The 110,042-nt window shown below is 47.4% G+C and overlaps 2 protein-coding genes across 2 annotated transcripts; one reads left to right on the top strand and one right to left on the bottom strand.

Moving 5' to 3' along the window:
- Nucleotides 1-43,855: 43,855 nt before the first annotated feature.
- Nucleotides 43,856-57,426, top strand: Pdia6 (protein disulfide isomerase family A member 6). The gene is made up of 12 exons (XM_032907506.1): nucleotides 43,856-44,145; nucleotides 47,183-47,240; nucleotides 47,650-47,776; nucleotides 50,653-50,759; nucleotides 51,997-52,124; nucleotides 52,384-52,498; nucleotides 53,180-53,320; nucleotides 53,967-54,051; nucleotides 54,155-54,227; nucleotides 54,510-54,668; nucleotides 56,214-56,310; nucleotides 56,992-57,426. The coding sequence occupies exons 1-12, from the start codon at nucleotides 43,862-43,864 to the stop codon at nucleotides 57,058-57,060; spliced, it is 1,443 nt and encodes a 480-aa protein (XP_032763397.1). The 5' UTR covers nucleotides 43,856-43,861; the 3' UTR covers nucleotides 57,061-57,426.
- A 317-nt stretch (nucleotides 57,427-57,743) lies between these two features.
- Nucleotides 57,744-97,581, bottom strand: Atp6v1c2 (ATPase H+ transporting V1 subunit C2). The gene is made up of 14 exons (XM_032907507.1): nucleotides 96,735-97,581; nucleotides 95,462-95,634; nucleotides 93,705-93,772; nucleotides 80,918-81,003; nucleotides 73,738-73,832; nucleotides 70,964-71,055; nucleotides 68,283-68,381; nucleotides 67,572-67,640; nucleotides 64,135-64,227; nucleotides 63,962-64,055; nucleotides 61,497-61,628; nucleotides 60,619-60,716; nucleotides 58,159-58,291; nucleotides 57,744-57,990 (listed from the first exon to the last, which is right to left on the bottom strand). Exons 2-14 carry the CDS (start codon nucleotides 95,588-95,590, stop codon nucleotides 57,901-57,903), a joined length of 1,278 nt encoding a protein of 425 aa, XP_032763398.1. The 5' UTR covers nucleotides 95,591-95,634; nucleotides 96,735-97,581; the 3' UTR covers nucleotides 57,744-57,900.
- Between the last annotated feature and the right edge of the window lie 12,461 nt (nucleotides 97,582-110,042).

The following is a 110,042-nucleotide window of genomic DNA, read 5'->3' on the forward strand; positions in this document are numbered from 1 at the left end:
CAAGGACTTAGGCAAGAATTCCTGCACACCCAAGTTGGGGCACCCCTCCCAGAGGGATGGACTGGCAGGCGCCAGCAGGGCCCAGTGATGTATACTGCTGTGCAACAGCAAATCTGCAGAGGCCCTACACAGATATGAGCCCAGCATCCCTTAGAAAGCCCCCATCCTCATTCTCACAGGTCTGGAGGTGAGGGTCTCTGGGAGCCAAGCAAGGCCCTGGAGCCCCAGTCTGTGTGGCTGAGCATTTTCCTTTTTATAGATGGTGATCAAGGTTCCTGCCCAGGTTTTTGGAGATGAACAAAATAAAATCACGCATAAAAGTCCCAATAGGTTGCTGGGCACAGCTGACTGCTTCAGGGACCTCAAACACACAGCAGCTCCAAAACCCAACGACAGGCACTTGACTAAGTCCATCCAAGACCACAGCTTCCAAGGCTGGCTTAGGGGGAGCCAAAGACAGAACTCCCACAACTGTTGGCTTTTCTTAGATCAAGAGCAAGATGGAGAGCCCGAGAAATAACCTGTCCCGGATCTGTGAGTCTGAGAAACACTCCTCTTCTCTGATGAACACAGCATGACTTGGGCTCCACCACATGTAACGATTTCTGAGTCCTCATGCAGCTTTTGTCTTATTTTAAAATCCCCTTTTTTCTTCTTCTTCTTCCTAATTATTCAAAATTATTCAGTTTTGCATTCAAAATTATCCTTCATAATTATCCACTAATGTGCCCTTTCTTCCCTAATTCAAAGTCCCTTTAAAAAAAAAATGGGACCATGGACCAGAGAGATATACTTAGGATTGAGAACATGTATTGTTCTTGCAGAGGACCTGGGTTCAATTCCCAGCACCCACATGCCTGCCCAAAACCATCTATAATTCCAGTCCCAGGTAATCTAATGCCCAATTCTGGCCTCCACAGCCACTATGCATGCATGTGGTACACATTCATATCTGCATGCAAACATTCCCACACATGAAAAAAAATCTTTTGACTAGAGTATGCACTATGCCTGTCTAGTCCTCTGCTGTATCCCCCATGCCTGGCACACAGCAGGGTTCGCTGAGCCTTTGGTGGCCCACATCTTCCCAAGCCTGCTTCCTCCTCTGTAGCTGCAGACATAGTACAAGAACCAGGGCTGAGCACCATGTCCCAGAAAGACCAGGATTTCTGCATAGTGTATCCTTGTCGGTTTACTGAGCTTTAGAGATAGGGACACTTAACCTTACCAGAGACAGAAACCACTATGCTGTGACCTTACAAACACTGAGTCCCAACATGGAGGAGCAAATGTGGGACCTGAGACCGGCACTTTCAGCCCATCCAGGACAAGCACAAACAGAAAGCTGTTCAGCTGCAGAGGGGAATAGTGCTGCCCCCTGTAGGTCAATAGCTACAATTTCTGGTACCTCATCGGTTGGTGTTAACCCTAATACACTAAGATGGTGAGCCTTCTCCTCTTAGGATATGAAAAATGAACACGTCGTTCCAAGCATCCCCTCAACTATAGGCAGCAGGGAAGGTTCTGAACGTGGAGTACTTGAATCCTAGACTCCAGATCCATTCACCTTTGCAGTCCTGACACCGCACCTCTTCTGGGAGGGACAGTGTCCCAAATCCTTATTATGAAGCTGGGGCATCTTCTACCTTCAGACTGTAGTGGAGACAGAGCCTCTGAGGAGGAGATTAGTGTGGGAAAGGTCGTGGGGTGCAGCCCCCACCTAGCAGAATTGGTGCCCTTTTAAAAGGTGGTGCTGAGGGCTGGGGTAGTGGTTCAATAGGTAAAGCGCAGACCCTGCATGCACAAAGAGCTGAAATGAAGTCCTGGCCACCCATATGAAAAGTCAGGTGTGGTGGCATGGACTTGCAATCCCAGCACTGAAGTAGCAGAGACACTAGGTAGGAAATTCACATGAGTGGTTCTCAATGCTGTAACACTTGAATACATTTTCTCATGTTGCTGTGACCCCCAAACCTCAAATTACTTTTGTTGCTACTTTATAACTATAATTTTGCTACTTTTATGAGTTGTTATATAAATATCTTTTCAGATGTTTTTAGATGGTCTTCAGTGACCCCTGTAACCTCGCCCCTCCTCCCTCAACGGGTTAAGACCCACAGGTTGAGAACCTCTGATCTAGACAATCGGTGAACTACAGAGTCAGGAAAGAGACCCTGACTCAAAAAATAAGAGACTTAATAGAGAAAGGCACCCAGTGTTGACCTCTGGCTTCCAAACAAACGTACATGTACATGCATGTGAACTCACATGTGTGTGCGCGTGCACACACACACACGCACACACACACACACACACACACACACACACACACACACATACAGTCATTCTCTCTGTCCACAGAGTGAACACACATTAGGTGGCATCTGGAATCCAGATGGAGTCTTCATTGGAATTCAGACATGTTAGTACCCTGGTCTCAAACTTCCAACCTCCAAAACTGTAAGAACATGAGTATCTAGTATTCAAACCTCTCACATTATTATGACAGCCCAGGATAACTAGCACAAAAAAAAAAATTCAAAACCCAAATAGTTCTGTGTTGCATGAACGAGCTCTCTACTCAGGAGACCCCCCCCCTTTCCCTATTGCTCAGTCTTTTAGAGAGAAAGAAAAAGGAAAGCTTAATATCTCCCAAGGACATCATAGAGTTTACAAAGGAACTGGGAACTGGGGGCCATTGGTTTAAGTGCCTCGTAAAGAATTAATGAGGCATTAGTGCTCCCAGGAGCTGTAAGAAACCCTTAAAGCCATTCTTCCCAGTCTCATGGCTCTGCCTCACCAATGTCTAGGCCCTCTTCGGCCCTGTCCCTGAAGGCTGGTTTCTATACCATTACACTGAGTCTTGGGGTGGGGGTGGGGAGTTCATCTTCCCCTTTCTCACAGTCAGGAAGCTGGGGCAGAGGGTCAGCTGACTTGCTGTTCAACATCTGTCTTTGACCTCCATCCATCCCTTCCTCCAGTTCCCATATCAGCCCAATAGTGGGCAATACAGAGGCACAGTGTAAACATGTACATTTGAATAAATTTTGTTAAACAAACGAATCCATTTATGGGCAAACAATTAGCTGAAAAATGACAACTAAATAATTAGAGCTATTTGAACAACAGCCAGAAACAGAAATAACCCAAAAATAAGGAGGAAAGTGGGGGAGAAGCAAGAGGAAGAAACTAAAGGGGGAGAAAGAGAGGGTTTTGCTCTCTCCTATTGATCAGTGGCTCCTGGTTTTTTGGCCATTGATCAATTCTATTCTACTTGCAATCATTGGCAGAAGACTGATGGACACTCACTGGGCTACTGCTAGGCCTCAAAGATGAGTTGGCCAAAGTCTCCTGAAGACTCACTACGCTTTATGGCAATTCCACTAAACGGTGCTAACTATCTAGGCAGAACCTGTGAGTGGGAAGGCACAGCTGCCAGGGAGGCAGAGGTGCAGGGAACCCCTCTATCACCACGAGGCTGTGGCCTGAATACAGAGCTCCCCAACATTCCCATCCTAACAACCTCAGAGCCTATGTGCAGCATGCCTCATCGTGTACAAAGGGCCTCTACGATCCTTGTCATATGGTTGCCTCAACACACACTTGGGAAGTGGTGCAGTGTGGCAGTCGGTGTCCGCTGTCAGCCTCACAGAACCTAGAATCACTTGGGAGACCGGGTCACAGGCAGGCCTGGGAGGGTTGCCTTGATCACCTTGATTAACGTGGGAACATGCTCATCTTAATCATGGGTAGGACGTGGGCTACGGAAGAACAGAAAAGCACTAGCTGCACTCACTTTTGTGCCCTGTTTCTGATGATGGATTTGGTGTGGCCTCCTTGGTACAGTGGATTATCACCAGGAACTGTGAGCTGACAGAAACCTTTTCTCCCTTGATGCTTTTGTCAGCATCCTATCACAGCACAGGAAGAAAAAAAAAAAAAAGCTAGTACATATGGTACCCGGGTCTGCTTGCAGAGGTGGGCCATGATAGTTAACCCTCACTGTCTACTTGACTGGATTTAGAGTCACCTAGGAGATTGGTGAGGCACACTTCTGGGTTTAGAATCACCTAGGAGATTAGGGAGATGCATTTCTGGGTGTTTCTGTTTCTAGACAGTAGTAGCTGAGTGAGAGACACTTAAGCTGAGAATATGATACACCACCCCATGGGCTGCTTGTCCATACTCTGCATCCTTACCACCATGATGTGAACTGCCCTGCTCTACCATGCTATCCCTGCTGTGATAGCCTGAACTCTCTGAGCAAAATAAGCAAAGTAATACTTCTCTTAGCTGTTTGTCAGGTACCTTGGTGGCAGTAAGTAAAAGCTGGCTAACGGGGACAGTGTGTCTCCCAGATATCAAGGAACTTGCCCAAGGTCACATAGCTAGTAAGCTACGAGGTCTGAATCCTCATCTTCCTGATTCCAAACCCATGCTCTTGCCAAGGGGCTCCTGAGTTTCCTGGCAGAAACTCCATCTATCCCTGGACACATATGTCCAGCCTGGCACATCATCTGGGCAAATTTGGATCTAGACTCCTCTTACATTCACCCTGGAACTGTGAGCAATTCGTGTCCTTTGAAGGAAACTATTTGCACCTGTCACTGCTGGCCATCTGAAACTGGCAAATGCCGGAGATGAGTCCTGCAATCTGCTGAACCACGCAAACATGGGCCACTGCCAAGGGCGAGATCACCCTGTGCCTGCTGACCAGCAGGAAATCTGTACACGGAGTCATGGAGCACGGCCTACAGGGATCTCTCCAGATGCTACCCAGTGAGCCTCCGTCCCGTCCCTGCTGTGGCTTCACTGCAGCCAAAGCCTCTGCTTCTGTCTCAGCATAGGTATAACTTACTCGATGCTTCTCAGCAGAGAACAGAGCGGACCCCAGCCCCTTGTCAGGGGTCAGTCCCTCAGGAGCATCATACACTTCTCCAAATTGAAAGCTGCTTTTAACCTTCTACATAAACATGAACACAGCCATAGAGCTGCAGATCTGCCTTCCAGAATGTTTCTGAAGGCAGTCTGATGGAAACACAAACACTCTTGCTGCTCCCTAAAACGCACAGACAGCCTCTTCATGAGATCTGAGGCGTCTCGGGTTCAGGGGAGCATGGCGCGATTTACATGGGACCCGCTTACAAATGTTTCTTCCCCAATATCTAATTACCCCATTCAAACCCCAGTACATTGTCTTCTAAATTTCTAAGTGGTTTAATAATAGAATTGCTTCATTAACTCTGATGTGTGCTTGGGAATCAGGCAAAGAAATTTAAAAACAGCTAGAAAAACAAGCAACTGCAGACACGTGCATCTGTGAGCTTCAAACATTTATGGACTTGGCAGCGGGGACTGTTCTAAGAATGAGCTGGGGCTTTGACAGAGTGGTCACACAGGATGCTCCCAACCTCTCTGCACCCCCTAAACCAGGTCTTGCTTCCTCACAGAAATGAGTTACGGGGCAGGGTAGGGTGCAGGTGGGCACATATGGTAAGGAAGAGGCTAAGCATCCCTCAGAGCCACGTAGGGAGCAGGAAGAAAGAGGAGTTATGAAAAAAAGCCTTATTTCTAGCCCCTGGTTGGTCTTCCAGTGGATGTTGGCGATCTTATTTTGATGCCTACTCTCTGGGTTGGGTTGGGTTTTGTTTGGTTTGGAGACAAGTTTCCCATAGTCTAGGCTGGTCTCAAACTTGCTATGTAACCAATGCTGCCCCTGAACTCCTGATCCTCCTGCCTCTACTTCCTAAGTACTGGGATTACAGGGATGCACCACCACCAGCACAGCGCAGGTCCTGCAAACTCCCTTGAACCACTTACTTCCTCAGAGCTCTCGACATCCCCCCAATTCCTCCTGAACTCAACATCTTTCCCATCACTCCAGGTCAAACAGGAGCCCGACTCCTCCCCTAATGGCCTGGTACTTAGGGTCCAGACTCACTCCTACAGGTCTCACCCAGATGCCTCTGGTACCACTTGGCAATGCTTCTACCCAGCTACCTCCTGCCTCTTCCAGTCTCAGAACATCCATCAGCAGTTGCTCCTGATCACTGGCCATTCCTTCCCCCTACAGCACAGTTTCAGATCCCCCTAATGTGCGTTTTGTCACCGAGGGTCTCTCTGTACCACACTGTTGAGCTCAGGGTACAGAGAGTTAGCAGCCACATCACAGCTACTTCCCGGGATTTCGGTTCCAAAGCTTACTTAACACCATTGTGGATGTCTGTGGGACAGAAGCAAGACTCCACATCCTTCCACACCTTTGCTGGAATTATTTCCACACTGCAAAGGGGTTTCGTGTGTAGAACTCCACAAGCCCAGCCTTGAAGACTTCAAGGGATACGAGGGACGCTGTCATACTTCTGCAAAGCAGGACACTGGGAACTTCCCAACAAACTTCACGGGGTTCCTCGCGATGGGGTCTGGAAGCCTCCCACCAGAGACTGCTAAGTGTTTGGAGAACCAGCCCAACTCTCAGTGACCTTTCTATGCCTCCAGTTATGTAAAGACTAGACTAGGGGAAGCATGTGAGGAACAGACGGCCAGAGCCGAGAGGCTCGTGGCCCAATTCGAAGTGAAGGCCACAGTTGAATAGAACTCTGGTGGCCTGCAGGAAGCCACTGGTGCAGCATCAGAGACCCAGTGAGACACTGTTAGAGGAAGGGATCCTGACTTCAAAGCCATCTCCACCTCCACTTAGCATAACCAGCAGTGCTCCTCCTCGTGACCACCAAATAGGTGACATCGCTCACACAAAGAATCCTTGCCGGGGAAGGAAGTTGTTCCTGGTGATGCCTTTTACAGAGAAATGCCAGTTCCCCCTGAAGATCAGCTCCCACCTCCTTTGGCCAGGGCCCGTCACCTGTGTACTAGGCAGAGGAGAAGATTTATCATTATAGTTAGTCCATCTTCACCCCTGGGCTAGGAAGGGTCCTAAAAACATGCACCCCTCTGCATCTGTAAGAACCTCAGCTTTTGAGTCTAGAAGATGAAGATGGCACCCACTGGCAAGAGGAGTCTGGAGGGTGGGATGGCACCCACGGACAAGCAAAACCGCAATACAGCCCACCCTAGCCACAGGGCCAACCAGATTCAGCACTTCCTCCTATGACAAGAAAGGCAGGCAGCGTTGGGAGAAGGCAGGATTCTGGCCAATGATCTCAGGGTCTGGTGGGGTTTTTGTTGTTGTTGCTATTGTTGTTGTTGTTGCTGCTGTTGTTGTTATGGTTGTTGTTGTTGTTGTTGTTGTTGTGCTGGTGGTGGCTATGGTTGCTGCTTCTCTTTCACTTCTGGGACCTTCCAATCACCTGAGCAGGCCCTTTCTCTCTCCCTGAACCTATGTTGTTCTCACCTGTGAGGCAGAGACTAATCCTTCACCTGATGCTTCTCAAACTCAGGTGAGGAAGGGTACTGTCCACACTGTGTAACCTTCAGTGATGTAAAGGGGCCCCTTCCCTTCTCCTCAAAACATGTAAAAAACGATTGTGCCGTGGATGCAGATCCCCGGCTGGCACCAATGGAAGCTATTTTGGGAGGCGTGGTTACTAAGAAACAGTAGGCTCTGGTTGCCTTGGCAACCATGGGTAAGATGGAAGCATGGTACACCAGCCTTCTGTATTCTATCCTTGTCTCCTCACAAAGTGGGATGTCTGGTGATTCATTTATGAGCAAAGGTGTCTCCCAGCAGGGCATTAGCCTGGCTAACCTGCTCCTGGCCAAAGGATCCAGATGGGCTCTAGAAGAACGTAGTTCCTGAGTCCTATGGTCACTGCGAGAAAGCCAGAGACAGCCTCTCGGGGAGCCTGCTTTCTGCTTCCCTCCTTGGAATGGCCCTGTTATAGTGATACAAATACCATATGTAGAAATAAAGGCTGGAGGATAGAGCAGTCGTTCTCAACTTCCTGATGCTATGGCCTTTCAATGCAGTTCGTGTAGTGGGAACCCCAAGCATAATTCATCGTTACTTCATAAGTGTAATTTTGCTACCATTACGGATTGTAATATAAATATCTGATATGCAGGCTATCTGACATGCAATCCCAGAAATGTCGAAACCCCCAGGTTGAGAACCACTGCAATAGATCAAGTGGGAGAGCAGTTACAAGAGGTGGGCAGGTCTGCCCAAGGACCCCCCAATGGCAACGCACCCTTCCAGATGCAAGTGCTCGAACTACCATTTGTATTGAGTAGATAGAAATGATATTACTAGGTGTACAAAGCAGGGTATATATGGCTATACACCTGGCAATGTCTGTCTGTCGCAGGGGTCTGTTGTAAAGGCAAGTGAGAGATTACAGTCTATTACCACAAAACAGGAAGACATAGATCACTTCAAAAGGAGTGATAATTCAACTAAGATTTCTCCTCCTCTCCTTTTACAAATACACACACACACACACACACACACACACACACACACACATTGAGACTGAGACAAAGTGTGCGAGTTTCAGCCTGGCTTGGGGAGGACCCCCCATCCCACAGAAGAGTGGGGTGTGGTGAACAACAGACTCGGCACAAACGGCAGTTCTAACATTTGTCTCCAGTGAGTCTTCTCGCACATGCCCACTCAGGAGGCGGCATCCTGATATTACACTGAAAGCCCCTTTCGTCCTGCAAGGAGCACTCTCCATGCAGGATTATGAGTGAGCCCAAAGCCTAGGGTGGAGAAGGGGTAGCTCTGGGGACCCGTTATCCAGCCCAACTCTACATTCTGCTAGGAAACGCCTGAGTACTATGGCTCAGTCAAGGCCTCTTGGACATGGAGTTCTCAGCTTCTCTGCCCGCTTACTTTTAACTAAGCCACACAAACATTTTCCCTGTAAAGACTTGGTCACAGGCAAGCAGGTCTTTCCTGCTGAGTGGGCCCCACATTCTCATTTAGGAACAGTTGCAGAAGCTGAGTTTCCGTAGTCCTATCTCCTTTGCCGTAATCCCTATATTAGAAATATCCCTGCTTCTGTTTTGAAAGATTATTCTGTATTATGGGATCAGCTAGGTAAGAAAGGACATCAAGTCCTTTCCGATGGTGTTAAACTTAACACACCCACTCTGCTGATCTTGATTGATCCACTTCGATCAAGGAGACAATAGTAATACACCTCATTTTGATAATCTTGCTACAAAACAGATCCTAGCACTTGAGGGGCTAAGACAGGAAGATGCCACAAGTTGGAGGACAGCCTGGGCTAGCTACAGAATGAACACCAGGCCATCTTAGGCTATAAAGTGAAGATCTCATCTTAAACAAAAGGTGGGTCTAAAAATAGGCCTTGTTGGTGAAGAACATTTACTGCTCTTCCAGGGGAGCAGTTTGATTCCCAGAACAACATATATCAGACTTTCATGGACACACACACACACACACAGCATATATAAATACACATATACACATAAATAAAAATAAATATTTAAAAGGAAGTTATTTCAGAAGGAAGAGGGAGGTAAGAAAGGAACCAAGGGAGAGGTGAAAGGAAGGAGAGAGGGAGAAATGAAAGGAAAAGGGAAGAGAAGAGAGGAAAGGAGGGAGGAAGTGGAGGAAGTAGAAAGGGAGGTAGAAAGGGGGGAGGGGGAAAAATTATAGATATGGACCAGAGTCCGTAGGGCCCCCACTGAGATGTTAAGTTTCTTGTGTACCAGGAAAAAAATCTCTGGTCTAGGGACACATGGATATTGATGGAAATTAAAAGTTAATTAAGAAAGAGAAATACTGCACACACATTTGTACGAAATGTATGTAGACATGAATGTATGCCCATAAAAGTCACACACGCACATGCACACACGCACGAACACACAATAATTTTTTAAGAGAGAAAGAGAAAAACACTCCTGACAGTGGAAGTGGGCCAGAGGGCTGGGAAAGGTCTGAGGCTCACAGACCTGGGCTATGGGTCTCTGTCCTTTCTGACATTTCCAATGTGGCCAGTCTTTGGAGATGGACCTTTGTCCTTCATGCGCTGTTTGGTTACGTGGAGCCCATGGTCAGAAGGGCTCCCAGCTGTCCTCTGACACTAGGGGCTTTCCTAGGTATTACTTGTGATGCCTCTCTCCTACATCAAAGAAAAGGAGTGGGGAGAGGAAGGGAAGGTGGAGGAGGGAGAGGAGAGGAAGGCCTAGTCAGACCTGTACTGGAGGAAGGTAGGCACCAGAAAGTTGCAAGCCTTGGTTGGCAAGGCCTGTGGAAATGGGCATGGCCGGGACATGAACCAAGCTCTTTAGCCCCAAATCCTCACTGCCCTCCTCCCCTGCTGGCTCTACCCCAGGGTCAGGGCAGCAGCAGTGACTCAGACTCTAGCAGGAGGGATATTGCGGGTGCTATCATAGCCCGTAATTACAATACGGAACGGCTATGACTTCAATACCATATTTAATTTTTTTTGCAAATACTTGGCTTTTTCATTGCATCTGAATAAAAATGCCCATTACCCTAACCAGATACCTAGAATTAGAAAATAAGACATTTTTTTAAAGACTTGAAACATCTACCGGTGTATAATTACTCACTGCCTACAGACTATACTTTTAAAAATAGTCGCGAGGAGCATGAATAATTGAGCTGGCACAACTGCTCCTACATTAGAGCAGCATTGTGTCTCATCCCGCAGTTAACAAATTCCCTTCATGATTGAAGCCAGAGTGCCCATCGGGAGTAGCTGGATCCTGGGGTCAGTCACAGGAGAAGGTAACTAGAAGCAGGGTTTTGATTAAATAAAACGCAGGGACTGGCAGCATGAAAACACTGTCGTGGACATCCACAAGGTAGAGTGTGAGTGAGGGGAAGCACACTGAGGGGTGCAGGCAGTCACCCCCTTGAGGCAACCTGAGAAATTTCAAAGAAAGAGAAACCCTAGGACAAGAACAAATGGCAAACGTGAAGCAGGCTGCCTCAGGCAGCATCTGAAGCCAGGCCTCGAGCAGCTAAAATCACAAAGCTGGCACATTCCCACAGCCGAGACCTTTACTCCAACACCGGACAGGGCCCCAGACACAAGGTGTGACCAGAACGAGATGGGACTAGGAATGTGGCTCAGTTCAAGCACTGCTACACATGTCTAGGGCTTAAGTTTGGTCTGGGGGCACACACTGTAATCAGGTCCTGGGGAGGCAAAGGCAGGTAGATCTCTGGGGTTTGCTTGCCAAACTGCCCAACTTAACTGCTGAGCCCCAGGCCAGTAGGAGACCCACCCTGAGGACCTCTGACACACACACAGGTACACATATACCTACACATGTATATACACAAACATGTACACTTGTACACACACACATATACACATACATACACACCACAAACATATACACACACCACACACATACACACACACCACACACATACACACACACCACAAACACACCACATACACATACACACCACATATATACACACTATACACACACACCACACACACACACACACACACATACATACACACATACACACACACCACACTCACATACACACACACATATACACACACCACACATACACACACCACACACATATACATACCATGCACACATACACACAGACCACACTTAGACTACACACACATACACACATACATACATACCACACACACCACACACCACACATATACACACACATACACACACCACACCACACACACACACACACACACACACACACACACACACACACACACACGAAAGTCAAAACTGATTTAAGTTGGGTCTTTCACATATGGAAAACCCCATAGGCATTAACTAGCAGCCACAACAGCCACAGCTGATAGAAACATCAAAGTAAGGTTGAACTCAAATACAACCCACTGATATTTTCCATTGAGCAGTCCACCAACTGTTCTTCCTGAAAATCTTGGGAGAACCATCAGAGCTGTGCTGGGGAGTCTGGAAAATAAAACTATTAAATGACCGGAGAGTAACACCAAGGTGCTTACTGTGAAAGCTGACGGCGGTTCCAGCTCCGATGTTGGATGATGGCCCAGGACGCTGCAGCCTAAGGAATAAACAGTGAGAAACATCGAAGAGAGGGCAGAGGAGTGTCTGTTCTCTCTCTCTCTCTCTCTCTCTCTCTCTCTCTCTCTCTCTCTCTCTCTCTCTCTCTCTCACACACACACACACACACACACACACACACACATTTCCTTTTATTTTATGTGTGTGGATGTTTGCCTGCATGTGCATGTAGTGGCCACAGAGGCCAGAAGAGGGCACTAGACCGTAGTTAAAGACATTTGGTAGCCAGTGTTTGGCTGGGAATCAGACCCAGAACCTCTAGAGGAGCACGGAGTGCTTTTAATCACCAGCCACCTCTCCAGCCCAGGAGAGCGGGGTGGGGGTGGGGTCTCTTAATTCAGATCTGTTCCTTGCTACTATGAGCCTTTGTTCGGTCACTCCCTGCCTTTCCTGAGAGGCTACTGCATCTAGACTCTGAAAGGATAACAAATAAAAGCAGGGGCTTTTCTGGGATCTGACAAAAACAGGTGATGACAGAGACCCCACACCCACCCACACGCACCCCAAGGTGCAGCTACACAGCTGAATCATCTGAAGGGATGGCTGTCCCAAGTTTTCTCTTCTCTGATGGGTCAGAGGTACAGCATTTACCAGAGCAGGGGTCACGCAGGAAGATGACACACAGGAGAGGCTCCCAAGCCCAGTCTCCCCCCCCTGGGTGCTCTCTCTCTCTCTATAGCACTCTCTGACCAGCAAACGTTCCACCCTGGACTCTGCCTACCAATCTGAGCTGCCTGTACACGGAATAACGGACTCCTTACAGACTCCTGAGCTCACAGGTTAAAGCAACCAGAGTTCCAAAGAGGATAGCACGGAAACCAAGAGAGTCTGTGGGCGTTGCTCACTGGTGATGCAGATGTATTGGAAGGCGACATGTTTGATGGAGCGGAATACCAAATGTAGCCAAGAAGATGAAGCCAGGTGTGGGGCCATCCACTTGTAAGCCCAGCCTTTTAGTCTAATGCAGGGGATAGTGACTAGAAACCCAATCCGGGGTTACAGTATGAGGCTCTACCTCAAAACTGCAAACAGATTAATCAGTGCCAAACGGTCAGCCTGAAAACACATCCAAACAACATTGTAGAGGCCAAACAGGTTATAGTTAGGAATATGTCTGTATACACATATATGTGCATGCGAAATCAACAAGAAAAGAGACCATGGATTTGACAGAGAGCAGCAAAAGTTAATACGGAAGCATTTGGAGGAAGGAAAGGAGAGAAATGTTGTAATCATATTAATAATATAATTGCGATTGTAATTATTAAACATTGAATAATTAATTGCTAATTCTAATCATAGACTCAACATAAAGATAAAATAACAGCAATAATGATAATTCATAAAAATCAAGGAAGAATTAATAAGAATCATTTGTAAGAGTATGAAATTCTTTATTATTATTTGTGTGTGTGTGTGTGAGAGAGAGAGAGAGAGAGAAAGAGAGAGAGAGAGAGAGAGAGATATGCATTTCCGAGTGTGCAGAGAGCTCGCAGGGAAAGCGCTTGCTATGCAAGCCTGATCATCAGAATTCAATTCCCAGAACTCACTTAAAGGTGGAAGGAGAGGAGCAGCTCCATAAAGCTGTCCTCTGACCCCCAACACACAGGCCCGCACTCCCACGCCATACAGACACGGCAATAATTAAAATATGTGTTTAAAATGAACAAAACACATTTCTAATTTAATTAAGCAAATGAAGGGCTAAGGACTTGAACCGACGTTCACCAAAGCAGGTGTACAACTATGGCCAATGAGCGCAGGGAAAGATGCTCAACGTCAGTTGTCACTAGGGAAAAGCAAATCAAAGCCCTGAAGAGAGGGCTGGAGAGACGGCTCAGCAGTTAAGAGCACTGGCTGCTCTTACAGGGGACCTGGGTTTGGTGACCCAGAGCAGCCTCTAACTCTAGTCCCAAAGAATCCGATGCCCTCTTCTGGCCTTCAGAAGCACTAGGCACACCCCGGTATGTATACATGATGCAGATCTACACACATACAGATTTAAGGAAAAAAACTGATGTCACTACATGCCCAGTCAGTTGGTGGTTACTCTTAAAAATTCAAAGAGCAAGTGTGAATGAGGATGTGGAGAAGTTAGAAACCTTTGTCCTTTGCTGGTAGGAGCTATCACAATACAACTACTATGGAAAACAACCCTTCAAACCCTGAAGAAAGTTTAACATAAAATTACCACCTTTAATCCCAGCACTCCAGAGGCAGAGGCAGGTGCATCGCTTAAGTTCGAGGCCAGCCTGGTCTACAGATCAAGTTCCAGAACAGCCAGAGCAGCACAGAGAAACCCTGTCTTGAAAAACAAAGTGGAAAAATTTAAAATGAAAGATTATCCCGTGATCCAGCAATCCCATGTGTAAGCGGGCAACTAAAAGAAACAGACGCCATCCCATTCCTCTCCTCACCTCCTCTCCTACACAGTTCCCTCTCTCCATCCACCTCCAATGATGATTTAGTTTCCCCTTTTAAGTGAGACCCAAACATCTTCCCTTGGGACCTCCTTATTAGCCAGTCTCTATAGTCTGTGGATTTCGGCATGGTTGTCCTCCACTGTATAGGGGGAGAGGCTGGGCTTAACACTGCATGCATGTGCATACTGCGTGTGTGTGTGTGTGTGTGTGTGTGTGTGTGTGTGTGTGTGTGTCCTGGAGATTTTGTTCCTGCTAGGATTCGAAGTGATTCAAGAGATGAGATTAAAGACATCACTTATCTCTGAGCCTTCTGCCAAAGTGCAGACACAAAGGGAAGGCAGAGATGGGCAGCTTCCTCCTGCTTTAGTTACCTCATGGATCTGAGTTAGAGGTCACGGCTTCTTGCAAAAGCAGCTTTTAAGAGCATGTCTAAACTATAGTGAGTGTCTAAATGGAATGCAATGGTTGCACACCTAGCTGGTGTCTAGAGAATCGGAGGACTGGCTGTTGCTGCTGCTGCTGCTGTTGTTGTTGTTGTTGTTGTTGTTGTTGTTGAAGACAGCCCCTCCAACCCCAGTTGATATCAGAAGCATTTTGTGTAAAGAGAGACCCCAGTGTGAGGTTGACTAGGTTTCAGAGTTTTACCCACCACATTGTGTTTCTTTATTCGTCTGCTGGTGGACCCAGGTTATTTCTACATTCGGTTGCTGTGAATAATGGTGACGTGAGCATAGACGTACGAATAGCTGTTTAATTCCTGGCATCTGTTTCCTTCCTTTTTTTTTTTTTTAAATTCACTTTACTTCATGATCACTGTCCTCATTTTTCCCACACTTACAAGTTACTTCCCCCATTGCCCTCTCCCCTTCACCTCGGAGAAGGGGGCTCCCCTTGGGTACCACCCTACCCTGAGACATCTAGTCCCAGCAAGACTAAGAACATCCTCTCCCACTGAGGCCCAACCAGGCAGGCCAAGTAAGGGAAAGGATCCAATGGCAGGGAACAGAGACGGAGACAACCCCTGCTTTACTTGTTAGGTAACCCACTTGAAGGCCAAGCTGCACATCTGCTACAGATGTGTAGGTAGGGGTCTAGGTTCAGCTCCTGTCTGCACTCTGGTTAGCATCCCAGGTTCTGTGAGCCCCCACGGTCCCAGGTTAGTTGCCTCCGTGGGTCTTTTTGTGGTATCCCTGGTCCCTCTGACACTTCTATCCCCCACTCTTCCACAAGATTCCCCGGACTGCGCCTGGTGTTTGCCTGAGTGTCTCTATCTGCGTCCATCTGTTGCCTTCCTCTGCTGCCTCTCGGGAGACAGTTATACTAGGCTCTTGTCTGTAAGCCTAGCAGGGCATCATTAATAGTGTCAGGGGTTGGCTCTCTCCCATGGGATGGGTCTCAAGTAGGGGCAGGTATTGGTTGGCTGTTCCCCCAGTCTCTGCTCTGTCTTTATCCCTGCACATCTTCTAGGTAAGACAAATTTTGGGTTGAAGGTTTGGTGGATTGATTGACGTCCCCCTCTCTATTCTGGAAGTCCTGCCTGGCTATAGGAGGTGGCCACTTCAGTCTCTATATCCCCCTCTGGTAGGAATCTCAGCAAGGGTCATCCCCATAGACTCCCTGTATCCTCTCCCATCCCAGGCCTTCAGCTAGTCCCCAGAGATGCTCCTCCCCTCACTGATTTCCATTCTCACTCCCAGCCCTCTCCTGCTCACCCCCTCTCCACACCTGATCAGAATACATTGGTACAGGAGACAACTTCCTGAATAGAACACCAATGAGTTAGGCTCGAAGATCAACAATGGGACCTCACAAAACTGAAAATCTTGTGTAAGGCAAAGGACGCCATCAATAGGACAAAACAGCAGTCTGCAGATTGGGGAAGGACCTTCACTAACCATTACATCCCTTTAAACCCAGCACTCACGGATGGAAATACCACGCAGAGCATGACTACACATTTGGTAAGTTCTAACCCTGCCTTCATGAGAATCCAGGACAGCCCTAAGGTCTTAGCCACTTCTATATGAGGGCTGTGGGGAACCAGGGCAGACAGACCTTATTCAAGATCACACAGGCTGGCCAAGACCTGAGCCCAAGGTCCTCTCTGGATACTTTCTCACCTAGCAATGCCACCAGGCAGCATGCCCCCCCTCCCCCAACAACAGAACTTCTGCCCCCACAGAGCCCTGTGATCCACTTCTAATGAAGTTCACAAAAAAACTTCCTGCAGGGAAATTCTAACCCAGTGATTAGCAGCCCTGATTGGCGTTAATTGCCTGTTAGTTTCCATGGTTATGTCTAACTTTGTTCCCTCTTGGGGCCCAAACAGGAACAAACCCCAACTATTCCCCCACTGGTTCAGTGGGAGGAAAACAGCCCAGCAGACACGAGCTGAGCTGTTTGTAGAACTGGTCTGGTATCTACATTTCCGAGAAGGCTCTCACTCAGAAATAGATACCAAAATGCCTAAGGAACACTTTCCTAGTATCCTGAGCCACAAGCCACTTGTGTGTAGGGCTAGCAACGGGCCAGCTTGCTTTCTGCTAATGTTTCCCATAGAGACCGATGTACTGTCTTGTATTGAACATTACGTCTCAAATATCTCAAATTAAACTGGTTTTGTTTCTGTTCAAAACAGGTTAGCTGGACCTGGTGGTGCGTGCCTGCAATCCCAGCTACTTAGGAGGCTGAAGCAGGAGAACAGAGAGTTCCAGGTCAGCTTGGGCTACCTAGTTTCAGGCTAGCCTATGCTACACAGTGGGACTCTGTCTCAAACAAAATAAAACACCTGACCATCACTTCACTGCAGCTTTCTCATCTGAGGTTTCCCTGAAATCTCGGTCATCTAGACCACGAAGCACAGTCCCGAGTCAAAAACCTCAGAGTCTTCCCCAAGTCTGCCATGAAGTCGCCTTCAAATACAGATCTTCACTGTTCGTTTAAACTCAAAGCCCTGAGTTCATGCTTGAGGCCAGTGTATCTTCTTGGAGCCAAATCAGCAAGTCTCTTGGTATTTCAGCTTATATAGAGAGAAAGGTAGGCTACGCTGAGAGTCAGTATTAACTGGTGCGTGCGTGTGTGTGTGTGCGTGCGTGCGTGCGTGCGTGTTTGCACATGTGTGCTGCTCACACATGCATGCATCAGTGATTATTGTCCCAGAACGGAAGAGTCAAACTTGCTCACTTTAGCATGCGCTCATTTGCATACGTGACCACTCCTCCTCCAAAGGCGTCATGCAAGTGCCTTTGGCTAATCACACGGAGTGGCCTCAGTCTCTTGGCCAACAGCTCCTGTAAATGCACCATCAAGAGCTGGAGACTCTTCAGGCACAATGGATAACCTTTTTGGGTCAGTGCCGTTGCCTCCCGGTATGGACTCTCAGAGTTAGAGGTGCCAGCCGTTGTACGCACCTGGGACACACGCATCCCTGGCTGGTGAAGTCTCTGGATCCAGTTCCGCCTCTCCTACCTGGACTATCTTCCTGCGCTCACTCCCCCCCCCCCCGCTCTCCTGCTACCCCATCTGAAACTGGGGCTGTCTTCCTTCCCTACACACCATTTGAGTGCCCGCCTCCCAGAGAATTTTTGCTTTTTGACAGCAGACCTCAGTGGTCCCTTATGCCCAGGAAACCTGAAACATGGTTCCATTTTCTTTCAGAACAACTGCAGTTCAGTTTCCTATTTCATGAGACAGAATATTCAAATCCTTTCCTTCCTGGGGCAGCAAAGTTTCACATTAAAATAGACCGAACATTTCTGTCTTGCTATCACTTTTTTGAGTGCCTACTGTGTGTATGCTAGTTGTAGGCACTCAGCCCAGCCCTCTCCCCTCTCCCTCCCCTCTCTCTCTCTCTCTCTCTCTCACACACTCTCTCACACACACACACACACACACACACACACACACACACACCACACACACACACACACCACACACACCACACACACACACACACACACACACACACACACACACACCACACACACACACACACACACACACACATCCAGCCCACACACTCCTAGATAGTGCCCTGTGCTAATCCAGCCCTCACTCCCCTGATAGTGCCCTAGGGGTTCCAGGGTTCAAGTTTGTTGTCAGTGTAGCAACTGGAATGCCTGCCCAGACAAGCAGAGAGATGCAGACATGTTCATGAGCCTAAGACTGTCGTGAGGGTATCATACCTTGTGACTAGGTAGAAATTGTACCAGAAAAAGGTGGATGTTCTACAAAGAAATCAGAAGGGGAGAAGAAACCAGGATATCCTGAGACAGCTGGAACTTGGCAACCACTTTAGGTGGGACCAAGGGCCTGGCTATGAAGACACAGATGGAGAAATAGCCTGAAGACACCCTGACACTCAGGGGTCACCTAGCACTGTCTAGAGCAGTTCTCAACCTTCCTAATGCTGTGACCCTTTAATACAGTTCCTCATGTTGTGGTGACCCACAGCTATAAAATTATTTTGTTGCTACTTCATGACTATAATTTGCTAAGTATGAATTGCAATATAAACATCTTATATATTACCCCAAGGGAGTCGAGAACTACAGTTTGACAACAGCTGGTCTGGAGGCCTTGAGTTACAGCCATAGCTCCTTGGACATGGGCCAAAGGGGCCTCAGCTTTCCCATGGAGCTGAACAGAGCTCAGGCACTGGTGTGCTGGGGACTCTGTGATGCCCAAGAGACCAGGCAATGAGGTGTGTGGAAAAGGCTTGGAAACAGAACAGCACGAGAGAAAGAGGTGAAATTAGAGTCCTCTGGGGTTTATTGAACATCAGAAAATGACCTTGAGTTAAATCTACCACAGGTGGGGAGGACTCCAAAGGGGGAGAGAGGTGCACATTGTCAACGTTCTCCAGAGACCAGACACCCCTCTGGGATGCAGGGGAACAGTGGGTGATACCGTGTAAAAGGTTCAGATGTGTAGACATTCAGCTAGGCTCATTTCGTTTTACCCTGTCTACCCGGCCTGACTTTGATAACAGCAAAGCCCTTAAAATCTATTACCGCTATGTGTGCCTGCCACCGGCTACCTGGAAATGTAAGAGGAGAGCAGGTCATGGGTAATTTCACTTAATCTCCTGAGTAAGAGAGGGCCAGATGACTTACACCGGCATTCTAGAACACCGTGTTCCTGTATAATTTGATGCTGCATCTAGAACGTTTACCCTGTTGTGAGCACACTGCTGCTAGGAGACAGCCAATGAGCAAACACCCTGACTTTCTATTATTGTCATCGCAGCATAGACCATCTGAGTCTCAGTGGCTATAAAGCCACCAGCGTTATACCAGCGTGATACCTGCGTTATACCAGCGGCCCCGAGGTGCCAACTAATGGTTACTTGTTAGTCCAACTAGAACATTCTTAGCCTACACTGACCACAACATCTCCCTCCCAGGTCTTCCTTCACCCATTTCTGCCTTCTGAGGTCCACCTCTCAGCCTGTTTCCCAAATTCAGGGCTGAACCCAACATCCACCACCAACAAAGCTGGGATGGGGTAGGGTAAAGCAGGCTTCAGCATCAGTAAAATGAAGCCTCAATCCAGGTCTATTTAAGGCCTCAGACTAAGTATTCGAATTCAGACCTCGTGTTCAGGTGCTGCTCCACCCTGCCCCACACCCCAAAGCTCCTGGTATGTCCCGGCCCAGCCTTAACCCTGCCCCCTTCCTAAGTTCCCCCACAGATCTCAAGGCTGCACCCTCCACACCCACCCACAGGGCTTTACTAGCTTCTGTCTGCAGCCCTCAGCCGTTCCACAGTGCCACTCCTGACTTTTGGATCCCTCCATCTGGTTCACCTCCTGGGTACCATCCTTGTCACCCCAACAACCCTACCTACCTCCTACTCTGCTCTCCCAAGCACACCTCACAACTGACGTATCAGCAGTCTGCTCGAGTTCCCATAACTGCCCAGTCAAACATGGTGGCTGTCTTAGGGTGTTATTGCTGTGAACAGACACCATGACCCATGCAAGTTCTATAAAGGACAACATTTAATTGGGGCTGGCTTACAGGTTCAGAGGTTCAGTCCAGTATCATCAAGGTGGGAGCATGGCAGCATCCAGGCAGGCATGGTGCAGGAGGAGCTGAGCTCTACATCTTCACCCAAAGGAAGTCAGGAATAGACTGAGCATCCTCAGGCAGCTAGGAGGAGGGTCTCCAAGCCACCCCCACAGTGACACACTTCCTCCAACAAGGCCACTCCCTGGGCCAAGCATATGCAAACCATCACAGTGGCACATGCATCTGGAGTGGGAGGTCGGAGGATCTGTAGTTCAACCATCCTCAGCTGCATAGCAAGGTTGAGGCCCTTCCACTCAGCAAAGCCATTTCAGGAGGTCCATTCTACCGACACATTTCCATGCACATAGGTATCTATTGTGCCATTGTTGCCATGGTGGTATTTTTTTTTTTTTTCTTTTTTTTTTTTGAGCTGGGGACCAACAGGGCCTTGCCCTTCCCCAGGTAAGCGCTCTACCACTGAGCTAAATCCCCGCCCCGCCATGGTGAGAGATTAAAACCACCTCAATGTCTACAGGTAGGGAAGGTGGTTCAATATGTTGGATCCATGGAGCACGTTATGAACAATAAAAAGATTGAGGCTGCTCTAGGGCTCACGAGTATAGAAGGCCTATGGGGACCACAAATAAAAAGCAAGGCACAGAGAAGGGGAGAGATACAAAATTAGAAATCAGATACAGGTGAGCTCTTGTGTTCTGACTGGCCCGGGATTTAAACTTGTGATAATGGTTGCTTCTAAGAAGCGGACCTGGGCTTCCTCCATCAGGAAAAAGGGGAACTGGCTAGCCTATGTGTGCTTTTCTACCAGCTCAGTTCTCCATGTGGAGCACAAATTATCTTTCTATACAAAGATGCATTTGAAAAGCTTGTCTTAGTTAGGGTTTCTCTTGCTGTGATAAAATACCATGACCAAAAAAACAAGTTGAGGAGAAAGGGTTTATTTGGCTTATGCTTCCGTAACATAGTCCCAACACTGAAGAAAGTTGGAACAGGAACTCAAACAGGGCTGGAACCTGGAGGCAGGAGCTGATGTAAAGGCATGGAGGGTGCTGCTTGCTGGCTTGCTCAGCCTGCTTTCTTACGGAACCCAGGGCCACCAGCTCAGGGATGGCACCACTCACAGTGTGCTGGGCCCCATCCATCAATCACTATTTGAGAAAATGCCCTACAGGGTAACCTGCAGCCCAATCTCATGGAGGGATTTTCTGAATTGAGGTCCCCTCCTCTCAGATGGCTTTATGTTGTGTCAAGTTAAAATGAAATTATCCAGCACAATTGATCCCTTGTCAACACGAACACAAACGCATCACTGTTAAGCCACAACCTTTCCTTTCTCATTCATCCCCCAAGATCTCACACTAAGACTTTAAAAATCCCAGTCTTCGCAAATTCAAACACTTTTTAAAAGTTCAGTCTCTTTACAATAGACCGTCTCTTTTAAAAATCCAAAGTCTATTAAAATTCAAAGTCTCTCCACTATGGGCTCCTCTAAGACCGAAACAATGAGATATTTTCTTAGTTCGAGAGGGGAAGAACCAGGACACGGTCACAATCAAAGCAAAGTAAATCCAAACTCCAACAGTGTAAATAACTCAAGACCCAATGTCTGGGATTAACTCACCGTCCCCTGGGCTCCTCTGAGGGGCTTGGGTCACTTGGCCAGCTCTGCCCTCTGCAGCACACACAGGTTGTCTCCTAGGATCTGGCTGACTCCACTCCATAGCTGCTGCCGTTCTTGGTGCTCACCCCATGGTACTGGCATCTCCAAAATGCCGGGGTTTTCTGCTGCAACTGGGCTTCACCAATAGGCTCTCTTCATGGTGCCAAGCCTCAGCTTCTCTGTAGGATCCCTTCAATCCTGGGCCTTCAACTGCCACTGAGGCTGCACTTTCACAAAATGGCCTCTCCTAGCCTCTCAGTGCCAAGCCTCAGCTGCTCTTCATGCCTTCAAAACCAGTACCACTGGGTGTCTCTTTTGCTACCGAGAAGCTGCCAGCCCAAGATACAACCTTGGCTACCTCCAGAACACAGCTTCTGTGAGCTGACTCTAAGGATCGCTTCCCAGGAGATTTTACCTCATCACCACTGGTCTCTTCTCAATCAACTTCATCAGCTCCAGCTGACAGGCATCAAGTGCCCTAGCAAAGCAAAGGTTTCTCTTGAGTGGCTAATCGCAGCTGATTCTTCAGCCCCAGCTAGCCAGAAACACGGGGTCTTAATTCACAATAACAAATGGACCCATAGAGTTTTAAAACTCCCCTCTGAAACATCACAAGCCAGGCCTCCAGCCACACACACACACACACACGCACACGCACACGCACACGCACACGCACACAAAAGAGAGAGAATAAACAAATGTAAAAACAATGTGCATTCCATTGTCTTGTTGCTATAAGCAGCAACCTTAGAGAGTAAATCCCCTCAGGACACCCCCCTGCTTTACCTCCCCAGGGACTCTATATAAGGATGTCTCAGGGGGGCCACAGTTTATATAGCTTGCCAGAGCAATTAATACCTGTTAATTATTTTTTTAGCACCTTCTTATTTTCAAAAGCATCCTGGTGATGACAATAAATTAAATTTCTACTCTCTAGTGTCCCTCCAGATAAAATCCACCCACCTTACCAAGGACATGCCCCGCTCACTCTCAGAATCGCCCTATCCCAGCCCTGGCCAGCTCCAACAGCCCCAGGCACACTAACCTAGGGCTTGCCTGCATACAGTCTATTTCTGACCCTTCAGCCTTTGCTTACTCCGCACCTTCCTCTTGGAATGCCTGGCATACCTGCCCAGTCCCAGCTCAGGAAACACCCTGCCACATGCCCTTCAGAACATTGACATTACCTTGACACCTCTACCTGCCCTGCTCAGAAGCCCCCCCACACCGCCGCAGTCCTAACAGCCAGCACACCTCTTATAGAGGTGTCACACACCCATTCCCTCCCCTCCTGTTCAAGTCACAATGGCGTCTTGCTTGAAATGGAAGGAAAGAGTGCACTGAATTGGGCTAGCCTGGAGGTCATGGCCCTTGGCTTTAGACCCTGCATCTGCCACTTACTCACCATGCAAACTCAAGCCAGTTCCTTAAACTCCCTGAAGCACCCTTTCTGCTGGTCTTAGTTGTTTCCCTATTGCCATGATAAAACACCCTGGGGGAAGCGACTTAAGGAAGAAAGTTTCGTCTTGGCTCATAGTTTGAGGGTGCACAGTCCATCACAGCAGGAATTCTCCGCACAGGAGCGAGAGGCAGCTGGTCACGTGACATCCACAGCTAGGGAACAGAGAGGGATGAACACCGGGGTTCTGCTCGCTTTCTCTCATTCAGCCTAGGACCTCAGACCATGAGACGATATCGGCTACTTTTAGGATGGGTTGTCCCACCGTGATCAACCTAATGAAGAAACTCCCTCCCAGGCACACCCAGAAACCCCGTCCTACTTCTCTCTAGGTCCTGTCAGGTTGACAATCAATACAGAACGTCATACTGCAACTCTGTCATTTTATATTACTAATGTTATAGTTGTTTTGGTCTAAGAATGTACGCGCACACGGGAGGGGTTGGTTTGTTTTGCTCAGTGGTAACAAACATGACTTAACCAGGATTCTGACTGTTTCCCCTCTCAGGTACTCCCATCCTGACACGGTCACTGCACATCCACAACTCACCCTTCATCCGACATGGGTGTGGTTTCTTCTCTCCCTGACTTTTGCACTGTCTGCTTCTCTTCTCTTCTTTCTCACTGCGTTATCTCAAATGCTTTGGGGTGAGGCAGACCGACATAAGCAAGCAAACACTACCAAATACCAGGTGAGATCTCCGAGATAGTGGCGCAGAGGAAGAGGTGATGAGCTGAGCAGACATCAGAGGTGACCCCTGGAACCTTTTCTCTTGTAGTTTGTATGTGCGTGCACATGTGCGTGCGTGTGTGTGTGTGTGTGTGTGTGTGTGTGTGCGCGCGCGCTGTCTCAGTCCCTCACACCCCATGGATGAGTACATACAGCTATGCCTGACTGCTTGGGGATTACTCAACTTCCTCAGCTTCTTCATGTTGAAACACGGATGCTAGCCATGCCAGCACCATGGAGCTGTTATGATTAAAGAGTCCACGAAGCCCAGCCCCTAGCAGGTGCAATGCATATCAGCAAACATAGTGATGACTGGGGAGATGGAACAATTCTTAAAGGTCTCCTGGATGAGACTGGCTCCACTGACCTCAGGGGCCAGGCAGCAGTAGGAATGTCCCCCAAAGGGTACAGCTGCAACCTTGTCTTCTGAAGCAGTCGCATCTCACACAGGCTCCCTCCACAGAGGGCTGGATCTCTCCAGAAGGATCAACTCTCCTCCTTCCCAGAGGATGGGATATCTGACCCAAGACTCTCAGCCAGACCCTTCTGTACTTAGGACCAGTCCATCCCTGAACCTTTTGGGTCTTATTCTAGCTGCTGACCGGAAGCCAAATGGATTGTGTCCTTCAGGACGGGATACCGGGGATGCCTCCAACTACCTTCTGAGGAGACACGCTTCCATTATTAAGAGGCGAACACCCTTGTTGGTAATCATGAGAAGTGAATCGGACCCACATAGAGGTGAGCTGTGGCTCCCATTCCTGTGTTCCTGACCCTGATCCTGAGCTCTCAGAACTTGTGGCAGGCTCTGCTCTAGCACTGTGCCGTGCGGTGTGCCGTGGGGTGACAGGTGTCAGAGATCCTCTAACCTCCTCAGCTATTGAATCCCCTGAGCCTAAGGGTGAGAGGCCAGTGTCCCCACTGGCTAGGCCCCACATGGGCAGCAGAGAGGGGCCATGCCACAAAAAGGGGCAAAGTGAAGGCCACAGGAAGTTCTCAAGATAGAGTACCAGGCCTGGTGGCCCTCCATGACAGTGACATCAGGGTGCAGCAGAAAGGACAGAATTTCCAAGAGCAGAGAGCAGTACCTTGGGAACGGCATGACTTCGAGCACACCATTCAAAGCCTATGTGCCTCTCTTCACTCACCCGTACAGCGTGAATAATAGTGATCCTATGGGGGGAAAGACAGACCAGAGCAGGAGGCATATAGTGGGGCTAAATACTACGTAGTTCATCGTACCATATTAAGTGTGCACAGCCATGAGAATGGCACAGCTTTTGCCCTCTCATATGTGCTCCTCACCTCTCTTGTCACCTCTGCCAGTTGTCACTTTATTAACCCTTCAAATGCACCCTTTCTTCACCTGCTGTAGGATGCTGGAGTTGGGCCCCTTGAACCTTCCCCTTTGCCTGCCGGTGCAACGCTAGGTTTTGTCAGTAGAGGGCGGTGAAGAGACACCACCCGGTCTTGGAGAAGGGATGAGCTGCTCTCCCTGGTGCCTGGTAGGAAAAGCCACAATTTCTCCCCAGCACAGGGGCTAGCTGGATGATGCTGGAGCACTAGCAAATCTGGCAAGTCACTCCATCCTCATGGTAACCCTTCAGATGGGGACTGCTACCATCTCCATAGGACAGACCACAGGGTGTGTAGGCTACAAAAGCTGCCGGGGGCTTCCTGATCTTGAGTAAAAGAATTCAGGGCAACCTGGTCTTGATTGCAGGCTCTACAGTTCGCCTGACCTACAGAAAGCCCCCATGGGCTTTCTGGAAGTCCTATTACCTGAGGGAACTCACCATCCAAGTTGGACCGACTGCTTTCCATGCAGCCTGGGAGGCTAGCTGAGGTGGACCCCTGTGGTTCAACAGAATAGACACAAACACATTAGAATTGGCAATGTTCCTTGCTGTCCTCCCACAGGGCGAGTTCACACTATAATCAAACAGTGTAAATTTAATTCCCTTATCTCTTCTAGAGTCTGCTGTGCAGGTTATGTTTAAAGCATGGCAGGAAGAAATCCATCTCCTGTGTGTTTTTTTAAAAAGACAGCCTTAGGCCAAGGGAATGTTGTCCATCATCCAGTGAGCCTATATTTTCAGACACCCTGGGTCCTGGGTCCATGACCAGCATCTGGGAACTGAGGAAGACTTCACTTCTCAGAGCCCGTCTGAAGGATTGAGAGACAAGGCCATAGGGTCAATGTCTACCAGTGGTCCGTTACAGATTATTGTGTGTGGAGTGGGGCAGGGGGATCCAGAAGGCTCCAGAATGTTCCCTGCCAATTACGAGTATTTTTCTCTCTGAAGCACAGGGCTGAGGGCAGCGTCCCTGGCCCACATAGAGCACTGGCTTTTGATCTAGCGTGAGATACTTTTACATTTTAAATCACAGATCACAAGTGGAGCCCCAAAAGCACCCGGAGGAACTAGCAGCCTTGCTTTGAAAGCCGGCCGCCCGAGGCTGCCAAACATAGACAATTCAGTGGGGACTTTTCTCCCAGATCTGTACTGTGCTCGCTGTGTAAGCTGCTGGGATTTTGGGACAGTGGGTAGAAAATTCCTAAGCTGCTGGAATTTTGGGACAGTGGGTAGAAAATTCCTAATGCCCAGTTTAATCCGCCTTCAGAAGTGTGCGGAGGTTGGAAAGGGGGAGGAGTTTATTTTGGGATAGAGTTTCCCTGCGGCAGCATCAAAGGGTCATGAAATAGACGCTCTCATGAAGACTTGAGAGAGCAGGTGTTGGGATTGGGGATTTAGCTCAGCGGTAGAGCGCTTGCCTAGTGAGCGCAAGGCCCTGGGTTCGGTCCCCAGCTCCGGAAAAAAAAAAAAAAAAGAAAAAGAAAAAGAGAGAGCAGGTGTTTCTACAAGTAGAGAGACCCAGGTGTGACAAACCAGGTCCTGACAGCCTGAGTTTCACTTTTAGACGCCTGGTGGTTCGAGCCTCAGGGATATCACTTCACCGGTCTAACCTTGATTCCCACGTCTTTTCTGTCATGGAATACATTGTCTCAGGCACTCCACCTAGGGACACGCGTGAGTGTTCCGCTTACTCTTCCTGAGCTCTGACCATCCATTCATGTGAGAAGGGTGTGTCTACACTCATGGGTGCAGGTACACCAGCATTCTTGGAATTTCTAAGAGACCGAAACATAGCCTAGATGGTGGTGACCTTGTCCTCTCTTCCTGACGGAATTAGAAGGACTTGCCCTCTGGGGTTCCTGCAATGACCAACTAGAAGTCCCAGTGTGAAGTGGGAGTGGAAGTGATCGCGAATGTTCGCGCGCACGTGCACGTGTATACACACACACACACACACACACACACACACACACACCAGCTAAAAACCAGCCTGGTCTCATTCCAAGGGGAGGTAACTGCAGAGGGAGAGGATGTGGGAGGAGAAAGTTGCTTCTGAGTCCAGGTTGATGTCTGTCCCTCTGTGAAGCTGGCCTATCAGAAGCTGAGTGGGTAGGGCAATAGCCTCAGCTGTCCTAAATATATAGCCAGGGTCTGCGTCTGACCTTGCCCCAAGAGGGTGAAGGGGATGTCTAGGGGTGCTATACCCCAGGAGAATGAGGACTCCTGGCTTCTTTCCATACCCTCAAACCACCCATGCCCTCACTCTCTTGCTGTATTCTCTCCCCTCACCCACTCTCCACAATCTTACATGAAAAGTTACCCAGAGAGCTGGTGTTCTGGGAACACCCCTCCCCCAGGATTCTGACTCCCATGTCTCTGGGTTTCTGTAACTAGAGGGGGTCAGATCAACCCTAGATTAGAGTCTACCTTACATTTCCTGGGTCCCCAAGATGGCCCTGGACATCCCAGTTTCTCCTCACAGCTCCTTGCTCTATTCTTGACCTTTCCAGCCACCCTTTCCTCCTGACAGGATGCCTCATCTCCCCTGGACCCAGCTTCCAGATCCTACGACACTGAGGAAGATGCTGACAATAGAATTCAGCCAAGCCAGGACGCTGAAGTTGAGACCACACTGTGTTGCATAGATTGTTTGAAATCTCTACCACAGCATCTATTCTATGACGTAAATATTTTATTAAAGCCTGGCACGCAAAGAAAAATGTGCACCAGTCATGGGCAGACAGTCCAGTTTCCACAAGCAGATCGGGCTGAGTAACAGAGCAAGCGGAAGCGCCTCCTGGTGGTCTGTCCCCGTCATTACTTCCTCCAGGGTATCTGCTTCAACTTCTCAGTTCGTCTCTGCTGGCTGTTTTGAGCACACGATTTGATAATGTTTCGCTGTCTGACTATCTGCTAACTTGCTAGTTATTCTTTTACCCTGGGCTTGCTACATACTTAGTAAGTTCACTCATTCAAAACCGGAAGTGTGACGATTGAAGATCATTCTCGGGATTGAACAGAACACCCCCACATCCAAGTCTCCCGAAGAAGGTGCCTGCGTGGGAAGGAAGCCTTCTCTGAAAGAAAAGAGGCTGTGTAGGGAAGGTCAAAGATGTTCCGTTATTAAAAGCTCTGAGTGGCTCCACAGCCGGAGGAGACAAGTTTTCCTTCTGCTCCTGCACAGTTAGCCAGTCAAGGGGACACAGGGTAGCAGCCTCCTTCTAGCCTATTTGGTACAGGTGTGCGCATGTGGCCAGGTTTGTAGGTAGACCCTCTCAGTGGCTGCAGCACGAGTGGCGTGAGCCTCGTAAGAGCAGAAAGGCCAGCAGTTTCTCCCTAAGAGACACCCAAGCTAATTTCTCCCCCTTAGTGAACCAAAACGACTCTTAACAAAACCATTGTCCTTCCACAGGCTGGATGTGGGGTTCGAGATTTTAGGAAAAGCTCCTGAAATCAACCTAGGAAAAATCATTTGGAGAGGCCGATGAGATGGTTCAATCAGGGCAGTGCTTGCTCTACAAGCATGAGGCCCTGAGTTACGTCCCCAGAACCCACACCAAAATGCTAGTGTTTGTGTTGCATGCTTTGAAGCCCAACTCTGGGGAGACCAGAAGAGATGGCTCACAAGGGCTGGCTTGCCTGCCAGTCTTTGATGAACTGGTGAGCTCCAGGCCAACAAGAGATAGTGTTTCTGAGGACACTAGAGGTTATTCTCTGGACTCTGAATCCACACACACGAATACACATGTGCCTGAATTTAGAAGAAGGATGTGGGGCCGTGAGGTAGCTCAGGAGGTAAAGGTGCTGCAAAGACCTGAGTTCAATCCCCAAGACCCAAAAGGAAGGAGAGAATCAACTCCCCAAAGTTCAAAAGTTGTGCTTCAACTCCATGCACATTCTCTGGCCCATGTGTACCCACACACACATACACGCAAACAAACCGGCAAGAAAGCAAGCAAGCAAGCAAACAAGTAGAATTATGTTTTAAATGAAAGAAAAGGAAAAATCAACTGCTCTTCCTAATGATGTTCCCAGGACTCTGCAAAAGGCAAGGCGTGAAACTTTCCTGCATAGGGTACTTGGCGCCACCTAGTGGTCTTTATGATTATACCACCAGTGCGATACCTCCCCCAGCCGGTTCCTTTCCCTCCTCCTTTGAGAAGGGAGAACCCCCCCTCTAGGTATCACCTCCCTACCCACACCCTTCCATTCCCCCAGAACCCCCCAGCCCTGGCTCATCAGGTCGCTGCAGGACTAGGTAAATACTCTCCCACTGAGGTCAGAAAAGGTAGTCCATTTAGGGAAACGGGCTCCGCAGGCAGGCAAGCAACGGATTCAGGGAGAAGCCCCGCTCCTGTTGTTGAGGACCAAGCTGCTTGTGTGCTACATATGTGCAGGAGGCCTAGGTCCAGCCCGTGCTCGCTCTTTGGTTCAGAAGGAGGGACGCTTTCTAAAAGAGGTGACAGGTTAACATCTGGGCTTACAGTTAAAAGATTAATGAGAGTCAGCCGAGGGCAAGGAGGGGCCCGGCAGCTATATTGGAACAGACAGAGAAAGAGGGCTTCCTTTCAAGACTTCAGAAGGACCCTTGGCTGAGGTTGGCAGCTTTCCCTCAATGAAGCAACCAAGCCACAGAAAATGGTATGTGCCCTTCCAGATGGCCTGAGGCCCATTTAGCCAGACTTCTCAGTTTCAAAAGACTCCATGGTTCATCTGTTCCAAGTGAGAGCGTGGAAACACAAGGACAAACTGGCAGAGTGGAAAGAGGCCAGTTGACTGTGCTCCTATGGATTGGTGTCCCCGGCAGGTCACCTGGTTTGCTTTCTGCAACTGTCTTTTTTTTTTTTTTTTTTTTTTTTTGGACTGACACTCAGATAAAAACCCATCCCTTTCATTTAAAGAACCGATTCTGCTCAAAATAAACACAGAATCTATCATGGGACTGGGTATAGCTCAGCTCTTGCCATGGGTTTAATCCCCAGAGCACAAAATAAAGCAGTCATAACCTTTACCATACTTTGACATACTTTTAGTGATTAGAATGTTAAAAAAAATAGAACAAGGGTAGGGCAAGGTCTCCCTCAATCTCCAGAAAGTCCTGGGGAAGTTACAAGGGAAAGAATCAGAAATGGAGGAGGGAGCCTTTGAAGTGTCAAGGCCAGAAATGTCAAAAGATTTATGAGGTTTGTGGTGATTTGGCTTTTGTTGTTGTTATTGTTTAGAAGTTCTTTCTAATTACATGTGTGTATATTTGTATTGTTTATGTGTATGAATGTGAATATGTATACATGTATGTATATGTGTGTGTGTTTTTGTGTGCATATGTATGTGTCTGTGTGTTTTGTGTGTATATGTATGTATATGCACGTAGGGATGTGTGTCTGTGTTGTGTGTGTTTTGTGTGTTTGTGTTTGTGTGTATGTATGTGCATGTATGTGTGTATGTGTGTGAGAAAGAGAGAGAGAGAGAGAGAGAGAGAGAGAGAGAGAGAGAGAGAGAGAGCGCATGCCTGTGGAGGACTAAAATAACTTTCAGGAGTTCTCTCCTTCCTTTCTGAAAGCCCCAGTTGAATAGCCTTTCAGAAAATGCTTTTGCTCTTTGAGAAGTCCTATTGGTCCCTGTTTTTGTCATTTTTGTCTTTTTTGAGACAAGGTCTACCTATGTAGTTCTGGCTGGCCAGGTACTGAATATATAGACCAGTATGCCTGGCTCAGTTTCTGTTTTCTGTTTTGTTTGTTTTGACAGGATCACAGAGAGCCAGGCTAGCCTCCAGCTTACTAGGTAGCCAAGAATGACCTTGGAGTCCTGATCCTCCTGCCTCCACCTCCTGAGTGCTAGGATACAGGCATGTGTCACCCTGCCTGGTTTGTGTGATGCTGGCGGTCCAACCCAGGCCTTCCTGCATGCTAGGCAAGTACTCTGACAACTGAAGCAGAATTTGTCCGCATAGGAAGGAGAAAGATCTGCTAATGTTTCAGCTCTGTGAACAGGAAAGAAAATGATGTGTAATGCACTGTATCTCTGACACGAGTTAGATCCTGATACATCAGGATCTTTTGTTTGCAAAGCTCAAAGTCAACATCCTGGTTGTTGTGGCTTTTGGCAAAGATCCAGGCCATGGCAGGGAAAACAGGTGTGTGTATGTGAGCTCAGAGGACTGGGGTTCTGGCTGCTTGGCCAAGGGGCACAGTTAGACATCATAGAAGAACCACTGTCTTTGGTGCCCTCCAAAAGAGGATGTGTTGATTATTTTACTTGGTGCTGTGACAAAAGCAACTGGACAAAGGAGGGTTTATTTTGGCTTACAGTTTGAGGGCACCGTCCATGGCAGGAAAGGCATAACGGCATGACAGCAGGCGTGTGCAGCAGCTGGCTGAACCGAGTCGAAGTCAGGAGTAGAGAGAGTCAATGCAGGTGCTCAGCTTGATTTCTGGACTTCATCCTAACCCCAGGGGATGGTGCTGCCCCCATCAAGAGTGGATCTCCCCCCTCTTGTAACCCAATCTAGAAACTCCTTCACAGACGTGTGTCCATGGTGATTCTAGATCCTGTGGACTAACAATATTAACCAGTACACACACACACACACCACACACCACACACCACACACACACACACAAAACACACACACACACACACACACACACACACACACACACACACACACCACACACACCCCACACACACACACACACACACACACACACACACACACACACACCCCACACACACACACACACACACACACACACACACCACACACACACACACACACACACACACACCACACACACACACACACACACACACACACACACACACACACACCACACACACACACACACACACACACACACACACACCACACACACACACACACACACCACACACACACACACACACACACACACACACACACACACACACATACAGGCACAGTTTTTAAAGAAAAATAACACACAAATACAAACTAAAAACAAAACAAGTCAAACCTGATGGCTTATACTTGTAATCTCAGCACTAGAGAGCATGAGGCAGGGGAATCACCAATTTAGTTTGAGGAGAGTCTAGGCTTCTTAGCCAGACCCTACCTCAAAATAATGAAAGGAAGAAAGAAAAGGAGGGAGGGAAGGAAGGTGGGGAGAGGGAAGGCTGGAGGGACCCAGTACAAATATTCCATTGTAAACAAAGTCTTTATTTAAAAGCAGATTTTTTTTCCCATTAAAAAAGGCCAAGAGGCTGGGGAAATGACTTACTAGGTAAGAGCATTTTGCTGCAAAAGCATGAGATCCCGAGGTCTGATCGTCAGTGCTCTCGTGAAAAGTTGAGCAGAGCTGCGTGCACTTGTAATCCCAGCAATGGAGAAGAGAAGTGGCCAGAGACAAGAGGACCACTGGTCCTCTCTGGACAGCCAGCATAGCTGGAAAACCTGTGTGCTCTAAGGTTAGTGGGAGATTCTTTCTCAAGGAAACAATATGGAGGGCAATGGAGGAAGACACTTGACAGCCTGTTTCCTGTGGGTATTAGTACATAGGAACACATGCACACACACTCTGTGCTGGTTTGGATAGGTTTGACTCCCTATAGATTCATGTGTTTGAGTGCTTGGCCATAGGGAGTGACACTATTAGGAGGCGTGACCTTATTGGAGGAGGCGTGGCCTTGTTGGAGGAAGTGTGTCACTCTGGGGGCGGGCTTTGAGGTCTCCCATGCTCAGTCTGCCCAGTGCAGAAGAAAGTGTCCTTGCTGTCTGAGGATCAAGATGTAAAACTCTCAGCTCCTCCAGTACTATATCTGCCTGCACACTGCCATGCTTCCCACCGTGATGATAGTGGACTAAACCTCTGAAACTATAAGCCAGACCCGATTAAATGTTGTCGTTTATAAGAGTTGCCTTGGTCATGGTGTCTGTTCACAGCAGTAAAACCCTAACTAAGACACACCCATACAACTTTAAAACACGGAGTATTACTTTTCCTTTTATCCTTTTGGACCAAACTCTGCTATTATTCCAGAGAGCACTGCAATGAGATTTGGTCCATGAACCGTTTCAAGCTTGTTAACAGCCTCACAGATAGGATATAATTATTACGATATTTACTTGGCAGCTATGGAAACTGAGGCCTAGAAAGTCTGGAGTCCATGGGGACACTGCTGATGAAGAACAGAGTCAGCACTGGAAGCAGGTAGTCTAACAGCAGGACCTAGCTGAGCTCTTTTTCTGTCAGGTCCCTGAATGAGTTCACTCATCCCCCCAGAGAAGAAGGTCGCTTTGCCTGTCTCTTGCCTCCATAGAAGGCACTGTGCTCCATCAACCTCAGAGTCCACATGCCGGTATGAGCAAGAGGATCAAGGCCAAGGAGCCCTGTGAATTCTGTAGGGCCAGAATGAATGGTGGACCTGGATACAGGAAGGGAGTAGAGTCTTGAGGTGGTGGCCTCACGTCACCCCCCTTCAAGGGCTTTCCATGGTGTGAGACCTTATTGGTGTCCTATTCATTGTTCTTTGCTGTGAAGAGACACCATGACCACATTGACTCTTATAAAAGACAACATTTAACTGGGGCTGGCCTACACACACAGAGGTTTAGTCCATTATCATCATGGCAGGAAGCAGGGTAACACACAGGCAAACATGGTGCTGAAGAAGTAGCTGAGAGTTCTACATCCCTGATCTACAGGCAGCAGGAAGAGGGAATGGCACTGGGTTTAGCTTGGGCTTTTGAAACATCCAAGTGCACTCCCAGTGACGTGCTTCCACCAATAAGGCCACACATCCTAATCCCTTCAAATAATGCCACTCCCTGGTGACCAGGTCTTCAGATATGTGAGCCTATAGGAGCCATTCTTATTCAAACCACCACACTTGGTCAGCAAATTCAGCAACTCAAAGGTCTGCACTCTATGTGTCTCTGTTGATGGGCACTTGGGTGGCTTCCCTAACCCATCAGCAGGCTGGCAGAGCAGTGGCAAAAGGCCCAGACACACAATCTTCCTGCCCATCCACAGGCCATTAGCAAAGAGATGCATCATGCGTGACAGACTGTTTGCCTTCCAGCTTAAGAGACCCAGCTCTGGCAATACCTTCCAAACACACACAGTGTAGGAAAACGTATACAAATCCTTAGCCTGGGGCCATTGATAAATGATTGTCTTTATCAGGGTTTCCATTGCTGTGAAGACACCATGACCAAAGCAACTCTTCTTATAAAGGACATTTAATTGGGGTTGCCTTGCTGGTTCAGAGGTTCAGCTCATTATTATCAAGGTAGGAGCATGGCAGGAAGATGTGGGGCTGGAGGACCCAAAAATTCTGCATCTTGAGCCAAAGGCAGATAGGAGAAGATTGTCTCCCATGTGGCTAGGAGGAGAGTCTCAAAGCCTACCTATACAGCAACACACTTCCTCCAACAAAGCCACACCTCCATATAGAGCCACTCCCTGGACCAAGCATATTCAAACCACCACAGTGACTACCACAGCAAAGGGTTACATTAAATTATGACAGAAGTGGCTGAATCATAGAAGGAGACACATTGGCTGTTCTGCAACAGGTATGGGTCTAGATGCTATTGGAAACATGAAAGAAATCAAAAGTTTCTACTAATACTTGGCTATAATCTAGAATGATCAGGTTCTTTTTAAACAAAGCCTTTGCATCTGAAAGTTGAAATATAAAAGAGACTTTGACTACAAGTATAAAAGAAACCCCTTACCCATGAATTACTTATCTCCCTCTGTGATTAGGAAAACTATCAAACTGACACATCCTAAAATCCCCTGAGAAGAGAATTTCAGTGAGGTATTGTCTGTATCAAGGTAGTCTGAGGGCATGTTTGGGGAATTATCTTGATTGTATTCTTTAAGGTAGGAAAACATGCCCACTTTGGGTGGCACCATTCCCTAAACAGGAAATCCTGAACTGTATATAAGTAGAAAAAGTAAGTTGAATGCAGGCATGAATGTATTTACTCTCTGTCATTATTGAACAATACAGAAAGTATCACATGAAGAAAGAGTGAACTTATTACAGAAATCTTTAACAGAGTTTACAAGGGACTAAGTCTTTGATTCCAACTGACCCAAACAATAAACAGTACTATAAAGATCATTATTTATCAACCAATATCTATAAATGAATATTCACAATAGAAAAATGGCTTTCAAATGTTTCATGCTATTTATGCAGTTCTGGAGACCAAACCCAGGACCTCCTAGCAAGTGAGGAAAGCACTCCATCATCTGAGCTATTTGTCTTATTTGTAAAGTCCATGAAGCCAAACACATGGTGCAGAGCACAGTTGAGGTGCACAGCAGGCATTCAGGAAATCTGTGCTGAGTGAAAGAATCAATTCTAGTGGGAAGGAATGACCACATCTCTTTTATACTTAGGAAAAAGAGAATGGGGTGGGGCTGGGGCTGGGGCTGGGGATGCATCTGGTATCCCAGAGCCTGGAAGCTCAGATGCAACAGTAGTCAAGATGGGCTGGGGTTTGCTACAGTAAGCACAGAGCCAAACTTTGGTGGCTTATTTCTCTGAAAGGCGTTTCTCTCCCATTTAGTGTGTCTCTCGTAGCCCAGCTTCCACTCAGCTCCATAGGGCATCATGGGGCCTGGGGATGGAGTAGTCCCTATGAGAGAACTGCTGATCTCATGGAAGCGAGGAAAGACACCCACAGCCCAGTCCCACACTGGTTCTCGATCTGCTTAGAGGCCACACTTGACTTCTACTCACAATGATGTAATTAAGCAGGATACAAATTATACGTTGCCAGCAGCAGTATCAAGTGTAGCCACTCCTATGAAAAACATTGTAACAATGTCTCTAACATAAATCACAGAAATACCACAGGAATGGGCAATTGCATTCCTAGTTATATTCTCTAAGAACTGAAGATACTTGACCATTAATGACCACAGGAATCTTAACACTGAAAGAGGAAAAGGCCCCAAATGTCTATCAACAGAGGAATGGGTAAAGAGAACATGGTGCATCTCTGCAACAGAAAACTATCCAGTCTTAGAAAGAAATTAAATTCTAACACATGCTACAACATGGAGAGACTTTGAAAACATGCACGGCAGCATACATATGCCATTTGGATATAAAAATTAGGACAGAATCTAAAAGGACAGAATTGATCCAGCCTGTATGAAGCATTTAGATTGGGCAAATTTTTTTAAAATGAAAAGTATGATGACCAGGACTGAGGGGGAAATATGAAGTTCCTGTAGTCAGAATTTTGTTTGCAACAATGAAAACTCTGGATGTAGATACTGGTGGTGGCTGCATAGCATTGTGGGTGGAGGCTGGGGGTGTGGCTCCAAGGCAGAGAGCTTGCTAGCATGTGTGAGGCCTTGGGTCTGATCCTGGGCACTGTGAAAAAAAAAAAATCCAAAGCAGCAAATTGTATGTACATTTTACCACAGTGAGGAAGCAAACAAAAAAGAGATTAATTCTGGGTTCCATGGTACCAAGGTCTTCACTGAGTCGGAACCCAAGAAGCACAGCAATATAATGTGCCTTTGTCTCCATGTCCTCTGTGTAGGCTGTGTGCTCCCTGGCAGCAGCTGTGCCTCCAAAAGGACCTAGCACAGTAAGGCTGTGTCTCAGGTTTTTGTTTGCTTGCTGGGGGTTTGTTTGTTTGTTTTCCTGTTGTGATAAAAACTGACCACAAGCAACTTGTAAGGAGAAGGTGAATTTGGGTTACGGTTACAGTCCATCCTCAAGAGGCACAAAGGCAGGAAGCCAAGGGCAGGAACTGAAGCAGAGAGCACAAAGGAACTCTGCCTCCTGGCTTGCTTCCTAGCTCAGGTTCAGTTATCTTTCTTCTACAATCTGGGACCACCCGCCCAGGGAAGGCTGGGCCCTCCTCCATGGATTAGCAATTAAAAAGGAAAAAAGAAATGCCTTTGCAGACATACGCACTGGCCATACTGATAAAGGGTTCCCTCTTCCCAGGTATCTAGCTGGGGTTGGGATGACAAAAACTAGCCAGCATAGACCGTTAATACATGCTTTGCTTCCGATGAAAGGGAATGGACCGTACTTATCCTGGTACACATTTGCAAGCCAGTCTCTGTGTACAGCGTGCTTCATGGGAAGGCCCACATTCGTCTTGCTCCGGGACAGATTGGATGGGGACCTCCTGAGTCATGAAATGCACCAAAAGTATTTCGACTAACTGGACTGTTTCAGAGTAGGACTACGGTGTTCACACCGCAGGCCTGAAGAGGTAGAGTCAGCTAGTAACTTCAGAATGCGTGCTCCTTTTTGATGTGCTGCGGAAGCTTGGTGGTCCATGTGAGGAGGGGGAGGAGGGAGGAGGGGAGGAGGAGGAGGAGGGGGGAAGGAGGGAGGAGGAGGAGGGGAGGAGGAGGAGGAGGAGGGGAGGAGGGGAGGAGGAGGAGGAGGAGGGGGAGGAGGAGGAGGGGGGGGAGAGGTGGAGAAGGAGGAGAGGGAGGAGGAGGAGGGGGAGGAAGAGGAGGAGGAGGAGGAGGAGGAGGGGGAGGAGGAGGAGGAAGGGGAGGAGTCTGGGTTAAGGAAGAAGAAATGAGGGGACTCCCTGCAGGTGATCAGAATTAAATTCCTACAGCTGGATGAAAACGAGATTTCCCTTACGCCTCAAGGGGAAGGATCGCACCGGAATTCTGCTCTCCACAGCTGCATATTTCAGGGGGAAACAGAAGGCTGAGGCCGGCCTCAGGAAAACAAATAGCATTTCACCTCAGGGCCCTCCAGGAGAACACACTGGCCCAACTATGTCTCTCCACAGACCTCATGCCTCTGCTCTGACCCCACACAGAACTCTGTGGTCACTGGTGGGTGTTCTCCAAGCACCCTCCCACAAAGGTGGAGCTAACCAAGGTTCCAGAGGGACTTCCTGTCCCCAAATAAGCATTGTGCCTGCTGTGGATGGAAAAGCTTGCCTATGGCTTAAAAGAGTCAGCCTCATGGTTCTGGTGCTCCTCGGAGCTTCCTTTGCCTGCCAGTTTCTCCAAAGGCACTTCTAGGGCTACATCTTCCAATTGGGTACCACTTCTTCTGGAACCCTTTGCCCACCAGAGTTCTGGCCAGGGTCAGCATTGTTTTGGTCATTCAGCATTACAAAGAAGCTGAATAAACTACCAGAACAACAAAGAGTATTGGGGCTGGAGAGATGGCTCAGTGGTTAAGAGCATTGACTGCTCTTCCAGAGGTCCTGAGTTCAGTTCCCAGCAACCATCTGTAATGGGGGTCTGATGCCCTCTTCTGGTGTGTCTGAGAACAGCTACACCGTACTCATATATAAAATAAATAGATAAATTAAAAAAAAAAAAACACAAAAAATGAAGAGTGTTCACAGCCACTCCAAACATCTGGGGGGAAGGGGGTAGTGTCAGAGGGAAAGATAGTGGCTTTACTATTATTAATATCATTATCATCATTATTAAAATTTTTGTTAGCATTTTAAAAATGTAAACAGGACCTCATGTAGGCCAGGCTGGCTACAAATTCATGACATAGCCAAAGCTAACCTTGAATTCTTGATTCTCTTGCTTCCTTTTCTTTAGCGCTGGAACTACAGGTGGGTCACTGTCTTAGTTAAGGTTACTATCATTGTGATGAAACACGATGACCAAAGCAACTTGGGGAGGAAAGGGTTTATTTGGTTTATGCCCCCAAGTTTATTCTTCAAGAAAGTCAGGGCAGGAAGGCAAACAGGGCAGGAGCCTGGAAGCAGGAACTGATGCAGAGGCCATGGAGGGGTGCTGCTTACTGACTTGTTCCTCATGGCTTGCTCAGCCTGCTTCCTTTTTTTTTTTTTTTTTTTTTTCTTTTTTTTTTTCCGAGCTGGGGACCGAACCCAGGGCCTTGTGCTTTCTAGGCAAGCGCTCTACCACTGAGCTAAATCCCCAATCCCTCAGCCTGCTTTCTTATAGAACCCAGGACCACCAGGCAGGGATGATACCACCCACAATGGACTGAGCCCTCCCCTATCAATCACTAATTGAGAAAATGCTGTACTGTTGGATCATGTAGAAGCACTTCTTCTTCCTCAACTGAGGTTCCCTCTAGCTTGAGCCAAGTTGCTGGAAAACTAGCCAGCATAGTCACCATACTGTGTTCCTGTGGTGCCAGGGATCCAACCCAGGGCTTTATGCATGTTAGTCAAGCACTCACACCAACAGAGAGACATGCCCTGCCATTATTTTTCGATTGCTTCTTACTCTATTAGTTTTAAACGCCTTTGTAAATATTGCAAAGCAATACATTTTAGAACTCATCCCCAGAGCCAAGAAGGATGTTAATCCTGAAGTTTAAACTCTGAGGGTCTAGGGGTCACATGAGTGACCAAGGCTTTGCAGTAAATTTAACAAAATAAAGAAGTTTGTTATGATGCTATGTATAGAATAAGTTTGGCAAATGATTTTCACTGAATATTGAGTCCACGTATGAAAGAATAAATACACTGAAGACCTGGTATTCTCCTGACATAGAGAGACAGGTTCAAGGTGTAAGGGCTGGAAAAGGGAATGAGGGTCTGGAAGAAGTGAAGACCCCTTAGCCCTGAGTTTTTTCAGCTAACCCAGAAAAAAATTAGGGGAACAAGGGGTACCCCACAGGGACAAGGTCGGAGGTCCTCTGACCCCGCCCCTTCATTCCCTGCCCATCCTAGCCTTGCCCCGCCCCGCCCCGCTCCACAGCTCACCCCCTCCCCCACAGAAAAAAAAAACAAACCGGTAACCTCTACCCGGCCACTTTCAATTGGCCGTGCACATGAGCGAAATCCACAGAGACCAATGAACGGCGGCCACGGCGTGGCGAGCCCTTCCGGCCCGCCTCCGCGCGCCGGCGCACCGCCCGCTAGAAGCAGAGGGCGGGACGTGGGCGCGGCAGAGCCGAGGCGGCGGCGGCGCGGGCAGAATGCGGGTGATCGGCATGGCTCGCCTAGTGCTCGGTAAGTGCGGGCCTGCAGTAAGAAGCTGGGCGGAGGTGGCCTGAGGGGCCAGGGCCGCGAAGCAGGCTCCAGTGGAGGAGCGGGATGCCGGACCAGCTTAGGGACTTGGCGGCGAGCTAGGTGGAAGAGGCCAGGTCGGGCCCTCTAGAGGAGGCCCCGGGGAGTCGGAGACTTGCAGCCTCTGCTCCCCTCGAGTGCGCTCCGCCACCGTTCCAGCTCAGCCTTCACTTTTAGGCGAATAGCAAAGGCCGGTCCTGAAGGTGTCTTAGAAGTGGGCAGTGCCCTCTGAGGGAGGCCTCACATCTCCTGAGCACTTCAGATGCTATTGAACGTCCACTTAGTTGTCCAGAATGTTTAGCGATTCGGTGGGCGAATTTGAGGATCCCTTTATTTCCCGGCTTGCCTCACAAGTGGGCCTATAGTTTCTGACATTAGTTAACTCAGCCGATCCTGGCTAAAAAGTAGGAGAGGGAGGTGGTCCCTTCACTCCTTCTCCCTCCGTTTACTAGTTGAGACCCGCAGCTTATTTTCTCACCTCTCTGCCAGTTTTTTTTTTTTTCAACCGTGTTCACCCCGTGACCTGTAGTACATATTTAAAGAGAGTAAGCAAGAAAAATACTACTTTCTAGGTTACTGTAGAGAGCAGATGAGAGGGAAAGGTTTAATCTTTAGTTTTCAAATGAGTGGCTATGAAAGAGTGATTCTATCAATTAACTCATTATTTTAATAAGGTAGGCAGCTTTTTTTTTGGCCACCCTGCTGCGGGCGGGTGCCAGGCAGAAATGTTACTGGTGTGAATTTATAACACCCTTAACTGCTACAGAGATTGAATGGGAAGCCACAGATGGCAAAACCATCTGCACGCATAGATTGTGGACCCTGGGAGTTCTTTTTTTTCCCCAGTAGTGCTCATTATCACTGTGTAGAGTGGCCATGTGAATTTTAGAAGCAGGATTTGATGGGTCAGCATTGACCTATTCAGCCATAATAAATCACTCACCCCCTGGAGATGGGGGTAGGATTGTTCCTTGGGGAGCAAGTGCAAAGAGCAGTGTGTTTGAGTCTTCCTAACCCTGTTAGGTCATCTTAGAGCCATCGCTTGGTAGACTGAGGCAGACTGGGTGGTTCTGCTTCTCTTGGCCATTAGCGCAGCGGGGAGCATGCATGGTCTCTGCTGGCATTCACAGGGATGGAGGGAGGCTCCATGCCTCAGGAAGGCCTCTCTCTTCCCTGGACAATTGTTTTCCTAGATATTGTGGTAAGTGTAGACATCCTACACTTTTTCTAGTTCTCTCAAGAGCTTCCCTTAACAGATGGCTACCCAATAAAAACACTCTGTCAAAGGTCTAAGATGTAAACACCTTAAAAGTTAGGATGGCCATCAGTCAGGTAGGTTGCACAAGGTTACATGGGAGGTGCTAGTCCATAATGACTTTACTTACAAAGTCTTCATAACTTTTTACCACCTTTGAATCTTCATAAGACTCAAGTGTATTGAGCAAGTATGAATTCGTAACAGTTTCATAAACCAGAGGAACCTACTGGGTGTAGTAGCACATGTCTTTAATCCCAGCACTCCAGAGACAATCTCTGTTATTCCTTTTACTGAGCATCACCACCCAATAGAAATACAAGGCAAACTCTGTAATATTCTAAGTTTTGTAGGAGCCACAAATAAAAAGGTAAAGCAGAACAGATAACAGTGCTTTGAATTAAGCTTACATAGTAACTGCATTTATGATGGCAACTCCATTGGATTATATCCCCCTAATGATGAGCTAGCTGTCCCTCTTTGTGGCTTTGACACGGTGGTGCGAGTCTCCATGCTTCTCAGCACACATCCTTTCTTTAAGCCACACTCGTGTACTTAATCATCATGATTTCAGGGCATAATTGGTATGAAAATATTAATAAAATTGTTTTTGTTTTTCTTCAAGTCTTTGGAACCAATATGTGTCCTTACCATTGGAGAAGCTCTCGGTTTGGGGTGGCCACATGTGGCCAGTGGCTCTCATGAGGGAGAGTAGTTTGAGGGGACAGCCCCACTGGCTGAGCCAGCATCTAAACATACTCATCCTGTCCCACCTAGTGAAGTAGATGGAAGCCTTGCCGAGCGCCTGACTCGGAGCTGTCTGCTCAGACCCTCCGTGTCCTCAGCCTCTCCCACTGTGCATACATATCCACACATGTATCCACACAACCACTCGCATCTCTAGGAGATGCTCCCTCCCCCCACACGGCTCATGCTCTTCCCAGTCTTCATAATGAAACTCATTTAAGCAGTTGTCTGTTCTCTAGACTTATTCCCTCCACTTCTCCAATCCTCTGCCCTCGGCTCCTGGCTATTTTCACTATCACATTAGCCCCGGTGCTCACAGACAACGTTGCCATTAAATGCCATGGCAGCTTCAGCCTTCCCTGCTCTGCCTTCTGGGTGTAAGCTAGGTGTTCAATTCAAATGCAGCATACTTCTTAGACATTTGTAGTAGCATATGCTCACTGTACAGAATGGTAGATTTCCTTGTGACATTTTCATACATGTACATGATGTACTTTGACTATATTTACTACACACAACTTGTTTCCCATTGTCTATCTGGTCCCATTCCCCTTTCTCAGTAGTTCCCTTCTGTTATGTCTTTGTATTTGTATGTAATGTGGGTGGGCGTATATGGCACATTCTCTGAGTGCAGAGCTGTATACACCCATGCCTGAACCTGCAGAGACCAAAGGGGCATGCTGAGTGTCTTCCTCTATCTACCTTATTCCCTCGAGAGAGGGTCTGTAACTGAACTAAAAGCTCACCTTTCAACTCTGCTGGTTGGCCAGCAGCCGTTCATGATCCTCCCACCTCTGCCTCTCTCCTCCTCCACAGTGGTGTTACAGACATACAAGCCATGCTCAGCTCTACGTGGACACTAAGGATACATGGATGCTAATGCTTGCCTAGCAAGTGCTCTTACTCACTGAGCCATCAACCCGGCTTTCACATCTTTAAAACAAGGGGGGGGGGTTTCCATCAGATACAGTGTTCTTGACTAATGTATCTGTTTATTCATGCCAAGACATACTGAATCAACATCTTGGAAACAAGTTAGAGAGCTGCTCTGCCACTTGATGTATTTGCATTGAGTATACATAGGCATTTTCTTCTTGTGTTTGCTTATTTAAAAACAGGATGATGCCTAGATTCTAGCTAGCTGCGAAGAACCAAGTGATTTCACTTGGAACAGAAGCAGCAGCTGCGGTGGTCCTGAGCTCCATGCCCATCATGCTCAGCACTGCAGTGGGAAGAACAGAAGAGCAGGAGGCAGGGCTGGCCATCCTTCAGTGCGGGCTTTGGTTGGGGAGATCCCTGTGCTGTGGACTGTGCCATCACTGCTGCCTTTCTGTCATTTGTCCAGGTCTGGTGAGCTGTACCTTCTTTCTAGCGGTCAGCGCTCTCTATTCCTCCAGTGATGATGTCATCGAGTTAACGCCATCAAATTTCAACAGAGAAGTTATTCAGAGTGATGGTCTGTGGCTTGTAGAATTTTATGCACCATGGTACGTATTATAAAATAGTTACGCTTTTTAAAGACTTATTTTGTTTTGAGACAGGATCACTAACTGTAGCTGACCTGGAACTCACTCTGTAGACCAGGCTGGCCTTGAACTTGCTGAGATCTACCTGTTTCTGCCTCCAGAGTGCTGGGAAGGGGTCTGAGTGGGTAAGGTGCTGCCGTGCTTGGTGGCCTGAATTTACTCCTTGGGACCCACTTGGTGGAAGGAGACCTGGGGCTTTCTACATACACAGTCTGTAAACACACAATGTTTCCATGCATAGTGAACTGTTGCATTATTTACTAGTGAAAGCACTTGATGAAATGATGAGTGGAAACTATGAAATGCTCAGGGTTGTAGTTGTAAAGGAACAGACTGTAAGACCCCTGAGAGAAGTTAGTCTGTAAACTGCATGCCTCTGAAAATGAGGTAACACGGGGCTTGGATTCCCAAAAGTGAACAGCATCTTGTAAGCTTTGGAAAGGGATGTTCTTAGTTACTTTTTTATTGCTGTGGTAAAACACCATGACCAACCAGCTTTTAAAATAAGGAATTTGTGTAGACTTATAGCTCCAGAGGGTTAGAGGCAGCACAGAAAAGGCATGGTACTAGAGCAACAGAGAGCCAACTAGAAATGGTCTAAACTTTCAAAGCCTGCCCCAGTGATACACTTCCTCAAGGCTGCACCTCCTAAGCCTGTCCAAACAGCGTCACCTACTGTGAATGGAGTATTTTAGTGCCAGAAACTAGGGGAGGAGTATCTCATTAGAACCACCACAGCATATGACATGGATTTTGTTTAATTTCAAGGCAGGTTCTTACCAGGTTGCCTAGGCTGGCCTTGAACTCACTTCCAAATCTCGGGGAACCCTTGAACTTGTTCCTTTCCCTCAACCTCCCAAATTGCTGGCATCACAGACCTGTGTTACATGACCTGGGCTCACATGAAAATCTTACCAGCGAATTGTGAAGTCCTGAGTGGGTGTATTTTGGGATGTGCCTGTTGAAGGTTCTGTGGTGGTTTCTAAAATAGCTCTAGAAACTTAGCAGTGCCTCCCAGCAGATTATTTAAGGGCCAGCGTAGAAAGTGGAGGTGTGGTGTCAGACATTCATGCCAACATATTGCGAATTTGGCTCTTTTTTTAATGCTTTGACTATCTTATAAAGGTACTTAGGCTTTTAAATCCAGTTGTTGGTTTCCGTGGTAGCCATCTACATTAGTACAGGCAGATAACTACTTGTATAGGCTGTTGATAGTTGGCTCTATGAGATGTTTTTCACATTCAGCTTCTTACCCCTCATGTTGTGGGTAGTTGATTTGTTTTTGAGAGCTGCAGTGCAGTTTTCCTGGGAAACTTTACCTGATGGTGTGATTTTGAAGTCAGGTTCTGGGTGTGGTGGGTAATGATTATGCTGGCAGTTTATGCATAGTATTCTAAGTAAGAAATGTCTAGTTAGAACAGTCACTTCAGCCTTTTTATGTTTGCATTCTTAACATCATAGTGCTTCTTTCACAGAGTAAAGGCTTTAGACATTGAGCAGAGCATTAGAGTCAGGCACTGTTAGTTCTAGCTCTCTGGAAGCTGAGGTGGGAGCACTGTAAGTAGTTCCAGGGCTACACAGCAAAGCCTTTTCTTAAAAAAGAATTTAAAAAACAAAGCAAAACACTTGGGAGGTTTAGGCAAGGGAATCAAAAGTTCAGCATCAACCTCGGAACTATATGAGACTCGAAAAAGAATGAAAGAATGGAGAGACAGCATACATGATAGAGTGCATATTGATCTCCTGTCCAGAATGCCTGGGGCCAAAGGTGTTGGGAGTTTCTCAAATTTTGAAATATTTAGACAGATTTTACCACTGAACAACTGTAATCTAAAATTGAAAGCCCAGAGTGCTCAGAAGGTTTCCTTTTTGGTGGTTTTGCTTGATTTCACTCTTTGCAGTGCTAGGAAGAGAACCAAGGCCTTGCTCACACTAGGCCCTGAGCTACATCAGAAATTACAATTTCAGCATGATGGACACTTCACTTGCACTTCTCTTCTAGAGTAACAGATGCCATCAGTAAGTCTAACACGATGTAGTTCTAAAGTTGTCTGTATGATAATATTAGAATGTCTGCAGCAATTGTGATCGTTTATGATAAGAATAGCTGTGGTTTTTATTCATGGCAGCCATTAAGTAGTAATTTCATCAACTGTGGGATGTTTACATTTATACTAGAAAGAACTCCTACGTTTCTATTACAACTTAGCAAAAACAGATTCCTTTTTATGTAATCTTGGCTAAGTAAGCCTTATGGAAATTTGACTTCTGGATTGCAAGTGTCTCACCCAAACAACAAAGCATAAGTAAGCATGTCGAAGCACCAGTTCATCTCACCCAAACAACAAAGCATAAGTAAGCATGTCGAAGCACCAGTTCAGGGGATTGCCCCAAAGTGATCTTACATAGGTCCAGTGATGTCCTTTTCGAAAGTGAAGGTGGAAGAGACTAGTAAAACCTTTTTAGAATATGCACCGTATTGCCTATAGATAAACGATACTGTCTGCATACAGTGGGCATTATACAGCAGTGAGAATGAACAGCACAGTTGCCCATGGCGTCATTGAATAATAGAAGTGAGTTTCTGTCTGTCATATAGTATGCTTTGCCTTGAAGAGGTCCTCCTGCCTCTGCCACTTCAATGCCAGCATGACTGGTGTGCCGCCCTGCCTGATGCCTGGCTTACAGTGAGTTCTGTTTGGTAGTTGTTCACAGTCAGTGCCTACAAAACAAAGGCTTTTCCTCTGTGTTCTAATAGGCCTGTCCCAGGTAGTGGACAAGAGATGGAGTCTGTTTAATGATTATGGCTTACTAGAGCTTTTATTAGGTTGATGAAAAGCCAGTGTCCTATGTCCAGTCATTGGGTACCTTGTACTTGTCTTCCTTGCAGGCTTCCAGCCCAGGGCATCCTCTTGGGAAGACCCTGGCAGCTGTTTTAAGAGCTAAAGGCCAAAACAAAGGGTTTAACTGTCATCGTGTTTGTGTTTTATCTCTAAAGGTGTGGTCATTGCCAAAGGTTAACACCAGAATGGAAGAAAGCAGCAAGTGCACTGAAAGTGAGTCTCTGAGAGGGTCTCTCTCACCTGTGTGTGTTTAAATTTGGAGGTGCTTTAGTTTACCTTGGGGAGGTAATTTGCATAATCAAAATCCTGCATGCTGGTGGTGTTGCCAGATACTATGCTGGGGAAGGGTGTGGGGCAGATGCTACTGCTCCAGTTGTCTGGTTTTCTCCTCTCTGTATCCAGACTAAATTATGTAATTATCTTAGCCATGCAGGTTCTGAAGGCTTTGTGCCCTGTCCTCCACAGTTTCTCTCCTGACTAGACTTGCCCTTCTCTCCTAGTTGTCAAGGGCAAAGTCTGCAGGGGTCCTTACAACTGTACTCAGCCCTTCTTTACCTGTATACTTGAATCTGATGAGGTTGTAGTAACAGGAAAAGGAGGTGACCTTTCTGTATTATTTCAGGATGTTGTTAAAGTTGGTGCAGTCAATGCAGATAAACATCAGTCCCTGGGAGGTCAGTATGGTGTCCAGGGATTTCCTACCATCAAGATATTTGGAGCTAACAAAAACAAACCAGAAGATTACCAGGGTAAGGATTCTTCCCACTCCATTCCCCTGTAGGCATTACCTTCTGAAACAGTTAGCCAGGCTCCTGCAGTATCTTAACATTGATTCTGTAATTGCATAGAACTTAGTGCCTCCTCCATGTTTTGAGCATTAGCTTGTAGGTAAGGTGTGTGTGCTTGACTTATTTAGGGTAGTGGAGACCCACACCTTTTTACCTCCCTGCCTTTTTCATTACAGCTGTTTAATATTTGATGAAGAACCGTTTTCCTCCCTTTACTGTAAGGCCAGGGTCTGGCAAAACATGCATGGTTTGTCCCATAATCTGTATGCCTTATGTGCATGTGCAGTTGACTATGAAACTATTATTAGTGTCAAAAAATATTGGCAATAGGTACTCAATTCTCCCTGTTCTAGAGATGCAAATTTATGAATGTCTGTTAGGAGTCACAGAGGCAACCAAGGAGAGTGCTGGCCCTGAACTCTGGGGAATAAATGTTTTAGTCACACTGCTTTTCCTAAAGCATCTCGGGACTGTGGTGGCTGAGTGGTAAGCTGTGCTCAGACATGCAAGGTCCTCCATTTGTCATTAGGTACATCCACACAGTGTCTAATCAGAATTGTTGGATTGGAGCAAATTGTGGTCCTAATGAAAGTATTGCATAATCTTTATGGCAGATTTGGGTGCTTGTGGGCTGAGTAAGAGAATCACAGTTAAACACAGGCTGGGGAAGGCTGAAGGTTATGAAATCTGAAGTGAACTCAAGGCAGCAGACTGCCATGACTGCCCTACCTCTCCGTGCTTAGGCCTCTGGTCCACACAGCACTTACTGCCCTGCCTTGCTTCTTTTTCTGTAAACAGAGTGGTAAAGCCTGCTCCAGGCTACCAGAAGTATAATTAAAATAGTACATGTAGGGCTGGAGAGATTGCTCAGTGGTTAAGAGCACTGATTGCTCTTCCAGAGTTCCTGAATCCCAGAAACCACATGGTGGCTCACAACCATCTGTTATGGGATCTGATGCCCTCTTCTGGTGTGTCTGAAGACAGTGACAGTGTACTCACATACATAAGATAAATAAATTAAAAAAATAGTACCTGCCAAGGATGGAAGACTCATACCTAGGAACAGGTACCAGTCTGCTTGGTAAATCTCCATACTTGGGAGGTCAGCATCCTTGGAGATAAAGCTTTGGGTGCATCATTTCTTCTAGATGCCCAAACTGCAAAGAGCGTGAAATAATGAAATGTTGTTTTCCAGAGTAAACATCCTGTCTTTTTTTTTCCTTTGGGGTGATAATTGGTTATAGTTTTGCCGTTTGACAAAAATAGAATGCTTAGAGCATTCTTCTGCTGCCATATTTACTTGTAAATGAGGTTGTTTTGTTGCTTGTATTCATTGGTGGCGTTTATGGACTTCAGTGCTCACATGAAGGTCATAGGACCAGTTTCAAGAGTTCTCACCTATCATGCAGGTCTCAGAAATTAAATTCAGCTTGTCAGACTTGGTACCAAGCACCTTTACCTGCTGAGCCATCTCACCTGCCCTTGATAAGGTGTTTGGGACCTGGCTGTACCTGTAGCTTTGTGGATTTGCAAGGTTGCTTTTGCGCAGAACAGCAGGGCTGAGTGGCAGCAGGAGGTAGTGTGTCCTCAAAGCTGGAGAGTACTTGCATGCATGTGGCCCGTTACAGGAAAATCAGGTCTATACTGGTGCACAGTGGGAAACCCTCTTTCCCTAGATGAGCTCTGCTTCGGTATATTCTGTACAAAAGGTGGGACAAGGACTGGCTGGGACATAGAGCTGTGCAGTCAGAGTGCAAGACTGCTCTCATACTGGCCCTTCAGTTAGCTGAGCACTTCCTGTGAGTGCTTCCTCTGTACACTTGGTCTAAGACTCCTAGTAGATGCCTGACCAAAGAAAGTCTGTGTAGACTTTTCCTATCCATAAATTAGGCAGTAGGAGATTAACAGCAATAACAGTAAAATAGAGCAATAAAAGTCAGTGACTGGTCTCACTTGAAAGATAGACAAACCATATTCTTGGACTGTGGTTAAGTAAACCATAGAAGATGGGAACTGTGGATCTAGGTGGCTCCTGCAGTGTTTTCCTTCTAATGTGATGTTGGAAAATCCATTAGACCTGGGCCTTTGAAGATGGCTTCAAGGCATGCATTGTCCTTGCCCCTCTGGGCCAGTTAGCAGCCCTGGGGTCTTACGTCTGTAGTTTTGGGTAGACTTCCATACTTACTGCATTCTTGTATGGTTGAGGTTTGGTTTAGTTTGGTTTGGTTTCTTTTTTTTTTTTTTTTTTGTTTTTTTGGGTTTTGTTTTGGTTTTTTGTTTGTTGTTGTTTTTGAGTTAGGGTTCCATGTAGCCCTAGCTACTTACTGAGTTTTAATGAGGTTGTCACTTAGGATTGAGTTGCTCTTAACAGCCAGCTAAACTGGAAGCAAAAAAGAAGAGAGGCCTTGAAAGTTTTCTCATGACTTGGCTTCAGAGATGTCTCCTGTTCTACTCTTCCTACACATTTCTGTCTACTCTTCATGTCTTAGAAAAAGGGTTGTTGCCTTTCCCCCCATGTATTTGGGAATTTTTCCCCCCATTTTTCTGTCTAGAATTTCAGCTTCTCTTCTGTGTCTGTGCTGTCTGTACAGTAAACATGACATTTTCTTATTAGAAGATGTTGTTTTCCAGACAGAGAACAGAAAGGTCTCGTTCACGTCAGTAACAGTAAACTAAAGAAAGAGCATGCTGCAGTGAGTGTGTGCGACACCTAATTGCCACCAGTTGCCTCTGACAGATGTATAGTTCCGAGTCTTCACAGGCCTCGGAGGGGCGCTCGTGCAGAAGCCAGCCTGAGGTGGCCTGCCTTCACCTCCCCGTCTTTTGCTGTCCCACAGGTGGCAGAACTGGAGAAGCCATTGTAGATGCCGCCCTCAGTGCCTTGCACCAGCTTGTGAAGGATCGCCTTGGTGGGCGAAGTGGCGGGTACAGTTCTGGAAAGCAGGTAAGGCTGTATAATACCAATTTCAATGTGCCTTGCTTTCTGCTTGGATGTGTGTGTATTCCTTATACAAGGTGTCGTGTAACCTAGGCTAGCCTTGGATGACCTGAAACTCCTAATTCTACTTTTACCTCCCACGTTCTAGAATTGCAGGAGTGAACAGTTCCTGTCCAGTTCCCCCTGATATTATAAATTGGTAAACTTTCTATTAAAATATTATTAAGAGTGGTTCACCAGATCTCAGAGAAAAAAAAATCAGCCACCCAGCCTGTTCATTGCCGTCCTTACAGTCACAGGGCAATCCCTAGTCAGCCCCAGAACATCTTGCCACAGTCTGATAATGAGGTTCCCAAGCAGGTGTCTGGGCCCTGGGCTGGATTGGAGAGTTGGAACTACAGAGAGTGAAGGTGCTCCAGGCCAACAGTAGCAGGCTCTGAAATCTCATGACCTTCACAGTCCCAAGAGGAGAGTCACGACTCACTTTCCAGATTGCCTCTGCAGGAGCTCTGGCCTGTCTCTGTAGCAGGGAGTCTGAAACACGTGGGGCATTCTGTAGGATAAAGAGAAAGAGACTCTCCTGTTCTAGGGGTTGCTGTTTTCATGCTTTTGTATAAAGCGTGAAGCTTGACTGTGATGCTGATGCATCCTTAGAAGTGCAGTGTTGAAGTTCTTTATAAAATGGCTCTCCACTCCCTCAAGAGGCCAGAAAAACTAGCTTGGGACAGTCTCAGCACCATCCAGTGGTGACCCTGTTGTCTTGCCCCTGCCAAGGCAGTTAGCCAGGTGACAGACACAGCACAGCAGAGCGGACGGTCCTGTAGGTTCAGCTGGAGAAGACTGAGGTCTGAGGGTGTAGGTTCGTGGCAGAGCTTTTGCCTGTCATGTGCACAGCCTGGGGAGGAGGAGAAACACGAGGTGAAGCTATCTCCAGTGACCTGGCCTTGAGACTCGAACACGAGAAAAACAGTTGTGTTCACACATAATGCTCTGTCGGTGTCTGCATTCATCCCTGCTGTGGGATACTTGAGCTTCCAGAAAATAGCAGGTGCAGATCATAGGTTGTATAAATGTAGCGGGAATTGTTTAAGACTGTTATCGAGCCTCCGGTGCAATCATATTGAACAACGATTTCCGTTTGTTTTCTGGTGAACAAATCAAAAACGTGCTTACCTTGTGGAATGACTGTTTTGTCTGTACTTGTAGTAGGAGAGGTGTTCATGTTTGTCATGTTGTGTGACAGGGCAGAAGTGATAGTTCAAGTAAGGACGTGGTCGAGCTGACAGATGACACCTTTGATAAGAATGTCCTTGACAGTGAAGACGTTTGGATGGTTGAGTTTTATGCTCCATGGTGTGGACACTGCAAAAAGTAAGTGCCTTCTACAGAGTAGTATGGTCAGTCACGGCCCTGCCCACGGTGTGGCTGTGGAGCTCTCCAGTAAGAGCTGCACTGTTCCAGATACGGCCAGGAGACTGGCTCGTGTCCAGACTTGGTATGGAGAGCATACTTGGGATAGCATCATCCCTTTGGTGAAGCTACCATGATGTGTTTGATTTGTGACATAAAACATGGATTAGGCTGTGTAGCTCAGGATAAGGACCTTGCTATGAGTTCACTGTCTCTACAGCTTGGAGCCAGAATGGGCTGCTGCAGCCACAGAGGTAAAGGAGCAAACGAAGGGAAAGGTGAAATTGGCAGCCGTAGATGCCACCATGAATCAGGTTCTGGCCAGCCGGTATGGGGTGAGTGTGTCTACAGCTCATTTACTTTGAGAAATACTCAAGATTTTCAACAGCTACTTGGCTCCTAGCCTCTCTTCAGATTAGGCAGGGAGATGTTCAACTGTTTTGTGAGGAAGTTGTGTCCCTCCCTGTCAAGTCGAGAACCCAGAACTTGTGAGTTCATTCGCCAGCACTCACTTGGCATTTGACGCCCTAGATTTGACAGATTCACTCACAAGGCTCTGAAAAGTTGGTCCTCTTGCTCTGGAGTACACACACTGTATTATTAAACACGCAGAGCCTGAACAGGGTTCGCCTGAATACCACAGTTAGTGAACCTCTGACTGCTTCCAGCTGCGATCCCCTCTCCCCCCATTTTTAGTGATGTAAGGCATGTCTGACATATAGTGGGCAAAGTGATCTACCGCAGAGCTATGGTCCCTATTCCCACATACTTGTTTTTGAGGGAGGGTTTCATTGAGTTGCCCAGAGTGGCCTCCAACATGTGGCCCTTGCTTTAGCTTCCCAATTAGCTGGAATTACAGATGTCATGTTGCTTGGCTGGAGCATACTTTTGTAATAGTGAAATATCTATGAAGTGGTTTTAGAAAGCATAAAGATTGTGGGGTTTGGGTTGTTTTTTTTTTTTTTTTTTTTTTTTTAAGTTTTCTTTTAAATACTCTAATTGTTGAACTTTGATAGATTAAAGGATTCCCTACAATCAAGATATTTCAGAAAGGCGAGTCTCCTGTGGACTATGATGGTGGACGGACGAGATCTGACATAGTGTCGAGGGCCCTGGATTTGTTCTCTGATAATGCGCCACCTCCAGAGCTGCTCGAGGTAGAGCATTTCCTTCCCCCGAGCAGTGAGGACGCTTTGGTCAGCTGACTGCAGCCACTGCAGCACTGAACCCCTTGCTCAAAGGAACTCTTCACTTTTTAGACAGTTTGACTGTGTAGCCAAGGCTAGCCTTGAATCAGGAAGCAATCTTCCTGCTTCTGTCCCACAAGGCCTAAGATTATCAGCATGTACCCCCAGTAATTGACTCCTTTCCTCCTTTTTTAATTGACTCCTTTTCATAACTTTCTGGCATTAAAATACTTAGACTGTGAGCTAAAGCTCACTGAAGCTACTTAAAAGTAAGTGTGGATTCAGTCATACTTGAGCTGTTGGAGCACGTGGCATGGCCGCAGCTCTGCCCTGGTGTATGCAGACGTTTTCAGTTCTTACAGCAGCACCAAAGGGGGAAAGACTTTTGGAGAAGCAGACAGCCAAGAGCCTCATACTGTGTAAATAGCCATGCACAGATGTGTGGGCCGTGTGTTCAGCCGTGGCAAGCCAGGCTGCTGGGGCAGGGCACTGTAATTAGACTGCTAGGTGGCATAGGAATGGAGTGGCACTGTGTTGTAGCCGGTTCTAGATGGCGTGCCTGTACTAGGAGGCATCATGTGGAAGGAGTCTGAGAGTTGTGTTGTCTTCTGTGCAGATAATCAACGAAGACATAGCCAAGAAGACATGCGAGGAGCACCAGCTCTGTGTGGTGGCCGTGCTGCCTCACATCCTGGACACCGGTGAGCACAGGCTTTTTCTCATTGCTGTCACTGCCGGCTGCTTAAAGCTCTTCCTAAGTGAACTCATGTTGTTTCACCTTCAAAATATTTTATTGTAACCCAGGAGCTACAGGTAGAAACTCTTACTTGGAAGTTCTTCTGAAATTGGCTGACAAGTACAAGAAGAAAATGTGGGGGTGAGTTCTGAAGCCCAGCTCACCCCTGAGAATGGGGCAGGCCTCGTGGCTGCTGTGAGTGCTGCTGTAGCTTGTGCCCGTGTTTATCTGCTCGTTGCTCACCAGTCCTGAGCCTCGGGTGTGCACAGTAACTAAGTTCAGGTGACACGGGAAGGAAAATGCAAGTGGACACTCTCGTGGGATCCGAGCATTCCCCATGCAACACTCCTTTCTAAAGGTTAAGATGTAATTTTAGTCTAGTACAAAAAGCATCCTTACCCTAAAGCCAGTCTGCTTTCCCAGGTGGCTGTGGACGGAAGCTGGAGCCCAGTATGAGCTGGAGAACGCACTAGGGATCGGAGGGTTTGGGTACCCTGCCATGGCAGCCATCAATGCCCGCAAGATGAAGTTTGCTCTTCTCAAAGGCTCTTTCAGTGAACAAGGCATCAATGAGTTTCTCAGGTAATTTTTTTCAGTTGTTTATTGTTTTATCTGTTGGGCTTTGTTGGTTTTCATTGTTATGTGTAAGCCAGGGAGGACGTTTATAAAATTGAGCTTTTAAATCTTCCCTGTGGCAGTTGTTCATGTGCATGGTGAGGCTGTTTGTCCTATTGCACATTATCCCGGCCTCACTGGAACTCTCACAAAGCCTTAGACATGCTCAGGGCAGCCATGTCTCGCCCATTCCCACCCTCACCATGTACTTGGTATTTGTATGTGATCCTCCTGCTGTAGGGTAACACAATGGATTCTTTAATTCAAAGCCAGTTTGCAGAGCTAGCTCTCCAGTCTGCCCTCTTCACCTCTTCCTCAGACTCACCCCATCAGTTCTTGGGCAAATACAAGGCACAGCATTGCCCTAAGAGATTGGGTTTCCCTGTCCCTGCTTTCTTCCTTGTTCATTTCTCGACCGCCATGGGGAAGATGCCTGGCATAGAGGATACTTGAGAGCTCTGAACTTCTGTCTGACAGAGAAGGTTAGGGCTGCCTCTGTGCATAAACACACTGTCCCATGGTGTGCCAGACCAGGGGCCACACTGAGGTCTTTTTAAGACCCCACACCGTGATTATCAACACTGAGGGATGTTGCATTAAGAACTTTCCTATAAGCCCTCTAACATCAGTAAAACATGAAATGAGAGTGTATACTTTCCTCAAACATGGTAATAAATGAACCCAAGTTAATGTTTTAAGGTTTCGATTGCTTGTCTGTTTTTGTGTGGTCTTTGTTTTGTTTTGTTAGCTGTCTTCAGACACACCAGAAGAGGGCATCAGATCTCATTACAGATGGTTGTGAGCCACCATGTGGTTGCTGGGAATTGATCCTCTGGAAGAGCAGTCAATGCTCTTAACCACTGAGCCATCTCTCCAGCTCCTAGTTTTGCTTTTTGTTGGTGGTGGTGGTGGTGGAGTTTCTGCAAACAGAATAATCTCACTTGAATTTTTTGTCCTTGGCAGTTGATGCCACCTCAATTCTTGGCTTCCTTTCTTGCTGTCACCTTGTACTTTTGTGGGTTAGACAGACTGTGTATTCTGATAGTATTTTTGGTTTTCTAGTAGCCAGATTATAAGTTTTTTATGGATAGACTTTTGGGTCTCACTGCTAAGCTGCTTTGTGCACCAACATTCTCCTAGCACCAGGCTAGGTTGGTTAAAACCATTCACCTCACTGGAGATGTGCTCTTCCAGCACTTGGGCTGACAGACAAGGGTCATGGGCAGCCTTTCCAAGGATGAGCTTGGATAACATGTTCTCTTATGATGCACTTTCACAGTGCAGGGGTTTGGGTCTAACTTAGCAGTAGTGCTTTCTTTATCAGTGAGAGGCCTGAGACGTCTCTCCTGACTGATGTTACCAGTGGTTGAAAAGGCTCTTCAGGAGGTATACTACAGCAAGGGGCAGTGCCTCCATGTCTCCATTCCTCTGTTCTTTAAAGATGCATTTCCTTTTGACAGCTTGCTCATTCATTGTTTATATCTAAATGCGTGTTTGGTATTTCTTCCCAAGGGAACTGTCTTTCGGGCGTGGCTCCACAGCACCCGTAGGGAGTGGTTCCTTCCCTACCATCACTCCCAGGGAGCCCTGGGATGGCAAGGATGGCGAGGTGAGTGGCTTCGAGGGGCTTTCTCCCCAGTTTGTGCATCTCTGGCAACCAAGTCCCCATCAGACCGAGGGCTGGGCTCCTGTCCTGCCTAGGGCATTGTCAGCATGCGTCTTACCTTTCCTTTAGAGAAAGAGTGTTCTACTAAGACCACAATTTACAACTGGAGAGGGGGCCTAGCACTTAAGAACCCTGGATACTGTTTCAATAGGACCAGGGTTCAAGTCCCAGCACCTACGTAATGGCTTACAATGCTGTGTGACTTCAGACCTGGCAGGGACCCCGTGTGCTCTTCCAGCCTTCTCGGGTATCGAATGCACATAGCCCACACACATACATGCAGGCGAGACACATACATTTTTAAGAAATCACAATTTAAAGGTCAAGTGAGCTTGGCTCTATGTCTATAATTGCACATATGCCACTTGAAAGGCTGAGGCAGGAGGATTGCCATGACTTTGAGACCAGACTAGACTGAGCTAAAGAATGAAGCCCTGTTTTAAACAGAAAGCCTAGCTAGGTGAGGTACAGTCAGCTGTGGGAGTCCGGTGGTTGGATCTCTAGATTTCCATGGGGTTAGAGTTTGGTGCAAGAGCCAGGCTGGAGTGTGGAACCCCTCTGGAATTTGCTTTTCTATTGAAACCTTTAGTCGTCTGAGGCTTTAACAGTCGATCTGTGTTCTAGCTTCCTGTGGAGGATGACATTGACCTCAGTGATGTGGAGCTCGATGACCTAGAGAAGGACGAGTTGTGAGGGCCACAGCCCGGCCTTCAAATGTCTTTCCTTGGGAATGAGCAGTTTTCCAGCAGGGAAGTTCTTCCGGTCAGCTGTCTGCGCTGGCCTTTCTGAGCAGTACTCGCCGGCCGCTGGAAACTGCCAACAGTGAACCTCAGCGTCTCAAGAAAACACTGAAGAATTCTATGAATTGTAGCAGTGAATTGGATTGTATTCTCTGGCATATTTTGAAGAAAACTGGGCTATTGAAACATTTTTCCCTCCTGACTGCTGCTTGAATGTTCTTGGAGGCTGTTTCTTATATATAGGGTTTTTAAAATGTGATTCCTTTGTTTGAATATTAATGGCTTTTTCCATTAAAGAATAAAATGATATTTTGGACAATGCTGATAAATGTATGAAATTAGTAGCACATCATAAAACCAGAGTCTGAGGTTTAGGCTGAAGACTACTAGCCCTGTGACCTGACGGCTTACATCCCCACCTCCCTGTAGAAATGGCTGTAAGTGGAAACCCAGACCTTTTGGCAAGGATGTGGTTCTGTGTAGGAAACTTAGTACCAAGTGAGAACAGCATTTTATGCCCCAGAGTCTGTCTTCAGTGTCACTGGTGACTGTTAGGCTCAGGTTTTCAGTGTGTTCTCATTTCCCACTAAAAACCCTAGTGGGTTGCCAAGTTATAAAGCACTTGAAAGTTTGGAGTTAACATTAGAACACAAGACTCAGGACTGAGTACTTTATTGTATCTTAAAAAAATAAATACACTCTAACTAATATCTGCGAGTATCTTCTGAGTCAGAATCCGGCAGGACTCAGTTGTCTGACAAGGTCTGAGGCTTGAGTGAAGCAGGCCGGCCAGCTAGTCAAGAAGGCTGAGGTCGATGTGGAAGTACACGTAGGGGAAATAGTCCTGGTTGCTGAGCTGCAGGCCAGGGATCTCCACGGATGCCTGCAGAGCAGCAGCGAAGATGGTTCTTGTTTTTAAGGGAACTCTTTTGGGTTCTGGGCATACAATCTGTCCTGTGCAGTTGCCCTGCCACCACACACATCCCCACGCTTAAAACTGACACCATGCAACCCTGTGGTGGTGGTGCATCTTCGTCCCCATGATACCTACATCCAGTATGCTTGCTGCAGCAACTTCATCCAGGTGCCGGAAGACTGAATTGAGCACCTCTCTCAGGCGTTTGGTGGCAGACTTTTTATGGGGCTGCAGGAGCACAGCCTGGAAGTTCACTGGAAGTCCATACCTGCTCAGACAAGACAGGCCGGTTGGGTGCTTAGAGTAAATACCAGCCAAGAGGGCCTGGCCAAAGTCGAGGAGCAACTCAAGTGACATTGGATGGAGAGATGGCTCAGTGATTGAGTGCTTGTTCTACAGGGCTCCAACTCGGTTCCCAGGACCCATGTCAAGTGACTCAACAGCCTGTAACTCCAGCTCCAGGGAATCCTACAGCCTCTGACCTCTGAGCACCTGTGTATGTGTCACAACACATTCACGCACACGTTCATAAAAATAAACCCTAAAAAATTAATGAATGGCCTATAACCACAACTTAGAAAAGCAAAACTACATATCTATCTATCTATCTATCTATCTCAGGGCCAGGTAACGAAAGGCTAGAAATGATAGTAACTGTATCAGGGTCTCTGAATTGTACAAACCATTTCTGAAGGTCACAGCTATGACAAGAACCAAGAGCTCATGGCCCCAGCCACCTGTACCTGAGTTGCAGTGGGTCTGAACTTTACAAGTCTCCATTATTTGTTATTTCCCACTAAAGGAGAACAGCAAAAGTCCTGTTAAGGTATATTCCTCTTGCTCAGTTCTTGGGTGCATAGCAAAGAGCTTAAATCTGACGAATCATGTTCTCAAGATTCACTGCTGGGGTGTCCACTATTCCAGAATAGCATTCAAGTGCATCAGCAATCCAAGGTTCGACTTGCATGCCTGGCCAGTGTGGCTGTGCTAGGCTATGCCTCAGATGAGTGTCCTTGGTGCCTGCTCTTACCTCGCACAGAATCTCCTAACCAGAGTGTGCTGTAGAAATGAGTTGGGCAAATCTGTGGATAGCATCAGCATGTCCATGGATTCCTCCCTGGTTCTTAAACATTCCCAGTCTTCGTTGTGGGCAAAATATTCCTGGGATATGACGGATGCTGCTCTTCCCACTATGTCTGCAGGGGCCACTGGTGCTTCTGCTTTGGTTGGCCAGAGAGGCCCCCTTGTACTGACTGCCCTTCCTCAAGGCAGCCAGCTGATCATAACAAATCCCAGGTGCGCTGACAGCCCAGTTGATTGTTTACAGACAAGTGATTGCTCTTCCAGCCCAGGTTGACCAGAAACATTAAGTGATCTTCTTGCCTTGGCTGATTACAAGCATGAGTACAACATTTGGCTTCAGGGCCATCTCATCCTCCTAAGTCCTTACAGCTCTCTTGGCTTTTCTGTCAGTGACATCCAACCTGCCAACCCTCCTGTAACAGCTCTGATGAACATCATCCCACCAGGACATGATTTTAGCCGGGCTGACCAGTTCTCCCATTGCCTGTCCTCAAGGCCAAAATACTCCCTTAGACTTCTCAATAGAGAAGCTGTCTCTAGTGAGGTCAGCACTAGATGGTGTCTTGCTGCTTCCGGGTGCAGGCTCCCCAATACCCTAATACCGCTCCATCCCACTATGATTTAACACAAATCTGCACACCCAATGTCCTGTGTCATTCATTCTTCAACCATTGCCCTCCTCGAAAAGCACTTGCTGTTTGATCCCCTTTCCATGAAGACACTGAGAATGATACATGTCTAAACACTAAATACTTGAACTGGGGGAACCAGAACCACAAAAACCATTTTAAAAAAGGGTGGGGGTGGGTGGGGATTTAGCTCAGTGGTAGAGCGCTTGCTTAGCAAGCAGAAGGCCCTGTGTTCGGTCCCCAGCTCCGAAAAAAAGAAAAAAAAAAGCACACACTAAGATGTGTTGTTCTTAAAGCTATATATGCTTGGTTTGGTTTGCTCTATGACACTGGTGACTGAATTCTGGGCTCCATGCATGCCAGGCTGACACTCTGCCAACCACTGAGCTACACTCCATCCCTGACAGGTGATTTAGATCCACACCTGCGCTAACCTATGGTTTCCACATTTTCTACAGTGGCTCTGTCTTCCTTTTATTTCAACATGATAGAAATTAAGACAAGATCGTTTATTTGCTTTCTTATTTTAGTGGGGAGCTACCTTGAAGACTCCCCTTGGAGGGTGGAGAAATAAGCAGCCTGGGAATGTCTCTAGGAACCACTGTGGCCCTGCAATAGCACAGAGGGTCTGTGTGGAGTACACAGGCGAAGGAGGCAGGTAGAGCACACGGATAAGTGGTAGGAGAGAGTGAGTCCTGAAGCGCAGGGCACATGTGGCCCAACTGCGATTCCTTTGACAGAATGGAGACAGTTGCTAAGACGCAGCCACGGAAAGCCACGGAAAGCAAAGGGCAGGAGGACGAGAGGTGGGAGCAGAGCATCTGAGCTTCCCCTCCAGGGCTTACCCCTCAATGCTAACCAGCCCAGCATCCCTGCCACGCACCTGAGCACAGACTCCACAAACACTCTCAGGGCCTTTATGTGGATCCAGGCAATAAAGGCCTCGCTGAAGTTCACCTTGAGCCAGCGCAGCAGAGGTCCCTGCAGAGATGGGAAAACCGCATGAGCCTCTGGACACTCGACTGATAAGTGCTATACACAGAGCAAGCCCTGAGACCAGGAGGAAGGCCCGGGAGCCAGCGGAAGCAGAGATGATTGGAAGAACCTAGGGAGGCTCAGGACCACTGCATGCAGGCACTGGACACTGGGGAAGCTCTAGGGACAGCCACCGGCACATGCGAGAGGCCACCTCAGACCAGCAGTGGGAAGCTAGGTAGCTCTTGACCAGCCTGTCACTGGCATCTGAAGGCTCTTGTCTGACACTGAACAGTAAAGAAGCCCACCTCATCAGAATATACTGTCCTCAGAGCCCAGCCCAACCACCCATGAGTTGCACCTGACAGAGCTCTTAAAGCCCTGTCTAGGCCACAGCTGCTGCTGCTGCTGCACAGCCTGATGTGGTTGCTCCTAGGGGCAGCCCCACCTGACGTTTCTAACTGCGGGTGAGGCCAGAGATGGCCCTGCAGGACAATCAGGAGGGATGCTGAGCAACCGAACCACCCACCCTCCAGCCAGAGCCCTGCCCATCACCAGTCACCAGCACCAGCCACCGTCAGCCAGGGCACAGGCTCCCTGTCAGATTACAAGCCCCGTTCCCTGCCTAGAGAGTCAGCTCCAGAAAGTCCATGGATTCTAGGCTCCAGTTCCAGCCCTCACAAGCAAGAGGAAGCAACACCAAATGCATAGGTTTGATCCTTAGAAGAGCCTCAGCTAGGGGGAGAATTGAGCCAGGAACCCCCAGGGGTTTCCTGGGGTGCTTACCTCACCCTCGCCCTCACTCTCTCTGTCGGTCTGCCCCGCAGTAGGCCTAGTAGGGTTACCTAGCGGGGTTACCTTAACCTTGTGGTCACGGTAGGTGGCTGATCCCTTTTTAAGAGCAACACAGGAAGTTTGCTAAAGGTACAGAAATGATTTATTAATCGTTCAGCAAGTATGTATCATGAACACAAATAATTCTCATGACCTGGAGAATAATATGCAAGCAAGGTCTGGAATCCCTGCTCACAGAAGGGTGTGGCAGGGGTGCCTGCTTGGATCAGGACTCCAGCGCAGCAGACAAAGACAGTGCCTGGATGTACTATTGAGCTATTCTGACCTGGGGAGCTCATTTATCCGGCCTTATAACACTCAGGAACAACTTCATCTTTGTCATTTATAGAACATTTTGGCATATTGCATATAGGACACTAGAAAAACACAGCCAGGCCACTTCACCCTTTATCACCCTGCCTGCAGCTCAACCTGTGTTCCCAGAGCAAGCCAGCCCTAGCTTCCAGTGGGTCAGTAACTAAAGGATTTGGGACTCTTGGCTTCATCCACTCCCAGCCAGACCAAGTGAGAGAGATTCTCAGAGTGCTGGGCTGGGGTGGGGTTCTCACTAGCCCTCCCTGAAGCTCCATTCACCAGCAGTTTCTGAGTGTCTCCCAGGAACTCTGTTTCTCATATACATGGAAACTCTAGAAGGTTCTCTGGGGCAGTTGGGGCCACAGAAGTCTATGGGTAAAGACACCACCAAGTGGCAATCTAAGCCCCAAGGTGCAGGTGGCAGGCTCACTTGTGTCACTTAAACACACAGGGTGGGTAACAAATGTCCTGCTTCACCTATAAGCAGGATCCTTGTAATCTGGCCCCATCCAGGGACACTGCAGGAACTCAGTCAGGAGAGCAACAATCAAAAAAGCTCCACCTAAGGGCAAGGCTGTGGTGGACAGGGTTCCAGGAAGCTGAGGTCAGGCAAGGGCACCACTGGCTTCTGTTCTTATTGGTGATAGCCACTCCTGCCAGAATGTGCCATGTCTATGCCATTGCTCCAAGGAGCTGAGTACCCTCAGAAGCTCAGGGGCCAGGCCTCCGGCCATGTCTTCTGTCTTCAGGAGTCTGGGCTAGGATCCAGTTAACTCTGGATCTGGCCACTGTGGGTGTGGGCTCAGTGCATACACATGACATGTATGTGTACATGCATGGATGCGTGTGTGTGCATGTGTGCGTGTGTGTATCCACATGGGCCTGAAGGTGAAGTTGTCATACTTGTCTATCATGTACAAAATACATGCTAGGTTCCATCCCCAGAGCATAAACTGAGCATTGTAGCCCACGCTTATAATCTCAGTACTTTGTAGGTGGAAGCAAGAAAATCAGAAGTTCAACACCATCCTCAGTTACATATCAAGTTAGAGAGGCCAGCCATTGTCACATGAGACCCTCTCTCAAAAACAAACGAAAAACAACATAAAGTCCCCTGAGAACTACCTCCAGCTGCAGTTTCTGTTTGAGAAGGAATCAGTAGGCAGGTGGGACTCTAAGAACTATTTTTGGGGGACTCACAAAGCCTCTCACTCAGCAAGGTTAGCCTGGATATGCTCAAGCTATCTGCCCGATGTGTGAGGAGGCCTGGGGCAAATGCCAAGCCACATGGGAAGCACTGCATCAGCACAGCAGCTCTGCTGTCCTCAGACACACAGCTGTGGGTACACCGGCTTTCCTCTGAGGACTCGGGGACACTCTACTCACTCCTCCCACCTATCGCTGAAGTGCTACTAGAATGTAGTCTGATAAAGTCTCCCTCTGCAGAGGCTGGGAAGAAGGAACCAGAAAATGTCCACCTAGACAAGTGCCCTGAGAGTGAGGAACTGAACCAGGCCCTGCCATCGCAGGACACCAGAGCCTTGGACACACTTTTGTAGAGCACTGGACTGCTAGTCCCAGAGCTACAGGTTCCCAGTTTAACACAAAGCTCTCAGTTTTGCCCCAGTGACAGAGGCTGACATTTCCACAGAGTGTCTGTGGCCACAATGTCTCAGATAAGCACCCAGGCTCCTGGGAGCACATAGGTGGTAAGTACAGGCGCCAGGGGCAGCCTGAAGTCTAGAGTCAGGATGAGGAAACCGGTGGCTGTGTGATCTCTGAGGCAGTGGCACTGTCTACTCCTAGGGCCCCCTGCTCTGGCTGACCTGTGGCAAAGTCCAGGGGGATCCCCTGGCCAGAGTACACTTCAGCATCTCAACTACTGAAGAGCAGACAAGCTCTCCCAAGACAGTGACAGTGATCCTGGAGGCTGTGCGCTGTGTCAGGGAGTGAAGCTCAGTACACATTCCATCTGAACTCACATGTACCCAGCATGCGCTCAGGAGATGGGAACGGTCAGGCTGAGGAAGGGCCTCGGACCTGCGGAACACTAGGGAGTGCGTGCCGTCCATCTACAGAGCCCCCCACACCCCGGTACTCACATACTGCTGTTTCTTATCAGACAGCAACCTGGTCATCTCTTCTCGCTCTCTTTTAATTTCTTTCTCATCATAGTAAAATTCCCGGACAATGAACCTTTAAGAAGAGCAACTAGAGCTGTAACTGGACAGGGATTCAGACCAATCCTGGGAGAACCCATGGCCCACACCCTTACTTGTTTTCTTTGGCTTTGACTTTGAAGTCTTCGATCACTTTTCGGAAAAGAGTCACTGTGAAGAGGCCGCCTTCATTGTCCTCAGCGATCAATCTAGTAGGGAGAAGCATTGTAGCTGGATGATGGAGGATCACTCTCCCAAGCTCGGAGCTGAAGCTAGGCTCAGAAGAGCTCCTTGTCAACCTCAGGAGGCCATCCCCACTGGCAGTCAGGTTCCCTGGGCCTGATGGCCTATGCTTCAGTCCTTGGCTGGAACCAGGACCTGGGAACCAAGGGTGCCCTGATAACTTCCCACTACCCACTCCTCCAGGCTCAGCCTGCCTGCAAGCTCCAGCAGAGACTGCTTGGGAGCAGCAACTTGTTTTGTCTTGTGTGCCACAAATGGTTGACTAATCCAGCTCCCCACAGGGCCCCAGACACTGTTGCTGGCTATGCAGGTTCCAGTGAAGCAAGTGGCAGAAGCCATTCCACATGGCCAATCCACTTCCGATACCATGAAGCCCTAACCAGACACGCCATTGCCAGCATGTGGCACAGGCTTTTGGAGTCAATGTCCTCAGCAACTCTGAGAAGTTTCTAGTCTTGAGGGCCTAGGCATGCCTTGTTTGACAGGTCACCTCATTTGTACTTCAGAGTCCATGCCCATAGGAACATTCCCTAAGCTTCAGACCTTTCCAAAATGGATTGGTGCAGACTTAGGTACTTTCTCAATCATGAGGAGCCTGAAGTCTCTGCTCTGTGTGGCCCAGCACCCTGCTGAGCTGGCCCTTTTCCAGAGGCAAGCCTCAAGAACAGAAGACACCTCTGCCTGCCAGGCACTCCATCTGGTGCTACCTGCCCAAAAAAGATGCACCTCTTCAAGCTCTGTCTCTCCCAAGACCTTAGACTGTGACTAATTTGTTCTTTGCAAACCCATAATGTAGCTCCTGGTGGCTGTGTCTTGGGAGTGAGTGATGTGCTCCTCAAGGCCAAGATTTCAGGAATGAATGGGTTGAGACAGGAAGTGGGGCTAGGGTGGGATGGGATTGGGGGACTGAGTAAGACAGTATGGGGTTGGGGATTTAGCTCAGTGGTTAGAGCGCTTGCCTAGCAAGCGCAAGGCCCTGGGTTCGGTCCCCAGCTCCAGAAAAAAAAAAAAAAAAAAAGACAGTATGGAGGGTAGGGTGTGATGTGATAGAGGGGGGGGACGTAGTAGGATGGGTAGGATACAAAGGGATGGTAGGGGATGGGATGAGATGGGGTGGAGTGAAGTAGACAGCTCTGGGTGTAGTGTGGTGGGGCAGATAATTGAGCTCATGTTACTTGTGGCTCATTCTCAAATTTCCTTTATGGCTTACATAAAGATGCGTGATTTGGGATCACAAATAAGTTCCATATGGTTAGGAGTCCCCTAGGCTCTGCCCAATAAACTAGGCTGGAGACTCCTGATCTCATCACCCTGTGTGTGGTTTTTTTTTCATCTCCACAGTCCCTGTGACTCTGCTGTATTTTGACCCAGGCACCGAGACATTCTTGTCACGTGATTTTTGATTCTAGATAAATTACATGGTTCTGTATACGCCTGCTGTGGTAATAAAGATGGCCCCCATAGGCTCGTATTACGTGAATGCTTAGTCACCATAGAGTGGCACTGTTTGAGAAGGACTAGGAGACACGGCCTTGTTGGGTATGTGTAACCTGTTGAAGTGTGTCACTGGGGTGGGCTTTGAAGTTTCAAAAACCTGTGTCAGGCCAGTGTGCCTATGTTCATATTCTCCCTTCCCTCTGTGTGTCTGTCTGTCTGTCTGTCTGCCTCTCTGTTTATGGATCAGTATGTATCTCTGTGTTATTGTTACAGCACGATGCTCCCTGCCGTGATAAAAAATGGACTAAGCCTCTGAAACCATAAGCAAGCCCCCAATTAAATGCTTTCTCTTATAAGAGTTGCCCTGGTACTGCTCAGCTATTAAAAACAATGACTCCACGAAATTCTTAGGCAAATGAATTGAACTAGAAAATATCATCCTGAATAAGGTAACCCAGTCACAAAAGAACACACATGGTATGCACTCACTGATAAGTGGATATTAGCCCAAAAGCTCAGAATACCCAAGATAAAATTTACAAACCACATGAAGCTCAAGAAGAAGAATGACAAAAGTATGGATGCTTTGGTATTTCTTAGAAGGGGAAACAAAATACTCACAGAAGGAAATACAGGGACAAAGTGTGGAGCAGAGACTGAAGGAAAGGCCATCCAAAGTCTGCCACACATGGGGATCCATCCCACATGCAGTCACCAAACCCAGATACTATTGCAGATGCCAAGGAGTACATGCTGACAGGAACCTGATATAACTGTCTCCTGATAGGCTCTGCCAGAGCCTGACAAACACAGAGGTGGATGCTTGCAGCCAACCACTGGACTGAGAACGGGGTCCCCAATGGAGGAGTTAGAGAAAGGACTGAGGTAGCTAAGGGGGTTTGCAACCTCATAGGAAGAACAACAATATCAGCCAATTAGATGCCCCAGAGCTCCCAGTGGCTAAACCATCAACCAAAGAGTGCACATGGAGTGACCCATGACTCCATCCACATATGTAGCTGAAGATGGTGTTGTCGGGCATCAATGGAAGGAGAACCCCTTGGTCCTGTGAAGGTTTGATGCTTCAGTGTAGGAGAATGCCAGGGCGGGGAGGCGGGAGGCTGTGTGTGGGAGAGCACCCTCATGGAAGCAGGGGTGGGGGAATAGGATGGGGGGTTTCCAGAGGGGAAACTGGGAATGAGGATAACAATTGAAATGTAAATAAAGAAAATATCCAATAAAAGAAAAGGAAAAAAAAGGGTTGCCCTGGTCACGGTGTCTCTTCAGAGCAATAAAGCAGTGACTAGGACCTGTCCACAACTAACGTTTTGCCCATTCTCAAAGTGAGCTCTGATTGTGTGTAGCTGAGTTGTTGGTTTTCCATGGATTTCCATGGCCTACACAGGTTCAACCCAGTCCTACACTTCATTTTTACTGTACCCTCCTGACGTTCCTGTTCTGACCCAATTGGCCACAGTCTGAGACTGTCCTCCCTGCTCAGACTGTAGCTGGCCGCTGGGCTGCTGCTCTGTCCAGACATTTGCTGAACAATGTCTGCATCCCCCACTTAGGAGAGCAGAGTGGATATGAAGAAGAGAATACAGAGAAGACAGGCAGAGAACACATGGAAAGGCTCTGCTGAATGCAGCCAGAGCCAGAACAGCCTTCCCAGAAAAGGGACAAGGAAGTGGAGCTTTGAAAGACAACAGTAGAGAGGAATCCACCAAGGTACCAAGAAGGAATTCCAGGCCACTTGGACTCAATGCACAGGAATGGTGCTGTGAGGTGTTCTGCCCTTGGCACGTGTCTGCTGCTCCATGAACATCTACACGTTCCTTTCTGGGAGCATAGACTAAGCTGAGGTCTCACTTACTTGGTTGACCGAGGGACCACCATGTCCGATAGGGACTCATATGTCTTCTGCCACTGTACATAGCTTGACCTGTGAGGACACAAACTGTGAGATGCTTTGGGAAAACAGATCTCAGGAAACTGTCTGCACCTTCTCCAGAAGTCTGAAAGTCATGAGGTAGAACCAGGAAGTGTCCCCAACATCCCTAAAGGTCCTGCTGTGGCCGGGTGCCATGCTGAGCCCAGTCTGTGTGCAAGGGCCCCCAGGACTTCCCAGAAGGTCGCCAGGTGGAAAGCCCAGGTATTGGTATATTTTAAAGGTCACTAATTATTTTCTGATCCTGGTCCAGGTCACCTGGGCCCAGGTGAATAGCCCTTCTAGCTTCAGGTCAAAAGAAACAGTAGAGCTTAAAGTTCTTCTTATGGGCACAGCACAAGGAAGTACTCAATAAATGCTCTGCCATTGTTACCATCTCCCTACTTCCGTGGAGACACTGGCCCTCTGTAGACCCTGTGCAGGAATGTCTGCTGACCTGTGGGCAGCAGGGCACAAGGGACCCACCTCACTTTCTTTCTTTCTTTTTTTTTTTGGTTCTTTTTTTCGGAGCTGGGGACCGAACCCAGGGCCTTGCGCTTCCTAGGCAAGCACTCTACCACTGAGCTAAATCCCCAACCCCATCCCACCTCACTTTCTATAAGAGCCAGGCACCCCAGAACCTTTCTATCCACATACTTGGGGACGATGACCAGCAGGGTTATGAGATATTCAGAATCGAGTACGAAGTCTTCCTTGCTGACAATATCACTCAGTGTCCGAGTGAAGAGGTTCCCCCTGGAATGTAGGACAATAGATAAGACCATCAGAGAGAGGATCATTGACCCATGTGACCTATAGCATCCAGACAAACAGCAGGAAATGGAGCAGGCTCAGGGGACATTCTGAACCCCGTCTGCCAGAGCCAGGTACAGCCAAATCGAAAGTGAGCTAGTACCTCTTCCCTCAGGGGCAGGGAGGTTGGCAAAGCCTCTGCAGCTATCGCCTGTCACTCAAGGGGCTGCTGAATTCAACACCTCAGTGACCTGCACTCTCCCCAAAAGCAAACCCAAGTGCTGGGAGGGGAACTCAGGTGGCAGGCAGCTACAGTTATTCAAGTATCAAGACAGCAGCCAAGTCTCTGAATTGCAGAGGACAGATAGGCCTAGATAGAACTAGCTCTGTGTCACTTTACACTGTTCAGTCCAGCAGCTGGGGACACTCGCCTGAAATAGCTTTGTCTATGCCACCAGCCCTGGATAGGATGAAGAGCACGGTATTATTATCACGCTGTGTCGTGGACAGATGTGCCTACCAAGACATGGTGGATCCCCAGACTGCAGGGTCCTGGTCAGAGAGCCCAGAGAGCGTGGGGACTGCAGTGTTAGTCCATGGCTTCCCACTTCCCAGGCAGAGCCAAAGCAAGCCTCAAAGGCAGTATAAAAATCCCATCCTCCAAGGGCTTCTCTCCTGCATGGACCAACTCCACACAGCTGTGTGATCACGGACAAATGCCAGTGGATCCCCTCCAGAGATGCAGCCACCCTATCATCGCAGCACACACATTAGCCTGCTAGGAGACTTCTCTCTGATTTATAGTGCACCCAGCTCAAAGCAACAAACCCACAGCCTGTTGAATGAGTAACTGTGACTTTTCAAGAGTAGAAACTGTCTCCACATGTTTGGTGAAGAGGTCGGAAGCAGAGACTGTATGGGAGAAGAGAACATGGACCAGTCATCTTTAAGATTCCAATTCTCTTTTTTTCTCTTTGGTTTTCTCAGACAGGGTTTCTTTGGGTAGCCCTGGCTGTCCTGGAACTCACTCTGTAGACCAGGCTGACCTCAAAGTCTGCCTGAGTGCGGGGACTAAAGGCATGCACCACCATTGCCAGGTTCCCGATTCTCTTTCGAATTACACTTTGTATTTATTCTCTCTCTCTCTCTCTCTCTCTCTCTCTCTCTCTCTCTCTCTCTCTCTCTCTCTCTCTGTCTCTCTCTCTCTCTGCGTGTGTGTGTGTGTGTGTGTGTGTGTGTGTGCCTCAGAACATGTGTAGACGTCAGAAGACAACTTGCAGAAGTCAGCTCCGTCCTCCTATCAGATGGGCCCAGGGGTTGAGCTCAGATCATGCAGGTGGTAGGCATCTTTACCCACTGACGCATCTTGCCAGCTGACAAGCCGTCACAACTTGGTGAAGTGAGTACATGCCCACCATGGTCTGGACTCCAGCCTCAGGAGGGACCAACTATCCTGAGCTCAAGGTAACTTGTGCTCACCTTACAACTAGTATCCACCTTTCTCATGTCCAGTTACTCCGGGATGGACGGAGTCAGACAACTGACGCTGACCTTCTAACTGCAGATGGACAGCCTTCAGCACCCCTTCTGTTTGGACTTGGGGTGGTTTGGGACATGTGGGCGTTCTACTGGAGGCAGGAGGTAGTGTAAGCAGAAGCCGACTGGTGTCATCGGTGCTCACACAACAGGTGCAGGCACACATGGAGGCTTACTCTTGGTGGGGTGGCTGTGGCCAGAGCCATGAGGTCAGGTGCACAACTTTGCATTTCAAGAATCATAATGATGCTTAAAACTTTCCTCCTTTTGGGGGAAATTTTGAATTTTCAGATTAGAAATGGTCAACTTATGTTTTCTTTTGTGACTAGCAAATCTGGCCTAAAGAGGGAAGCTTAACTGGCGGAACCAAACGGAAGGAGGGACACTGGCCCTGAGCACCTGGGCCACTCTGCTTTCCTGACCTTAGATTCGGAATCTAGAGGCAAGGGTTGGGCACCACTTCATGCTAATTGACCCTATTCATCCTTCCCTTTCACAAAGGAGCTTGCCTGGGTTCTTAATGTAACCATTTCTTCCAAGGTGCTCACTACCATCCCCAAGATAGTCCCTGCCATGATGGCCCTGAACCTGCTTTTCTACTGATTCCACCACCTTGGAGCCTGGTCTGTCAGGAACCTGAACTATAAGACCAGCAGACACTTTTATGACCGAGTCCCTGCAGCTGTCCACCCTGGGTGGCTGCTAATCCAATCTTCCCCTTGAAGACGTTTGGGCTCTAACATCCCACCCTACCTGCTCCCCTGGGAGAGGAGATGCAGTGAGAGGCCTGGGAAGGCTCCTCAGAGCCATATAAACTGAGTGACGAGTGGGGAGGAAGGAAAGAAGGAATGAGCAGAGGAAACTTCATGTTCCTCTCTGTTCACAGGCAGGGCAGCCCCCTACCTGACTCTGTTCTCTCTTCATCTGCTCCAGGGTCCTAGTGCATGGCCCCATCTGTCCACTTGGCTCAAGAGGCACAGCCATGGGGATGTTCCCCACAACAACCCCACCAGCTACACGTACAGAGAACGCATGGGCGCGGTACGCACGTGGACTTCTTCTCCAAGTTCTCCAGGTTGGCCTTCAGAACACTGTAGGCGGCTGTTCGCGACTTCAGGTCCGTCTCGATCTGTGCCAGTTGCTGGGAGGGAGGGGGGAGAGACGCTCCTGGTGACCTTGAAGAGTTAGTGAAACTCTTCAAACATCTCACCAAGCATCCGTGGGACACTTAACAACAGTGACCAAGCCAGCCATGGGTGCTCATGGCCACCACTTGAGAGGCAGAGACAGGAAGATCAGTTCAAGATCATCCTCCCCTAGATAGGCAACTTGAGGCCTAGGCTACAGGAAACCCTGTCTCGGGGTAAAAAAAAGAAACAAAATGAAAAACAAAAAAAGAAAAGAAAACCAGCAACCTGCTGACTCACCAGAGTGGTCCCATTTGTCTCCCTCTGACTCTCCCAACCCCCAAGCATCTGGCTCTCTTAGTCTCCACATGTGGAAGCAGAAGGGGACCAGACCTCACTTTATAGGTGCTCAGGTACCAGCCACACAGCTTGCCCAGCAACACTAGCTTGGGCTCCTTCCTAGCAAGCAATGCTGAACTGCCAGAGGAGAAACCCCCACACAAACCTTCCTTGGCCCTGTTAGAGGGCAGCCAGTGATCTCTCCTGTCTTCTATGGTGACCCTCCATGGTCAGGTTCCTGACAGACCAACCTCCCAACCGTTGACCTCTCCAGGCTTGACTGCAGCCTCCTCCTAAGCTGCAGAGGCACAATAACGGAGCGCCTCTGTTCCCTGCCTCAGGCTCCCATCTACCCAACAGAGGAGGAATGCCACCTTTAGAAGAGCCCCAGAACAGCTGGCCACAGTGAAGAGCAGTTCAGGAAGGCTACGGTAACTAAGCTGACGGAGGAGATGCTGAGATCATGAGATGAGACGCATGGCACTGTGGGAGCTCTGAGTTTCAATACTCAGAATAGACATCCAAAAAGGAGGCTCTCTGAACCTTAGGCCCCGGTCACTGTTAGAGGGAAGGGAACAGGAGTTGAAACACTAGCAGACTTCCAATGTTCCTGTCTTTACCTTGATCGTGGGGCTAGGGTTTATTTTTCCTTGCATTTTAAACACATTTTTCTTCAGAACGATGATATGTTCCCAGGACATTACAAACACGCATCACCGAGACCCATGTGCCTTGTGGGGTTTTCTTCACTGATGGCATCCTACTCATCTGCACACTAGCCTACACAGGCTGCATGGCTGTACTGTACACTGGATCATACCACACGCCACACTCAAGGGTCAGCCACACCAACTGACTACAAAGACTGAAGACTCAATCTCCCATCCTCTGTCCAGCTAGCCTACGGGTTCCCTGGGGTGGACAGTGGAGCCACACACACAGCACAACTCGTGGGATTTGCTTTCTTAACCACATCCCCGCCCCCACCAGTTTGATGTTTCAACAGTTGTGCATTTGGGAACCCTGGACTAGAGAGGAGCCAGTTCTCTTCTATGATTCTACTACTCTCTGACTCCCCCAAGCCAGGTCTAGTGCCCCAGGGACTCAAAATCCCAAGTTGGCATGCCCACTCATAAAAGTGTATTCTCCGGCTCAGTAGTGGACAGGTGTGAGGCTCTCCTGAAAGCCATACCTGGCACAATGCCCAGGCTGCCCCTGTAGAAATACCTTTGAGAACCTCTGCCTGATTGTCTTGGAAGGGGATGTAAGCCCAAGGAGCCACACCCAGATTCCCAAGAAACCTGAAGAAGAAAAGGATTCAAAGCCACCCTTCCTGCCCTGCCCTGCCCTGCTCTGCCTACCACCCTCAAGGAAGCTCAGCTAGGTAGAGAACAGGGCAGCTTTGTTCAGAGTAGAGCTGGGATCTCCCCAGCCATCAGGCCAGTCAGAGACATGACACAGACTGGGTTCTGTATACACTGGCACCAGGGCAGGACAGTCTCATCCATGGTGAAGGCACATAGAAGCCACCTTGGCAATGGAATGCCCACAGTGTCCCTGCAGACCCCTCTGTATGGGGCTTGTACACAGTGTGGCAAGCTGGAGACCATGGCTCTGCAGATGGCACCCTTGTCATTATCATGGGGCTGCCTTGTCATTATCACAAGACACTTAGGGGATGTGTTGGCACAGCGTGACTGAGAGGTGGGGGTCCTCAGCCAAACTGTCTTCTAAAACAATGAGGTTTCTTCCCAGGGGAGCCAGGCTTGGCACCAATGCCTGTAATTCCAGCACCTTAGGAGGCTGAGACAGAAGGATCATGAGTTTTAGTCTAACTTGGGTTACAAAGCTGCTTTGAGGCCAGATTAGTCAACTTAGTGAGACCCATTCTCAAAATCAAAATTAAAAGGGGGCTGAAGTAGAATGCTTAGTATGTGAAAGATTCTGGGTTCCATATCCAGTACAACAAAATCAATCAATCAGCCATCAATCGATCACCCAAGGGGCACTAATGGCAGAGTGAGGGAGGAAGGAGTAAGCCTTCCCATCGTTGTTTTTAAAAGAACTAGGGGAGTGAACTGAACTGGTGTCTGGGTCTGAGGTCAAAAGTCAAATGCCTCAGGCCCATCCAGTGGACTGTCCTGTGAGACTATGATCAGCTTTCTGGGTGACAGGGACAGAGGAGTACACACAAGTCTCTCCCAAGTTCTAACCTTACCTGGAGCATGGTAAGAGAAGACCTACCCAGACTCACTCAGGGGGCTAATATCCCAACATTTTGCCCTCCACCTTGTAGAGTCCCAACTCCATGCCCATCATCTTGGATGGTCAGAAGTCTGCAAGCAGACTCTCCTCACCTTGGCCAGTGTATCCACCACGCTCACCAGTGGCTGCTTGGCAGGATATTTGGCCATGTCCCACTCGAAGTGTGTCACAAAGGATGTCAGGTCAACTGGAAGAGCAAAGACAGCTTGACAAGTGAACACAGCCTTCCCGCTTCCCAAGACTAAGACCGGAACCCAGAACCAAGCCGATCTGAGACAAATCGAGCTTGTTGCTCACACTGAAGAAGCAGTCAGAGAGAAGCTGGAATAGGCAGCGACTCTGGAAGAGCAGATGCTCCATGAGGGAGCCATCTGATTGACATCAAAACCCTCAAACGCTGAGGGAAGGACACTGAAGCAGGTGAACTGAGTCCCATGGTCTCCCTCTGCAGCTTCTGCCTCAAGTTTGCTATGAAGTCGCTCTCCCTAGAGGTTGAAACCAATGAGGTAACATTCTGTGGCCACTGGTAACTTTTCCACCTTCGATGGCTGTTTGGCCCGCCCTCCCCAGCTGGGTCAATGCTGTTTTATGGCATTCCAAAGGCACACTGGAAAGCATTAAACTAGCCCCCTAAACTACACAGCCATGGCCGGTCACAGGTGCCACCTGTTTGGGGGATAGTCTCCCTGCTTCTTGAGCCTCAACAAGAGCAAGACAATGTTAACCCACATCACCTACTATACAGAAGACCTCTCAGAGCTCAGCCACACATTGGAGTTTGCTGGTCACTGACTGGCTTTTCCCCCTGGAGCCATAGGCCTCATTCAGTGTGTGTCTGTTGTGTGTGTTCACTAAAACCCAACAAATGCCACTGTAAAGACAGATGTTCCTGCCTACCCTAGCCAGCTGTGCAGAAGAGGAATGAGAGGAGCTGATGGTGGTCCAATTGAACTAATGAGTTTTAGTCCAAGAAGCCTGACTGATTATGATATCTAGGGGTAGTTTGTTTTTATATGTTTGATTGTTTGAGACAGTCTCACTGTGTATCTCTGGCTAGCCTGGAACTCAATGTATAGACCAAGCTGGCCTTGGACAAAGATTTGCCTGTCTCTGCTTCCCAGTAAGCCACCGTGCTTAGCTGTGATACTTAGTTTCAATTGTTAACCAACACAATATAGAATCACATGGAAAGAGAATCAGTGAGGGACTGTCTGGATCAGGCTGGCATGTAGATCGTCTTGATTAAGTAATTGATGTGGGAAGACCCGTCCACTGTGGGCAGTGCCATTCCCTTGGTTGGGGTCCTGGACTGTACAAGTGTGGAGAGGGAATTGAATTTAAGAAGTACACATGAATTATTTTCTCTCTATTCTTGACTGAGGCTATGGGCTAGCTAATTCAAGTTTCTGCCTTGACTTTCCTTCAGTGTTGCACTATGACCTTTGTCAGGAAAATAAACTCTTTCTCTATCAAAGTAGCTTTTGTCAAATTTTTATGATCACAAATTAAACTAGGACATTGATTTAAGCCCCAGACCCCAAGCAAGAGAAAAACTGAGTCACTGTTTCTCATTGAGAAAGTGGTCAGATCACTCACCTCTTAGGGGCTTGCTTGTTTTGTTTTGAGACAATGTCTCACTATACAGTGCCAGCTAGTTTGGGACTCACTATATAGATCAGACTCTAATCAAACTCCCAGAGAGCCACCTGTCTCTGCCTACCAAATGGTGAGATTAAAGGCATGCACCACCACATTTGGTCTAAGGGATTAATTGTTATTATATTCTGTAGATCCAGAGAGAGCTATGGGACCTTGTAACTTCTCCTTCCCCCTTTCTGTTCTTCCTGTCTCTCCTTCCTTCCTTCCTTCCTTCCTTCCTTCCTTCCTTCCTTCCTTCCTTCCCTTCCTCCTTCCTCCTTCCCTCCCTTCCCTCCCTCCCTCCTCCCCCCTCCCTCCTTCTCTCCCTCCCTTTCTCCTTTCTCTTTATTTATTCCTTTTGACACTTCTTTGTGTGGCCCACCCTGGCCTGAACTCCTGGGTCCGAGGCACCCTCCTGCCTCAGTCAGTCTCCCAAGTAACTGGAATGACAAGTATGCAATACCACCCTTTGCTCTACATGTGGGGGATTCCCACCACAGGGTCCGTTCATGCCAGCCCTTCCCTGTGTGTGCTTGTTCTTAAGCACATGGAGAGAACCTGTCATCACCCTCTGAACTTGTGTGGAATATGGCTTCCTGCTCTTGGGAATCCAGGGCAGACACCCTTTCCTCCCACCCCCAAGTGCTCATAAGTGTGCAGGGACAGTTAGGTAGGCAATGATAAGAGACAGTATCAGGTTCCCAGAGAAGCCACCATGGCTACAATTGGACAGGAACCCCAAAGAAACTGACAGACAGAGGCTGTTGTGTGTGGTTGTGAGAAGGTCAAGGGTCAGAATGACCATGATGGACACTTGGGAGGGTAATGTTAGAAGTCTAGAAGAAGCTGCTGGAGCAGAGAAGTGGGCAGGAGCTAGGCAGGAAGACAGACCAGGTATGAGGTCACATCTGTACCTTCATGTCTGGAGCTGACATGGAGAAGGACAGGACTAAACACAGTGGGAGAGTCCATGCTTGGAGTGGACAGAAGCCAGTGGAGGTGTGGGAAAGGAAAAGCCAAGAAGGGCAAGAGAAGCTCTGAGAGTAGCAAGGAGGAGACCCATTCAGATGGATGTAGGGCCAATGACATACATGGCATTAAGTAAAGTGATACCCACATTCCTAGGCTGGGTGGTGAGGGAGGGACACTAATTTACCTGGGAACCACAGAGCAGTGGAAGGGACAGGGCAGAGAGGTTAGATTCAGTTTGGGGAAAGCCCAACTTTGAAGATGGAAACCAAAGGAGATTCAAGAGGGAAGTGGTCCTGGTACTCAACAGGCAGGAATGCCTTAAAATAACAGAGATGATGGTGCTGACCAGTAAGGAGATGTGGACTGAGATACATGAATCATCTCATCTAATTTACTCTTCAGTCCTATTGAGAAATGACATTGTCTCCATGGGGAAACTCCATGAGTAAGCTCTAATACAGCAGGAACAAAGGAAACAGAGCACCCAGCACCCTGTCCATCATGAAGGAAGATCCTTGATTCCTCTCTCCATCATGTCCAACTCCCCACCCTCACTGTCACCTCCAGCATCAGGGTACAGCTAAGTTGCAGGAGGAAGGAGGCTCTCCCCTCATCAGTCCCTGCACAAGATCCACATTCTTGATTTTTTTTCTAGAGTGGCTGGACTTGGCAGAGGCTGTGAAGAGAATCTCTGTGGGTAACCACACTGTAACCATTCAGTAACCACACTGGTGTTAGAATTGACAGAAAATCTCTAAGATGCTGGGAAGTAGAACACCAATGGGAGTCATGTTCTTGAAAAGGGGACATCAGAGAGCTCTGCCCACGCTCACTGCCTTCTGACACACAGCCAACCAAGGAAAGGCCATGAGGATACAGACAGTGGCCGCCCATAACCAGGAAGAGTCCTCATTCAAACCTGAACCTCCTGGCCAGGGGTGGTGGTGCACGGTCATAATCTCAACTCTCAGGAGGTTAAAGCAGGAGGTTTGCTTTGAATTTGAGCCTAGCATGGTGAGTTCTAGGCCAGTCTGGACCATAGAGTGAGAATGTGTTCTGGAAGCCTCCCGGTGTGAATTTTGGGAATGGTGATCAAATTAGACTGACAGATATTAATCTAGGCTTTAGCATTAGGACAAATTTTGTCCCTACCATGACCCAAAAACTAAACAAGGTCATAAGAAGCCTCTCTAGAGACAGCAGCGCTAATTGTGGGAGAGTATTGGGCAAGAGAAAGACCTCCCACTGGTGATCTTAAGTCTTTCCTGGAGGTGAGGAACAGATGTCACAGTGATGTGTTTTCAGAGCCACTCCCTCCCCACCCTCACTGTCACCTCCAGCCAGGTCATCCTTCCACCCAGGCCATGTAGTGCCCAACCCTCACTCCCTCTGCCAGCTGCTGTGATCAGTCAATGAATGCTAAGATTGGGTCTGCTGCCTTAACTGACCCCTTCCCTCAGCGTCTCCAGAGCCTATCACAGGACCCCCAGAACCAAGCACTCCACAGCATGCTCAAGACACCAACAGCCATGCTCATCCCAGCAAAAATAGCCATGGGAATTACACTCCACAGGACGCTTAGCAGAGACACTTCCGAGCACGCTCTTATGCTTTGCCACCACGTCTAAGGCCTCTGTGGCTTTCACATTCTACTGCAGTGTGCAGGGCACTGTGGGTCTCTTTTCCACCACTTGTGAACTCCCAGGGACACTCTGGAGGAGGACATGATCTCCTGCAGGAGCTCAGTGGGCCTCCGGGTTGGTGGCTTTACTCTCTTCATCCTTGATCCTCTGCCACGTCTCCCACTCTAGTGCTATGTCTGGACACTGACCTTTGTTCCAGATCATAGCCTGAAAATCCTTCCCGTCTATACCTTGGGCAGGAATATTGTTCCAGAGTGGCTTCTGCCACCTCAGCCTTCCTGCCCTCTCAAAACATACTCCCCACAGGCGGCTGCCTCTTGAGCAACAGTGACTTCATCTGAAAAACTGAGTCAAGGCCCTGCCAGCATACAGCATTCTGACTACATGGGCAGCAGGCCAATCCCTGGCTAGCCTGACAGGTCTTCCAGCCCAAGCCAGACTGGTGCATGTCTGCTCTGCTTCTTCTGGATTCACATGTGTCTAGGGCTTACCATGCTCACACTCAACTGGTAGCCAAGCGAACAAAAAATAAAGGCTAAGGTCCTGGAATGTGACTGTTATTAGGTCCACTGCAAGTGAGAAAAGTAAGTCCCGGGGAGTTGACCAGCCAAGACCAGGATGGACAGCAAGACATGACCAGGTCTGACCACTTCAGGCCTCCATGATATCAATCCCCTAGATTCCCCTTAGGGACAAAGGATTAAAATCCCATTTGCAGAACAACGAAGAACTCTAGGAAACTCTACCCCCAATTTGAGGGTGCCCTGCAGAAGAAACGGCTTCTGGGAGATTTTGGGTTGAGTGAAGTTTAAAACTTCTCTTGACCCTAGCTGGACTTTTTGGGAGGCACTGATGCTCAGATGTATGCTACTGTAGGCACTGTCTCATGGTGCTGGTAGGCCTTTGGCAGGGTTGGTTCACAGAGCATGCTCAGAAACAGCTTTGCAAGTGACTGGGACTAACCTACAGAGGCCTGGCAGGAGGTCTGGTGACAATGATACATGCTAACCAAGCAACAAAGACCAAGGTTCTTCCGTCTCTTAGTGCTGTCTCTTGGAAACAGTGCACCCAGACAGGGGCAGATCCCACACAGAACAGTGAAGTGGCATCAACTTTGAGGTGAAAGCTAAGTGTATGGGTTTGTTTGCTTTCCATGGTTTGTTTGGTTTAGTGCCCTGTTAGGGTGGAACTCAGGGTCTGGCACTTTGCTAGGCAAACACAGACCATGATCCCTATTCCCAGCTCTGGACCGTGTGAGCATTTTGATCAACATTTGAGTGAATGCTTAAATCCTGATGCTTCCTTCTTACTCAGAAGACCTTTTGCGATTTTAATGCAGAACAGAACCTCCTGGGCCTCTCAGTCTGCGGCCCTTCAAGTCGCCTGCTGGAAACAGGATCAGTTGGTGAACTTCATGGAGCCTTCTGTTCTTAGGATTCTTACTCACTCTGAAACAACTTGCCTGGCCTTCAATGTAGCTCAATGTGGCCTGGCATGTACAATGACCAGGGTTTCATCTCCAGCACCACGAGAACCGTAAGCCAGGTGTAGCGGGCATAGTTGTCAATCTCAACACTTGGGAGTGGAAACACACGGATCACCCCGAGCTACATAGCGAGTTTGAGACCAGCCTTGGCCATGTGACATTGTCTCAAGAGGTAAAATGAAATAATATTACTTGCTCTTCATTCTGCCAGTTACAGCAGATGAGAAAAAAAAAATACAAAGTCAACAGTTCCTTCTGCCACACCAGGGGTAGCCTAGTCTAGAAGACTCACGATGTATACAAGCCTCATTCAGGCCACATGAGCAAGGCCTGGCGTCTAAGCTGGCATCCTTAGAGAGCAGGTGGGACACCAGAAACAGGCTTGGAGACCAGAAAGATAACAAGCAAAAGGACGCTGAGGTTCACCCAGACCCCACAGAGTTGATGCAGCCCAGTTTCCAGGTAACATGCAGGTTGCTCAAGAGAGGCAGAGGGGTATGGGAGGGAGAGGGAGATAGGACTGAAACAACTGCAAGCTGTATCATCTAGGCAGGGTGACCAAGCAGTAAAGTTGTTGCTTGAGAAATTGTTGAGGCCTGATCACGGTACCGCCACAACCAGCCTGAGGCCCCACCCTCCCAGGGACATGCAGCACCACACTGAGCACGTGCACAGCAAACAAGACACAACCTACTCTTTAAACATTTCATCTTTTCCTTCAGACCTGAAACATAATATAAGACTGGGTTATTAAACCACAAAGACATGCAAGCCCAGGTTCAGGATGGGGAGAGTGAGTATTTCCATTTGCCGATTTAAGTCAGTAAATGTAGAAGCCTTTTAATATTAACAGGGGCATGTGTGTGCGTGTGTTCATAATGTGATATTTATCCCAAATGATATAACTGCAAATATGTTCTCATTCTCATGTAGGGAGTCAGTAAATTGTCTCTTCAGATATGTAAATATTTAATTTTAGAGTTTTCAAAGTGTCCAGGTTTTTGCTGTGTGTGTGTGTTGTGTGTGTTACTTTTATATACATTCTGAGACAGAGTCTTACATAGCTTGGGCTGGCCTTGAACTTACTAAGTATCTCAGGATGACCTTGACAGCTCGATCTTCCCACCTACACTTCCCCCGTGGTAGGATTACATGTGTACACCACCACAACTGGACCCCAAAGTCTCCAAGTTATTGCTGCACATTGAAAATACAGCCCAAATGGCATGTGCACATTTAACAGCCAAAACATTGGATGGGATGGGAATGTGTGTCCAGCAGCAAAATTTTGGAATGGGAACCCTCGGCAGGAAGTGTTCTGATGTAGCCCTGCCCTCTCTGGCTAGAGGCAGTGCTTGGCACTCGGGCGCTTCTCACACCTTGTTGGGTAAAAGAATGACAAGTGGGCAGAAGTGTGTGAGCGTTTCTATAAAGGGGACAGTAAGGGTTAACAGAGCTGGATATTCAGAGCTTCCATTGTGGCCGTGGTGAGGGCAATGGCTCCATAGAAAGAAAAACCTGTCGTGGACCTACCTCCATTAGCCAGGAGGTTCTCGTGTACTTTTCCCTTGGAGTCTTCCATGACCTCCACCACACTCTGCGCCATTCTCTTTATGAGGCTTTGGGGAGAGAAGAAAGAGCCGGTGAGGCGTGGAGGCTGGCAGGACCACTCCGCCCATCTTGCTGGCAGAGAAAGAAAGGAGCCCTCACAGCCGCTGGGGGCAGCAATTTAGCAATCTGTAAGGAGAGACTTAAAACATTAAGAACCTTTGAACCAGTCGTTCCACTTCTGGGAAACCATCTTGAGGAAACAGGAAAAAAAATACAGAAAAGCTTTCTGAATAAACCATGTCCTTTTCGGCCCAGCCGCTGACAATAGAGAATTGTTTGAGGATGGTCTCTCCAGCAGAGGGATTATTAGGCAGACACTGAAAATAAGGTTCACAAAGAATTTCAAATACCGTGGAACAAGGCACGTATTATGGTGTTAGATGGAAAAACACAAGACAGAAACTTAGACAATAAGACGTTCACTGGCTGTGCTATGGGCAAATATTTCTACTTGATACTTTTTTTTATTATAATCTGGTAGTCATTTTATAAAAAAGCCAAACCTTGGGCCTCCAGTAAACATACTAAAAGAACCCAAGCCATATATTGATCTGATCATGGACGAGGGATGCAATACATTCTTTTTCATTCTCTCTCCCTCTCATTCTTCCCCTTGCTCTCCTTCTCTCTCACCATATTCCAATTGATACAAGGTTTCCTGTACCCCAGGATGTCCCCAAGGTTACTATGTATTTAAAAATGACTTCCGATCCTCCTGTCTTCACCTCCCCAGTGCTGGAAAAGCAGTCATATATCCCTATGCCTAGTTTTTGTGGTGCTGGGGATTGAACCCTGGGTCTTGTACTCTACCAACTGAGTTACGTCCCCAGTTCCAAGTCTTCCATCATTGGCAGGCACAAGTCCCACTGATCACTCATAGAAACTTAGGCAGAGGAACACCTTGAAAGACCCTGTTGTTGAGAGCAAGAAAGGGAAAAAAGATAGGCATGTTCCCTTGACCAAAGGACTAAAGCTGATGGCTGGCAGAGACTGGAAGACACAAGTATAAAGTGGTTTATAATGAACAACCACAGCAACTGCCTAACCTGTGTGAGGCTTAGGATTTGATCCTCAGCGATGCTTAAAAATATATAAACAAGGGGTTGGGGATTTAGCTCAGTGGTAGAGCGCTTGCCTAGCAAGCGCAAGGCCCTGGGTTCGGTCCCCAGCTCCGAAAAAAAGAAAAAAAAATATAAACAATCAAACAAACAAAAAGTGGACAGGTCTAGAGATACAGCTCAAATACTTGTCAGCAGATACAAAGCTCTGGTTCAGTCTCCAGCACCGTAAAGTATATGCAATGCCCGCACTCCAGAACTGGAAGCAGGAGGATCAAAAGTTCAAAGTCATCCCTGGCTACTTAGTAAAGTTGAGGCCAGTCTGAGCTACATTAAGACCTACTCTCAAAAATAAGTAAGCTTGGGCCTGGTGCTGTACTCCTTTAATCCCAGTATTTGGGAGTTGGAGGCAGGTAAATTTTCAGTTTGAGGCCCACCTAGTCCACACAACAAGTTTCAGACCAGCCAGGGCTGCATAATGAGAACTTCCCTTTAAAAAAGGCATATATATATGCATACGCATACACATACATATACATATAGTCAACTATTGTCCTCCAAGCACAGGAAACGAGCCAGTTATGCATTCTTCCAGAGTCTACCTCCCATGTGGGTCAAGTGTGCTCAATGCTTCTCTTAATATTGACTCTCATCTGTAGATATAAACAGGTGTCAATTTTGCAATTTCCCTGTGATCATTGTTTTAGCCTCACGAGGTTCCTGGGAAGTTGAGTACCCCCCCAGCCCCCCCGAACTGAAACAATCCACTCACCCTCAAGTGTCTGCAAGTAGGCTTCAAAGACAAGGCTCTTGGCCACTATGTCATGCTGCACTGCAGACACTGTAGCCTGCCCTGCATTTAAATGCCCACCCGCATGCCTGCATCTCTTTAAATTGAGGTTAACTGTCTTACTTTTGACAGCGCTGACCCTAGCTAAGCTGCTTTCCGGGGTTTAGTGTGGAGTGGTACCAACAGTGTCAAAGGTTCTTTTCAGAGAAAAGCTTGTGGTCTCAGGGTGTTGCCGTGAGAGACCAAGAGATGAGCTCTGGGCTCCTGGCTGACTGCTCTGGGTTCTCTGCCCTCTGGCTCCCAAGTGGGTTCAGCAGATCAAAGGGACACCTAATGTCTAGTCTGCTTCCCTCCGGCAGAGCTCTCAGCTCCTGCAGCCTCAGGGTTGTCTCAGCCCAGGTCCCTTCATTGCCCAGTAAGACTCTGCTACAGCCCCACACAACGCTGTGTCTCTTGGTCACAAGAAGACCTCCTTCAGTTACCCTAAAATGAGTGTGCCTCCTGTCATCTGCTAGGACTCTGATTCAGTAAGAGATTTATTATACTAACTTATCAGCTACTGTGCGTCAAGCACTATGTAGGTGCTGAGACTAAGCAAAGTTCCTGCTGTCACAGAACCTCAGCTTCAGTGCTACTGAAATCCCTTTTCTTTTTTTTCAAATCACCATAGTAACACATGCAAATTGATCCTATTACTGCAGCCACTGCAACACATCCAGTAATTACCTATTTACATGCATGTGGTAAGACTCTGGCGCTACCATGTCACCTGGCTCAGCAGTGCTCAGCTATATCTGTTGGATGAATAAACAGAACCAGCGTGTCACCTGTCCATGATTTTCGACCGTTCTCCATCTGGGCCCCTTTGAAGTGTCTCACTGCAGCAAATGTGGTCCCCCAGCACGTACTTGAGTTCCGGAACATCTCAGAATAGCATGCTCAGATGAAACTCAATGGCTAGAAAAGTCTCTTGTTCCACAGAACAAAAGCAACTGCTGTCATCAGAAACTGCGGTCACCAGAGAATTACTATGTCACCTAACCAGAAAATTGTTTTTCCTAGCAAAAGGAATGTGAGGGTCTCGTGCCATTTTCAAAGTTCCTCTTCTCCTTTACACTACATATGTATATATATCCTCTTCATGTCAGAAATGAACAGCTTCCTCATCTACACTGTAGAATCCCATCTCCCTGCAAGGCATTCCATAACGCTAGGTTGCTTCTTGTTTGAATTGATGTTGCAATGATCCATACATTTTACCCTCTTGTACAGAGGGGTGTGTGTGTGTGTGTGTGTGTGTGTGTGTGTGTGTGTGTGTGTGCATGTGTGTGTGTGAGAAAGGGGTTCTAGAAAACAGAAACTACTGGGATTAAAAAAAATGGTCATTTATAATGGCAGGTAAAGCCAAAGTCACCTCTAAACAGCACACAAGTGTCCATTCCCCCTGGGAGTGCAGAAGCCCGCCTGTGTCCCTAAACCCTCACCAACACCAGCCTTACGAATCCTTTTAGTCTCTGCCCATCTGATAGCTGGAAACCTACACCTCATTGTCATCCCAATTTGCATATTTGTGATCATCAGGGAGGCTGCAAGTCCTTCCCTCATCAGGCCTGCTGAATACATAGGCTGCTTTCTTCCGTGAATCCCAATCTCTCTCGTTCTGTTTTCCTCTCTTGCTTCCTTCACTGATTTGTATGAGCCTCTATGCTTTGGAGACCTGATTCTAATGACATAACTTTGCCACCTTTCCCTACATTATCCAACCAAAATGAATTATTAAGGGTGGGAGGCATGGCTTAGTGGCCAAAGTTATCTGCCACCAAGCATAGAGACTCAATTCCTGTGAGACCCTCATGATAGAGGATAGAGGGAGAGAAAGAATTCCTTCGAGTTCCCCTCTGGCCTCCACACATGAACATCACACACACACACACACACACACACACACACACACACACACACAAATATAATTAACTTTTAAAAAAGTGTAGTGAGGGGTTGGGGATTTAGCTCAGTGGTAGAGCGCTTGCCTAGCAAGCACAAGGCCCTGGGTTCGATCCCCAGCTCCGAAAAAAAAAAAAAAAAAAAGTGTAGTGAGTGCTAGCCCACATGGGAAGATGTACAGATAACATTTCTAGTGAAAATCAACTGCAAAAAAAAAAAAAGTAATGATCTTACTTGATCACATGAATATGTATTTGTTAAAACTCACCAGTCTGTTTACTGAAGATGTACACATTTCACTGTATATAACCCTTCTCTCTCTTTTATGTGTGCATATGTGCATGCATGTTCATGTGTGCTCTGCATATTCATATGTGTGCCTGTGTGTGTGAGCAGGCACATGAGAACATCTGGCCATATATGTAAAGGACAGAGGTCAACCCTGGGTATCTTCCTCAATCACTCTACACCTTGTTTTTTAAGACAGTGTTTCTCACTGAACTTGGAGCTCAACTATTCAGTGAGACTGGTTGATCAATAAGCCCGAGGTCCTTCAGTTTCTGTGCCATCCCTTGAAGTGTGATTACAGGCTTGAACCACTTACCCTGACTGTGTAAGGAAAAGGAAACCAAAATAGTCGACAGTACTGGGGAGGTGGGCCTATAGCCTCCACAGGCACAGACGCCCACACACATGCACCCACAAAAATGCACACACATACATTCAAAGCTGCAAACATTTTTTTTAAACATACAAATCGGTTGAAAAGGAAAAGGAAAGGTTGACTGTTTTCAAAACATAAAATAGATTTTAAAACAATGTGTAATAATGCAGTTTTCTATAGTTTTATTTTCAATATTTAGTTTATCTTTATTCAAGTGTCTGTATATATATATGCCTGTAAGTATAGGTGCCCACAGAATCTAGAAGAGGTCAGATCCCCTAAAGTTGAAATTACAGGGAATTATAGTTGTGAGCTTACTTATGTGGGTGCTGGAAATTGAACTCAGGTTTTCTGAAAGAACAGCAAGTACTCTTAACCATTAAGCCATCTCCCCAGACCTTGGCTTATTGTTTTGTTTTTTGAGACAGGGTTTCTCTGTGTAACCCTGGCTGTCCTGGAACTCTCTCTGTATACTGGGCTGGCCTTAGACTATAACATTTGTCTGCCTCTGCTGAGTGCTGGGATTAAAGGCATGGGCAACCACCCTGGCTTATTTTAATATTCTCATTTGCACTATATCATGTACATTTACTGATTTGTGACAGGCTGTTTGTTTTAACTGTTGAATTCTACCAGTAAGAGTACACAGACACAGACACAGACACAGACACACACACGCATATACAAAAACTAGATTATGGCCCCCAAAGTAGCTGCTCCTCCCCAGGGGTACAGATGAACACCAGGTGGGAGAAATCTCAGCTCCCTAGCTTCTGTAACCACAAGCCAGGAAATTCCTGCTGCGCAGGGATGGGTCTGCCCAGGCCCTGTCAGTATGTAAGAGGGCGGAGGCTGCAGACTGGATGAATCTGAAGGGAAGGCTCACTCCTCAGCCCCTGAGTCACAGTTCCCAGGACCCAAGCACAGAGCAGATTCTTCCTAAGTGGCCTTAAGACACAGTGGCCCCAAGGGATCTCTCTGTGTATATTTTACAGCACAGTCCCAGTGTCTGAGCAGCTCTGCTAGACAAGCTGTCCTCTGGAACCCTGCCTGCCCCAGAAGCTGCAGCCCAGTCCTCTACCTTCTGGTAGGAAGTGTTAGCCTGCTCCATCTCTTAGGGTGGCAGATGCAAGATTCCAAGCTCCTGAGGGCAAATCTGAATTGCAAAACCCAGGCTTCGGAGTTAAGGACATGGTTCCTTGCCTCAAAGATCCCCAGAACCCATGCTAAATATAAAATAAACTAATGTGATGGTGCATGTTTATAATCAGTACTGGGGAGGCAGAGGCAGACAGGCTCCTCAGACATCCTGGCCGACCAGCCTAACATACTTGGTGAGACAAACCCAGGTCCCAGTGAGAGGCTCTGTCTCAAAAGAAAAAAATGTGTATCTCCTGAGGAAGGAACACCATGTGAGGTTGTGCTTTGGCCTACACACACACACACACACACACACACACACACACACACACACACACACAGAGAGAGAGAGAGAGAGAGAGAGAGAGAGAGAGAGAGAGAGAGAGAGAGAGAGCCTCTTCCCTCTCATTTTGGAGAATTTTAGCAAAGCAGGATAGAGTTGGTCTGAAATTGCCCAGATGCCCAGAGAAGAGAAAACAGGTTACAGGGCCCGAACCTTCTCAGGGTTTGAAGCACCAAGAACAAGTTCCACCTTGGGAGCCTTCTTCAGTCCACCAAAGGGACACTGCAGAGCATCACTTGAATCCTCACTGAGCAAGACAAAGCCCAAGAATTGAGAGAACTGAGGCAGAGAGCCAGGAAAATTGAGCCCAAGTCACACGTGCCCTGTCTTAAGTCCCATGTGTCTATCACAGAGACAGGCCTCCCTCTGTCACAGGTGCTCAAGTGTCCCCAGGGCAACCAGAAGCTCCAAAGGTCCCCTGTGTCCCACTCTTTCCCATGTCCAGATGGGGAAGGCCATACAGGAGAGGTGCCTGGCCCAAGACATGAGCCTAGAAGCTTCCACGGAGAGTGGGATGTGTGACTCACCCTAGTCTGTCTCTCTGCTTTCACCCTTGCCAAAGGACAACGGCATGCAGTCTCTAGCAAAGACTTCAGGAACAGGCAGCAGAGAGTTTCTTGATATAAAAACAAAGGTCAGGGGCTGCAGAGATGGCTCAGTGGTTAAGAGCACCCTGCTCTTCCAGAGGTCCTGAGTTCAATTCCCAGCAACCACATGGTGGCTCACAACCATCTGTAAAGAGATCTGATGCCCTCTTCTGGTGTGTCTGAAGACAGCTACAGTGTACTTATATATAATAAATGAATAAATCTTAAAAAAAAAAAAAAAAAAAAACAAAAACCAAAGGTCAAAGGAAGCTTCAGAGGTGTCTAGAGGTGTCTGAGGTTCTGGGCCCAGCTCTTTAATTTTTTTTTTTTTCTTTTTTTTTCTTTTTTTTTTTTCGGGGCCTGGGGACCAACTCAGGACCTTGGTGCTCTAGGCAAGCCACCACTGAGCCAAATCCCAACCCCTTGCTTTAATTCCAACCGCTTCCAGACACTGAACTTCTAAAGACACTGGAGATTTAAGGATGCTGGCTTTGGAGGGGCGTGCCTGTGATCCTGGCTACTCAAGAGGTTCGTGGTAAAAAGATGGAGACCTCAAAGTCTGCCTGGATGTAGAGTGAGTTGAAGGGCAGGAAGTCCAGACAACTTTGTGAGATCTTGTTTGAGGGGAAAAAGGGAAAAGTTCTGTGGACAGTCCTTCTCAGTGTTTGCCTAGTAAGCAAGCATGAAGCTGTAAGTTCAACTCCAGTTTGTTCTCTCTCTCTCTCTCTCTCTCTCTCTCTCTCTCTCTCTCTCTCTCTCTCTCTCACACACACACACACACACACACACACACACACATGCACACACACAAATAGCTTTTATAGAGATGCCCACCCTGAACACTGTAGAGTTACTCAACAAAATTGTCTTTGCCATGCAAAACAGAATTTTTTTTTTTTGGCTAGTTGGCATTCTAGAACTTGGATACTATGGCTCAGCAGAGTAAGCTCTCAGGAGGTGGGGGAAGGAAGATCAGGAGTTTAAAGTCTTCCTTGGCTGTTAACAAGTTCAATGCCACCTGGGCTACATGAAACCTTGTCTCAAAAAGTAAAGACAAAAGAAAGTCAAAGCACCTTTGTTTGCTTGCCTCCAGAGGAGACACAGGCAAGGAAGGCTGCTAGATCTGAACTCAGCTCCCAGAGGACTGTGGAGAAATGTTCTGAGGTCCCAGGGCCTTTTAAGAAGAGTTTAGCACCCCCTAAGCATCAAGAGAGGAAAGGGTCTTTACACAGACATTTATATTTTGAACACCAACCAGTACAATCACTGTGTCTTGACCCAGGGTCCTGTTCCCCTAGAGTTGGGCTCCAGGACACCCTAGGTGAAGGGCACCCTTGGGAGGTGCCCAGGGGCTGCATGAACAAACACAGGGAACAGGTAAAGCAAGAGAGCGGAACTACAGGTGGCTAATAGGCACTTGAAAGTGTTTAATCTGGCTGGGAACCCAAGAAATACGCACGAAAACAATCACACAGCCTCCTCCTTCTGCCAGGTAAATGCACTGTCTCTCAAGGGCACTTAGCTGATGGGGTGGGGAAAGGGCCTCTTGCCACATACAGGAACAGTTTAGCAATGTGTACAAACAGCTTAAATATCCCATGTGGACTCTGTGTGTGTGTGTGTGTGTGTGTGTGTGTGTGTGTGTGTGTGTGTGTGTGTGTCTTACTGGGAATCAAACCCAAGGAGGACCTATAATTGCATTCTGAGGGTCTAATTTTAGGGTAATTAAAAACACAGAGTTACATTAATGATAAAAGCAATATCTAAAAGAACAAAGAGGGTTAACATACTCAATGTGTTAATTATAGTAGAATGAAATATGTATTCTATCACAAAGGAAGGAAGAAAGGAAGGGAGGGAGGGAGGAAGGAAGGAAGGAAGGAAGGAAGGAAGGAAGGAAGGAAGGAAGGAAGTGCTGATACAAACCTATATAATCCTAGTGCTCAGGAGGCCGAGAGAGTAAGACTAGGAGAGTTCAAAGCTAGTCTGGGCTACATTATATGGGAGGCTCTGTCTTATAAAGCATAAGTGGAGGTTGGAGGATGGCTCAGCAGTTAAGAAGGCTTACTTTTCTCACAGAAGACTCAAGCGTGTTTCCCAGAACCCCTGCCAGGAAGCTTACAACTGCCTGTAACTCCAGCTCCCTCCCAGGAATCTGAAGTCCTCTTCTGGCCTCCACAGGTACTACACACACACACACACACACACACACACACACACACACACACACACACACGTACGTACGTAAAATCTTTAAAAAAGAATCAGCAGTAGGTCAGGTAATGACAATTTCAGAATCTCAAAGGTAGAAGATATAGCTCTTGATTCATTCTTTAGCAACAAAGGAATAGAATCAAAATGAAAAACAGCAGAAATAACAATGTTAAAAAAATCAACCTCCCAAAGATATAAGGATTAAAAACTGCAGAATACCTAAATTAAAAACGAGACAGCATTTCCAGGCATGGTGGTGCACACCATTAATCCCAGCACTCGGGAAGCAGAGGCCGGCCAGCCAGGGCTTACAGCCAGGGAAAGTGAGGGGTGGGAAGACAGTCCAGTCCACTGCAGTGGAAAGCATGGCGTGTAATACACAGAGGCCAAGTCTGCTGCGGTGGCTCAGCTAAACCAGACGAACTAAGCTCCATCCCTGGGGCCCACACGGTTGAGAGGAAGAAAATGGCTCCCGTAAGTTGTCCTTTCACATATTTGTGCACACACACAACGAACAGTATTGTAATAAAAAATTTAAACTGAACAAGCAATTCAATATGGTTTCTTAGAAAAAAAATAAAAGCACCCAATAAAAGTATCTAAAGCAAGAAGGGAACAAGATGATATGCAAATGTTTAAAAATTTTAGAAGTCGTAGGTCACTCAGCCAGAGAAGGGAAGCCTAGAAACCTCTTTAGGAATCTATCCACACTCGATGCAGCGTCCTCATGAGAGCTCTGTGGTGTCGCTGCGCAGATGCCCACCCTCAGCCATGGAATCTTCCATCAGCCAACTCTGAGACAGCTTCGTGGAGTCACGCGGGAAAAGAAAAGCCGCCAGTTAGTCCACATAACAGGTGACGCACCCAGGGGCAAGCGACAGGCAACAACATGTCAGAGGAGCCCACAGGCACAGCTGAGCGGCCGCACGCCTGTGAAATGCAATATGTCAACCAGCAGCACAGAGCAGGCGGAGGGTCTGTGAGGAACTCACCTCTGTAGAAAGGGAGGGAGGCCGTTTAGAGGTAAAATCAGTGGGTTTCTTAAATTATGTTTTAAAATGATTTACAGAGTAAACTAATATGGGCATCGTGAAGGAATAAACCTTTCTAAAACCGGAATGCTCTCTCATAAGAGAAAGCCTTGCAGCTACATGGAAAAACACTCTTGTGCTCAAGTAAATAAATAATAAAAGGATATGGAAACAATACACCTTGAAAACTGTCCCTTCTCTGTTCCCCTGGGCAGAGGCAGTGCTGACAGGTTCCTGCTGCATGACTTACAGGCCCCGTGAGCATTTATTTATCTAGTAACACTTGAGTACCATTCAGATAATGAGGGAAGCCATTCCAAAGGACCGAAGGACTTATGGGTCCATTCTTCTGCCCTAAGCTCTAGTACAGACTCGTAAGGCAAGACTCCTAAATACAGCCTGTATTTGAGGGTGATCACAGCATACAACTGTCCTCTTTGCCCTGCAGGAAAGTGCCTGGGGATACACACACACACACACACACACACACACACACACACACACACACACACACCCTCAAACCAAAAACAATACACAGTGCCTAGAAACTTCCATTTTTACCACACCTTCTGCTGGCTATTAAAGACAGTCTTATGGCATCTGTTTCCCAGTGACAGCCCTCCTCCTGCTTACATGTGTGTGCTTCTTACGCGCATGCCGCATTTCCATCAGGGGAGACTTGCATAATCAAAAGGCAGAGAAGCAAGTATTTCCCCTGTTAGTGGGAAATAGCATGCAAACCAGAAAGTAACCGGAGAGTGAGAATCATCCTGCAGCAGAGCTTTAGCGCCGTCTGGGCTTCAGTGAGGGAGGGGACACTAAGCTATGTTCTGAGGGGTCTAGAAACAGGAACTGCTGAACACTGCTATTTCTGCAGCCATCGGGGAACAGCCCACGCTTCCTAAGCCAGCTATACATGGCAGTACACACTGCAGCCTGCACAGAGACAGAAAACTGAAAGCTCGAGGCAGTCTACAGCAGGGGGCTGCTCTCGTTCTTCAGATCCTCTGTGCAGATCACCCGTTTGACTGATTAGGACCTAGCCTTCCAGCTAGACATGAGTTATCTGGTGCAGCGCAGCCTCTAAAGGAAATTGGCACAAGGGGACTCTGTTCCTTTTTCCTGGGTGACTGATATGCTTTCACAGGTTCTAGACTGATATTATGTCTGTCCCCTTTGCTCAGCCATGGTAGCAGAGCAGTGGCCACAGTTATCTCAGCTGTTTTCATGGTTCGAGTCGTCTCATGGCTTTGCAAGCTACAGTGCTGAAGGCTGCCTCCCCCTATATGAAGCCAACCTCCCACACAGAGCAAAAAAACTGGTCAAGGATCAGAAAACCCAATTTTCTTGTTTGTTTTTTGAGACAGGGTTTCTCTGTGTAGCCCTGGCTATCCTGGAACTTGCTCTGTACACCAGGCTGGGGACTCAGAGATCCTTCTGACAGTACTGGGATTAAAGGTATTTGCCACCACTGCCTGGCAGAAAGTCCAATTCTTAGGCCATGATCTTCACGAATTTTGGTGAGAGTATAAATGGGATTGAAAGATCTTCTAGGAGTAATAGGGGCGTACTTACTATTGTATATGCATAGACTCTGTTTTCATCTCTTTACATGTACACAAAGGGCCAACGACTAGAAGACATAATCGTCCAGCAATAAAGAGGACAAGCGAGTCAGAGTACAGCAGCTCAAGGTAATGCTTCCAGAAACAAACAAACAAACAAACAGGCAGCCAGCCATGAGCTAACATGAAACTTTCATTGAGGTACATTATTAAGCAAAAGGAAGGAAGAAGTGGGATACATGGTGTATGCTATCATTTACATACAAGCATTCTCAGGCTATCCAGTTTTATTTGTATAGTCTCTTGAGATGGTCTCAAGCATCCCAGGCTGACTTGGCTATGCAAAGGGGATAACCTTGAGTTATGGGCCCTCTTGTTTTTGCCTCCCACGAGTTGAGATTTTAGGCAAGTGCCATCATATCCGGCTAATTTTGTTACTGAAATCTTGCTATTTTGAGCTGAGTGTAGTGGTTCATGTCTGCAATCCCATCCCTAGGGAGGAGGCAGGCAGAGGCATTCGGATCTTTGTGAGTTCAAGACCAGCTTGGTCTACAAAGTGAGTTCCAGGACAGCCAAGGCTATGCAGAGAAACCATATCTTAAACTAAGAAAATCAAACAAATAAACAACAACAACAACACCCAAAACAAGAAAGAAAAAGGAAAAGGAAAAAAGAAACCTTGCTGTGTTGACATAGCTGGTTTTGAACTCATGGACTCAAGTAACCCTCTGACCTCAGTCCCCTGAGTGCTGGGCTTCAGGCATGTGTCACTGCACCCAGAAAGACCATCTACATGTATTGACTTGCACTTTCATAGGCTGCCTCTGGAAACCTCAGCTCGTAAGTTATGATTACAAAACTTCAAGAGAGAGATAATAAGGAGATGAGGGAACATGGAGGAGACAAACAGATCCAAAGAAAACTTAATCTCACTCTGTAGTCTTGTTTTGGATTTTTTCCTTATATTAAAAAACAAACTGTAGGCAGACATGTTGCCTTGGCTAGCACTTACCATGCTGAAGAAGTTTAAAGGCAGCCAGGCTACACAGTTGAAGGCCAATCTAGGCAACTTACAGAGATTCAGAACATAAGAAGGGGAGAAGAGAGAGGAAGGGAGGGAGGAAGGAAGGAATGAGGGAGAGAAGGAGGGAGGGAGGGAAGGAAGAAAGTCGTCTCCAAAAGTCAGAGCAACAAGGGACCCAGAGGACCCAGCACTATTGACACAACATGCCCAAGTGACCCTATGGGTTCTTCTGGCTTCTGAGACCAGGTTTAGACAAATCATACTTTGGTTTGGCCAAAGCAAGAACACTGTGTCCTCTGACAACAACGTCAAATTCTTACTTGTATGTAGTAAATAAGAAATATTTTACCTTTCAGCAAAGGTATCGAGTTTCCCCAACTCATCAGAGAGACCAACAAGGGAATCCAAGGTCCCCACCTAGAAAAAAAAACATAAAGAAGTGAGGCTCATGTGCTTTCTGGCTAACGAATGTGAGGTGTTCTTGTAACAACTGCACAAGGGACTCTCACTTCACATCAAGTTGGCCATTTTTAGCCACAACCAGACTAAAATGTATAAAAACATTTTGGGGAAACATGTAGACTGAGGACTACATATTTCTATTTTGTTATCATCTGTGAGTGTGCACAGTTCAGTATGTACGTATGCACAGATACTTATATATGTAGAGGTCAGAGGTCAACATAGAGTATCATCCTCACTTTCTTTCATCTTGTTTTTTGGTACAGTCTCCCACTGAAACAGGGAGCTCACCGGGTCAGCTGGACCGGCTGACCAGGGACCTCTGTCTCTGCTTGCCCCATGCTGGGACTAAAGGCGCAGGCAGTGAGCCTGATACGGGTGCGAGGGACCCACACTTGGTGCCTTGCAGTTGTACACGGAGCACTTCACTACATAAACTTATGGGGCAGAACGACAACAGAATAACTGACATCTCTCTCTCGTAGGAAGAACTAACATGTCAGTGGCCTGACCTCAGGCCAGTTTTAGAGGTCCTTTTTGTATTATCTAAGGTCTATTTCTTACTATAAAACTGAAGGAAGTGTCTAAAGACCTTTTGAAGGGCCTTTTCAGAGAGATGGGAAGAAAAGGTTTGCCTCCTCAGAGCAGGATTATAAGTGAATCACACGCAGATTTCTACCTGGGTGCTGAGGCTTGAACTCGGGTTCTCAACTGACTGTAGCCCAAGCTTTTCCCCTCCCTTCCTCTCCCCTTCTCTCTGAGAAAGGGTCTCACAATTTAGCCCTGGAACTCCTTTTGTAGAGAAGGCTGGTCTAGAATTTATAGCAACCCTCTAGTCTGCTTCTAGAGTAAGGGCTTGTGGATGTGAGCCACCAGGACTTGCCTGGCCTAATCTTTTTGAAAAAGATTGTTCCTGGGGATGGAGAGATGGTTCAGTAGTTAAGAGTGCAGGCTGCTCTTCCAGAGGACCCAGGTTCCACTCCCAGCACCCACATGGCAGCTCACAACTGTTTGTAACTCTATGATGCCCGTGGGTACCAGACAAACACATGGTACACAAACATACATACAGGCAAACAAAAACATCGATATAAACAAAATAATAAAGTAATTTTTTAAAAAGATGGTTCCCATCTCAACATTTATTTCATCTTAACTTCCCTGTCTACAAGAGCCTTCTCAGATCTTGAAACCTCCACTGTATCTGCCCCACCACAACAGAATCAGAAAGACCCCAGATGTCCTGGACTACCTCTAGGTCAACAAAACCATCAAAGCTCCTAAAGTACACATCCAGCTATGCCGTGGGTCTGTTTGGCTGCAGCAGACTCTGAGGACCACCCGAAGGATCAGAGTGTACATACACACAGCCCTTCCTTCCACTTCCCACCTGCCCTCTAGCCCCCAGCCTGCCCTGTTCATGCTTCTCTATAGCTTCAGGTTCAGAAAGGCCACCGTTAACCTGGGGCTGTGGCATAAAGTCCTACTGACCCCTCTGTCCATCTTCTAGCTCAGGCTTCCTCATAGTCCCTGTTCGACATTTGCTGTAAGTCCTTATCCCTGGCTTCTGAGAAGCCACCTCCTGCTCAGAAATCCCTGCCCCCCTCCATCTGTAACCTCCTCCCTCCTCTTGGGAGAGCTTACCTTGAAGTCTGGGATGGCAAATTTAGTGTTGTGGGACAGGTTAGACTTTGAAGTTACGCTGTTCATCCTCTCCAGAGCTTGTAAATTTTCCTTATCGCCAGGGGCCGAAATAAGCCAAAACTCGGACATGTTTGTAAGTCTTCTGGTTATCTAGTTACTGACAGGCACCAAGACTAATGCACACAAACAGAAACAGGAGCAGAGATGTGTCTGGTGTCTACTTCACGTTTCCTTACCTCAGAATTAATCCTCTCTGGGCCCTGTCACTCTTTCCATTTGTCATGCCTGGCTTCCTTGACCTTCTAGTTCATTTTCAGCAGCTTTAAGGACACCCATTTGCTGCCAAGCAATCCATTCGTACCCCTGCCTTAGGGAAGTCCCAGGTCATAGGGAAACCTCTCACCTACCCTCCCTAGGTGCACTGATTGGCCCACATTGGTTCCTTGCACTCCCCAGCTCCAGTGTACAGCAGCTCTAAGGTGGGCCGACAGTAAGCTAAGCATAGAAGGCTTCTGGGAGGATATTTTTTCATCTTGGCTTGTTGTATTTTATGAAATCCAGGAAGCGTGGATGAAGGTGGGAGACAAGGGTTTTTTCATAATACATCAGGTAAAGCCCAGATCTCAGCTGGTCAAGCTTATGACAGGAATTAGTTTTAGAAACAAACTTCAAAGAAGCTTTTCAAAGGGCTTCTAGAGTCTTCTGCTGAGGCAGATAGGTCTCGGTAGGACCAGATAGCTGGGCCGGCAGAACCAGCAGTTTCAATGTTTCCATAGGGGTGTAGGGGCCTCGATTTGTTCTGCTCATTCAAATGTGTGCACACCCACACCTTCCCCCTTGGCGCTCCGTGCGCTTGTCACCTCCCTAGTGCATCCCGTCCTGGGACATCTACAGAAAACTGGAGAATCACCGCGGGATAACGGGTGCCCCCACTGAGTCCCTTTCTCTCTCCTCACACCAGACTTAAGACCCTGCTGGTCCCTGCTAACCTTGCACAAACCAAACGCTGTTCTTTCCGACCTGAGTGAATATCGCCTGGGGACAAACTGGCCAGTGCGCAGCTCCTGGGGAGATGCCACCTGCCAAGCTAGGGAGAGTGCGGCGTGGGCGCCGGCTTCCCATGTTCCCATTGAGAAAGTGCACACCCGGACCACGAGGACCCACGGAAGTACGGATTCGACCGAAGGAACGCGTGTCGCCCCTCGCTTGTAGCGGCCTCGACAGCTAGCTCCCCACCCCTGACTCTTGTCGCCGCTCGGCTTTGAGTCCTTACCAGGAGAGGCGGGAGACTATCTGAGCTGTGGACGACACGCGGGGACACCGGGTGGGAGGCTCCGCGGGAGCGCACGGCCGGCTCCCGGGAGGCAGCGGCTTCTATGGTCCGGTGCGCACCCCGCCCCGCCTTTTACCCCAGCGGGAGGAGCATCCCTGGGTCCCTCGGATATTTGCATACCGGCTGCCCGCCTCCCTCGGTGTCCGTGTCCTGCTGCTGCTGGGGACCCGAGACTCAAGCTCCGGAAAGCCACTATGCAGGCAGGGTACAGAGGAAACACTAGTCGACGCAGGGGGTCCCAGGTCTCTTCTGCGCGTGGGTTTAACCCGGAGTTGGGGGTAGCTGGGAGCCTGACCCGATCTCCATCCGCAGAACCGAAAAGCTAGTGGAGCCACCTCCGTGAGGCAGCGACAAGACAGGATTCCCAAAGGAGGGTCCTCCGGTTGCAGCCTTTGCCTCCCATTTCCACTCCACCACGGCCCAGCCCTGTCTCCAGGGAATCACCTGCTCCAGGGTGTTTCCGAAGTCCATGCACGAGAGACCGGGTTGACCCACGGAAAGCAGCGCAACAGGTTCACAGATGTTTTCCAACACACAAACACACACACCTGCAGGGAGGAGAGGCTCCTCTACACTCTGCGTGGGCGCCAGCTTGCTCCTGGTTGCCCAGGAAACACCCATCTCTCCCCACCCATACAGAGGGGATTTAAAGCTGCTGAAGTCGTGCTGAGGGACATAATTAAGGTGAACTGCGTGCCTAGCGGGTGCAAGGCCCTGGGTTCCAGCCCTAGGACAGAAAAACATAATATGGAAAAAAGTTGCATAGGAGTTCAGTGTGACTAATGAGCTCTTACCAGCCCAGCCCAACGTTCATTTTGGTTCCCAGCGAAATTAGACAGACAGACAGACAGGTGGTTGGATGGACAGATAGGTAGGTAGGTTGGTAGGCAGACAGATAGATGATAGGTAGGTGGATGGATGAATAGACAGGTAGGTAGGCAGATAGATGATAGGTAGACAGACAGACTGACTGGCAGACTGACTGACTGATTGACTGACTGACAGATAAATATAGGTTCTACTAAGACCAAGGCTTAAGTACAAATCAAAAAGTGAAGTCATGAGTGAGATGGCTCAGCAGTTAAAAATGCTTGCCACCAAAATATCATCCTGAGTGAGCTAACCCAATCACAGAAAGACATACATGGTATGTACTCATTGATAAGTGGCTATTAGCCCAAATGCTTGAATTACCCTAGATGCCTAGAACAAATGAAACTCAAGACGGATGATCAAAATGTGAATGCAGATCGCTCCTGAGAGACACAGCCAGAATACAGCAAATACAGAGGCGTATGCCAGGAGGAAACCACTGAACTGAGAACAGGATCCCCGTTGAAGGAATCAGAGAAAGAACTGGAAGAGCTTGAAGGGGCTCGAGACCCCATATGTACAACAATGCCAAGCAACCAGAGCTTCCAGGGACTAAGCCACTACCTAAAGACTATATATGGACTGACCCTGGACTCTGACCTCATAGGTAACAATGAATATCCTAGTAAGAGCACCAGTGGAAGGGGAAGCCCTGGGTCCTGCTAAGACTGAACCCCCAGTGAACTAGACTGTTGGGGAGAGGGCAGCAATGGGGGAGGGTTGGGAGGAACACCCATAAGGAAGGGAGGGGAGGGGATGTTTGCCCGAAACCGGAAAGGGAATAACACTCAAATGTATATAAGAAATACTCAAGTTAATAATAATAATAAAAAAAAAATTTAAAAAAAAAGTGGTTACCAAAGAAGAAAAAAAAAATGCTTGCCACCAAACCTGACAACTAGGACCCCACATAGTGGAACAAGAGAACTGACTCCCAAAAGTTATCCTTTGATTTCTACAGGGGTGTCTTGGGGGACCGCATATCTCACACACACACACACACACACACACACACACACACACACACACACACCAGACAGATTGAAAGATCTACAAAAATATTTGAAACTGCTGACCTTTAATCCCAGAACTTGGAAGGCAAAGGCAGGAAGATCTCTGGGTTCAAGGCCAGTCTGTTCTACAGAATGAGTTCCAGAACAGCCAGGACTACACAGAGAAACCCTGTCTCAAAAAAACTAAGAAAAAAAGAAAGAAAGAAAAAAAGAAAGAAAGAAAGAAAGAAAGAAAGAAAGAAAGAAAGAAAGAAAGGAAGGAAGGAAGGAGAGAGAGAGAGAGAGGAGGAGGAGAGGAGAGGACAGGAAAGGAAAGGAAAGGAAAAGAACGAATTTGAAACTAAAAGGGGGAAAACTCCAGGAATTAACCCATGAGTGTAAAAAACAAGACAAGAGTCAGACATGGCGGCACACGCCAACACTGGGAGACAAGCAAGCAGACCTCTGTGGGTCTGAGGCCAACCTAAACTACACATTAAGTTGCAGACCAGCCAGGCATATATAGCAAGATCCTGTCTGTTACATACATACATACATACACACACACATAAATATACATACATATATGCATAGATACATTCAAAAACAAGGCAAAATTAAACACACACACACACACACACACACACACACACACACACACACACACACTGAGAATTCAGTTTCTAGGCCCTAAAAGAGGAAGCTCAGCTTGCCCTTCTCTGCAGACTGACATCGTGTCTTCTGGAAGAGATGGTGCTAAAGGGGTTGTTGAAGAAGGCATCTGTTGCTGCCTTGAGAAAGGCTTCTTCTCTCTGCTTTATCACACTAGCCATATTAATCCATTCATGAGAATCTTTTCCCATCCCTGCGGAAAGAATTTGAAGTGTGTGAGACTTGCTGTGACATGTGTTGGATAGGAAGTGCAGATCCAGGGCACTTGTGGCTTGAGGTGAAGTGATCCCACTGCCATGCTTTGGAGCTCTGGGGCTCAGCACCTGCACTGCACATCACGGTGTTGACACTGCTGTGCATTAGTCAGTCCTTGCAACATGTCCTGAGGGAGGACACCTGAAACCGAGGGATGAGGAAACACTGTGTGCACAAGGAGTCTGAGTGTTATTTCAGAAAAGGAGTGGCTTGGTGAACATTTGTTGGGGTGGTCTCAATCTTAGATCTCAAATCATTCCATTTTTTTCCAGGCCAGGGAAACCAATATGGTAGACCTGGGACTAGATCACACTGACAGACAAAGGGGAGGGAAGCCCAGGGAGTTAGATGAATAGCTCCGTTAATAGAAGAACTGGAAAGGACCTTGGGCTGGTGGTCTGAAGAGTGTGTCTTCACACTTGCCAGCAAGCCTACAGGACTGTGACATCACTTGAACCCATGTAATTCCTTACAATCAACATTTTCTACCCTCTATTGTTAAAAGCCGCTGACCTAGCTTCCCTAAGACTGTGGTGGAGTGTTAAGAGTGCCTTTGACTTTATAATACCATTCTCCCTATAAATCTGATTTCCCTGAATTTGTTGTGATTTAAGACACTGCTGGGGTGTTGTGCAGCGCAGAACACTTTCATGGTGTGTCTGAGGCCCTGCTTTTAATTATCAGCACTTCAAAATAAATAAACCAGTTACTTAAACTGGTTGTGGTACAGCACACCTGTGTCTGGGATGCTGAGACAGGAGGATTTTGAGTTGCAGGTGATTCTGGACTTTACAGCGATGCCCTATCTTAGGCACACACACACATATACATACATATGCACACATGAATAAATATGATTGCAAAGTCAAGTAACTGAGAAATCTGAAGGAGAAACCAATAAAGAACTATGAGCTCTATGTTTTCTTCCACATCCTTCTAGCCTTTTATGGTCAATTTCTTTCTTTAAAAATTTTATTTTGTTTTATATGTATGGGTGTTTTACTTACATGCATGTCTGCACCTCTTGAATGCAGTACTTTGGGGAATTACAGATGGTAGTTAACCTATATGGTGCTGGGGATTGAACCTGTGTCTTCTGGAAGAGTGGACAGTAGAGGTCCATTTCTCCAGCCCCTATTATCAATTTCTTGCTCAAAATCTACATTACAATGGAGACAACTGCTGATTTTGAGGGCAGCTTGACTTTCTCCATGTAACCTTTCTTCTGTTTTCTGTTTACAAAGACACTTCAGGGCTTACTATAAAGAATCTGGGAATTGGGCAAAGTGGTGCCTATCTGTAATATCATTACTCCCAATGTTCAGGCAACAGGATAGTAAATTCCAGGTCGGTTAGGGCTATGTAACATGACCCTGTCTCCAAATACTGAAACAAAAATATTAAAAAAAATTAAAAAAAGAAAATAAAAATATAAAGGTAAAAATACTCTATAATTCTGTGATCTGAGAGTCACCACTGTTAACATGTAAATTCTGTAAGTTCTAATGCATATTCATATATGCAAATGCAGAGGTTTTGTATCGATAAGTTTGCATGCTGTACTTAAATTTCTCTCTCTCTCTCTCTCTCTCTCTCTCTCTCTCTCTCTCTCTCTCTCTCTCTCTCTGGATGGCATCTTCAGGTGCCATCCTGTTGGTTTTGAGACAAACTCATCATTGATTCTGCTAGGTAACCTGGCCAAGAAACCCTCAGGATTCTTCCACCTCCATCTGCCCAGTGCTGAGAATACACCACAACAGGCTTTTCTTTTCTTTTTAAATGTATGTTCTGGGAATTAAGCTCAGGTTTGCAAGACAAGCAGTCCACAGATTGAGCTACTTCATGAGCCTTGATGACTGCTTTTTAAAGCTTAAAAATTATCATATGTCTCTTATTAGTGAAGGATAAGCAATGCCATCAACACTTTTCACAGACTTGTATGGGGTGGGGGTAGGGAGATCTTGGGGCTTTGACTTGTTAGAGGACTGATGGGATGGGGTAGGGGTGAGTCTTTCTCAACAGTCTTTGGCTTGTGGTTCTCAAGGGCAAACATGTCTGTATCCACTAGTTTCCCTATCACCTTAACAGAAATAAGAAGCCAGCTGTGGGGCTTGCCTCCTCATTACATGAAGAGCTTGCTCTGTGAGTCTTGCATCCCCAGAAGCCTTTCTGCTCTACAAGCAGTGTTTCTCTTCTATGCCTGCAATGGCCCTTTTCCTCTCCCTTCCCCACCCACCCCTAGAGTATCTGAAGTCTATTGCTAAAGCACTGAGAGTTCACGGTCACTGCTTTTACAATACTCCCCAGGTTGTAAACAGTGAAGAGCACAGACAGGGCTTATGAAAACCATGGCTCCCTACTTATTCCCGGGGCATTTCAATATGTTAGCCACAGTCACCCACCTTGATCATCTCCAGCCTGCTATGAATTTGGCTTTGGTGAGATATTCCTGAAACGTTGGCAAGGATCATGCACTGAAGCAGCTAAAGTCTGTGCAAGATCGAACAGTCCCTTCAGGTTTAGGAACCAGAAGGACAAGGCTGGCCTATTTAGTCTGCTGTTCTCCGGCCACTCCCAGATGACAGGCTTAGGGACTTCTTTATTTCCTCATACGGATCTGAAGATGTATTTTACAAATGCACAGACAGAACTGTGTCTCAGTGGGCTTACGGACTTCTCTAGAAAGTTTTTTCTTGCCCTCTCTTTGGTGGGGAAAATGGAGGGATGGAACAAAAGCAGATCTGGTGAAAGAGCTTACTTAGGCTTTGGAATCCGACAATGGCATAAACTGCTTACCCATGCTGCGGTTCAGATTTCCCACTCAAAAAAGGAGTTTGGTTACACCCACATTTTCTGCCTATCATGGGGACTGTGAGGGAGAGCTTATTTCTGCTGAGAACACCTGAGGCTCAGTCCCCACGCTGATCAGTCTTCTACACTCTTATAAGCTCAGTAGTGTATTACACACTTTGTGTGGAGCAGTGTGATTACAATAGAAGTAAAGGACTTGGCTTTGGTTTGTGTTTTCTCTCAGCTGAAATCCTTCTTGGTTCTGGGAGCTGCCTGCTATGTTTGCTGACAGTTGGTGGTGTTTCTCTTTGTTCTTCTGGGGCGGTGACTCATTATGCAGCTGGCTTTGAACTCACTATGTAGACCAGGCTGCCTCAAAGTCACAGAAATCTCCCTGCCTCTGTCTCCCAAGTGCTAGAATCAAAGGCTGCCATACCTAGTGTCACTTCATCTTCTCCTGCACTACTGGGGACTGAGACCAAGGGTTCATTTTTGCTGGGCATCACTCTACCACTGAGCCATATCCCCAGCCCCAGTGCCACTCTTTGTCAGACAAAATAAAGCTTGGAGGAGAGTCTTTGATTTCTTTTCCCAAGCATCAAAGGCCTCCTCTCCTCAGATCCCCATTTAACATGTTTTCCTCCCTCACATCTGAGGCAAGCAAAGATAATTCAGCTTTTAGACCGCAGCAGAGCAAAGCAGGCATGGTAACGAGTAGTGAGCAGCCCCAGCCCTCTAAGCTATGAACGCTGAACACCAAGTAGGAAGTGATATCTGCATAAAAATGAGGTATAAATATTCGAGAAATGCCGTGATCCTCATTTCACAGATGAGGAAACAGGCTCAGGGAGATTAAGGGCTCTCTCAGATCTGGAGCACGGATGGTGCTTTACCTGGGACCTGAAATTCATCCTTCTACCTCCTAGCTCCTGTTGTTCTGCAAGAACCAATGGTGGTACATGCCTTTAATTCCAGCACTTGGGAGGCAGAAGCAGGTGGATCTCTAAGTTCAAGACCAGCCTGGTCTGCAGAGAGAGTTTCAGGACAGCCAAAGCTACAGAGAGAAATCCTGTCTGGAAAAAACAAACAAATAAATAAACAACAACAAAAGAGCTAAAGCACCCACCTTGGCCTCGTGCAAACACCCAGTTATCTGCTTCTATCTACGGTTATGTGCCAGCTCTTCCACATGCTCAGCAGTTCTCTCGACATCAGTGGACTTTTGCAGTGGGTTCTAAACTGTGGAAGATAATCAACACCGGTCTATTATCAGTACTTCTTTTTAAAAGATGCTGTTTTATGTATGTGTGGCTGTGTGTGTCTGTGTTTGGATATGTGCACATGAGTGCAGAGGCCTGTGGAGGCTCAGAGAGGGCATCAGAACCCCCTGGAGCTGCAGTGTCAGGTGGTTGTAAGCCAGCCAACATGGGTGCTCAGTACAGAACTCAGGACATTTTCAAGAGCAGTGCATGCTTTTTTGTTTTGTTTTGTTTGTTTGTAAGAGAGGGTCTCTCTATAAAGTCCCAACTCTCCTAGAATCCACACTCACGTTTGAGCACTATATGGTTTTAAGCACTGTGCAATCTCTCCAGACCCTGATCTTTATTCTTAAATGTCAGCTTGATTGGATTTGAGATTCCTGGGACATTAGTGAAGCACACCACTAGGTATGTCTGTGGTGAAATTTCTAGAGACAAGTAGACTTAATGAATGGATTCATCCTGCTTGGATTCATAATTCATTGGCATTGTTGGGGCATGGTGAGAAGGAGGTGGAGCCTAGTTGGAGGTGTAGGTCCCTGCTGGGCACACCCTTGGGGGACATAATCTTGCTCAGGCCCCCTTCTGTATTTCCCCTTTTCCAAAAATTGGCTCTATGATGTGAGTGGTCCTGCTTTCCCTACCATGATGGACTAAAACTTTTGAAATTACCAAACAAAATAAACAACTCCTTTTCCATTGTTCTCAGTACTCCAGTGACAGATATGTAAAGATAAGTCATTAAAGAAAATCAGTAGCCAGAGTGGTTGCTGTGACTAAACCTACCCATGTGCTTCTTGAGCTGTTGGAGCTGGTGTGAAGGGGGAACCTGTAAATGCTAGGAGATGTGTGCTATAGAAGTCCTGAAGTACTGCACACACATTAGTGGTTGAAGCTCAGAAGCTACAGGCACCTACAGGAAAGTCAGAGCTGATGAAGGTCCCTGCAGACTGCTCCACTAGGAATAGACTAGAAGCCACCTCAGCTTACATTCTGACAAAGATTTTAGTTACATTTAATCTGTGTCTGGAGGCTTTGTAAGGCTGAATTTCAAAGTAAAGCCACTGGGAATGTAGCTCAGCCTAGCATGCAGGAACCCTGGGCTTCAGTCTCTAGCACTGTATAAAATGAGTGTGGTGGGTGTATGACTGCAACTTCAGCACTGAGACAGTGGAGGGGGGGTCATTAGTAAAAGGCCATCTTTAGATACAGAGTGTATTTGAGGTTCTCCAAAGACAGAAGAGGCTATCTGATCACCTAAAGTTGGAGTAGCAGGCAGTTGTGAGCTACCAGACATGTGTGATATTTTACTGAAATATTTCTCCAATCCGAGAACAGAAGGATTTTTTTTAAAATTGCTGTTTGAGGGGTTGGGAATTTAGCTCAGTGGTAGAGCGCTTGCCTAGCAAGCACAAGGCCCTGGGTTGGGTCCCCAGCTCCAAAAAAAAAAAAAAAAAAAAAAAAAAAAAAAAACAAAACAAAAAACAAAAAAAAAAACAAAACAAAATTGCTGTTTGAAGCTGGGAAGCTGGCTCATTGGGTAAAGTGCTTGCTGTCAAGGCTACCTGCGGACTGAGTGATCCTCAGGATGACATGGTGGAAGGAAAGACTATATTCCCACATGTTGTCCTCTGACCTCCACACATGAACAGTGAGACATTCACACCTGTACCCATGCGCATGCACACTCTACTAAACAAATGCTTTAAAACCTCTTTAGATTTTTATGTATTTATTTGATTTGTGAGTGCTCTGTTGGATGCACACCTGCTTGCTAGAAGAGAGCATCAAATCCCTTTATAGAAGGTCTTGAGCCACCATGTGGGTGCTGGGAATTGAACTCGGGACCTCTGCTAGAACAGTCAGTGCTCTTAACCATTTGAGCGATCTCACCAGACGCACAAATAAATATTTTAAAAACTAGCATTTTGGCCAAAAAAAAAAAAAAAGAAAAAAGGATGAATATAGATAGGAATGGCATGCTTGTGAAAGAAATTGGGGCCTTTGAAAAGGAGACCAATGAATTTGCATTGAGGCAATTAAAAATATGCTTTGAGGGCATCTCAAGTATCACCACCTTAGAGCCCACTTAGGGCAGGCTCCTGGGTATCAAAGAGAAAGATCAGAGCTGAGAGAACCAGTGGACCCTGCTTTCTCAAGTTTTAGCCACTCAGGCTCTCAACTCCAGTCAAGGTCCAAAGGAAGACTGACAGACTATTGTATCATCCATACAATGCTTGTTTTGCAAACTTGCAAAATTCATGAGTTATGAGGTTATAGAGGCTCTTGTCCTACTTCAGAGGAAAGCCCAGAGGTCAGGCAGCGAGTGACAGAGTCAGGATCCTAGAGGCAGTCGCCAAGAGAAGTTGTAAAGCTGTGGATGTGAATGAAGCCTTAGCTAAAATGGAGACTTGGTGACACTGGGATGTCAGGAACATATGACAATATATGGACAAAAAATAAAACCAGGAAATGAGTGGATTCTGTCTGCAAGGAAGGGCATAAGTACTGTACGTGGCAAGACCACATGCATGGCTGGAATGAGAAATCACATCATGATGTCATGTGGTCCAGGGCCAGACATGGAGCTACTGGATTTAATATTTGTTTTTCAAGTTTTGGTTTTTCTTTAGTCAAAGCATTCTTCTTGGCTTGGATGGGAACACTTATGCTGCCTTATTGTATATTGGGTATATATAATTTTTTAATTTTAAATTTTTATTGTTTGTACAGAGGCTTAAAGCCAATGTTACCTTGCGTCTCAGAGGACATTTGGACTTCATTTAGTTGGTTTTGTTTTGTTCCCTTTCCACTTTATTTATCTTATGCGTTTGTATGAGCATGGGCATTCAGGGACCATGCTGTGTGCAGAGGTTAGAGGACAGCTCTTCCCTCTACCACATGGGTTCTGGGGATCAAACTCCAGTTGTCAGGCTTGGTAGCAAGAACCTTCTCTGCAGAGCCAGCCCTGGACTTGTGTTTTTGACTAATGCCAAGCTGTAAAGATTATGGGAATTCTTGGAGATGAACTAAGTACAATTTGCATTATGAGATGGAAATATCATAATAAATATATTATGGTTTTGGGGAAGACAGCAGTGAAATGTATAAAGAGCAACATTTGGATGTCAGACTCACAAAAGGACCAGTGATGGTTGATCTTATTGTCAACCTGAGTATCTTGAAGAGCACCCAGAAAATTAGGGAAACTGCTGGGATTTACGCTTCTCTGCTCCACCTCTGAAACCATAAGTCAAAATTAGGCTGTGCTCCCTGCTTAAAGTGTTCATGTTGGGTAGTTTGGTCATGGAATGCAGAAGTAACCTACAAGTTACCCCCTGACATTTCCTAGGGAACTAAACAAAACCCAGCGAGCCATTCACACTCAGCAGTGAACAAAGGCACTCTTAGCAGGCACTTCCTGGAGAAGCTCCAGCCTTCTGGGTTTCTTTTTCTCCTGTTATCTCTCATTCCTGCCTTCCTTTCTTTCCTCTCTTCTTTGCCTGCTCTGGTGTAAACATAATACATGCTTGACCCTCAGGAATCCAGCCACTTCAACTATCTTTGACAGCTGTCACTTGGAAGGTTAACCAGACCTTTCAGGACAATAGTGAAGAAAGGAGGCCCCTCAGGTCTGAGTCCTGGGGTATAAAAAGCCATACCTCATCTCAAAATTATCAGTAAAAATTTTTAAAAGGTATGGAAAGACAGACAGACAGACAGACAGACAGACAGAAAGAAAGAAAGAAAGAAAGAAAGAAAGAAAGAAAGAAAGAAAGAAGGAAGGAAGATAAAGACAGAAAAAAAAGAAGAGTGAGTGAGGTTATCAAGGACCATTTTTGTGGACACTGATGTTTGCAAAGCCAGGTCTGAATTAGTGGAACATTTATGTTACAGCTAAAGAGTTGCTTCTCCATTCTCGCAAGCAGAGCTGTTTGCTGATCCCCACCCTCCTAGTCCCCACCCTCCAGCTCATCACTTTGTTTTTCTGTACTTTTTATGTGTGTGTAGTACATGTGAGTGTTGAATATGCATACAGAGCCCAGAGCAGGACATTGGATACCTGCCTCTGTCATTCTCCAGATTATGGCCTTGATACAGTTTCTCACTGAACCAAAAGGCCACTGTGTCAATTAGACTGGCTGGCCTGGATCTCTTTGACGTCTGCCTATCTCCACTCCCCTAGGGTTACCAGGATACATAGTCATGCTTGGTGTTTTACACGGGTGCTGAGAATTCAAGCTCAAGCCCTCATGTGTGCAGAGCAAGCACCCTCACCTACGGTTGGCCTCCCTCTCCACCTTGAGGCCACCACAAGAAGCTGTAGATACTAGTTCCACTACCAACCATCTCAGACCCAGTAGGACCTAAATTTATCCTTCCACAGACAGTCACCCACCTCATGCCTTCATTTCTAGGACTTCCCAAGTATGTCAGCCTAATCTGTTTTGTTTCATGGTTTATTTCATGAGCAAATAGCCAGCTCCGGGGGAAACCTGCCCATTGCCTGCCTCACACTGCTATCAGGCAGGCTGCCTGCAGCCAGGGGACTCTAACTCTAGACTCCCTCATCTCCTTTAAGCTTTTGATTTGGGATTATGTCCAGCCTTTGCTACAGTTCATAAACAAATTACACAGAATTTCTCTGATACATTCTATTTCTGCCCTCTGAAGTCCCCCTCCCCTCCTCTCCTCATGTAAGCCACACCTCTTCTCCATCTCAATCTTCAGTAGAGAACTTTGATCACCAACTCTAAGTCACAGTAGACCCTGTCCACCATAATCATAATTTGAATTGTTAGAGTATAATTATAAAACTTTTACAAAAGCTATAGAAATAAAATCTGTGACTTTGAATTAGGAAATAGTTTCAATATCATGCCAGCATTCACAAACAACAGAATCAAGATAAAAAGAACTTCATTCAGAGATGTTTGTTGGGGGATGGGGAGAAAGCTTGGTGGCTGCATAAGCATGAGGACCTGAGTTCAAATCTCCAGTGCCCATATAGAAAGCTAGGTGTGGCTGCACATCTGTAACCCCAGTGCTGGGGGTGCACAGGAAAATTGTCTGGGGCTTGCTAATTTAGCTCAGGGTTCAGTGAAAACCCTGCCTCAAGAAATAGGGTATCGTGTGAGTGTAATGGGAACCACAAGGCCACTGATCTCCCATCACTGATCTCAGACTTACCTAGTTAGGTCATTATCATGCCTGGCCCAAAGCTGGTAAACAGTACATGTTTGCTTAATGAATAAATTCTTGTGCTTATTTTGCCGAACAGTGCAATATTGAAAGATTTAATAACTATATAAATTAATCAATTAAGTCCATATTACTCACCACCCTAATGATATATCTTTAATTTACTATGGCTGACTGTGCTGGCTAGTTTTACGTCAACCTGACACAAGCTAGAGTCACCTGAGAGGAGGGAACCTAGACTGAGAAAATGCTTCTATAAGATCCAGCTGTAGGGCATTTTCTTAATTAGTGATTGATGTAGGAGAGCCCAGCCCATGGTGGGTGGTGTCACTCCTAGTCCGGTGGTCTGGCTTCTATAAGAAAGCTGGCTGAGTAAGCCAGTAAGCAGCACTCCTCCATGGTCTCTGCATCAGTTCCTGCTTTTATGTTCCTGCCCCACTTGATGGACTATGATCTGGAAGTATAAATGAAGTGTGGTGGTTTGAGTAGGTTTGGCCTCCATGAATTCATGTATTAAAATGCTTGGCCATAGGGAGTGGCACTATTAAGAGATGTGGCCTCATTGGAGCAGGTGTGGCCTTGTTGGAGGAAGTATGTCACCACGTAGGTGGGTTTTGAGGCTAAGCTCAGGCTTCCCTCAGTGTGGAAGAGAGCCTCCTCCTGGTTGTCTTTGGATCAAGATGTAGAACTCTCAGTTCCTTCTCCAGCACCACATCTGCCTGGATGCTGCCATGCTTCCTGTCAGGCTGATAATGGACTAAGCCTCTGAAACTGTCAGCCAGCCCCAATGAAATGTTTTCCTTTATAGGAGTTGCCTTGGCCATGGTGCCTCTTCACAGCAATAGAAACCCCAAGACACCAAATAAAGTCCTTTCTTCCCCAACTTGCTTTTGGTCATGGTGTTTCATTGCAGTAACAGGAGCCCTAACTAAGACACTGATAAACATTGCTGGAACAAAGATTCTGGGAACAGAGAATAATAACTTCAGAGATTAGGAATATTATAGTCTCTAAATAGGTGGCCAACATTTCTAGAGAGCATATGGTCAGCATGAAGGTGCTGAAGTAGCTAAACCTGGCCACTGGGACCTCCTGTTCCCTTTCCAGTTTACTCCCTGCAGCCAGCCCTGTGCCCTGGTGTTGGCACAGCATCCCACATGGAGCAGGCTCTCCAGAAAGGTGCATGGTGTGGGTTGTTCCACCTG

The sequence above is a fragment of the Rattus rattus genome, chromosome 7, assembly GCF_011064425.1.
Source record: "Rattus rattus isolate New Zealand chromosome 7, Rrattus_CSIRO_v1, whole genome shotgun sequence".
Classification (NCBI taxonomy): domain Eukaryota; kingdom Metazoa; phylum Chordata; class Mammalia; order Rodentia; family Muridae; genus Rattus; species Rattus rattus.

Excerpts from the sequence above, each read along its gene's own strand:
- Atp6v1c2 (XM_032907507.1), bottom strand. The coding sequence starts at position 95,590 with ATGTCCGAGTTTTGGCTTATTTCGGCCCCTGGCGATAAGGAAAATTTA. Across the intron at positions 81,004-93,704 it reads CTCGATACCTTTGCTGAAAG|CCTCATAAAGAGAATGGCGC; the intron begins GTAAAATATTTC and ends CTCTCCCCAAAG. Across the intron at positions 57,991-58,158 it reads CTGCAGCAAGCATACTGGAT|GCATCCGTGGAGATCCCTGG; the intron begins GTAGGTATCATG and ends GCTGCTCTGCAG.
- Pdia6 (XM_032907506.1), top strand. The coding sequence starts at position 43,862 with ATGCCCATCATGCTCAGCACTGCAGTGGGAAGAACAGAAGAGCAGGAG. Across the intron at positions 54,228-54,509 it reads TACAAGAAGAAAATGTGGGG|GTGGCTGTGGACGGAAGCTG; the intron begins GTGAGTTCTGAA and ends CTGCTTTCCCAG. Across the intron at positions 54,669-56,213 it reads GGCATCAATGAGTTTCTCAG|GGAACTGTCTTTCGGGCGTG; the intron begins GTAATTTTTTTC and ends TTTCTTCCCAAG.